We start from the raw sequence: 144,179 nt of genomic DNA on the forward strand, positions 1-144,179 counted from the left end.
AAATGTTGAAAGATGTCACTGGCTCCCAATCTTCTGCCCAAAAGTGACACTCACATTCCCATTCCCATTCATTAAGGCAGGTCACCTGGCCATGTGTGACTTTCGAATATGCCTAGAAGAAAGACAATCAAACATTTGTGATCATCCCCAATCACTACTGTAACCCCCCAGATCTATTTCTCCTCCATATGGCTGAGATATCGTCTACACCTCAGCACTTACCCTGCTATTCACTAGGTTGCCAAAACTTTGTCAGCACACTTGATGGCTTCCTTTCCCTCATTCCCCACATGCAATCCTTAGGTGATCTTATACATTCTTCTTTAACAAATACCTAGAATGCATTTCTTGGCATATCCACACCACCCACCTAGTCCAGGTCCCTGTCTTCTCTTCCCTGAACTAATGCAGTGTCATGATCACTGAACCCCTCCCCTTCTTTTCACCCTATCCTGTATTTTCTGTTTGACCCGTCTCTGACCCATTTTCCATATTTCAGGTAGAATGATATATCAGAAGTGAAAAAAGAAAGTCGACCATTTTGGTAGCTCCCATCAGCGTCTCCCAACATGTCTGGAACCTCTTTTCTTACTGACTGTTCTCCAGACAGGCTGGCTTCACACACACTTTGCCATTTTTCCTGACATGCTCACCTCTGGCTGTTCACTTGGATGTTACTTCTCATCCTTAAATACCAGCTTAAATATCATTCACTCAGGCAGGATGTTTCCAATTGCTTTATTTTATCAGTGACTCACATACCCAGCCACCCCCACTTTATTTCCATCACAAAACCCTGTTTCTGATACTTTAATAACTTTGCCATTGGGTGTGCATTTACATCTGCTTATCTTTTATTTTCCTTCCACCAGTTGATGGGACATCTGTCTTTCTTGTTGTCTAGTATATCTCTGGTATTTAGCACGGTCCCTTAATAAATGTTTGTGCAATGAATAAATGACAAACACCAAGCCTGTGAAGTTCAGGTCAATGTTTACTTGAGCAAAAGGCTGACTGTAAATATGCTTTCTGTCTCTCTTACTACTTTGCTCACAGTGTATGTTCACTGGATTGAACAGCTCCTGTCTACAAAACATATGCCGTAAATATATGTTGAATCAATGAATGACTGAATATGATATAATGTATCAGAAGCAAATATCAGATTATTTGCGTGTTTTATTGGCCTTTCCTCGGCCTTTGGACTTTGCAGATGGGAATCTTTAATGGATAACACTCTGTGTGTTTAGCCTAGACCCTGATTACTGACAAATGAGCATCGCGTTCTCCTTAACTCCCTGCTGAGAGTCCAAATTGGAAAAAAGACCTTCTTGTAAGGCAGTTAAAATTTCCAATTGAAGAACTCAGAGTAATATTATTTTTTTAAAACTTGATTCTTAATCTGACACCACTTTTGAATGTGTATAAATTGCCTCTGCTACAAAGAAAATAAAACTGTCATCTCATACTTTATACATATTTATTATGCTTTTATTATTTACAATCAGAAGAGTTGCAACATATAACTAATCATGCTACCTAATTAATTACAAATAAAAATCGTTAAACATCAGATATTCTAATAATAAAGTTCTTGGTAGATAGTTTCCGATTCAGTCAGATTATAAATAATGATCCTATTCAACAAGATAACAGTTTGCTACTTTAGTGCTAACTTTTCCCGAGAGTAGCATTAAGATATTTCATGGGGCCACGAGGAGGAGTGGCCTGTATGTGCCCTGAAGTATCTTCAGGCTAAAACTATTTTATCCATGCCACACAGGCTAAAATCTTTGGGTGTTTGCACCTATTTGTCTACTCAACAGAGCAAATTTCAATTAAACCTTTAAACAGAATTCCATTCTAGTTAGGAGTGGTCATCGTGCCATCTCAAATGAATACAGGATAATTATCTAATGAGGTTTGGGTCCTTGGTATGTTCCTCAGCTTCCAGGAAGACACGGCAACTCGGCTAGTTCCTCGTTTTCTGCCAAGGCCCCATGGAAATTACAAATGTGGCCTATGAGCTTTCCAAATTCATTTGGGGGAATAAAATTATTTTAAGATTGCTCACAGGATAGCTGGTCTACAGGACATCTGGTCTACCCATTCTTCCAGGGGTTCCTTAGGAAAACGGCAGTGGATCAGCCAAGACCTTGGAGCCTCACCGACACCAAGCAGCTCTCTGCAGAATTGCTCATAAGTGAGTTTGTTCCTGCTGCAGCCTCCTCAGTCTGTGTTGAGGTTCACTCAAAGAGCCCAGAGAAGCACAGTGATAAGTCAAATAGGAATTTGTTTTCAAGAATGGTGCTAATTTCATCACAATATTTTTTTTTTTGGTATTCTTTTTTTCAATAAAAATAAAACCCAGGAGAGGGGCACCTGAGTGGCTCAAGCGCCCAGATTCAGCTCAGGTCATGATCCTGTCGTTCGTCATTTTGAGCCCCGTGTCGGGCTCTGTGCTGACAGAATAGAGCCTAGAGCCTGCTTCAGATTCTGTGTCTCCCTCTCTCTCTGCCCCTCCCCTGCTTGCGCTCTCTCTCTCTCTCTCTCTCTCTGTCTCTCTCTCAAAAATAAATAAACATGAAAAATAAAATTTAAAAAATAATAATAATAAATAAAACCCAGAAGGTATTTCTCTAGTTGTAAAGATCTTGAGCAACATTTTTTATTTTGATTTATTTTTCTGTCTTCTTTTGCCTCATTTTCAATTAATGTTTCTGTTTCTTTGTCACATATAAGTCATTATAAATATTTTCTCGAGTAAGGATGTGGACACACACTCACACACACACACACATGCATATGTACAATATTATCCCATATATAAAGAATATGACTAGCCTATCTAGCAACTCTCTTTGATCAGTTTATTGGCCCTTTTTGAGGACAGTGTCTTAAACCAAAGGAATAAATCTTCAAGAATGCAGTTGTATCCCAGGGGAACGCATGGGGGAGATGCTGGTGTGTAAGAAGAAAAGCATGCAAGTGACACTTGAGTTGCAAGTCAGTTACCTATCCCATGTGATCACTGGACCATTCCAATGCACACACCACTTTCAAAATCAATGTCAGCCCAGATTGAAGGCAGAAAATTGGAGCTCCGCTTCTCACTTTGATTCTCTTGTTGACTCATCTAGGGCCATCTTTAAGCCCTTCAGTACTTTCTTTCCCATGTTGCTTTTTCCTTAATCTCTACTTCATAGGCAGGAACAGACCACCCAGGAGAGCTCCTGGATTTACAAAATTAATCTGTGAATCATTGTTTAAGGAAGCCTAGCTTTGCGGGCAGGGCAATGGTAGGTTCAAGGGAATATTAACCCGTCGAAGGCATAGCCCTCTCCCCTGCATCCAGCCAGTGGTGATAAAAGGTTCACATCCACTGCTGTATGGGTGACACATACACAAGTGCAAAGGACGTAAGAAGCAAACGATTGCTTTCCTAAGGGAGACGATATTGTACTTGAAATTCCAAAGAAGGGAACCAAGACCCTGAAAAGCAAAGTGAATTTGGTATGGTAGGTTAAAAAACTGGTGAGGAATTTCTGGAGATTGGGCATTACACTAAGGGAAGAGTATAAATAAAAGGTTGTAAATATAAGCGTGTTATGCAGAAAATCCACAGGAAGGTTTGAGAAGCAATGTAGCTTGAAAAGTAATAATAACAACAATAGCATTTACAAAGCAATTAAGTTCATATATATCAGCTAATGAAATCTTCACAACAACCCTGTGATTCAGGTATTATGGGTATTCCCAATTAACACATGAGGATATTGAGGTCCAGGGAGGTCAAATAATTTTGTGTGACCCAAGGTCACACAACCAGACCGATCACTGCGGCCCAGAGCCCACCCGCAAAGGCTTACATTTCAGCTACTGTGTACTACTTGTGTGGCCTTAAGTGAGTTACTTAACTTCTCCAGAGTCCAGTTGTCTCAGCTGTAAAATGGAATAATACGCAACTCTTACAGGATGAAGACACAGATGAATGGATGAGAAAGATGTGATATATATATATATATATTATATATAATATATATAATATATTATATGTGATATATATAATATGTGATATATAACATATTATATATGATATATAACACATATTATATATAATATATCACATATTATATATATATATATATATATATAACATATATCATGGGATGTTATATATCATTATACAAAATATATCATGGAACATCACCCAGCCTTACAAAGGAATAAGATCTTGCCATTTGCAACAACATGGATGGATCCTGTTAAGCGAAATAAGTCAAACTGAGAAAGACAAATGCCAGGTGATTTCACTTATATGTAGCATCTAAAAAACAAATGTAGGGGAAAAAAAGGCAGAGTGAGACCTATAAATACAGAGCACAAACTGATGATCGCCAGAGGGAAAGGAGGGGGGTGGATAGAAAAATATGTGAAAGGGAGTGGGAGATAACAGCTTCTGGTTATGGAACGAATAAGTCACAGGAATAAAAGGCACACATAAGTGTGTCAATGTAGTGTACAATATAGTCAATGAGATTGTAATAACGTTGTGTGGTAAAAGATGATAGAGACACTTGCGGCGAGCACAGCCTCCTAACCTACAGAGAAGTTCCATCACCATCTTGTACGCCTGAAACTAATGTAACATTGTGTATCAACTCTAGGCAAATAAAAAAAGTAAAGACACATTTACACACTTGCTAAATATTCCTTATCAAGTGCTTGCTATACGTTATTTTTATTGCGTTTTTATTTTCATTGTGGTTGTTGTATGCAACTGTGCTCTTCTCTTTAGAAATTTAAAGATATGTATATAAGCTGAAGTTGGAAATCGAGATTTAACACAAACCATAAATTATGGGGAGTTGAACTTCTGGTATCATCCACACAAAAGTTGGTGTAGGTGTATGTAAGACACCCCAGGACAGGAATACAACTTTATACTTTTTTGTGTCATGAGATCTGGTAGAGAATTGAACACCGTGGGTGCATGCTAAATGTTGAATGAACCAATGGGTTCACTCATACTCTCTGCTTCTCTTTTTTTTATATTTTTTTAATTAAGTAACCTCTACTCCCAACGTGGGACTTGAACTCATGACCCCGAGATCAAGAGTCACATGGTCCACTGACTGAGTCAGCCAGGTGCCCCTCTGCCTCTCTTAACGCACATTGGACTATCCATGGGTTGTCATGGAGCATAGTGAGAGAATTGCATTTCAGTGCATTGAACCCCTTTCTTAGCCACCCGGGGCATTCGTTATGGGGAAACTGCCTAAATCCATGATGCCTGAAGGGAAGTTCAGCCTGTCACTGAAAGTGGGTTTGTCTCTCCTTCCTGCAGGGCTATCTGTAGGCCACCTTTGCTGGTAGGATTATCTACAGGAAGATCTGAAGGGACTGAGAATTGCCATTCTCATTTCCTGAGGATTTGAGATCTCGCTACAATCAGTGGGCTTACTTTGTCTCCTACATCTCTACCAGTGGTTCTTAAACTGGTCTCTTACAAACCCTATTCTTGGTTGAGATTTTTTAAACTAAAAACTTTGAAAGAATAAAATGCACACACTTTAAACATTAGCACATAACATACTTCTCGATACAATTATGAGAGTAGCAAAGGCAGATCCTAGACAAACAAACAGAGTTTCAGATGACAAAATTATACTGTTTTTTGTTGCCAAATACAGTAAAAACAAATCTGGGTCCAGTGACTTTGTCATAGCCTAAATTATTTTTTAAGAAATCCAACTTCAGTCTCCAACTATACAGCCCTCCTGAAGAATTTCCAGAAGTATTCAAATGGAGGCAACGGGAAGAAGGCAGCTCAGCGCCATGAGACACAGTACAGAAAAGCAATATGATTGCGATCGTAATCCTTTGCTTAACATCTTGAACTTCTAACAGCTTCCTTACCCTCATGCCTCCTCGCCATCGTGGCGTGTTCAATATCTTTGCACACCTGGAAGCATAAAGGCACTAATTTCCATGAGGTTGTTATTACAGGAAACTGAGAAATGGAGAGGAAGGGTGAGATGGTGACTTAGGAGCCATTCAGGAAGGTGATGGCTTTTAAGGTGGCATGATGTCAGGCTGAGAAGTTATGCTCAGTATAGGACAGTCATGCTTTAAGGAATTGTACGTGTCCATGGGGAAAAAAATCACTTGCTGAATTTTAGTCCTTTCTTCTTACAAACACATAACTATCACATTTAATAGTTGGAGACATGTTTTTAATACATATGCTTTTAATACACATCCTACTTTTAGGAAATGGAATGTATTCCTTGAGGTCACTCTGTTAACCAACTTAGAGAAGTTTTTGGAAGAAGCAGTGCCATATGTGATTTCAAACAGTTGTTTATTTTTTATTTATTTTTTTTTTGGTGTTTTAGGAAAACCTACATCAACTTTTATGACAGATGCATTTCATTCAGTCAGTCAATCAGGCACTATTTCAAGAAATATTTGTGTGTGTGTGCGTGCGTGTGTGTGTGTGTGTGTGTGTGTGTGCTGGGTCATAATGGTTGACAAAATGGGTCACAGCTCTGTACTCCCAGATTTTACAGTTTAATGAGCACTATGAGTATTAATACCATAATAACAAAAGTGAATTTACAGCTGTGATAATTGCTACAAATAAGACGTATCAGATTCTGAGGTGTCTGACAGGTGGGGACAGTAGGGATTCATTCTTGTTTAGACATGGATGGAGGAGAGAATATTATCGTTAGTGACTGCCTCAAGCCAGGGCAGATATCAGAGATAATGGGAAAGAATTATAGCTTTATTTAGAATCTGAAGTCTAAAACTGAAACATTTCATTGTAACAAACAAAAACATTCCCTTTGGCTTCTGAAATCTCGTTTTAAAAACACACACAGACCTTTACTTTCTACCTAGTTGTCCTCTTACCCCGATGCTGAAAAGTCAGAACCTGACTATTATAATAGCTGAAACTATAGTTTGTCAAGACAACATGGAATCCAATCTGGATAAAGAAGATGTTCACCATTAACAGAGGTTCATCATCAGATCCAAAGACTTTTTTTTCATTGAAAAGAGAAACAAGTCCTAAATTCAGTGTTTTGTTTGCTTATCCAAGTTTATGGTTCCCTCCATGAAAAATCGTAAGAGAGAAGACAAAGAAATAAAGTAAAAAGATAAGAAAACCTATTCTAATAATTCCACTTATTGAAAACAGTTGCTCTGTTCATCAGAGGGGTGATAACAGAATTCTTTTTCATTTTTCTTATGGACATTGCTGTTGAAGGTACACATTCCTAAATGACCATTTTAAATGCCTGTCCTAGAAATAAAAGCCAGACACTGTGTATAGAAAAAAATAAATAAATCCCTTGTTCCTGAAATCACTTTCGTGTTATGACACATTTCAGTATCTGGATTTATGGAGCTGTCCAAATTCTCATAATAATCATAGGATAATAAATCCCTTTGGCCAGGTAGCCGCAGGCTTTCAAATGGATTATTTGGTTTTAGGAGAAAAAAAAAAGAGCGGACCCAGACACATATTAATGACTAGCTTAGTCCTTTCTTTGTTTCTCTTTTCTTTTATTAAAATGTTCTGTGATCGTATCACCAGTACTCACCGTTTTTATACCAAGTGATAAAACTCAGTATAAAATGCCACATTTGCATCTCTCCCAAGAAATTTTTAGTCATTGAGGAACCTACAAGCTTTGCCTTAAAGCCAATCACTTTATGACGTATTTTCTCAAACTGAAATGCTTTCCTCTCACACTGAAATGCATATCGTAAGTGTGATGCGTTTTCTTCAACCATTTACACATGGGGAAGGTTTGTGTCAAACAAAGGAAACAAATAAAACTCCTTTTCAGCCTCAGGAAATGCACAGTCTTCATATCGGACGTATTAGTGTCTACTTTATTTATTAGTTTATCAGATTTTAATCTCCTGTGGATCGCTTATCCAAACGTGTGCAGTCATTCTGGAACGTTGTAGAGTTTTCTGCTGTCAGGAAATAGCACAAACGAAAACCCTGCTCAACTTGGAAGCTGGACGGAACGTGGAAAATTCTTATCTGTCCTCATTTCATAGTAATAATAGCAAACACGTTCCTAGTGGTTATGATGTGCGAGGCACACGGGTGAAGTCATCTAAACCACACCGCCAGCTAATAACATGGCACTTTTGCTGTCCCCACTGTCTAGATGGAAGAACCAAAGCCCACAGGCTGTAATGAATTGCCAGGAGTGCACAGCTGGGTACGGACAAAGCTCGCCAGGACACAGGTCCCCGGCTCCTCGTGGCGGGCATCTCGAGGGAATTATCAAAACTCATTTCGTGCTGTCGTGGAGCCACTGCAAACATATAGCTGGGGCCACCCTCTTTGTCTCGTTTATTTCTTTAGTTTCCTGACCCATTCAGACCAATCAGAGAAATCCCAAAGACGGCAGAGGGAAAACAAAATGCTTCCTTTCCTTCTCCGTTTCTGCCCAGGTCCTGTTTTTACCAGGTATCTACTGGAAAATTGCACTTCTGAAAATTAGCTCAGGACCCGGAATGCCTGTAAGAAACTACTGTGGTTTGAATCATGCTTTCATGGCAAGCTGAAAAAAATTCTTGACATCCCACAATCAGAAAACATGTCAGAAACTGTGAGCAACATTCAAAGCAGTGATTTAAGCAGATGTAACCAAATCGTGATGTTGACACGGCTGTGGTCAAGAAGAGATCTGTTTCTTCCCAACGTCTACACACAATCAGCCTAGCCGGGACCATCATTTGCTCTTTATTTCTTCAACCCATGGCCACCTCCCAGTGGCCCCATCTCTGACTGCTATACTGAAGGCTGATCTGTTTGCATCATTTTTTTTTTTGTTTTTCACAGAAGCCACGGGCTGTGCTGCATTGCAGGCAATTGGCTTCCAGATGTCCGTAGGGAATTGCTTTCCTGCCCTGTTTGCAGCCACCCTGTTCATCCCATAATAGAGCCCTGCCATCTATCCTGTGCACATTTCTAGCTCGCCAAAAACTGAATTACATGAGGTATAGCTTCAAAGTTGTACTCATTCAGTGTTACAAATGGTTCCTGGCTGACATTGATGAAACTCCTCAAATGTCTGATGGGACGTTGGTGACAGAGATAAATCTCCCAGGCATGTGTGCGAGCAGGCATTTGTGCGAGTTGAGAAAAAGTGAGTAAGTTCGAAACTTTCGCATACAGGTCACCTCTAGGTGTACATTTACTTCAACCATGATTAACGTTTTATTCTTTTCTGTCTAAATTATGACAGTTGTCTATGCAATTTGCTTAAGAAAATGCCAGTTGCCTTACTGATGTAAGGTTTACTTATTAAATGAGACGGTACGGGCAATATTCGAAAACATCTGTTGTGTAAGGGTCACTTCTGTGAGATCTTACAGTGCCCTCGTATAAATGCATTATCATTTTAAATATATTGTAATTATTGACTCACTTGTCTATCTGCCTCTTTAGATCATAAGTTCTTTTTTAATTTATTTTTTTAATTTTTTAATGTTTATTTATTTTAGAGAGGGAGAGAAAGAGAGAGAGAGAGCATGAGCAGGGGAGGGGCACAAAGAGGGAGACACAGATCCGTAGCAGGCTCCAGGTTCTGAGCTGTCAGCACAGAGCCCGATGTGGGGCTCAAATTCACCAACCATGAGATCATGAGATCATGACCTGAGCTGAAGTCGGACGCCTAACTGACTGAACCACCCAGGAACCCCGTTAGATCATAAGTTCTAAAGGAAAAACAAATGAACAGGTAGGTAAGTAAATGACTGAGTTAAGGGACAAATGCATTCCCTCATCCTTCCCACTCACGCTGAAGCTTAAAGAAAGCCACAGTGAATATTAGCTGTCATTGTTAGTATTTTTATTACTCCTCTCTCCCACCCCACATCCTGTCAACCAGGACCTGCTGATTTTACCACCTAATTTATTAAATAAAATATATTACCGCTTCACTCGCTATGCTACTGAAATCCAAGACTTCATCGCTTGGACCCTATCGCCAGTTTTTCCCTTTGAAATTCAGGTTTCATAAAGCCACCAGTGATCTTTGTTTTTCCAAAACACAAATCTAATCATGTCATTCCCCTCCCTGGACTCCCTCAGTTGCAACCAGAGGGCACACAAGGACCTCCCCAGCTTCAGCCCAGCCACTGGCATAGCCTCATCTACTACTTCCCGTCGCCAGGTGGAAACTCGAAGAGCAATGTCCATCCACCCCTCCAAGCTATGGTTCCTGGCCCTACGCCTTGGCCATGGGCTCTTTTTCTCTGCAGTTCAGGGTTCTTCCTCCAGAGGGCCCTCCACCCATCTCGGGAGGCTCCTCCAGAAGGGCCCCACCACCACCCACCCAAGGTCCTGCCCCTCCCGGTACCTTAGCGCCTCATAACACCTGCTTCCGTGCGCAGGAGACATTGCTATGGCTCCTTCTCATTCCTTGATGCAACTCTTCAGCTCTCGAGCATAGATATTTCTGATCCACCTTTTATCCCCTTCACTTGACAAATTGCCTGATTCACAAAAAACAGATTAAGTGGAGACCTGAGTTCAGCTGAACTTTGTGGAACAAGCTGGCCTGTCCCTGTTCAACCCGATTCGAAATCAGTCTCTCCAGAACAACACCTCACAGCGTTCAACCTTGAAACAAAGTGTAACTTTCTGTTTAGAAATTTTAAAATAATGAAAATAAATTAATCTTCCTCATTCTGGATTTGCCTGGTTGTACTAAATGACAAACTGAAAGGAGGGCATTTAAAACCGCCTTCCATTTCATGAGAGGTCATTGATTGTTCCCGGAAGTTGTACAGGAAATAATTTCTGAAGCAAAGCTGACTGTACAATCGGTCTGTCTTTGCTTCTGTAGAAAAAAAAGAAGTCAATTTAATTTTTATTTTCAAAATATTTTTCGCTGTTTGTATTCCAGCATTCCACAGATGTTTAAAATTAAACATATATTTATTACCTCATAGCTCAACTTATTAATAGTAAAAAATGTAAGTCTCCAAAGGCAGTAAATTGGTAGCCAGAGTTCTTCCATTTTTGGCCAAGAAACTTCATCTCCATAGTCAGAAGGAAAATTCATGTGTGTTCTTTCTGTTGAGGACAGATCTACTTCATCCTAAATCTTGCCTTAGTCACAAAGGTTGAATTGAAATAAAAATTATGTGGCACTTTGATCAGAATTGCAAAGGTAAAATATTGGCCAGAACATAGGCTAAAAGCAAGCTTTCCACACAGATAAGGGAGAAAGTCAAATTCAAACCTTCTAACCTTTTGTGTCTCCCATACAATAGGTATGTATCTATAGCAGCAAAACAAATGAACCATAATCACTCTATCACATAAATCTCTAAATGGATCTTAAGATTCTGGATTAAAGGGAGTCATTGAGTATCCAGAAGAAGAAGAAGAAGAAGAAGAAGAAGAAGAAGAAAGAGGAGGAGGAGGAGGGTGGAGGCTCTAAACATGAAATAAGGAAATGACAGGAAGAGTCATTTATTAAATCTGATCCAGACATAAAGGGAGACACCATAATAATCGTTGACTGATGACTCCATCAGGCCTTTGTGACAGGCCATTGAAATCTAAAATGAAAAACTAAATTATTACTAAATAAAAGGGCCTGCTTTCATTGCTGAATTTATTCGTATATTTAAGTTAATTTCGTTATATTTGGGGTTATATTTGAAGGTCAAAGAATAAAATTGAAGCAGTTTGCCTGTTGCAAGGACTGCCACCCACACTCTGCTCCAGGGAGTAGGAATGTCTTGCATGTAGAGGAAGTTTAGCTCTGTTGTTCAGACTCATATGAGAGTAGACATTCCAAGGAAGCACAGAGAGCCAGACAATATGCCTCGGGACAGGAAGGGCAAAAGAGTGTCACCAGTAGTGCCACACCACGGCTGCAAACATCTCTAGTCCCTCACATCCCTCCCCTCGGTATTTGCCATGCACATTGGTCAAACTTTTCTAGAAAAAACAGAACCAAGAGGAGACCAATATATATTGTAGGGAATTGGTCCACATGATTATGAAGGTTGAGAAGCCCCTTGATCTGCTGTCTACAAGCTGAAGACCCAGGAAATCCAATGATGGGTCTCCAGTGCAAGTCTGAGGCCCTGAGGAGCATGAGAGCCCATGTCCAAGGGCAGGAGAAGACCAGTGTCTCAGCTCCAGTGATCAGACAGAGAGCAAGTTCCCCTTTCCCCACATTTTCTTCTCTTCGGGCCTCCAACACATTGGATGAGGGCAAAGCCCATCAGGCCATCTGCTTTACTCAGGCTACTGACTCGAGTGTTAACCTCATCCAGAAACACCCTCACATACACACCCAGAATCACTTTTAACCAAATATCTGGGCATCCTGTAGCCCAGTGAAGTTGACACAAGACATTAACCAAGATGCCATGTGAGCTCTGCTAGCTTTCCCCTGGACTGTCTCGAGTACCCAGCCGGTGAGCCCCTGCCTCCTCATCCTATCATTAGAAGAAGATGGAAGGAAAAAGAACTTAAGTTTCTTTCTCAGCAACCAAGCTTTCTTACCGTTTTCTGTTCACCAACGCTAAAAATGAACTATTATCTTTTACTGTGAAAAAGCAAAATAAGACGACATGTACCTAGTGTCAAACATATTCCGACCAGAATAAATAAACTTAAATAAAAAGAGGGGGTAGCGTGCCTGGGTGGCTCGGTCGGGTAAGTCTTGATCTTAGCTCCTAGTCTTAGCATCCTAGTCTTGATCTTAGCTCAGGTCATGATCTCAACGTTCATGATGAGTTCAAGCCCTGCGTCGAGCTTTGTGCTGATGGCATGGAGCCTGCTTGGGATTCTGTCTCTCCTTCTCTCTGTCCCTCCCCCACTAGAGCTCACAGACCCCCTCTCTCTCAGAATAAATAAACTTGAAAAGAAAAACATACACCAGCCAGAACAGGTTCTGAGCCTCTCTTCATTCCATTGAGGGCACAGCCCAAGGAGGAAGGAGTCACATCCACTAATCATTCACCTTAACTGAGAATGCGCAATGCACTTTTGTGTGTGATTCAGCACAACATGGAATGTGGCACAATGCGTGCACTATTACCTCAACCACCATCTTGCTCTCTGGGTGTTGTCCTAAGTCCTTCTTTTCTGCCTTTATTTTATGTTTATTCACATATTTTTTTGTCATGTACATTATTGTCACATACATTACTACAAATTCAATCACTAATGGGGGCACCTGGCTGGCTCAGTCGGTTCAGTGTGAGACTTCAGTTCAGGTCATGATCTTGCAGTTCATGAGTTCAAGCCCCACGTCCGGCCCTGGGCTGACCGCTCAGAGCCTGAAGCCTGCTTTGGATTCTGTGTCTCCCTCGCTTTCTGCCCCTGCCCCTTTTGTGTGTGCCTTCTCTCTGTCTCTCTCTCCTTGTCTCTCTCTCTCTCTCTCAAAAATAAACATTAAAAAAATTTTTAAAAAGCAAATCAATCACTAACAAATTTGAAAGGGAAAAAAGATGTTAAAAGTAAAGCATTGGTGATCTTGTCACCATCATTATCTACATTTAATGTGAAATCGGAGTGTCCCGAGGGAATGCACGGTTCCACACGACTCTGGAACCACTGTCATTGCATCTGCCATGGTCTTAAGTCTCAAGAGAGCTTTTTCTGAAGATTTCCTTTTTTTCTTTTTCAAAGTAATTTATTAAAGGCCTGAAAAGCCTCATTTTTCCCACCAGTTTCATAGAGTTTTTCTACGTTATCATAGTGCAAATATAATTATAAATGCCTGGGGTGCCTGGGTGGCTCAGTCGGTTAAGTGTCCGACTTCAGCTCAGGTCATGATCTCTCGGTTTGTGAGTTCGAGCCCCGCAGCAGGCTCTGTGCTGACAGCTCAGAGCCTGGAGCCTGTTTCAGATTCTGTGTCTCCTCCTCTTTCTGCCCCTCCCCTGCTCATGCTCTGTCTCTCTCTGTCTCTTAATAATAAATAAATGTTTAAAAATTTTTTTAATAATTATAAATGCCTGGTCCCAGGCTGATCTCCTCTCCTAAATGAAATATTAATAAAGAAGAAAAAAATTTAAATTATTTTATTTTATTTTATTAATTTTTTTTTAACGTTTATCTATTATTGAGAGACAGAGAGACACAGAGCATGAGCAGGGGAGGGGCAGGGAGAGGAGGAGACACAGAATGCGAAGCAGGTTCCGGGCTCCGAGCTGTCAGCACAGAGCCTGCTGCGGGGCTCGAACTCACAATCCATGAGCTCATGACCTGAGCGAAAGTCAGACACTCAACCGGCTGAGTCACCCAGGTGCCCCTAAATAAAATAATTTTTAAATGTATGCCTTCTACCTTTATCCTTAATTAGAAAGAAATCTTTTCCAAGTAAATAAATCTTATAAGTTACTTGATATGCCTTCAACACTGGCCAGATTATATGAAGAATGTTCTCTGTTACAGCTTGGCCTCTTCAACTACGAATGGTTGGTTGAAATCATGTATTTAAACTTAAAACCAGAAGAACGCTCTGGATCCACTGACATTATCTGCGGGGTATCTGTGCTAGAAGTACTTAAGAGGTAGACTGTAATTATGAAATATCTAATTAAGCGTTGGGCACAGAGTGACAATTTACTTTCTAAGAACAAGGGGAAACACTTAAAAACCTTGAGGAATGTCAAAGTTTAAAGTGTATCTAAGTTTCTAAGTTCCATTCTGTTCTTGGCTATGGCTCACTGAGATTTCTACCTGATTCTCTCGCTGGAGGTACGCAGACTTGCTGTCTTGACCGCCGTTCAAAATCTCCCACAGTTTTTACGATCTTGAGTTGGAGGTATGGGTCCTTCTTTAAACACTTGTCCTTTGAATAGCCCAAAAATATTCAGCGGTTACTATTTTTGCTCTCTGTTCTGTATCCCCACAGCACACTGTGTAACCTGGGTTACAGCACCTACTCTTCTGGGCCATCATCCTGTGTGTGTGTGTGTGTGTGTGTGTGTGTGTGTGTGTGAGGTAGGAGTTTCTTACCACCAGAGACTCCTTTTCCTATGTACAATGTTAACTCAGAGCCGGGCACTATGTAGGGGCCTGATCAATATTTACTGGATAAGTAAAGGTACAACAACATGCAAATACATTTTCTGGATAAGCCTTCAATGTCTCTCCGACCAGTTGATTTAGATAAAATCCCTTTATTCAAAGATTACACCACCACTGAAACATCAACATATTTGAGTTTTATGAGCATTTAATGTTCTGTGAAGTATTTAACCATGTTTCTTTTTTTAATTTTTTTTTACATTTATTTATTTATTTTTGAGAGACAGAGTGAGACAAAGTGAGAGTGGGGGAGGGGCAGGGAGAGGGAGACCCAGAATCTGAAGCAGGCTTCAGGCTCTGAGCTGTCAGCACAGAACCCGATGCGGGGCTTGAACCCACAAACCGTGAGATCATGACCTGAACCGAAGTCGGACGCCCAACCGACTGAGCCACACAGGCGCCCCTATTTAACCATGTTTCTAATGAAAAAGTAAGGATCTACTAAAAGCGATGCTTATTTGGGACCAAAGAAACACACAAACAACCCATAAGACTTTTGTCAAAAAAAAGTCTTTTCAGTTTTTTGTTTTAAGTCCACACTTGAAGCAACATTGAAAAAACATTTTTATTCTCTATTAAGAAGTGGCATGATCAAGCTTCTGACTCTTGATCTTGGCTCAGGTCATGATCTCATGGTTTGTGAGATGGAGCTCTCAGTTGGGCTCTGTGTGGAGCCTGCTTGGGATTCTATCTCTCCCTCTTTGCCTCTCCCCTGCTTATGTGCTCTCTCTCTCTCTTTCTCTCTCTCTCAAACTAAACTTAAAAAAAAAATAAGTAGTATGATCACGAATGTTTTTTTTTAATTTTTTTTTTTAGCATTTATTCATTTTTGAGACAGAGGGAGACAGAGGATGAACGGGTGAGGGGCAGAGAGAGGGAGACACAGAATCGGAAGCAGGCTCCAGGCTCTGAGCCATCAGCCCAGAGCCCGACGCGGGGCTCGAACCCATGGACCGTGAGATTGCGACCTGAGCCGAAGTCAGACGCCCAACTGACTGAGCCACCCAGGCGCCCCATGAGTGTTCTTAACTAACAAAAATGTAGCATGTTCTGCGTCATCAAATGTGTTTCATTAAACAACCAACTACAACTTTTCCTTCCACAGCTAAGTTATCAATAACGTCATTCTGAGATATTGTAAAATCTGTCCCATCTTTTCTGACTCCAAAACAGCCATTACTATTCATTCTTGGTCATATGGTTGAAACAGTTCCAGTCTATCAGTGCCAGAAGCAAGATAACAGCCAAGAGCACCAAACCACCTGTAAATAACAGCTACCCCATGCTGCTAACAGGACACTTAGTACCCCAGAGCTCCCCTACGGTAACTGAAGCCCAGACCATGGAGGTGTTGTGAGAGGAGGGAATTTATATTTGCTATTTGACTATGTCTTACCTGTAATTCATTTATATCCTTTAAAGGTTTCTTTCTTTCATTTTGAGACTCTAGGATGGTCTTTTCTTAATTCTTTCCATGGTTTAGATTCCTAATTTTAAAAAATATTACCACTGGGGGCACCTGGGTGGCTCGTTCAATTGAGCATCTGACTCTTGATTTCAGCTCAGGTCATGATCTCGCAGTTCATGAGACTGAGCCCTGAGTCGGACTCTGTGCTGACAGTGTGGAGCCTGTTTGGGATTCTCTCTCTCCCTCTCTCTCTGCCCCTCCCTGACTCTCACTCTCTCTCTCAAAAGAAATAAATAAATATATTACCACTGAACAATATTCTTCCATGAAAAAAAAGAAAAAAAAGACCTTTGCATGTAAGGGAGATAAAGCCTGCATCAAAATTAAGTCTAATTAATTTTAGTTTCAGAGAACATGCTGACCACATATTAACTGAAAGCAGTAAATGCCTACTATTTTCATCTATTCAGGACTGCTTTCCCTTCTACTGGGCCATATCTTTTCCCCCTCCTCAACCATGCCTTTTGCTTGGGAATTGCATTCCAAAGATCTCCTCCTCCCTGGCCAGCTCGACTGATCTCGGGACAAGCCTCGGGCCTTTCTGGGATGATAACAGAACCCATCTCCCTGGTGAGACTTGATGGCTTCAGAGACACCCATCAACGCAATCTCAGTCAGTCAACCCTTCCCTATGGCTTTTGAACTTGGAAACAAAAATTAGGAGCCCTATTCTGTCTGGTGACAGAATTAGGCAATGTCAAGTATCCACGCTTCTATTCAGTGCTGAGGAGGCCCAGTCAGAAAACAGGCTAGCATGCAGAAAGCAGCCAAAGGAGAGAGAAAAGAGAATCTTCCTGGTCTTCCACCATACTTGCAGCAATCCAATTAGCCCACCCCTCTTCATTTCCACCCGAGCTAATTCAAGTTTGATCTGCAACAATTCACCAACTAATTCGCTGGACTAGGACAACAATGATGCCTATTGGGCAATGATGTTCGTTAGACAGCTTCTACCGTCATCTCATTGATCATCTTCAACGTCACATTGGCATGACAGCTGTTTGACTTACATGCAAAGGCACTGAAACCCCCATCCATCACTCGAAACAACAGAAGGCTACTCCCTCTGTGGGACTGAGCGCACAGTTTGTTCAGATTTTTCTTCTTGTCAGGTTCCCACGTATAATATTCACTTAAGTAACACACACTTATAAAAGTTACTCTTTTTCAGTCCTTTTATTTCCCACCAAAAGAATGAGTTTACAAGCAATGACCTCAAAGTGTTCCAGAAACGTTAACTCCAACACCAGTGGCTCTGACTGCAATTCAATATTTGTGCAATGCTAATTTATTGCACTTTTCCTTAAAAAAAAATGTCATTTTTTGAGAAGCAAACATCTTTTCCTGAGTCAAAAGTTATGGGAAAGAGAAATCGCGTTTCGTTATTAAGAAATGGAAAGGTCATTGATCATAGCAAGGTAAAACCTTTTCCCTATCTGGGTATATTTCCCCAGAGAGCCTTCATTTAAAGTCCTGTGGTCATGTTTGCAAATTTCCAATTATTCAAAATGAATTATTACAGCATTGACAGAACTTGGCAAATCTTACTTGATATTTTGCTGCCACATTGTCTATTAATCTAGTACTGGAGAAAGTCGGGGGAAGACACTTCTCAATTTGGCCTCCTTCCTAAGCAAGCTTCTCTGCTCGGCAACGTGTCTGGATCTTTGATTTCTGTTCATGCCCAGAAAAAGAGAGGAGGCAAGGCAAGGGACGGTTTCCAGAGGAAGCTAAAGCTCGCTTACTTAAGTTACTCCTCCTTAGTGCATTGCCAAATAAGAACAACATGCGATTGAAATATTGTCTCGCAGCTGCAAAAACCATGCAATTAAAGTATGAAAACAAAAGTCCAAACTGTGGCCTATTCAAGTTCGCAAGATAATGGCACCTGAGCACAGAAGCGGCAATCTTTCCAAGATGCCTTGCCCCTTCTCAGCAATTACACACCTTAGAACACATTTTCATTTTCTCTCCATCGGTGTTTTTAAAGAATACGCCAGTAAATCACCGGGGCCTAAAAGTTTCCAGCTCAAAACCCCGTGTCCCCATTATCACTTCAAATTTCCCATCTCAGTGTTACCGTGTACATCAGACCAAAGTCTACCCCATGGTTCAGTTGAGTCCCAGATAGAATTGAAAATAGATTTTTAATGGCCAACTGTCATGTGTGTTTGGGTATCTCAACCGGAAAAAGTTCTATTAAATATTTATGAAAATCTTTTTTTTTCCCTGTGGTTCCCTAACAGCACAGTTCAAGTTAAACAGAAGACCGTGTCATCACAGGTAAATTCCTACCACTGCCAAGGTCCTCAAGCTCTGTTCAAGTGTTCCCTGAACAGATGGAAACAGTCACAAGCCTTTCAGACCAGCCTTTATGGCAAGCTTTCCAGCAGCCAGTAATGATTTTGGTATTCTCAGTAACCTTTTTAGTCCTTGCAAAGAAACCTGCAGAATGATGTTTACCAACCTATGGCTTCTCATTTGTAAATGTACTTTTGTATTTTTAAATATACAACATGTTTCAACAATTAAAAGAAAAATTATAATAACATCAGTTGCATAAAGCTTGTGTTCTTTTTGGTGTTGTTCTTTTGTTTGGATTTGCTTTACTCTGTTTTAACAATGATGCCTTTTCATATAAGAAGGACCCAATAATATAACTGCATGTGGGCCCTTCAGGAAAACAACCATTATTTTTCCTTCCAATTAATGCTTTGACTTGTTCAATTCTACCACAGAATAATATGCCAACTTTCGAGTCCTTTCCCCTGCTGCCCCATCCATGAGAATGTTACCCAGCTAGCTGAGACCCACATCACTTCCCAATTATGCAGGCAGTGGAGGCGACGGGGATGGGGGGGGGGGGGTGGGCGGTGAGGGAGGGGGGCGGTGGGCACTACATTGTTGTCTCCAAATTACCAAGGGCTACAATTTGCTCTGCCATGTTCTTTTTTTTTTTTTTTACTTTTTTTAACATTTATTTATTTTTGAGAGAGACAGAGAGAGACAGAGACAGAGACAGAGCACAAGCAGGGAAGGAGCACAGAGAGACGGAGACACAGAATCCGAAGCAGGCTCCAGTCTCTGAGCTGTCAGCACAGAGACCGACGTGGGGCTCGAACCCATAAACCGCAGGATCATGACCTGAGCCGAAGCTGGATGCTCCCGCTGAGCCTTCCAGGCGCCCCTGCTCTGCTACGATCTTGTGCAGGGTTACGCAAAAGGCCCCCATTTTTGTTTCCATAAGAATATGAGTTGCATTCTCTTTTTCTTGGGAAAAAGCAAGAAAATGATTTGGAGAACAATTGTCTGCATCAGGTGCCCTGTTCGATTGTCTTCCGTTTGCACAGAACCACTTTAAAAATAACACGACACGGTTTCCAAAGGATGCCCTGCCTGAGTGGCTACAGGAAAGTTTCAGGATGATTCACCCATGACCTGCAGTTGAGCTGATGTGCCAAACCCTTTCTTCCGGTAGAACAATGGGCAGAGGCAGGACACAGCTAGATTGTGGCATCACAAGCAGAGATCACAGCTGAAGGGCTCCACCAAAATCCCGGGGCCCAGAAGAGACGTATTTCTGCCGGCCACACACCAGCCAGCCAGGTACGTTTTCACCACATGTGTCCAAAGGTCACGGCAGTCATTACTGAGAGTATTTGTTTTTCTCTTATAAACTCACCTTTGAACACCTTCTCCTCGATAATATTCTATACTGCTTTAAAGGAAAACTTGTTTTATTGCCTTCCATTGAAGCCTTAGAAGGGTTTCATGATTATTATCTTTTTTACCACACTCTCAGAGGAAAAGAAAACTAAGTGCCAGTATGAAAAGAAATTATTTACTTCTACTGGGTGATAGGCATTAGGTCAGGTTCCAAGTCAAAAGAAAAACTGTGTGTGTGTGTGTGTGTGTGTGTGTGTGTGTGTGTTGGGGGGACAAGGGGTTGATTCACTTCTTACTGCATATAATTGATTATAAAAACATAAAATAAATTTACTCCAGTTATTTACTCCAATTTAATCTAATATCCAGAGTGATTTTAATTAGGATGGTGAAAACATCTTGAAACCACAAAATCAGAGCAGCTCCATTTACTATCTCCAACATGTGTTGGGTATTATTACATTTTCTCATCTCTTCCTTCTATGCTCAGGGGAGGCCTGGGGGTGATGAATGGCAGTGCGACCCCCATTCGCCTTCACCAGAGGGGCCTCCTCGGTGTTAACCCTGCAGCAGGAGGCAGGTAAACAATTGTGTGGTCTCGACAGTCTTTTGAACCCCTGCCCTCCCACGAGGCCAAGTGGACACCCTCGGTCTTTGAAGTCCTCCACTACCTTGAAGGAAGTGATGCCACTCTCCCCGCCGGAAGCTCAGCACTGATTGCAGGTGGGAGTTGCAGATAAATGGTGGAAGGGGTATCTGAGCTAAGAAACCATGAAAATCAGCCAGCAAGACTCGAACGCGAGCACTGCCTTTCTCCATGATCTGTAGTTACAAACAAGATTGAAAATCTATGAAAAATGAATAGGTTTTTCCTTAAAACGCCCAGCTGCACTCAAGAAGGAAAGATAATGTAACACTAAAATGATGAAAGATTTTAGAAAGCTGGAAGCAGGTTGCTGAGCATACTGGATAGTAGCCAGCATGGGTTACCTGGAGGGGACAGATTGGGGAAGAGGGGAGTGCCCTGCTTCCTCCCATAACAAAACTAATGGGCACTGAAGACACAGGGGGGAAGGGTGGATACAAGGCGCAGGGGACATCCCTGAAGCCAGGAGCAGGAGCAGTAACACGGTGCTGAGCATCTCTCGTTGTCAGAAAACACCAAGGCAGTGATCTGGGACAATCAGAAAATAGCGCCAGAGACTGACCGTGAGCACTGAATTATGAGCACATGTGCCGTTCTCCTAACCCTCCAGAACCTGGCCACACACAACAGCCGCCACATCTGCGGGCTCTGGGCACTGGGTACTTGTCCCACCTCATCTCCTTCTGTTTTTCTCCTCACTGACTCTACTTTACCCTTTAAGCCAAGTTCATTTCCATTGTATGCCATATGCACTCACAGTCCCTTTCCAACAGAATGCTCTTTCCTCAAATCGATGTAGGATTTGGTCCCTCAACTAATGTCTCTGCTCATGTGACAGCTCTTCAGAAAGGCCTCTCCTGGTCACTATGTTTAAAAGCCTCCTTGCCCCCCTCACCTCCCTGCCATAGGGAGTTGAATGGTGGGCCCTGCAATATATCTGTGTTCCAGGACCTGTGAATGAGAACTTGTTGGGAAAGGGGACTTTGCAGGTGGGATTTAGAAGGCCATGTGAAGACAGAAGCTGGGAACTGAGTAATACAGCCACCGACCAAGGAGCGCCTGGAGCCATAGACATTGGAAGGAGCAAGGAAGGATTCTACTCCAGAACCTTCAGAGGGAGCACGGCCCGCCCACACCTCGAGTTTGGACTTCTAGTCTCCGGAGCCAGCGGAGAATAAATCCGTGTTGTCTTAAGCCACCCAGTTTGTGGTAATTTGTTACACCAGCCCTGGGAAACTGAGAGACTCTCTTATTTTTCTTCACAGCGGTTACCGCTCTCCATCATATATTGTTTGCTTGCTCACTCGTGACTTCCCGAATGTGAGTGCAGGGAGTTTATCTGTTTTGTTTACTGATGTTTCCCACTGTCTAGAAGAATGCCCAGCACACAGCAGGAAGTCAGTAAGAATATGGTGAATTATGAAAGAGCAGGGACTGCTCCAATACCCTCTCTGGTGCTTCTGTTTGGGAAAAGTTCTGTGGGTGGAGTCTGGACTTTGGTTACTATTATTCTTCCTCCATTGGTTGCCCAGGTTCGCTAAAGATATACTGCTCCCCACATAGGTACTCACGTCTCCCTATGACCATGTTGGTACAAGAAATGTTACAAGTCCTTCTGAAATAATCTTTAAATTCACCCATTGTCAGATGTTGCCATTCATGAAATACCCCCATGACTCAATATTCCAACTTTCCAAATATGTTAAATTCAGCACAGGGCACCTGGTTGGCTCAGTGCGTTGAATGTCCAACTTTGGCTCAGGTCATGATCTCACAGTTCGTGGGGTCGAGCCCCGCATCGGGCTCTGTGCTGACAGCTTGGAGACTGGAGCTTGCTTCAGATTCTGTGTCTTCCTCTCCCTCTGCCCCTCCACCCCTCTCTCTCTCTCTCTCTATCTCTATCTCTATCTCTCTCTCTCTATCTCTCTCTCTCTCTCAAAAATAAATGAACATTAAAAAAATGCAGCATGAAAAATTCTACCTGGAAAAAAAGCTATTGGCTTCCTGAAAGGTAGCACTTGCTGTGTATTGTTAAAAGGAATCCAATGCCCAACATTTCCTGGTTTAATCTTGCCATGTTGATATGGATGCAGGCTTGTTTAATTTCTCAGCAGAGCCGCCTTGCAGAAGCTGGAGAATGCGCTCAGGATGGCTAATACCACGAGACACTCACTGTCAAGGTTACCAAGTGTCTGCTCACTAGAAGGGAAAAGATAAGAAGAGCGATGGGGCAGCCGGCGCTGTCAGGTGATAAGCAGAAAGATGGCATAAGGGTCCAGAGGCACTTGCTCATGTCCTCGCAGGCTGCCAGGGTGACAGAACAGGCAGACCTGTCTTAGATAGGGGAGCTGAAGGGGAGGAGGACTTGAGCCAGCCTGGACTTTTCTTGGGCTACACAGGCTCAATTCAGCCTTCTCCACGTGTTGCAGGATAGAAGAAACAATAAGGGAAAAGCAAGCTGGAGCTATTTTAACTACACAGGAACCTGGACAGAGAGGAAGGGAAGTAATTCGAAGCAGAATAGCTCAAGGTGGACCTCATATTAACTGTGGGAGAAATCGACATTTCACTTGTAAAAGACAAGAGGGACTCAGTAGGGGAGGTAGGGCGGAGTGTAGGCAAGAATGGAGGGAGGTCCAGGAATGACAGGCATTTGGTAGCCATGATCTGTGGTGACTCACATGCTGGTCTTTGATTCCTATCTCCAGGGTCAGGATGTTGTGGTTCAGAGATGTTAAGTGGCCTCTTCAAAGCCATAGGGAGAGACCCACATGTCTCAAAGTTATGAATTTCCAGTGCATCAAACTGCACACCTCCATGAAAGTGCAAGCATGAATGGCTTGGTTCCATCTTCCAACATAATCCTGACCTTGTGCCTGAAAGATACAAAAGTTGCAAATATTCCATCCTCCCTCACCAACATGATGGCCAACACAAAGCAAATGCAACCACCATCCGTACACATAGAACCTCAGAAACACCCGAAAGGGGAGCTCTGATATACTAGAGGCAGGATTCCTATCATCAAATCCCAACCCTGCCTCTCTGATCAATTACATGACTTTCAAGAAAAAAACGTGAGCATTCAGAGACTCTGCTTCTTCAACCCATCGATCAGATTAATAGTACCTAATAGTGATAACACATAAATAAAGCAAGTCATACCTACTAGGTGTTGAATAATGTCTATAGACATTATTACTGGTACCCCTATTACATGTGAAAAGAGGTTGTCCTGCAGTCATGCGGTAAATGTGTGCTCTGCAGCCTCCGATGGAGACCAAACAAAGGTCTCAGGATTGGGACAGCCAATGGAAATGGTAGGCAGAGCTGGACATAGTGGCTCAAGCAGCTAGAAGCAAAAACCTGGAGAAAAGTTGAAGGCAGAAGTCCGTCATTGGCTCCTTAGGTCAACATGTGTAAGATAAGTTGCGTGAGACGATCGAATGATGACCTCTTGGGGTCCAATTTGATAGCTGTTAAGTTTCCTCATGTCCCTTATCTCTTACCAAAGTGTTTGCGCTGTGAAGTGAGAAGTCATCTTTAGGTTAAAATATCTTTTAAGGCACAGGCCCTTATACCCATTGAAAAGGTAATACCTTTGAGCTTATTAGAACTTGAAATACTTTTAGTAAAATTCTTCAACTTTTATGACATTAAGGAGATTTAAACCATGAATCAAAAGCGTAAGGCTTACTGCTTTCTAAAAGCTGCATGTATCCCAATTTCTTTTCTTAGTTTAATCAAAGTCACAGGTGTAATGGTTAAAAAGGAAAACTAAAGGAGAAGAAGAATAAACAGCAACACTCTCTCAAGCCACCTCATTGACTCCTTCTTGTTCTGATGTACTCCTGAGCACCAACCACTTTTAGTGGTGTTTTTGGTGTGTGTTTTCTGGTATTATCTTCTTAAATGTAAACAAGACACCACACTTTCCACTTAGGCATTATCTACTGAGTCCAGGGCACAGAGGCTGTGGATGCAGCTGATAACCCTTTTCACGGTCATTTTTTTTTCCTCTCTCTCCAGTTTTTGAAAGCGAAATTACAATATTTTATCTCTAGTAATTCCATTAATAAAATCAAATAATATACTTATGCTGCTGTTTACTGTTCTGCTGGGGGCAGGGGGAGGGGGGACACTTGGGTACTTTGCCTGTATCAAGAATGTTATTGATAGAAACTTTATCTCTACCAACTCCCTACTCCCAACTTCTTAACCACAAACTTCGACATCATCGAGATTAATAATATTTTCATTCTGGCTTGAAATTATAGCTAATTTGTCAGCTTTGACTATAAGTTAAGCACAAAAGTTAAAAAACTAGCAGACTATTTATACTTTCTAGTAAATATTACTCCTAGAGGAGACATGCTGGACAGAGGTCAACATATTTCCCACCCCTCGGTCAAATGTCAGGACACAGAACCCATTCAGAAGTGTGTGTTCCCCGTCTGGAAGTCAATGGTTTTTTTTTTTTTTGGTTTTTGGTTTTTGGTTTTTGCTGATGATTTATCAGGTATTAAATCCATGCCACAGTTTTGTTTACAACCTACTTGAACCATGCCATTCTTGTAATATTTTGTGTTTCTTTCATTCTTCCAACATTGGTATAACATTAATTTAGAGATTTGGCCCATACTTTAGCTCCACGAAACTCCACGAAATAGTTGTTTTTTTTTTTTTTTATGTCTTTAATTTTTTTCTCAAAGCTTATTTCTGGTCTTTCTTTCTAGGATGGTTATTTTATCAGAGATTGGCCTTTCTACACTATTCTTTTATGTTTTGATCTTTCTCTAATATTATGTGTTGCTTGAGTTGTTTCTTGTATTTTCTGGGGCCTTTACCCAATTATCGCCACTAGCCTTCCTACTTATTAACATTGTATTCTATTTTGTCACTCATAATTTTAATTTTCAGGAGATCTTTTGTGTCCTTGATTGTTCATTATTCATGACATCCCGCACTTATACTTTAGAGTTTACATTTGATTTCTCTGAGGAGTGGTTTTTTAAAATCATAATCATAACATCAAAAAAATTGATTCATCACTAAATTTTCCTGGCTTCCTCCTGAATGTGTCTTGTTTATCTCACTTTGTCTTTCTTATCCTGGCAGTCCTCAGCTTGTTGGTAATTGTTGATTTTCCATTTCTTCTATTGTGAATTTCAGTGCGTTTCCTTGCAGGGCTTCTCCTTGAACGGAGGCTGGTCTGGGGGCTCTGTCGATGTGAGTAGGGTAACAGGCTGAGCACCCTGGGAGCAGGCAGTATCTGGCCACCCCACTCCAAACCTAGTTCAGTGAAGGCTCTAATCTGGACTGCTGACCTCACACTAGCAATGCTGCTTCTTCTCAGGAAGTCTCTCTGGTTTGGGGGGGGGGGGCATAAAGCGCCCTGCATTTTGTCCAACGTGAACCCTGAATTGCCAATCCCTTTGCTCCAAGGAATTGGTGAGGGGTCTACCCAGGGAAACCACGTCTTAGGTACAGGTTAAATTAACCTCTGTTTTGCATCTATCCATCCTCTCTTTGATAGCTGGTGGATCCCAAGTCTAAAGCTTCTGTGGACCACTGTCCTCCTTCCCACTATATCTGCTATTGTAAGTCTATGCCCATGGCTAATTCTACATTACATTTGAGTGGATTCTGGAGAATAGGGGGGAAAATAACACGTGGGGGGAAGACAAACTCAGCCAGGATTAGTCCACCATCTTGAACTGGAAGCCCTGAGTCTTCTAAACACAATACACTAGTGCGTGGACAAGAATCATCACCATGACATTGTGTCTATGTTTTCAATAGCGTCTACCTGTTGCTTCTACTGGTTGTAAAACAACCATGAAACTAAATGACCTCTAAACTCAAGAATCGCACTGTCCAAACATATGGATACTTAAATTTAAATAAAATGGAATAAAATTTAAAATTTGTTTTCTCAGTCACACTGGTCACATTTCTAGCGCTCAACGTCACATGCGTCTGGCATCTTACTGAACCGGGCAGCAAAGATGGAGAACATCACCCGTGCGGCTTTAGGTTCTATTGGAAAGTTTTCCCTAGAGAAAACTCAGGGCCCATCAGTGAAGGACTAATCATTGCAAGTCAAGGCATAGCTGATAGAGCATGAGCAGGGGCTCTCTCCTCCTTATCGCTGTAACTTTGTATTAAAATTCCCCTTCATGTGTTTTAGGAAGGACATCTGGTTCCCACAGGTACTTTGCCTTCAGCTGGGGTTAGCTCCCCATGTTTATCTTGACTGTGTGAATTGACTGACAGTGTGGCCACTGCAGACCTGATGAGCAGGTAGGAACTCCAAATTCCTAAGATGCTTCCTGAGAGAGTAGACCCTGTGATGCTGTTCTGTACGGTGAAGCTTTTCCAAATTTGGAGGCTCTTAAATTACCTCTGAGAACAGCACATGAGAACAGGCTAGGAGAGAAGACAGAATTTGACAAGGACTTTGCTCTGTTTAACTTCACAGGTCACAGGCCATCCATGAGGTGGTGAAAGTGACAGCTCATCTTACCTCGCTGGAATCCGTCCCTGAACGAGGAACTGTAAACCTTTTACACTGCACTCTGATAAGGAAGAACTTCTTCAAGCCTGTCCTAAATTGTTGCTTTTTATCTACTTTGTGGTCCTTTGTGATGAATTGGATACAGTTTCAGAAGTGGGAAATAATGTAGAAAGTCAAAGGTTTGTATTGATTCAGAGATAATATTGGATGAAGGGACAGGCTTATGTAATTTAAGGGAAATTCAGCACCTCGGGAATTTATTGCACTTGGTTTTATGCCTAAGAAGTAGATACAGTGTGTAAAACAAAACTAGAAATAAACTACAGACCAAACCAGAGTTAACCCTTTGAGGTCTGTTCGTGATTCATTCTGGGAATTTGAAGCCCCTGAAATTGCATGGACTGGGTATGTCTCACGGACCGTGTCCCACTGGGCAAGAGTGATAGGGCACCTTTTTTCTCTCCTCTACGTGATCCAAGATACGTTTCAGATGCTAGAAGCCGCCCTCTTGAATATGACTCCTTGTCGCTAAGCTTTAAGAATGTATATACCCATGCTTTCCAAAATATGTTGTTCTTAATTGTACTACTGCAGATTTTTAACTGCAAATCCCATACACGTCATTTTTCTTGTTTTTCTTTTTTTTCTCTAATTCTAATTAAGGCACACCATTTTGATCTGTAGTTTTTCATTGAGAAGATAAATGGCACGTCTTACTACATTTTTATACAAAGTGGTCAAGAATTGAGAGGTTCAATGATTGCTTTTTTTTTTCAAAATAGATAAAACTGAGTAATAACGTGCAAAGAAATCTGTATTCAAATCTCATTATCAGAGAGAATTTCTACATGAGTCAAGTTAATTGGGTAATATTTTAATTTCCACTTTTCATGTGTGCATTGTGGACACGTACTAATTCATGTCCTATGAGTGTTGCCGTATCCGTTCATCCAGTAAACAAATATGAATTGAGAGCCTGATATAAGCAATTCACTGCAGTGGAAAGACAGATGAAGCAACCACAGATTCGTGTCCAGAACTTGGTAATCTTGCAGAGATGCTAAGTTCAGCCAAGAATCCCTTTCTGGGCCAAATTTTCTTTTTATTAAATGTTTTATTTATTTATTTTTGAGACAGAGAGAGAAAGAGAGTGAACAGGGGAGGGGCAGAGAGAGAGAGAGGGAGACACAGAATCTGAAACAGGCTCCAGATTCTGAGCTGTCAGCACAGAGCCCGATGCGGGACTCGTAACCCACGAACCATGAGATCATGACCTGAGCCGAAGTTGGACACTTAACTGACTGAGCCACCCAGGCGCTCCTCTGGGCCAAATTTTCTGCTTTTTCCCTAGAGCCTTTGGGTGAGGTTCATGTCAGTCCAAGTCCTCTCCACTCCTGACCCCCCTTCCTTCTCAGGGTACTGCCAAAGCTTTTGGGTGTGGGGGTGATATGATGACATAAAACAATTATGGTGTCTGGTGACCCCCAAGGGAAGGACCCAGGAAGCCAAAGATGGATGGGAGAAGTAGCATTTCAGTACACCCTCTCTGCTCTGTCAATAAGTATCTCCCCCAACTAAGACCCCAACAGCTTAACCAAAGAGAGTAAGGAACTTTATTTCATGCACTTAGATTTCTGTAGCTAAATAGAAAGTGATGCATCCTTTATACTACTGCAGGAATATAATAGTCAATAAAGAAAGGAGAGTCTGAATAAAAACGGTCCCACCCACGGATTGGCCAGAGTTCTGCAGCACTCGTGTTTATGAATGCCCTAGAAAGGCACATGCGAGTAGATCAGGGCTGCTTTTGAATCCAGATCCAACTACTGGCAGGGCTCAGGACTCGGGCCAAGGGGATAGTTGATGACCCGTGAAGAAGGAGGCTGATGGAGGTTTGTATTTACCATGTGAGGGAGAGGCTCGCTGACACAAGATTGTGTTTCTTGTCACTCATAACAGCTGAGCCACGTCAAAGACCATCACGTGACTGCACTCAGTAGGCCCACTTTGTGTCCAGTCAGCACCTTCTCTCAGGCTTCTCCGTGACTACTCCAAATGTTTACCATTTTAAACATTCATCCTGGGGTGCCTGGGTGGCTCAGTGGGTTAAGACTCCAACTCTTAGTTTCGGCTCAGGTCATGATCTCATGGTGTGTGAGTTCAATCCCCCCATCGGGCTCTGTGCTGTGCTGACAGCACAGAGCCTGCTTGGGATTCTCTCTCTCCCTCTCTTTCTGCCCCTCCCCCACTCACTCTCTCTGTCTCTCTCTCTCAAAAATAAATAAACAAATAAACAAAAAAAAATTAAAAAACAAAAACAAAAACATTCATCCTAACCCAGCCTTCCTTCTCCACTGAAAACATCACCTGCTACTACATTAAGAAATGCTAAAATCGTGGGGCGCCTGGGTGGCTCAGTTGGCTGAGCATCTGACTTCGGCTCAGGTCATGACCTTGGCGGTTCTTGAGTTTGAGCCCCAAGTCAGGCTCAGTGCTGACAGCTCAGAGCCTGGAGCCTGCTTCGGATTCTGTGTCTCCCTCTTTCTCTGGCCCTTCCTCTCTCTCTCTCTCTCTCTCTCTCTCTCTCTCTCTCTGTCACAAAACTAAATAAACACACAAAGAATTAAAGAAAAAAAGAAAAACCAAAATTGCCAAATATCAAAAATCTGAAATGATGAAATCTTTAATTTCCCATGCCTTCCCCTAAACAATGAATCTGCATCAATAAACAGTCTTATTTCTTCTTTCCCATCTCACAAGAGCAGTTTCCTCTTTTAATTCGATGCCAACACGTAAATGGGATGCCCTCTGAGAAAATTCTCTCCTTCCTGGATCTTCAGGTTTCACTTTCCCTCTCCAGACTTAGTCCCTATAGTCTATAACATGCTCTAATCTCTACCATTTTGAAAACTAGCCTTCCTTTATCCTATAATCATGTCAGGTAATATTACGCTTTTTTGTGCCTCTGAAATCTGGTGGAGCCAATGAATTCCCTCTTGGAAGAATGCTTTTAAATAAATAAAATACTTGGGATTACCGAAGATTCCAATTATACTGCATACAGCTTTTAAAATACGGTTTTAAAAATGAGTGACAGGACAAGAGATGTGTTTATCAACTCACGAATTAACAAATCTAGTGGTACATCTAGTAACTACCATAATTTTGAAGTCATGTTGAGCGTAAACAGTACTTAGCAATAGTGACAATCATTGTAACATGATATGAAAATATCTGTGATTTCTGGAATCAAGGTGGAGTTACTGCTAATGCTATAGATCTTGTTATCTAGGTTTTATTATTAAAAGAAATGCTAAATTACAAGTAGAGGTTAGTGGGGAAAAAAAAAAAGATATTCCCCTCCAAGTTCCCAGAACTCCATCCTTGGAAATATTGGAGGGATCAAGAACCTTGTCCCGCTTCTGTCTTTCTCATCAATGGAAAAATTGTTATTTGCCTTACTCCGATCTGATATCTGTCCTACCACTGTTGTGACTCTGCCCCGGGAAAGACCATCATGGTGTCCCAATGCTCATCTGCCTTCAGACTAGTCAACCCACATCTTGTTGACCTCTCTGGAATCCCACACTGTGAACCATTCTTACCTGTGCTGATGAGAGCCCCTCTCATTTCCCCTTTCATCCTCTACTGACCGACTGCTAAAGTTTCTTATTTTTTTATCATTATATTCACTTACCTGTTTTCTGCTCACCTTGAATTGTTTTGCTTAAGGGTTGTTCTCAAATATTTGCATTGCAGAAATAAAGAAATCGCTTATGCCCAAATCCTCCACCTTTCTTCGATACAAACACTTAGATGAACCTAAAAAAAAAAGAAAGGGAAACTAACATTTACAGAATACTTACCGCAGTAGCATCATTCGAAATGCTTAATGTATGGTATTTTGTTAGATCTTCCAACAACCAATAAGGTTCTTCTCATTTTGGAGAATACAGTTAATTGAGATTCAGAATCACAAAATAAACTTGGCCAAAATTACATGGCTAGCGATGGTAGAACCAGAATTTCAGCCCTGGTCTACTGAGATCAGGTTGTCTGCACATAAGAGTGGTCTGTCTGAGGCCACATCTGATTTTGGGTAATAGAGCATGGGGTTGAGGAACTGGGGACGGTAATGGGTGACAGGCAGGGCAACAGGAAGTGCTCATAACCAACTCTCCCCGGTTTGTGCCTCATGGGGACAGCTCATACTTACGTATTAAGCGCGTTAAGTCTCCAGGGTTGTCTGACACAAGCCTGAAGAACACGTCTTTATGACGGGATTTGCATTAATGTGGGCAGGCAAGCTGGAGAAACTTAGTCCAACTTCTACTACAACCTTCTTCTTTACCAAATGATATCTCTTTCAGATGATGACCTGTGTTTCCCCATCGATGTGCCAGGGAAGACACAAGCTTGCCATTTCTGTTCTCATTCAAGGAACAAATAATATGTGTCCAAACGAAAGTAGCCTTCTGACACCGGGTTGTCCTTGCAGATCTCCTTCAGGTCAACCAGCTGGTGAATGAGATTTGCAAGCTCTCCTCACAACTACGCTCTTAGTTGCCAATCACCTGCTTTTCGGTTGTGGATAACCCTCTGGAACCCCATCTTTTCCAGAAGATGGATGCAAAAAGAAGTTCAGCCTGTGGAACCAGCCACATCTGGTTTGAACCTGACTCCTACCACATGGAGTTTGGTCAAGTATGTAATCTCTCTGCACTTTTTGTCCCTTGATTATAAACAACAGCTGATGAAGGCTCACTCACAGAGACATGTAGAGGAATAAACGAAGCCACAAATCTGAAGTGCCCACAGCAGTTGCCATGCAGAAGGCACTCAGTGAATCTCAGCTGTTTGGTTTCTCTTCCTTAGCCATTTGACATCTTTATCAAGCAATTAAGAGTGACGTGAAAATGTTCATGTATATAAAACGTATGTATATATCATGTCTATGTACATAGATACAAATACGTGTGCATATACTTCTATATGTGTGATACATGAACAAAACAATATTTTTAATTAATGCCCACCTCTGTGAATTTGTTAGAAATCCAGTCATGCTTGTATCTATTTTAGTATATGTTCTAGAAATTCCTTATCTTTTTTCTCTCTTTTTCACACCCCAGGATCATGCAAAGTTGGGCACTCAGTAAATGCTTTTTTTTTTTTAATTTTTTAACGTTTATTTATTTTTGAGACAGAGAGAGAGCATGAATGGGGGAGGGTCAGAGAGAGAGAGACACAGAATCTGAAACAGGCTCCAGGCTCCGAGCTGTCAGCACAGAGCCCGACGCGGGGCTCGAACTCACGGACTGCGAGATCATGACCTGAGCCGAAGTCGGCTGCCTAACCGACTGAGACACCCAGGCGCCCCTCAGTAAATGCTTTTGATGAGGAGAATAGGCTTACCATCTCAAAGTGTGGGTAATTTGAGTCATAGAAAAGTTAAATAGCTTGCCTGGAGCTACCCAAACTCCTTGTGCAGCCAATAAGCCAGGACACTAAGTGCATTCTTCTTTCCTGCATCTTATTCTTTGATACTTCGTAGGTAATTGATAAACAAAGTCATGTCTTTTGGTAACAAAAGACGTGTCTTCCTGGTTAAATTAAAGTTTTGGTAACCCGATTCGTTCTCTTAACCCAACAGAACAAGCAATTAATTTCCTTTTCATTTTCAGCAATGAAAATGTTGTCACATTTCACTCGTGCTCTATGAATTATTAGATTTTGGTTCTTGTCTCCACACTCTTTATATGCACAAGTCAAGTGTAACCTGAAAGACACTTGCAGTGAAATGGCTCATATCTGAGAAATTTGTCTTATTCCCTCTTAACTCCTCTTTTGTTTAATGGGCTTATTGGTATTTTCGTAGGATCACGTCGGTGTCGATGCAGCCTGAGGACGCATTTCGACTGACAGCCTTGAACTTTGAGACAGAATCTCTGAAAAAGGTGAGAGGGAATCTGTAATTAACATCCTAAGACTGGGAATGAAAACAAAGAACAGGAAGCTTGTACAATGGATCTAACTGTCAAAACAAAATGAAATCAAAATCCCCAAAAGCTCAAGAAGCAGCCCAGCCTCATACTGCTGGGCTCCTCCCCTCTCTCATGCAGAACCTAGGGTCCCTGCCCGGACCACAGAGGAATGTTTCTTTTGGAAGCAGTCAATGACACCACCTTCTGCAGAAATTCTCTACCCAGGACACCGTAGTGCCTCTGGTTAGAGCTGCTTCCAAATCCTCACTGGTCTTCAATTCCCTAGAAAGGGCTTGCAAGCTTCCCGGTAATTGTGGCCAGGTAAAAAACAATCACACTGGAAAAAAGGATCCTCTAAAGAATCCCCAAAGTCAGGCCCGGCCACTGTATCTGTTTTTAGAGGTAGGTGAGAAATCTGTGTTACACTTTGAGGAAACCTCGTTGGTAAAAGCCCAAGCTAGAGTTCTTTCTTTTAAGAAGTGATATATTTCAGAATCAGAATATGACTTTGAACACAGCCCAGGAAATCCGGTATCGTACAACAGAGAATCTCCACCCGATTTTTTTTTTTTTCACAGAAACGTTAGCACCAGAGTTTAAGGTCGTCTGAAGATTTAGTACTTTTCTTCGCATCCCTGTCTGGAATGCTTGCCGCCCTTCTCTCTGATAAACTTGTGTTCTTTTCTGCATATGTGAACTAGTCTGAAACTTTATCATTTGAAACATATATTAATGGAACCCCTGCATTCAGCCAGGCATCGTCCTAGGAGCTGGAGATCCAGAGGTAACTTTAAAAAGCAAAATCCCTCTCTTTAGAGAAGAGTCACCATGTCAATCTATCAAAACCCAATTGCTCTACTGAAGGTTCACAAAACGCATCCATATTTTTATACTTGGCTCTGATCGTACTTCTCTGATCATTTTGGAGCTGCTGTCCTGTCTCACCCTGACTGTAAATTCCTCAAGTACAAGACCCACAGGCTCTTTTGATCCCTCTCAGTGCCAAATACAGACACATGCCCATCGTGACCACTCAAAGCCCACGATAAGCATCCCAGGCATTCAGATATTATCTAAAGATCCTACTGACATTTCTGTGACACGTAGAGAGAACGCTGTTGGGCTTGTCATTTATATTCTTGGACCTTGCATCTGGGTTCTTACAGATGGGCCAAGGAAACAAAGCCAGTGGTCAAACTGAGACAGGATTGCGAATCTTTGGTTTTCCATCCAAATTTCTGAGCTAGAGAGGAAAAAAATGGGGTGGAGATTGTCTCAAGCATGCGAAAGAAAGTGCTGTGACGAAGACTGATTGTGTAAGAGCCCAAAGTGAAATGTTGTTATTGGTAATAGTGACACCTACATATGATTAGCACCTTACACTTTCCATTTATTCATTCATTCAAAAACAAATAGCATCACACGCCAGACCTGCAAGAACAGGGCTACCGTGGTAAGTAAGATCAATACAATGCCTGGCTCCGGGATCCAGTCTATGTTCTTATTTGATCTTCTAAGGTATTTTCAAGACTATTCGGCAGCCACCGTTGTACTAGGCAGTATAGCCTAAAGTGTCAACTCCACACTGGAGCTTACTACAAAATGCAAGGTAACGTAGTTAACTTCTCAAGCTTCATTACCTTCATAATAGTGTTGAAAATATTAGCCACATTGGGGGTATAGCAGTCAGGGTTCAACGTAAAGGGATTTATTTCAATAATTGGCTTGCACCATTGTGCGGGCAGGTGAAACAAGGTTCAAGTCCCTAGGGCAGCTCTCAGGAAAGGAAGGAGCAGGTTGGAACCCCATGGGCAAGAGCTGGTGCTGGCTGTCCACCGACAGGCCACCGTCCAGAAGGAAGAGCCAGAGGTAAAAGAGCACAATTGCACACCCCTCGCTGTTTGGAATCTCTGAGCTCAAAGAAGGCCTAACAGATCTTGTTAAAGGCCTTCCAAATGTCTTTGATTAGCTCCAAGTTGGGGCACCTGGATGGCTGAGTCCAACTTTGGCTCAGGTCAGGGTCTCACAGTTCGTGGGTTTGAACCCTGCATCGGGCTCTGTGCTGACAGCTCAGAGCCTGGAGCCTGCTTCAGATTCTGTGTTTCCCTTTCTCTCTCTGCCCCTCCCTTGCTTGTGCTCTCTCTCTCTCTCTCGCTCTCCAAAAATAAATTAAAAAAACATTTTTATTAGCTTGAAGCCAACTGATCAGGGACTTTAATTCCATCTGCAAAGTCCCTTCACAGTAGGACCCAGACTGGTCTTTAATTGAAAAACTGTGAGTCCAGCTCTCGAGAGAAGGTCACTCATAGCCTGCCCTCATCCCCCCAATGACAGCACGTGAGAAAGGGGGGCCTGGGTGACACAGGACCAAATCCCAGTCAGGGAGGCTCATCGAAAAGACGTCATACGGGGTTATTGTGAAGATTAAGGCGATGACATATGTAAACTGTCTGGAGTACACATAGTTACTAGAATTACTATTTAGCAGATGAGAAAATCAGGCTCAGGAAAAAAAAACAAAAAACGTGAGCACATAATAGTTGGTCTGTAGAGCTGAAACGGCAACCTGGTTTTCCTCATTCAGAAAACTGTTCTTGCCGTGGTCACTAATCCAAAGCTTGTGTTCCTTTCCCGTCTGTGTGCGATCATAGGTGCACAAGTTAAAAGGGAAAAGTGAGTGATAGCTGTAAGTGCAAACAGGTTTGCGGTGAGGTGGTCAGTCGCCTTAGAGGTTCCGGGGAGAGTCAGATAAGGCAGGGAGATCCCAGGCCCCAGACGTATGCGTGGGATTATCACACGTATGAAGCCTCGGACACTCGTACAACGCAGGCTACGTGGCCCACGTTTCCCCCTTAATACGTCTTTTCTTTGCGAGCTTCTGGAGCGGATTCTAATGTAAACTGTTTTCATTGTTCTCTCTCGATCTTCTTTAGAAACAGGATTTCACTTTGGGAATGCTTTATTACTTCCTTCCAGTTGACTATTCTTAGGCAACAGATTCAAAATTGATGAGAAGCTTTTCAATGATTCAAGACCACATCATGTCTGGGTAGGTAGGAGTGTTGTATGGGTGGATAAAAACGAGCAACAAACACTATTTCTCTACCCACTATTCGTAGTGCAAAGTAAACACATGCAAAAGCTCACAGAACTTAAATTCTCAACACAAATTAATCCTCTTGCTGTAACTCTGACAGGGAAACTGAAGAGGCAATATACCTTACTGGGGTTCAGCATCCCCCCCCCCACTAGACAGGGCCCGGAACATTGATCTGCTAGAACACAGCTGACACAAGCCAGGCGTCCACTCGATCTAATCTCACTCATCTTCCTCTGGCTCACATCAGCCTTGTGCAGCTGGTCTTTAAAATGTCCACATTCTGGGGCGCCTGGGTGGCGCAGTCGGTTAAGCGTCCGACTTCAGCCAGGTCACGATCTCGCGGTCCGTGAGTTCGAGCCCCGCGTCGGGCTCTGGGCTGATGGCTCGGAGCCTGGAGCCTGTTTCCAATTCTGTGTCTCCCTCTCTCTCTGCCCCTCCCCGTTCATGCCCGTTCATGCTCTGTCTCTCTCTGTCCCAAAAATAAATAAAAAAACGTTGAAAAAAAAATTAAAAAAAAAAATAAATAAAAAAAAAATAAAATGTCCACATTCTAGGGGCTCCTGGGTGGCTCAGTTGGTTGACCATCTGACTTCAGCTCAGGTTGTGATCTCACACTCTGTGGGTTCAGCCCCGCGTCGGACTCTGAGCTGACAGCTCAGAGCCTGGAGCCTGCTTCGGATTCTGTGTATCCCTCTCTCTGCCCCTCCCCTGCTCATGCTCTGTCTCTCTCTGTCTCAAAAATAAATGAACATTAAAAATAATAATAATAAATGAAAAATAAAATAACCACATTCTAAGAGGTCAGTCAAAATGGTACCTCAAAGTCATACACTCGCCAGTGATGCATTTATAGACTTCCGTTCTTTAAAGCTGAATTCAACCATCTGCAACTCACCAAACAAATACTGATTAAGCTCCTCTTAAGTGTCAGCAGTTCTTTTTGATCCTGAGATTACAGCTGAGAACAGGACAAACAGGGCTCCTGCCCTCATGAGCCATACATTCTAATGAAGGTGCAGAGACATTGTAGGAGGGAACAAACAGGAAACCATTCAAATTGTGGAAAGGGCTGCCAGTCCAGAGTGATACAATCAGGACTGATCATGGCTCCGGGTTGTTCCCATAAGCGCGGTTGCCTCCCCCTCAGATGAAGGGGATCATTTGTCAGAAATAGCAAGAATTCCATACATCTGATGCATTTCGTTCAGAAGTTGCACCCTTAAATATGACACTACTCATTTAAAAAAAAAATGCATATATTCACCAAAAAAGTCAGCATTTAAAACAGTTATCTAACACAGCACTTGTCAAACAAGGAGGTAATTTTTTTTTTAATTTTTTTTTTTAACGTTTATTTATTTTTGAGACAGAGAGAGACAGATCATGAACAGGGGAGGGTCCGAGAGAGGGAGACACAGAATCTGAAATAGGCTCCAGGCTCTGAGCTGTCAGCACAGAGCCCGACGCGGGGCTCGAACTCACGGACCGCGAGATCATGACCTGAGCCGAAGTCGGCGGCTTAACCGACTGAGCCACCCAGGCGCCCCAAGGAGGTAATGTTTAAAAGGTGTCTGTTTTACAATCATTGAACACTGAATATCTGGAAATTGAGAGCAGACCACAGTGCAGACAAAAGTAGAGATGCCTGTGTGAAGAAAATAGAAAACTGCACACCTGTGTGTCCTGAGAGGTGGAATCTAGCTAGACTCAGCAATAATTATCCAAATTATGAAAACCGTGAGTCTTTGCACAGAAATGAGGACACTTTCTAATGGGCTAGTTAGGAAAGAAGACACTTGTGTTGTTCCAGTGGCTACTAGGGGAGTGACAGATTGATATTGGTAACAGACTACGGAGCTCAATTTTGTTTCTTACTAAATCTACACAATTCTGATGTATATTTGCAGCCTACGTCCTTAGAAATTTTCCTTTCAGTGGCGACAGGATATTAACAGTCAAACCATTTTATACATGACAAGCTTGACTTTACTTTTTTCAATCAAGTGTATCAAGTGTATTAGCCCATTCATCAAAAATATACAGAAAAGGCAGCCTTCCCCGCTGTATGGAAGACACATAGCAACGTGGTTGCTGCAAAACGTTGAGCTCAGCCAAAATTCAAAGAATTAATTCTCAATTTTCTTTGCCACAATTACTTACACACTTCTCATCTTTTTAAAATATGCCAACCCCTTTACCTCACGTCAAAAATTTGCTTTAAATGGTCCCCACAGGATTTCCTCTAGACACGTAAATTCCTTTTGCTGTGTTAGATTCGGTTGGGGACTATGGAATGAGTCAGCTCGGTAGTAAATGCTTTGCATATCCTATCTCATTTAATCTTTTCAACAACTCTGTGAGAGGTTCAGCACCCTCCTCCTCGTTTCTATTCTATGCATGAGAAAGGTCAAATAATTTGTTCAAGTTCAAAAAGCTGGCGCAAGGCGGCACAATGGGTTTTAACTACAGTTAGTCTTTTGACTAAAAAGGCCCGGGAAAATTCTATAACTACCCACCCAAATTTCACGAATACTTTCAGCTATTTTATATTAGAAATGCATATTTATCTACCTATATTTCTCCTGTTAGCTCCCTGTGCGTGGAGGACATGCCTGATATTTCCTGGCAGACAGGGGTTTCTATCAGAGCAACTAAATAGCTACCATAGAACCTACCATAACCTTCTACGACGCAGAATCATCATGGACACTGTTGAAGATCTTCTTATGTACCTTGGATCATGTTAAGTGCTTTAATTCATTTCAAAATCAAATCCTCAAATTAATCGACTAATGTGAACACCAGTAGTATTCTTTTTTTTTTTTTAATGGGACAACAGGCTCACGGAGGATTCTTTCTAAGATAATAAGACAAACACATGAATAAATTAATCAATATTAAGGAGCACCTGGGTGGCTTAGTCGGTTAAGCATCAGACTTCAGCTCAGGTCATGATCTCGTGGTTTGTGAGTTCAAGCACCACATGGGGTTGTCTGCTGTCAGCGCAGAGCCCGCTTCGGATCATCTGTCCCCCTCTCTGTCTGCCCTTCCCCCACTTGCTCTCTCTCTCTCTCTCTCTCTTTCTCTTAAAAATAAGTAAACATTTTTAAAAATTAATTAATATTAAGTACAGAATTTTATGTTCCAATTTTATAGAAGCTACTGAGGAAGGCGAACAATGGGAAGGTAACTTGGAGGAAAAAAACCTGAAGGTTTTGGTGGCTCCAAATGATACAAAAGCAGAGATACAGTCCATGAGGCAGCGGCAGGCTTGGTTTATTTAAGAAAAGCAAAGAGGCCACTATGGCTTTGCCAGAGGAAGCAAAGGGAAGAGTTAAAAGCTGTGAGATCAGAGATGAACCACAAGGTTCTTTTTGGCTTTGTCAGAGTTTGTGAGCACTTGGGTTTTCGCCAGGAGACACGTGGAAGCCATCAGAGGGTTTTGAGCAGATGATTGTCACAGTGGGACTCGTGTTTTTAAATAAGATCGCTCTGGCAGCATGTTCAAGGTAGACTTTTAGAAGTAAGTGCTAAAGAAGCGGGACCAGTTAGAGGGCTGTTGTCATAATCCCATCTAGGGATGAGGCCAGTGCAGACCAAGGCCAAGCAATACAAATTTTAAAGGAGTTGGAATATGGACGTTCTGTTTGGAGTTCTGCTAAGGCCGAATTCAAAGGATTTGCTGACTAATTAGACGGGGAGATGCAAAAAAGGAGTTCCTGTAGAGGACACCCAGTTTCCGGCCTGAGCAACTGGAAGGAGGACATAGGGTGGGGGGGGTGGGGGGGAGGCCAAAAGCTCCACTGTTAGATAAGTGCACTTGGTCAATAGTTAGTTATACGAGCCAGAAAATCCCGGTCTGGACAGAAAATCAGGGCCCCTTTGCCATCTGGATCGCTTCAGTCCACCAGACGGAATGAGCTCACCAAAAGGATGAGTGTCTGTGGTGAGGAGAGACCTGAGGGCTGAATTCTGAGACACACCCACAGTCAGAGATAAGAAAGATCCGGAAGGCTCAGCAGAGGAACCAGGGAAAGAGAGGTGGACTTGGAGGAGGAAAACGAGGAGGGTATGTATTCCTGGAAGCCAAGTGAAGGATGAGTTCCAAAAAGGAGGAGGAGATGCCCGTGCCTAGTGCTGAGGATGGGGGAGGGAACACACCCTGGGAGAATGGACACGGATTGTGCCCTGCTGCTGTCACTGGACCCAGACAGTGACTCCCATCCTCGCTGGAGTGCGCAGGACCTGAATAGTTAATGGCCATGTGGCTGAAGTGTCTCAGCTCACTGGGGCCTTGGATTTTCTCCCAATTATTAGTACCACCAAAATAGCTGACCTGGGGGAAAGAGGGGTCCTTCTAATGGCAGATTTGCAGTCTCTGCTGAAGGAGCTGCCTCCAGTTTCAATTATCAGGCCTTTTTTTTTCTTTTTTAATTTTTTGTTTTAATGTTTACTTATTTTTGAGATAGAGGGAGACAGAGCGCGAGTGGGGGAGGGGCAAAGACAGAGGGAGACACAGAATCCGAAGCAGGCTCCAGGCTCTGAGCTGTCAGCAAAGAGCCCGACGCGGGGCTCGAACCCACGAACCGTGAGATCATGACCTGAGCCGAAGTCGGACGCTTAACCGACTGAGCCACCCAGGCGCCCCCATTATCAGGCCTTTTTTATTAGATGTTTGTTTTGGTGTTTATGTGAATGTGTAAATGTGCGCGTGTTTTAATTTCCAAACCAGAAGGGAGCCTGGGTGGCTCAGTCGGTTGAGCTTCCTACTTCCGCTCAGGTCATGATCTCACGGTCTGTGAGTTCCAGCCCCCCATCGGGCTCTGTGCTGAGAGCTCGGAGCCTGGAGCCTGTTTCAGATGCTGTGTCTCCCTTTTTCTCTGACCCTCCCCCGTTTGTGCTCTGTCTCTCTCTGTCTCAAAAATAAATAAACATTAAAAAAAAAATTAATTTCCAAACCAGAGATGCTTTGATCCTAGGAAAGAGAATATTCAGCCTTCCAACCAGATGAATACTGCTGCTAAGCCCTATATTTGTTTTTCTCCTCCCCCACTAGCTTAAATTCTATGGAGGCCAATTAAACTGCCTACACCCGCATCAAACACAACATACACTATCTCGACATGTAGGTGATTATAAACAACCAACTGTATTTTAGCATAAGTACTGAGCCATGCACAGGGTGTTTTCACTTTACCGAACTGTCTTGTGAGTAGAAACACATTGTAACTCGCAGTGTTCTCGGGCTCTCGGGAGTCTGGCCATTAACCACAGGAAGACACCTGCACAGAGCTTCCTCCTCATAATTAGTGAGGTCAAATCATGTATGTGTTTTTCAGTTCTTGTCCATTTTCTGAGTCCCGATGATTAAGTTTAATGTATGACTCACTCACGAAAGTCATTATTAAAAAAAAAAAAGTAAATAAAACATTTTAGCGATGTCTGAACACTCCGAGCAAAGTAATTCTTGCTGGGGGAAAAAAAAATGAGGCCAGAAAGTTCTTAAGAGTATGAAAATATAGACGTTGGTATACCTCACAGGAATACTATCTCAACCTACTCTAAGTAGGGCAGGCATATTGGAAAAGTATGTTTTTATTGAAAAATTGCCTCTATTTAAAATGCTGGAAAGGGTTAGTGTGTTAAATAAGGAAATCATAATATTCCTAAGCTGCGTCTGAATCCACATGACTTTTCTCCTTTGTTATTTAGGGAAAAAAAACTGTTGGTTAACTTTATAGATATGCAAAAACTGGCAGGAAGAAATTCTGAAAGCATTTAAACCGCTAACCTGCAGACAATAACCGACAGGGTGACCAAGGTAATGAGGAACTGGCGGCCATAAGGAAAGCCCAACATGCCTCTTTTCGCTATTCTTTTCGCTAAGTGAAAATTAGATGATCTGATAAGTGAGTAAACGGTGGTGCGTTGATGGGGTGTTATCGAGTGCTGATGTGTGCCAGGAAGAGGGCTACCCATGCAACCTCAGGCATTCACACCACTTCCGGGCTCCAGAACGCACTCAAACAAAGTTTCTTGAAGAATGCCCATCCATTCATCGATTCACTTACTTTCTCAATCATCCTCACCCAACACTAGACAGAAGGATACCGGGAGGCCGTGGAGGGAGACATTTTATCCCCTTCTGCTATTTTCTTGCACATTCCATGTGGGCACCTACAAGGACGCATGAACACAAGGTGCACAAAAGCCAAGTTTGCCTGTTCTTATCTCAAATGTCACTTCTTCCTTGACCCTTCCACTCTAAGTTGTTTTTCCATGATTTCTTCCTGGTTCTCCTTTATGATCCTTTATGGCATTATCACAAATTATGATTTTTCTATAACATCGGTGCATGAATTTATTTCATCGATGTATCCCCCTACTAGAGGCAACAACCATGAGGACAGAGAGCTCATTGGATTTGGTCACCACTCTACACTTTCTGCAAAGCAAGGCACCTAGAACACACATCCAATCAACTGGGTGCTATTAAAACTTATTAATAACAAATACGACAGAATTTCTTTCTAGACATTGCCCTTTGTTTGCTAGAAAATTTTTAGTACTTTTATCCCTTATGCCTCCAATGATACGTTTCCTCTCCATTTGGCTTTTATTCCATATAACTTGCATTGACTTAGATTTTTTTTCCCCCAGTATCTAGATATCCAATGCTTCCTGAATTTAGATGTGTAGCGTTTCTTTCTCCTTTCTCTTATGCCCTATTACAGTCCCAGGTACAGTCACTTAAATGCTTGAGAGAGAGAAAAATAGAGGACTGAGTCTGGGTGGCTCAGTCAGTTGAGTGTCTGACTTTGGCTCAGGTCATGATCTCACGGTTCATGGGTTCAAGCCCCTCCTCAGGCTCCGTGCTGACAGCACAGAGACTGCTTCAGATCCTCTGTATTCCTCTTTGTCTGCCCCTCCCCTGTTAATGTTCTCTCTCTCTCTCTCTGTCTCACTCTCTGTCTCAAAAATAAACCAATCAATCCTTATAACTTCATGCCATTGAACCTCAGCACTGAGCAGAGGTCTCAGCCCACACCATGCTGTTAGTCCTCTGCCAGTCTCTTGCTACTCCCAGTAGCCTCAAGGCCCAGCTTTGCTTTCCCTCAGCATCCAGCATCGCTTTGGCTCTCCAAGGGTACATTGCAACATTCCCACTTTTCCTACACTTGCTGCTTTACTTTCGTCGGCTCCTAGTTGCCTCATTTTCAAATTATTTTCATCAGCGTATGTCATCTCAAAATTCATGGCATGCTAAACTTTTAAATTTGTGTGGCTGAAGAGAAGGTATACAGAGATGAACCTATTTGTATTTGAGTTCTGTCAGTGGGGAGATCGCATTTTCCAACACTTGATGAGGTCTAGATGCCGTATGTTTCCAACCTATGGGTTCATTCAATGTTCCTTCAAAAACAGTAGTTCTTTCTTATTGCTTATTTGCACTGTTAAACCTGTCACCGTACCAACAGTGGGGTACCTACCAGGTGCTGGGTGCCACAGCAAACATGCTAGAACTGACATACCCCGACAGACACTGACCTTCAGTTTTTGTGATATCACGCCATCTAGACAGATATTTAAACAGAGGGATCATGTCTTTCCCTTGTTCATGACCCATCAGTTCCTCTCTGTTGTTTTTAAATTAGATCCGAACATCTAACTACAGCTTACTGAGACCGTGACACCTGGCCTCGCCTCCACGTCTCCCCTCCCTGCATCCGCCCCCTCCTTCCCTCACCCTGCCAACATCCCTCCAGCTTCTTGTGTATCAAGGTCCATTCTCTCTCCAAGGTTGGAAGGATGAGGAAGGTGAACAGTTCTGAGTCAAAGAGTAAAACACACTTAAACTTGGTGTTGAACTTGAAGCTTCATTTCCTTGTCTTGTGCGTAATAAGTCAACACGTCTGTGTTTCTCTCTGACACGACTGCTTACTCAAAGTGAGAACTGGGGTCTTCTTGTTCCCTATTGCCCCTTGACACCTCAAGAGCTTGCTAGGTGAATAAATAAATGAAGTCATGAGTGAATCAACACCGATGCATAAGCACCCATCCGTCAGGACTTTCCCTACCTTTAGATGAAAGGTGGGCACTGCTTGTTCTCCTTCCCCCCAACACTCTCTCACATAGCTGAGGTAATACTGAGTATGAATCACTAGACCTGGACTCTGTTGATATACTAAATGTGTAACTTTAAACAAAATGTACTTCTCTTGAAGCCTCGAATCCTTACTTGTGAAATGAAGGATTTGGAATAGATCGGTGGTTTTCGAAACTTTCTAAACAAAACAAAAGTTGTGAAACAAAATTATATAATGAGCTGTAATATGTGAATCATTTAAAAATGCTGCTGCCTCGGTTGAAGGGGCTGGTGTTCTTGGAGCCCTGCCAATCAGTAAACTCCTCTGTCCCTGCCTTCGGGGAGCCAGAGGCACCTCCGTAGATGCTCTGCAAAGCCCAGTTCAAAAGCCACTGGACTCAAAAGTCTCTGAGGCCCCTGGTAGATTTCACATTTCATGAGTCCAACTCTGAAATAAACAACAGATGTTGCCAGCTAAAGCCGAATGAAATGTATTCATGCACTCCTTTAAAAATTAAATGCAAGACTTTTCTCCTCCTTAAAAATCAAGCAAAATTCATTGCTTGGAATGCTGACAGAGTATACAAAGAGCCTTTTAAATGCTAAAGAACATTCATAAATGACTTTGTCGCAAAGTGTTATAAGATTTTGCAAAATGGAGCTTATGTAGGTTTTTGCTGACTTGAAGTGTTATTGATTAGAAAATACCTTCCACCCTCGGGGCCATGCGTGCCTCAGAAGGTTTCAGATCCAGGAACTTAAGTCGGCTCACCTATGTACTGGAAAGGTCAACCCGCCATGGAAACCCATTAAAACACACGCGCACATTCACTCGGTTTGGAGGTTCAGAGTGGCAGATCCAATCTCACCCAGAGCCACATTGCAGCCTCCAGGAGGCTGATGTAATTCTCCTGTGATTCTGTGGTTTAAATGGAATTGATTATTTTAAAATATTAGATATGGCATTGCTCGCTTTTTCACATTGAATTAAGCTCTCCTATACATAGAGCTACAAACTAAGTAGACAAATACACAGAGTTGTACATGCAACCTCTCTCTCATACATATGTATGTGCACACACCTGCGCATGGGCACACACATATAAAGAAGAGATAATATTAATAGCTTACATATGTGTAAGGATTTACATTTATGCAACACTTCATAGATAGCAGCTCGTTCAATCCCCCTAAGAACTCTGTAAGCTAGGTCCTTAAGAGCTTCTACGTATGAAAAAACAATGCACTGAGTGATTTTCATAAATGTATCTCGTTTAATTGTTCCCATATTTCAGATGAAAAGATGGAGACTCTGAAAATCCCAGTGACTTATGCAGCATTGCAATGCCGTAAGGGCAGATCTGTAAATACAAGCCAGGACCCTCGACTGTTGAGGGCAACAATGTTCCTCTATCACACAGGTTCAACTAATGCCATGACAGAATGTGGGTTTCTTCTGTATCGAAGTTTGCTCTGTCAATACAAATACAAAGCTTTTTGTAGAACAACTGTTCTGCATTGCATTTGTAATGCTAGAGCTACATTTACACAAGTCCATTCATGTCCACTCCCCAGGCTCTCCCTTGGGTTGGATGGCACCATCTATGACGAGCTGGCTGAAGCCAGCTGCCAATGGGGTCACCTAACGTTTGATGTCTGGACCTTGACCTCATTCTTCCCGGTGCCCATCCAGAGTAAGATGCTTCTGATTAGAGAAATGACACTGGGGCAGTGGTTTGCATCCTCTTCCAAACATCCCACCTTCCCAGTAGAACGGTAGCCTCGATCTCTTGTTTTCCATTTCCTCTACTGCAGTTGACATTGTATTTTCCCTTCAATGTGATAAGATATATGATCTCCCCTGTCTCCTTAATTTATAGCTGGCAAGATTAGCCGACTGGTCCTGTAGGAACAAGAGAGATGTGATGATTAGCTTTCGTGGTTTAGTGACTTTCTCCTGCTGGGTCTCATTAATAGGACATCAACCAAGAAATTTTGTTCACATATAGCTTAAGCCCATTGTGCAGAATCTCAAGAGGCTGCCACAGCCTGGAAGTTATAAAAATGATCCTGGATTAAGCTGTTCTGTGAGGAAAGAATGAGAATCACCCAAGATAAACTACCAGTCTTGTAACTAAATGGTACAGGGCTTCTATGGAGGAAGAAAGACAAATGATTTCCTTGATCACAAATCTCTCGCTCTTGTAGGAAACCTATTCTCCAACTCTGAGACCATGTTATTAGAGGAACACATCTGCCACGGGCTCAGTTCTAATGAAGAAAGAGTTCAATACAGTGGGGATGCATCCTCTCCGTGGTCCCATTCATCCTGGGGGCAGCTGTTCTGACCACTTCCTGCAGCAGTGACTCCCCTCTGCGACTGTTGTTCTTTGTGGAAGGTGATTCTTCCTAGGAAATAGGACAAGGCGGGGTACCCAGAGACGTGGTGCCACAATCCTTCTTTTGGTCCCAAAACCTACCAAGGGGCTTTTGACACATCTGACATGTACTCTGGGACTCAGTTTATCCATAAAGTGGAGTTAACAAAGCCGTCCACGGTTCTTCATACAAAATTAAATATGCAGTGGCTATAAATGTCTGCATATTCCTGGAAGAATATGATGCTATAATTGTGATTGTCTCCAAGCAAGATGCTTTCTTGAGTTTAATTCTTCTTGCTGGAAGAGAAGAATTGACATACTATTGGCTTCTAAAGTGAACTTGAACCCTGAAGCCACCATCCGGGCAAGGACTTGTAGCTATGCTGGGAGCCAACTGGGACACTTGTTCTAGATGAATCTAACATCTTGTACACATGTGAAGTAATGATTCACACATTGCAGCTCTCCCCTCTATGGTGACTCTAGCACTTTACTTCTCAACTGAACTCATTGACATCCCCACCCAGTTTCTGGCCATCACTTCAACAGAGATCAACCAAGTCCCTCCAGTAGAAAAAGTGCAGAGAGAATGGGGGAGCAGAAACCCAGGAGAGCAAGATTAGAGGTGCCATGATAACAGCAAAAACATCTCAGAAAAGAAAATTGTGATTCTTCTTCCTCTGTTGGCCTGGAAACAAGCACATTCAGTCACGATTATGGTGAACATATTTTCCATTCAAAGACTGTTGGAACAAATAGTCTCACCAGGAACCTTTGTGTGCCACTTCTGAGGGTGAAATATGGTGTTGCAGATATAGTTTGAGTCCTGAAATATGAATGTCTAGAACACATCAATAGATTTGGAGTCAATGGCAAAGTAGGTTGAAAAATGGCACTGTCCAGAAAACCCAAAGATATATGTTTCACTGAAGTCATATTCTCAGTATACAAGTACGATTTTATATCAGTGCAGTAGTAGGGAGAAGTGACTAATCGACTTTGAGCACTCAATCTCTCCAGGCATCAGTTTCCACAACCAAAATACAAGGGGATATGTTAGATGATCTCCAAGGTTCTTTCCTGAGATAATATTCTGTAATTCTATAATTTGTCCTCTATGCTATAACGGTCTTGCTTCAAAAGCATAGTGTGTGCACACATATGCACAGACACGCATATACACACACAGAGTCATTCACACACTCGCAAGTGTGGCATTTGACTTCTATTCCATTTCTATTGTGGCAAATACACACTACTCTTTTTCCTCATGCATTGGTCTTTCAATCAGAAATACACCTCTAGGTCTTTGCCCAGTGAGATAATAAGATGATGTCTAAATACTCAATAAATAACCCGAAAACACACTTGCTCAGCCCTCTGGGCTTTGGGCTGTGACAACTCTCTCTGGCTTGCAAGTCAGTGTGTACCTCCACGATGAAATGACAGCAGCCAATCCCAGATCTCCCAGCTCCCAGAAGTTTAGCCAGCAGCTAAACAAAGCCACCCTCTCCACTTGCCAGCAATAGAGAAATTAATGACATCACATACTTCATCAGTAAATTAATATTCAACAGCCTACTTGTTCTTATTCAAGGTCATTAGCTTCTCTAACCTCAGTTTCTCTAACTGTAAGTGGCCATAATAATAGTATCTATCTCATAAGACTGTCCTGAGGAACAAATAAAATAATGTATATAAAACGTTGTATCTGCTATCAACTTTTCAAGCTATTAAAACAAGCCTAAGACTCCAAGAGCAGCCTTTGTCTTCTAGATCTCTTGATACTTGTGGAGCGCACGGGTGGCTCAGTTCTTTGAGCTCTGACTCTTGACTTTAGCTCAGGTCATGATCTCCTAGTTCATGAGTTCAAGTCCTGTTTTGGGCTCTGCATCAACAGTGCAGAGCTTACCTGGGATTCTCTCTCTCCCTCTCTCTCTGCCTCTCCCCCACTCTCATGTTCCCCCCTGCCTCTCAAAATAAATAAATAAACTTAAAAAAAAAGAGCTATTGATATTTGTATCAATTTATCCTCAATCAGCCACTGACTTCCCAATCTTGAATGCCCCGGTTCCACAGTTAGGTACCATCCCACCAACTGACTGCAGAAACAGCTACAAGACAGAAAGACAGACCTCGTGTGTTGGAACCCATGCCTACAGAGACAAATTATTTCAGATGTCCTAGTATCCTCACAGCTAGGAGAGATATTTGCTTTTGCTGAGTGGACCAGTGATTTCTCTTCTTATAGACATAATACACTGATCAAAGATGTAGACAGAGCTCTATTTAGCAGGATAATTATTGCCATTTATTTTTAATAGTAAAAAACTTGAATGCAGAAAGATTTCTAAAGAATGTGATATCGATTTTGTGTGCCAAATTTGCTAGGTCATGATGCCCAGTTATTTGGTCAAACACTGGTCAAGATGTTGTTGGGAATGTATTTCTTAGATGTGATTAACATTTAAATCTGTAGACTTTGAGTGAAGCAGATTACTGTACCATAAAATACTATAATGTGGATGAGCCACATTCAGTTGGCTGAATGCCTTAAGGGCAAAGGCCAATTTCCTGAAGAAGAAGCAATTTTGCCCCAAGCCTACAACTTAGAAATCCTGCAGATTTCAGACTCAAAACAGAAATATCTACTCTTCCTTGAACCTGCTCTACAGATTTTGGACTTGCCAGCCCCCACAGTCATGAGACAATTCCTTAAAAAAGAAACCCTCTGCCTCTCCCTCAATCATTTCCCACCCCCTCTCTTAAAATGGATAGATAACTAGATACATAGATACATAGATGATAGATAGATAATAGATAGATCACCTATCCATCCATCCTGTTGGTTCTGTTTCTCTGCAGAAGCATTACTGATAGCAGGAATGATCACTACTATAAGGTTAAAACATATGAAACTGTTGTTTTTGTAGCTCAAAAAACAATTCAATATTGGCAATTTCATATAGTTTCGCTAATACACATACGCATATAGATTCTAAAATGAAAAAAAGGTGAATAGTTGATCCCTTTGTGAGATTATGAGTGGTTGCATTTTGTTCATAGTGTTTAGTCTTTTAATCATCAAAAAGGAATTCATAGTATTTTTAAATCAGAAAAATATATTTCAATACTTGTCGCCCCCAAGTCTTTTCTTCAGCAGTGCCATAAGGCTCGAAATAGGTTAAGCCATCATAAATCATTAAAGGATTCCTTTTAAACATAACTACTATGTGGTAGCCATTTTATTTATTAACACCTTAGCAAAAGCATTAACTTCCAGGAATGTGAAAGTATGTGACAGACTATTAAATATTGATGAGTGAGGAAATGGTGAAATAATATCCTAAGCAAAATGCCTTGCCTGGGGGGAAGTTATTTTAGGAATGGTACTATGGTGGAATGTTCAGGAAAGGGATATAGGGCCCACAAGGAATTCCCAAGAGGCGGCTGGGAGACTAGAAGAAGAAAGATTGGCTCCTGGAAGGAAGATAAGCCTCTGAAACCACATACATCGCATGTTGCTTCCAACCAGCCACGCTTTGGTGGCAAATGGAATGTGGTCCTGGTGACAGATTCCCATGAAGCAAAAGCAACAGACGCTGGCTTCACTCAAACTCGTCTGGGTTGCTTTGGTTTGGTTTCCTAAACAGAACCATCCCCAAGACCGATGTGTGGAAAAGACAAATATTACTTTCAACAGAGATCTTAAAAGTAAATACTTGTTGCCATTTTTGTAAGGCATTAGTGTCATGTCAATAATAGAAAACATTTGCCTGGATTTCAAGAGCACCGTAACTTCTCTATAATAAGAAAACTCTTTGGGGGGTTTTCCTTCTTAATGGAAACCTTCGTCCAAAGCGATGGATGTCTGTTGCTTACGATAAGACCTATAATTCTGGGAGGTTATGAAAAATGATGAACCGATTTGGCTGGAGGAGTCCTGTTTGAGACCTGCAGGATTCCTTTCAGCAGCTGATCAGTGCCTCTCCCCGGCCCCTTTCCAACACAAGAAACCATCCACTGAAGCGCTCTTGCATACCTGGCTTATCTAGTGTGGATTGACCACGCTCGTGGCCCACCCTGATCTTGGCCATGTGACTTGGCTTCCACCAATGAGACAGCAGCAGACGCGCATGCGTCCTGGCTCCCACGTCTGCTGCCCCACCTTCACCTTGAGATCATGCCTGGGATGCCTGCTGAAGCTGAAGGCCCAGGGAGCAGAGAGGTGTCTCGGTTGCCCTGACTGAGGCCCCAGGTGAGTGAAAAAGGCGAACTAAGATCAGCAGAGCCATCTAACCACTGATAGATCAGAGATAAATGCTTATATAGTTGATTCCCAACGAAACATCTATAGTTTTGTTGTTTGTAACACATTACTGCAGCTGTAGAGAACCAAGACATGTAGGTAGGGTCTTATTTGTAGTCTTTATTTCACTCCTTATTTCTCACCAAAATCCACCAGTCTCATCTAACTCCACCAAAGTCCTGCTTGATGCTGTGATTTATATAATTTTTTAAACATTTTTTTTTTAAGTTTATTTATTTTTTTTCAGAGAGAGACAGAATGTGAGCTGGGGAGGAGCAGAGAGAAAGAGAGAGGGACACAGAATCTGAAGCAGGCTCCAGCCTCTGAGCTGTCAGCACAGAGCCGGACGCGGGGCTCGAACTCACAAACCATGAGATCATGACCTAAGCCGAAGTCAGAACCTTAACCAACTGAGCCACACGGGCACCCCTATATTTTTTTTTTTTAGTGAGTTATAAGAAACAATAAAATTATGCCATTTTCAGTTGCTTTATTAGGAACTTTCATGGAGTCAGGAGGACAGAATTTACACGTTTCCCACTTGTGATTTATCGATAAGGACAGACTGCTAGATGATAATACTTGAAAGTAACTCTGCAATACTGGGTTTGGTCGGTAAGAAGGTACTCCCTCCCTGAGAAAGGTAGGAGGAGGGACTCAGTCAGCCTGTGGGGGAGAGGGTTGGGGGGGGGGGGGTGGGTGTTGAAACAGGTGCCAGACAAGCCCTGGTATCAGGGAGATAAACCTGGAGGAGGAGGGGGAGACGTCTTGAGTTGAAAGGGCACTGGATGGTTGGCAAGTTTCTAGGTGCATCCCGGGGAACAGAGACCTTGGAAAGGTTAATGGCGTTACAAAGAATGAAAACAAGGGACAAAATTGTGTTTTTAGGAGTACTTGCAGGGCAGAATCCCCAGCCCCAGCAGGGTGACAGTCAGAGACTCAGTTTTAAGGCAACGAAGAAGTAAAACTTAGCCTGACCTGGATCTTATTGGCAAGAAAACAGAAACTGGGTAATTAGAACCACTGGGCAGTCAGAGCCTGGCCAAAAAAGAGAGAAACGGGAGGATTTGGTGTCCAGCACCCAGAGTGTTAAAAGTCAGGTGACCTTCCTTTCTTTTGCCTTTGCAGGTTTGAAGCAGGAAGAAAAATGATAGAAACTGGGCTTCTTGTCCCGGGCTTGAAAAAGTAACTCAGTATGCTGGTTCGGTATTATTGGGGTAACTTTTACATAAAAAAAAAAAAGTATTGATTTTAAATGTTTATCAGATTTTTTTAAGCAAAATAACAATCTACAAAGGAATTCCAGCATTTTCCAGATGGTACGTAATTCGAAGTCGTACTTACGCTGACACAGTCTGAAGACAGTTGAAATACTCATTCAGAAAATTCAGACTCTTGAAAACCTTTAATGAATGAAAAAAGAGCTCTGTTTGGCCTACATTATTCTGGTTGACTATCTCAATTGATCAAATGCATCCATCATCACTCAACTTTACACCTCACTCTGCGGCTTCTGTACAAACAAAATCCTCCTCGTGGTTGCCTTAATTGCAGGCAATGAGCTCCAAAAACCAACTGTAGAGTCGTGCAGTCAGATCTTTCTAATTTAATACCGGCAGGCCTTCTAAAACTGGAGGCAAATTTAAATCTAAAGTTAACACATAGCTCCCGGTAGACCTCAATTACTAGACCCGTGTGCGTGTGTGTGCACGCACACGCACGCTTTTCTGCAATTTATTACAAGAAGTACATACAATGTACCTTGCATAAAATTTCCCTGAAAACTATACATCTGATTCATAATTAGTTTTCCTTCATAAACCGGGCTGTAGATTAATCTAATTGCGTTGCCTCCATTCGAATTTTAGCTTTTATTTGCTTCTGTTTGCTTTACTCCAAAGTCTCAAACACATTTGTCAGCTTTATCTGCTGTGGGCAGGGAACGCTAGAGGCCATCACTCAGCGGTTTAGAGCGCAAGAGAAACCAAGCCGAAGCTTCCTAATGTAGATGAGAGCAACAAAATCAGAGAAAGGGCCCTCTGTTCATGAGAAGACATTTATTTGAACTTCCTTAGCACTCCTGAGGTCAATATTTTTTCGAGGAAATTATAGGAAGGCTCAAGGGAAAGCTAATGCAGTATGTTCTAAAGTGGACGATATGTTCCAGAGAATCATTTCTTCCTCAATTGAAGTTCCTGTAAAGGATATCTTTTCCTTAACTTTCATGTAGGCAGACGGGTCGTATGCTGGTCACATCCCAGAAAATATCAGAGGAGCCAGGTAAATTCCACCGTTAATTAATTATACTTATTTGGTGACTCACAATACTCATATTAAAGACAGGCCGAATCAGGCCCTTCCATGGCTCTATTAACCATGCTTTTGATAAGTTCCTATGCTCCGGAAGACCTTGACTCTTATCGTTGCCCATATATCCAACGTCATGTCCTGGTCCGCTTCCTCCAGCTTGGGCCCTCTCCATTTTTGTACCCTGTGATGCCTCCCTGGACATGGATGGAATGAGCCAGACCTTTGGTCTTAACTTTCGATTGCCACCCCCTGACGTGCTATGCGTGGGCTTTTTTCTTTTCCCTTCCCCACTACTGGCTCCTGTTTTACTGCCAGCATACAATGCTGTCAATGTCATTTGGGGCTGTTCGAACTCTTCACGGCAACCAAAGCTATCCTTGTCTGAAAACTAAAGCAAGACGTAGCTTGAAACAACTCTATGCCACCAAAGTCAAGTTCAGGTAGAGGGAAGAAAAGCAGGAACGACATCCCCAAATGATGGCATGATACCCAGGACAGTCAGATGTTTCTTCTGGGAGGGAGTAGAGCAATACTCCCTCCTTTTTCCTAGAAACCATGGTATATGAGGCAATGTAGGGATGACTCTGGATACCCTACAGCAGTCACTAAACGGCTCACACCTTGCAATGACTGGTGATGCCTGAAGCCCCTTGAAGGCGTCACCAATGCAGCCCGGCATCTCCAACGCGTCCTGCGCAAGGCGGCACCCAGTAGGACCTCAGTAAGCATTTGGTTACTTAGTCCTTTCCTCTAGAAGAGCCGCCATTACCAACGGACATATTCATGATTTTTCGGTTTGATTTCTTTTGTGAGTTGTTTGGAAATAAACTCGATTATTTTGTTTTTCTTATTGGAAAAGTAATATGTACTCACTACAGTACACTTGAAAAGTATATTCATGCTAAGGTACATCCCTGTGTATCACTCACTTTGCCACTAGAGCATCATCCACAACTTGCTGTGTCATTAAATGTTCTCCTACAGCGTGGCTAGAAGCTGCATAGTATTCCGTCACTTGAGCTATCACTAGTATTTTATTCAGTTGCCATTGGTTAGCAAGTACAACAGAGTATGGCTCAGAATAATGGCTTCCTATATACTTTTCAATGAGTAAGTGAATTTAACAGACATTTAGTTTTTTCTCCGCTTTTCTCTAGTAAACGTAACACTTCCGTGAACATGTTTGTGGTTGAATCCTTGTGCGCATATGTCAGTCTTCCAGGGGATGAACGCCTGAAGGTTAAAAACGCTGGCCGAAGAGTACAAATCTGCTGGGTTTTAATCCCATCGTTCTAAAATTCTCTGGAGACGGCGAAGACCCCACAACACAGAAGCAATCCACATTATTCAAAGGTGACAACTGTTTCCATCCCTCTGCTTAGCCTTACAATTGGAAACAAAAAAAGATCTAGCTTTCTCTCTTCTTTCTCCAAGAGAAGAGCCTAGACCTAAGTGATTAGGGCCTATGATTACAAGGACTTTAGGCGTGACACAAAAGGGGGTCAGGAAAAATACCCTTTCGTTTGATTCACCAGGGACCAACTACGAATAATTACAGGCTGTGCAGTACCGTCCAGCCACGTAAGTGACTACACTGGACGCTAATGAGTGCCCTGTGTCCTTCCAATCTGGCCATATGGCCTGTGCTTCCTTTGAGCAAGTGCCATGAAGGATCAACTCCAGCCGCAAGGTCGGTACCATCTGATGATCCACAGGTTGCCAGGGACTGAAGAACATCACCTGCTTCATCTGCCTGCCTTCAGACAGGACGACACTTAAAATTTGCTGAACAGGACGTATCCTGCTGTAAAATGCTTTCCTGCAAGGAATTGAAAGATGATATGCAAATCAGGTAATGGAAATGCCCCGAATATTATTGAGACCTATTTGCAAGCGTGATATTTAATTGCAGGCTTTTCCTTTCGTGCGGCACTCATGTGATTCGAAACTAAAATCCTAGACACCTGGAAATGCCATTAGCAAAGTGCTTTACAATACTGCCGTAAGTCCTTGTTACCAGCAAACTCAAGTTCAAGTGTATTTCTTGTATTTGTATAGTCTTTCAGTGAATATTAGAGCCGTTCCTTAACACCATTGTTTTCTAAGCATCAGCATGACTACTGAGATTATCCACTTAATTAGACGCGGGTTGTCAAAGAGGTTCTTTAACACACATGTAAAGTGGTCATTTTCAACTTATGTTACTGAGACTGTACAATAGACCTACAGTTTCCAGAACCAAAGGTAATATAACACATTTCCATTCTTTCCCCACTTTTATCATGCTGCTGGGTTTTGTTTTGTTGTTTTTTTTTTTCATTACACAATGACTTGTTGACCTAGAATTTTATTTTTTTTGAGTACAGAAAACCTTAACAACAAAAATAATGACTCTAAAATTACCAAACGTAATTATGGGAACTATTTGATCTTAACATGCGAGAGACACATCAAAGGATGACAGCCCAGGCTTCACAGGGTAGAGACTTCTGGGAACAATTATTTCTGTTGTTAAAAAGGGGAGGAGGGGGTGGAGGCGGAAAAAAAGGATTATCTGTTTCTCTTTCACTTAGATATCATTCATAATTGAATGTATGTATTGAAAGACAGTTTTAAATGTGCAAAACTTTATTTCTCTATGGACACTCCATCATTTAATTAATAAATTGGTTATAACAAATATGGTCTGATCGTTAAACTATCCATGGGTGCAACAAAATAACAGGGTGTTACTGAAATGCTACAAGATGGTAATTGTAGACTGCACATTTCATCTAGGGAATAGCCATATTGTCAATGGAAATGTGACCTTTATTTCCTTAAAAATGCCCTCTTTTGACCTATAAATGTGTCTTCAGACAAACCAGTTCAGAAGACAAGATACAATAAAAAACAAACAAGATTTGCAGTGCCTGGGTGGCTCAGTCATTTAAGCATCTGACTCTTGATTTCGGCTCAGGTCATGATCTCATAGTTTGTGAGTTCAAGCCCCACGTCAGGGTCTGCACTGATAGCACAGAGCCTTCTTGGGATTCCCTCTCTCTCTCTATTTCTCAAAAATAAATAAATAAACTTTAAAAAAAAAAAAAAGAGGCAAATGAGATAATACTAGTTTCCAGATATTGTCTTCATAAACTCAGTGTGCTCAGCCACAATTTCCAGGGGAGGGAGCCAAACACTGAGTGCTCGAATAAATTGCCCAAAGTGGTGAGAAGAATTTAAAACTGGAATGTTGGATTCCTAAACACCAGGCAATAATATTAAAATATAATTTGTAATATTTGATCAGTGGTTTTCTACTAGCCAATTGCTACATGAAATCACCCTCCTTAGTGTTGCAGAGATTAAAGCTGCCAGCATGACCTTGGGCAAAATCAGCTCAGCTCCCTAAGCTTACAGAACCTTATCTTTAAATGGGACTTTTTTTTTTTTTAATTTTTTAACGTTTATTTATTTTTGAGAGAAAGAGACAGAGGGGCAGAGAGAGAGGGAGACACACAGAATCTGAAAAAGACTCCAGGCTCTGAACTGTCAGCACAGAGCCCGATGCAGGGCTGGAACTCAGGTGGTGAGATCATGACCTGAACTGAAGTTGGACGCTTAACTGACTGAGCCACCCGGGCACCCCTAAATGGGACTTACAGATATCTATGTGTAAGGACTACCAGATGATCTTAGAGATATTTTCCAGGTCTGGGGTTCTTTGGTTTTGTACTGTGATATCAATTATTTGAATAGTCATTCTACACAGCTGAATCACTGACTCTGTCTACATAGTATTTCCATTTTTCTAAAGCATCGGTCCATGGTTTCAAACAATATAAAGCTCTATAGGTTACCATTATCTACTGTCACAACAAAGTTTTCATATAGCATATTATAGAGATGCCAAATTAAGCCAATACAATGAACTTGAGCCACAGCGAAAGAAATCGTTACATAGAGATAACCGAAAATACACCTCAGCAATTATAGGTTTTGCCAGCGAATGATTTGCTTTAAGAAGAAACCATGGAAATCATAAAACTTGATAAACTCTCCTTAAAATAGGACGGAAACATTTATTTTCCCAGAAGGGTCTTGTGGAATATTTTCTGCTTAAGGGAATCATTGTATTAAGTCCGTTTTAAATGAATTGTTTTCCCACTAATGTAGGTGAAACGAAAGACAAAAATTGACACTGGTTCTTCTGAGCCAGAGTCCATTTCCCCTCGCCCCCCGCCCAAGGGTGAAAGCGCAGAGACAAGAAGTTAGCTTCACTGTTCAGTGCTTTGTTAAGTGTTCAGTTTGTTTAAGCGTTTGTTCAGTTTGTTAAGTGTTCCTTTGTTAAGCACTGTTCAGTGCTTTGGCACATTACTAGAAATAGAAGCCTCTAGAAATAGAGGCTCTTGTTCTTTCTTGACAAACATAGTCACTACCAATAGTATTTTTCCCCAGTTACTTTTTAAGAATAGGTAACTCTTGTACATGATCACTGCTCCCTACCCCCCCTACAAAAAAGGCATTTCAGGATTCATGGGTTAAAAGTACGCGGTTTTGACACTAACCAAACGTTTCGTGCTCCAAACAAACTTACGAGTCATCTGAAGACCTTAAGTTGCAGCAACACGGGATGGCCTTCTGGATCTTTTGGAGATGGCTCTCTTCTCACTCTGTCTGAGAAGGAATGTGGCTTCACACCTCCCTTCCATCTCCCCTCTGATTCTCTGGATTTGGCCAACAGGGATGAGAGGGCAGGAAGCAAAGGATCAGGAAAGAGGAAGGTAGGCCAACAATCTCTTCCACGTCGAGATTCTGATTGTGAAGCCTCTATAGACAAAGACTAAGGGTCCAGACTACAGACCAGACTGACCTTGAGTCCTGGCTTTCCACGGTAGATCTTTTCCTAACTGTGTGACCCTGGGTAAGACTTGTAATCTCTCTAAACATCAAGTTCCTTATTTGTTACAAGAAAAAAAAAAAAAAAAAAAGGAGCAATTATAAAGCCCTCATGGGTTTCATGAAGGACTAAATTAAGATAACATATGTCAACGCTTATGTTGGGCACATAAGTCATAGATATTAATGATAAAGTTACTTAAGATTACATACTGTTGGGGTACCTGGGTGGCTTAGTCGGTGCAGCATCCAGCTTCGGCTCCGGTCATGATCTCGCAGGCCGTGAGTTCAAGCGCCGTGTCGAGATCTGTGCTGACAGCTTGAAGCCTGGAGCCTTCTTCAGATTCTGTGGCTCCCTCTCTCTCTGTCCTCCCTTGCTTGTGTTCACGCGCTCTCTCTCTCTCTCTCTCTCTCTCTCTCAAAAATAACTGAACATTGAAAAAAACTTTTTTAGAGATGACATATATTCGTGAATGCTCCAGGTCATTGTGTATTTTATGCCTTTTGAATACACAACAGTGACTTCAATTAAGGAGGTTTGTCTAGAGGGGCAGTTGTTCTCAGTCAGGAATTAATGTTGAAGCCCTGCCTTGCATTAGCACTAATATCATGTCTGTATTTGTTTCCTAGGCTACAATAGCAAAGTACTGCAAAATGAGTGGCTAAAAACAAATTTAATCTCTCTCCGTTCTAGAGGTTAGAAGTCTGAAATCAAGGTGTCAGATAGGCTTTACTCCCCCAAGAGTCTGGGTAGAATTCTTCCTTGTGTCTTGTAGCTTCTGGTTTGGCCAATGATCCTTGGGGTTCCTTGGCTTACAGCTGCCCTGCTCCAATCTCTACCTCCACCCTTGACCTTCTCCTTGTGACCGTGCCTTTGTGTTTTCTCCTCTTTTCATAAAGATACCTGTCATGTGGGATCAGGGACCCACTATACTCCCCTGTGACCCCATCTTAACTAATTACATCTGCAACGACCTTATTTCCAAATCAAGTCACATTCTAAAATACTGATGTTTAGATCTTCAATATTGATTTTTGGAGGACACAATTCAACCCATAACAATATCTCCACCTGGGCCATTGTAATAGCTTCTTTCAAAGGCCTTCCTGCCCCACCCCCTGGACGTCCCCATCCCCACATACACTCTAGTCGAAACAGATCAGCAAGAGAGGAATTAACCATGTGGATTATAGCAAGTATTATGAATTCATTTTTAAGTACTCCTAATAAGCCGCTGAAATTAATCAAGCTGTGTTCAGCATTTTAGGATTTTCTCTGGGTCATCCTGATGATTCAGTCATCTGTCATCATATCATATTTTGATTGATTCATTTGACAATAGGCCCTGATTCTAATTTAAAGCAAATAAGATAACAAGCCCTGACCAGAACTTATACTATGGACATCAACCTTTTGGGGACCAAATACTACCTGTAATTGGATCTTTTACTGACTCTTTGAGAATACTTGGCAAATCTGTCGTTATTTTCATATATTTGAAATTCATAAGGGGAATCAATTATCAAGTAACTGAATAAATGCCTGAAATGTTGGGACTTCCTACTTAAAATGCCATGGTATCATCTTAGAAAAAACTTCAAAAGAAAACTCTTCAGTAGTACTCTTGACTCTATAAAATGTTACTTTTATAAGAAGTAACCTAAGAAAGACCCTGCCTATGACACTACATTAACTTTCCATCAGAAAGCTTAAAATAACAGCTTCTAAAACAAGGGATGTCTTAATATTTAGTCAGGAACTTTTGTTCAATGAATCCATCCAGCCCAAAATCCCCAGTGCACATCAGTTCAGATCCCAAGTGCTGACTGCCATGAACTGTATTCTCTCCGGTCATAGTTCAAAGGCGAAGCATTCAGATTCTGCAAGAGAAAAATCTCACCGTGTGAAAAAACGCGCCTCAACATCCATGGAAAGGAAGCCCAAAGCCCATTAGAGTTTCCGGTGATCTGTGCAGTAACATGTCAATGAAGCTCAAGAATTGCTTCGTATTCAGTGAGTTCAAAGTTCTCCGCATCATAGCAAAACTACACCTGAAAATGTCCTCCAGAATGATGCACGGATGCCTTTCAAATTGTTTTCTCACAAGGCTCATCAATGAAGTAATTATGGAAACCGCAGTGTGGATTTTCATTCCAAGAGGCTCACACTTGGCACTTCCATGGGGGGATGGTCACTTTCATGTCTGCATACATGTGGTCTCCCTATCCCAGAACTTTCTTGGTCACATCAGCAATACTGCCACTAAGAAGGTATAACACATTAGATACTTAGTATGTGCTAGACAATATTCTAGGACTTGACAAGAATTCGTCATTTAATTCTTCCAACAACTTAAGAAGGTGGCTACTGTGATGATCTTCATTTTACAGACGAGTAAGCTGAGCTGTCTGAACCCAGGCATTCTGGCTCCAGAGTCTATAGACCCTTAAACATCATAGCATCTCGCCTACAAGTATCATTGGCCACAGCACTTATACTTCGACTCTATCTAATAGGCATCTCACCTTCAAAATATCTGAGAAACAGGGGCACCTGGGTGGCTCCGTCGGTTGAGTGTCTGACTTCGGTTCAGGTCATGGGCTCGCGGTCTGTGGGTTCGGGCCCCACATCTGGGTCTGTGCTGACAGCTCAGAGCCTGGAGCCTGATTCGGATTTGGTGTCTCCCTCTCTCTTTGCCCTTCCCCTGCTCTCTCTCTCTCTCTCTCTCTCTCTCTCTCAAATAAATGAACATTTAAAAAAATTACAATATCTGAGGAACTTTTTTTTTAATTTCTCCCAACTGTTGCTTTTCCGATAATTTTTCTCATCTCTATACATGGTGTTATCAATTCTTCCAGCTGCCCAGGCTGGAAACTTGAGAGTGACCCTTGAATGCTCTCTTTTCCTCACGTGAGACTCAACTTCCCGTCTATCAGCATCTCCCTTCTAGGTATGTTTAGGATCTAGCCACATCTCCCTCACCCTCACATATCACCTCCATTCAAGTATCAGCTAGCTTTCACCTGGACCGTTGCAGTAGCCTCTTCAAACGTCTCCCTGCTCCACCTACCCTGTCCCCAGCACACATATAGGCATGCATGCTCTACTGTAAACCCTGCAGCTAGAGAAGCTCATTATATGAAAATACAGAGAAAATACCTATAGTGGCCAACCTCAGCTCAAACCCAGCAGTTTCCTTCCCATTGTGATGGATGGCCAGTCTGTGCCCCCGACTGAGAGACAAACTTCCTGCTCCCTGGGTCCCATCTCCCTTCCCTCACCCAGCCACTTTGCTCCTATAACTGTCCCCTGTCATAGATCGTCACTTGTCTTCCTCCCCCAGAGTCTCCCCATCAGCAAGGCTATCCCAAGCATGTCTTTAACGACCACCATTTTTCTTGTGTCCAACATACCTTGAAAGTGCTGGGCACTGTCATTCTATTAAATACTGTCCCCAGTCACTCTCTAACTTCTGACTCTTATTTTAATGGAACATATCACTAGGTAAAATTCAATTACATAAACACTATTTATCAGCTTGTGTATTACATGGCCCCATCTCTAGATTCTAAGCTTCATGAAACAGGAACTCTTGTTCACAGCTCATCCCCGAGCAGCTAGAAGGGTGACTTATATCCAGCAGACCCAGCATAAACATCTTGGAATGAATGAATGAATGAATGAATGAGTAAATGGATAGATCCCGCTCTTCTTTCCAAGTCTTTTGTTCACTATGAAGAAAATGCTTTATCTGGGATAAAGGTCTGACCAGTATCAAACATTTCTTGGGTCTTGCATATATCATTCTTATTTTAATGTATATTAGTAAGTCCTATTAGTTTATTACACATCATAATAGCAGCTATATGTACCTATCACTATTTGATATAAATGCATTATCAACCCTGAATTGTATTACTTTACTCACCCTCATGAATTATTCACTTTATGTCCGAAGAGTTGAATGCATCGTCTCCAATTTCCCCTGCAATCAATGATCAACACCATGGTTTCTTTGAACTCTCTCCGTTATTTTTTGGAAATCGCTTTAAATTCTAGCTTTAGTATCTACATTGTTGCAAACCCTTTTGGGACATGGCTCGAAAGAAACAAATTCATGTATTTAAATCTATGTACCGTCTCTTCTCAAAATCTCACTATTCTTAACCTCCCCAACCTGCTTAACAATTATATACATCTCTTAATGTGGCTTTAGGGCCCCTTTGTTCCTGAGACTACAAAAGCAATTACACTTTTAAAACGCTACTGCAAAAAACTAATCACAATAAACAGACTGAAATGTCATTCTGAATGACAGGATGGAGCTTCGGAGAACATCAGTATTCACATGGCAAACCCCGATTTGCTGAGCCCACCAACAGGTTGCATGGTTCTCCCTACAGTGTTGACAAATACAATTGCTGAGGCGGCTGGGCTGTAATAAGGAGAGCTTGAAAAGAGGTTGGGAGAAAGCTCGTAATGATAGTATTTGGAGCTTATTGCCATCCAATAAAAATAATCACCTGCTCTGCCTGCAAAGTCACAGCTGACAAAGCCACGTGGCCTCATATGGCTTTACTCTGGGAAACCTTGCAGAGGGGCATCCACAGACTGGTGAGAGAGTCCTGCCTTTCTCCTGGGTTCTGGAGAGAAATGGCGTTGTGACTCCTGAGGAAAGACATGCCTGTCTGTCACGTAGGATATGTGCAAGAGCTGGTGGGAAAATATCAGGACAGCAATGCCTTGTGCTCTGGGCAGAAGCTTCTGGGGTGTTCCTCACAGAATGAATAAAGTCTGGAGATCTGCTGTGCAACATATGCCTATAGTTGGCAATAGTGTGTTGTGCACTTAAAATTTTAAGAGGGGAGATCTCGTGTTAAGTGTTCTTATCAAACACACACAAGAAGGGACATAAGGAAACAAAAACAAACAAATAAATAACAAGTTTACACTCGAGTGAAAAGCACTGTTTCTGAACCCAGCTTCTCTCTCTGAAGAGTCCGTGACAAGACATCCTGACTAAAATGTCAGGGTGCCCGTTCGTGGAGGCAGCTGGGAGAAGACCGAACCCCTAGTCAATGTGTAACTTGGAAAGGCTAGAGGGACACCATCACAGCACGCTCACCGGCAGGCGGGAAGATCAGGGACTCTCCTCTGTCACTCTCTTAAGGGGCCACTGAATGCCTGACGATGAATTCATGCTGCCTATGGCACTGCACTGGCTCTCCCAGGAAGTGTTCACACAACTGAAAGTGGGAATTAGTTTACAGAACAACCTGTCTTTAACACAGACCATGTGTCAATGCACACTACTGCTGTTCTGGAAGAGGAGGAAACAAGCTCACTGTTTTTCAGGCAGTGACATGACTGGGTATTCTGGCTCTTTGAACTATTCAGCGGTTAAAATACATGTTTTCAGTGACTCGTGCAGCAACAATGCTCCCCAGACACCAAGCATTCAGGGGATTTCTTCATCAATTCCCTCAGGACAGGAGACAGGCTCAGACATAGGGCTTAGAGCCCCCCTCCAGCCTCCCAGCATCCTCTCTCTAGGCAGCCTCATCCATCTGGTTTAAATATTGAGGTTCTGAGTATAGTGTTGTGTTTGTTTTTTTTTTTCTTTTTAACCTGAAAACATTTGTCTGGTGATGGGAGCAGGAAAAAGCAAAATCTTAGCAGTCCCCTTCTTCCTGATGGGGATGCCTCCCTTAGACACACAGAACCTTAACTACCTCAGGGAGCTCTGTGGAGATCAATATATTGAGATTCATAGACAACAGTAAGATCTTAAGCAGAAAAACACTATTGGAAATATTTATGTGATTTCTGTTACATAAGATGCTGCATTCTGTTCTTGTGCTGAGTATTGAGTGAGAATTGAATAAAAGCAACCAGGATTCGTGGGGCCAACTGGGTCATGTAGCTCTGCAGGGAGAAGAAAGGATAACTGGGCTAAGTGCGTGTTACCTCTCTGGATTACCGGGATTCCCGTTACCTTCTGAGGCAAGTGGATTCCCTGGTCAGTACACTGGGCAGGACTCCAGCTGTACTGTCATTTTCAAGCCAAGCACTTTCAAGTTAGGTCAGCTCTTCACTGCAAGCAGAGGACTTCCAAGGCCACAGTGCCCTTTCTTGGTCCTCATCCTGGTCGATCTCCAAGGCCTAGACCCAAAGCAGAGACACGGGTCCCACTGAGGACCCCTGGCTGTGAGGCCGGGAAAGGATGCGTAGCAAAATGAGGGCCAGAGAGAAGAGCAGGGACAGCAGTAACCTGTGTAGACAGGTGAGTAGGGTACAATCAGACTGCAACCTGGAGGCTGTAGTATGTTGTTCATAATACACATTACCTCTTCTAGGCCTCCTATATGGCATAGGTGGGATACAACCATAAAGGGCCCGGGCTATACAGCATATGTGCCCCAGATTCTCTCCTGATGCCTATCTGTTCCCGTCTCATCCTGTCCTTGATTCCTTGTAATTTAACCCACACTCATGTTTTAATCTTCATATACCCAGAGATGCCACCTGCATTTCAACCCAGCACATCTAACCTTGGTCTTAATATTCCACCTGTACTTATTTCAAATCCTTTGTCCCTTGTCTTAACCCAGGGGTCAGTAAACTTTTTCTGTAAAGGGCCAAAAAAGGAAATGTTTTAGGCTTTGCAGGCCACACAGTCTCTTTGCCAGTAGTCAACTCCACCATTGTGGTACAAAAGCAGCCATAAATAACACGTAAAGGAATGGCCACGGCCAGAATCTTGGCCCGTACAATCTTGGCCAAGGCAGAATCTTGGCAGTGTTTTATTCTTAGTCCCACCATGTAAGGTGTCCATAGTCATGGGGGCCATGGCTTTCTCTCCAAAATTAGAAAGTGCTCGACTGGCCCATATGTCCCGAGAATATATTCGAAAAGTGATACAGGGAAAGGGGAAAGAGCAAGGTAGGAGCAAAGCAATCCAACATTCATTTCTCTAAATCCCCATGGTGTTTCAGAAAGCCCAATGCAGTGACAGCCACTATTCTCTATGGGCACCCATGTCAAAAGAGGTTGGGCCTATGTAGATAGAAGGTCACCAGTTAAAGGAAATACTCGTTTCTGTAGTTCACACATTTACAATCTATCTGTAAGTAGCTATGCAAACCACAAGTGTAATAAATGCTCCTGGAATAGAACTCTACCATTTTCCCCATTGGTACCATGAGAACTCGTTCAGCTCTTTCTTGCATTTTTTTGCCACTATATAAAAGTGCAACAGGTAGTCCTCAAGTAATTTTTGTTTAGATGCTTTAGAGTGAATGTTCTTCCTTACCGTTGTTGTTAATGACTCTTAACTTTGTTTTGCGATGTCCTCTAGGATTAGGTGTTAGCTTGGGGAAGTTTAGTAGCCACAGTTCAAAATTATAGAAGAAGCAATGTATTTTAAATAAGCAAGGGCTTAATGGAGAGCTATTTAAATAGCTTCTTCTGTAAGAGTTAAATTCATACCTTCATAACCAACAGTGGACATTACCCATTCCTAAAAGAATGTTTCAGGTTCAGATTGAATGAAAATGCAGAAGGTGATTAAACTCATGCTTAGTCTCGGCCAAAACTGACAATTTCAGAATTAGAATTTGAAGCTGTCTTTGCTTTCAAGGCGGACTGGGCCCTAATACTGCATAATTTTGTGGACTAGCTTTTCCCTACTTTTCAAACTACAAAATGGAATGTTGGCACGCAAAGGTCATCTCGGCCAGCCACTTTTTTACAAAACATGGCGCAGTGACATTTGAATTCAACCTTATGTCTACCGAACTGCTCACTAGACTTCCTTTGACAGATCTGAGTATGATGGATGCAGATTTCCATCCAAAAGGTTTGGCTAGGCCTCAGCAGTAATATAACCTTTCTTAAAGGTTATTTTTAACCACTTGCTAAAAATTCCTGAAGGAAAAAAAGTGACGTGCCCTTTAGTAAAATGAATACAATAATATACCTACAACTGATGCCACTGCAGTCAGGTTTGGCCAATTGCCCGAAAGAGACCTACTCCCCAACAGCCATGGGTTCTCCAGTTCTGGCCCAGCACCTCGAGTGGGGGCCTACAACCAAAGATTATGCAGAAACCGAGCCTCCCTCTAATTCTGAAACAAAGAGAGGGAGGAGGAAATAAAACCTCTAAGGTAGTTCTTGCAAACCCTTCATTATATTGTCAATTAACTCTGATATTGTTTTTATAAAGTTAAATCAAATATAATGCCATGGATTTATTCATTAGGAATCTCATTGACTCGGTGAAGGTTAATCTAGCAGTTAAACAACGTGCGGTTTTATTTTCAAAGGATTTTAATATGATTCCATCTCTGAGAGATAAAGTAGAATTAAGAAGTGTAGCAATCAGCACATTGACTGGACCAACGAAATTAGCACCACTCCATTTCAGATAATAACCTAAAATTATTGCCCAAATAAGACTCCATGTACTTTTATAATTTGTTAGTGATTGGTTAAGAAAAAAGGTTGTACAAATATAATTAATCTTCTGGCTCTCGGAGTTTTGGTAATGCAGATTTCATTTTGACAGCATCAAAGCCAATACATTGCCATTTTTAATTCATGCCTGAAAATGTATTATTCCAGGGCTCTCCAGTTATTAAGGTAATAGGAGTAATTAGCGGCAGTGCCATGCTGGCTCCACGGGGTTGGGACCGTGTGTTTCTGGGTTTGGGTGAACCGGAGGCAGCTGATCAAAGCCTTCTCTTGTTCCCTCGCCATTCGGCAACTATGGCTCCAGACAATTCCAGGAGACCGCTCCAAGGAGGATACAGATCTCCGGGGAAGGTATACCCCATTCCTTCGAAGCAGAATTAGAAACTGCCGATGACGCTCTGTGACAATGCTCAGAGAGGAACCGAAACCCAAACTGTCAGTAAGCACAGAGTTACCACAACGCTTCATCCTTCTCTGAGATCAAGGTAATGCTTCTGTCTAAAAGCCACATAGCTTTTTTCAATATTTCTACTCAAAAAGGTAAACTTCTCTATTTCATTCATTTCTTTTTTTTCTTTTTCCTCTTTTTATTTCATTGGGGGGGGGGGGGACGAGGGGAGAGCCCAAGCAGAGGAGGAGCAGAGAAAGGGGACAGAGGATCTGAAGCTGGCAGTTGACAGGCTGACAGCAGTGAGTCCCATGTGGGGGCTTGAACTCACGAACTGCAAGATCGTGACCTGAGCTCAACCGACTGAGCCACCCAGGTGCCCCACATTCATTTCTTTTTTTATAAAAGATTAAGCGTCTTTTATCTGTTACTTTACAAAAAGAAAGCTATTTCTTCAAGCCGGTTTCACTATTACAAAAAGGTAGAAAGTAGACGCCCATGTTTTGAGATGCCTGTCACTCAAACAAAGCCCTGTTGACCATTTTGTTTAAGCGACGTATTGAATATTCATATTGGTTATTTGTTTTCTTATAAATCAATTTACTTTGGGGCCTCTGTAAGCTTAAGCCCACCTCAGGGAAGTTGGTACCATAAAATACATGATATGTGAGAGCTTGATCAAAATTCCACTTTTTAAAATCAGGGTTTCCAGCTTTATTGATTAGACCACGAAGCCTAACAGAGAAGTGTAAAGTCAGAAAATCTTCATTGGAGGTTTGTAAATCAGTTTCCTGTCTCATTCTTTAAATGCGCGAGTGTGAAACTTTCAAGAGAAGAGGTTGAAACAATCAGGATAGGATGTCTGATATGTTTCAACATATGGAGATACAGTGTGAGTAACATTTCTACTTTACGGATTCTTCTAAAAAGCACAGAGCATGTCTTTAAATGCACTAAACACTGTCAGCGTGATTCTGCTGTGACATATCAGTTGGGCACACATACATTTCCTTCGGAAAAGTCCATTGTGTGTTTAGGCTCCAAGAGAATTCCCGTGCACACAACATGACCAGACATCATCTATGCGCACGAAAAAAATTAGGTTAGGTTGAAACAATGCTTCCAAAAGGTAACATTTTAGTAAACATTATACATATTTAAAACCCTCTGGATATAATTTTTCATACTTTGATATAGTAGAAAATGCCATACGTTGTACATTGGAATTTTTCCAGGAGGCATGAAACCACACAGGATATATGATAGGGATGGACAGATGGGTGGATAGATGGACAGGTCGACACCTCATATTTGCAAAACAGGCTATGAGAAAACTGAGTGAGGTCAAAATGTCACCCCCTTCTACTCAGAGGTGAGCCTTGAAATAAGAAGAAAGATGAAGGTAAAAACCTCTTCTCTTGAGGGATAATCTTATACCTTCAGTCTCTGGTAGGAGAGACCCCCTTTTTTTTTAAGATTATAGTAAGCTTATTTTGTTGTTGTTTCAAGTTTTTATTTAAATTCTAATTAGTTAACATATAGTGTAATATTAGTTTCAGGAATAGAGTTTAGTAATTCATCCCTTGCATATAACACCCAGTGCTCATCACAAGTGCCCTCCTTAATACCCATCACCCATCTTGATTAAGACCTTGAGCCAATGAAGAATTCTAATCCAAAGGAGGATGGGGGGTGGTACTGAAAATGAAAAGGAACTAAGGAAAGACAGGAAGTTAGTTTGGAGAATGAGAATAGGCTCCAAATTCTTGGGTCCTTTGGATAGGACGTTGAAACTTTTTAATAGAGGCAACCTGGAGAAAATAGGAATTTGTGATGATTTTATTCGTGTTTTTAGGCAGACAATTTTAGTACAGGAAAGATAATTCAGATGGGAAACGTTGGAACCTTGTGCAATGATGATAGCAGGGGAATGGCGAGTCCAGACCTGCAAGGCATTTCTAAGGTCCAATGGATAGGTCTTGAAGACCAGTTATAGGAAAGGATGGCAGAAGGAAAGGAGACAGCAGAGACAAGCATCCCCAGCTTGGGAGACTGGAGATATGGTGAGATCATCAATGGAGAATTCAGGAAAAAGGGCAAGTACTTTAGTTGCAGTGGGACTTAGTATAATTTTTCAAATGCTAATGCTGAAGTAGCTGTGACACATTCAAGAAAAGAAACGTCTTGAGATTTCTGGAAGTGTAAGCTTATCATTCCAGAGAGAGACTGCTATTGTATATTCATGAGACACCAACAAAGTCGAAGCCTGAAGAACAGAAGAGAGAAGGGGATAGCTAATATTTAAAGTTTGGGTGAAGGATGAAGATACAAAAAGGGTGGCAAAAAAAAAAAAAAAATTGTCCGAATCCTAGAAGAAGAATCAGGATAGGCTGGGTTTGTTTTTTTTTTAAGACATAGGAAATAGGAAGGGAATGATTGAGTTGAATGCTGTGTGTGTGGGGGGGGGGGGGGGGGGACATTAATAGTGTAGTTCAAAAGTACAACCCAGTTTGCCAGATAGAAAGTCAGTGCTATTAAATAAGACGGTTTCAATATGTTTAGTGGGGAGAGTTTGTGACATGCTACATAATGAATGAAAGTAGAAGAGAATGACTTCTGTTGAGTGGTGTATTCCTTCAGCCACTCCTTAGACACTTATTAACCATCAACATGCCAACCACTATTCAAGACACTGGGGATGTTGCAACGGACAAACTAAGCCCCCTTTTTCTTACATTCTGATGAAGATGACAGTCTTCCAAAAGATTCCTCACGAGGAGGCAGCGGGAAGGATGAGTTCTTACTTGAATAGGGAGGCATAGTAATGGGAAAGATTTTCAGAACAAAAGAAATTTAAGCTGATTTATGGCCGGAAGGAAGAAAAGGTAGAAGGTAAAGGAGAGGAGATACATAAGGAACCAAAGAATAAACAGGCGCCCCGGGGCTGGAGGGGTGGTGGGTAACCTCCCAGCCCACAGTAAAAGTTCATATGGCTCCAGGTAATCCTCCACCCCTGTAAATTCCCAAAGCCAAATGTGCTGTTGGTGGTATGGTAGTTAGCATAGCTGCCTTCCCAAAGTCAAATACTTGAGGGGGCTGGAAGTTCAGGGAGGGCGTTATAGCTGTTCGATGATCCTGATGTCGCTAAGTGTAGAATATCACCCAGATGGCAGGCAAGAGGAGACTACGGATCTGTATGATCGGCTGCCTCACAAACCTCCAGGAAGAGAGCACGTCACACCCAGGGAAAACTCGCCAAGCACTGCTCTGGTTGACCTTGATCTCCAAGACCACTCGCCACCAGGGGGCACAGAATCTCGCATTGAAGGAAACCATATCCCAGAGGCAACTACATGTCAATTTTCGGGGAATTCCTAGCACAGAGTTTAGCATGTGGGAGACAATGAAATCTTGAACTCCTGGCTGTGGTAACCACAACACAAGCAGGATCTGAGTGCTTTAGCCAGACCATACATCAACTCCTTTCCTCAGCACCTTATTAACCCCGGACAGATTGCAGTGGCCATCCCTGTTCTCAGCGACTGAGCTAATCACACAGTGCAAGGCATTCAGCAAGGTTGCGAGATTCCATTCCGCAACTCTGTTTCACTTTGTCTTCACTCCCTTGTCTGTGTCTTCCCCTGAATTCCACCCCACCCAATAGATACTTGCTCCTCTAATGTGTTTGAAATAGATCCTCAAAGGGGCGCCTGGGTGGCTCAGTCGGTTAAGCGTCCGACTTCGGCTCAGGTCATGATCCCGCGGTCCGGGTGGCTCAGTCGGTTAAGCGTCCGACTTCGGCTCAGGTCAAGATCTCGCGGTCCGGGAGTTCGAGCCCCGCGTCGGGCTCTGTGCTGACTGCTCAGAGCCTGGAGCCTGTTTCGGATTCTGTGTCTCCCTCTCTCTCTGACCCTCCCCCGTTCATGCTCTGTCTCTCCCTATCTCAAAAATAAACAAACGTTAAAAAAAAAAAAGAAAAAAAAGAAAAAGAAATAGATCCTCAAATAGGTGTACATCCTTGTAAAACTGTAGCCCTCCATTTGTGTTGTTAATTTGCACAATCCCCCTCTGTCTCCTACCTTTTCATCCAAGCATTAGGTTTTAAAAATCCATGCACGCTGCTGAATGTACAGGTTGTCACGATAATGCAAATTCGCCTCTACACAAATGGTAAAGAGGAGAATGATGGAGGACAACAAAGAAGTCACACATCTTCCTCAGCTATTTTCCCAGCTTTCAAATGTTTACAAACACTACTCACAAGTACACAAATCACAAGCCACTGATCACAAGTACACAACTCCAGCTGAAGGAGGCTGGACTGCGGTGATGTTCTCAATGCCTGCTTAGCGCACATCTTCTTAGCGTGGCTTGACCACCTCCCCACTTGGAAGCCTTTATATATGCTTTTCTTTACACTTCTGTGCTTTTTGCTCTTTGCTCCAAATTCAACAGGCTGAACCTTTCTTTATACCCCTTTCCAACATTCTATGTTCAAATTATTGTGATAAGGTTTGATACGTGCTTCAGTATTTTGTATACATTAGGAATTTGATGTTTTAAATGTTAATCCATCCAGTGGAATAATTATTGTCCTTTTCAGTATTTTTATAGTGATACTGCACAAGTTTGGAGTGACATGCCCCAACCCTATTTTTTTCCCATTAGCTCTGTTAATTTTAGGGCATGACTTTGCTGAACCTGAGATTTTCAGAATTCTAATATCATTTTACAGCAGGAAAAAAAAGGTGTTACATTTAAGCCGCCTACATAACAAGTTGAGTTACTTGTGCCCTTCGGTATGTACTTACCCATCGCCCTAATAATGAATATTTGGGCCCATCTCCAACTTCCCAAAGATTCAGCCAATGGCTAAGTGTAACACTAATAAGAGAGAATCTGTGATCTCCAGGAACTTACTTAGTTGGGTAGAGAGAATATATTCATAAAAGGATGAATAAAAATAGTACAGAATGATATATGCCAGTTCCAGGTGAGTGATACAGCAAATCAATGGAAAGTAAAGGACATATTCCTTTAATGGTTTTAGAAACATTGACTCTTTGGAGACATTCACTGCCCCTTATTGAATTCATTTCTACAAGGCCTATCTCTAAAAAAAGGATAATACTTCTCACTCATGGTTATCAGTGTTGGTCATATCTTTTGCATTGTCCAATAAAATGTGACGGAAGTGATTGGGTCACCTCAGAGGAGAAGCTTTAATGGTGAAGGTACAAGGGTGCCTGGGTGGCTCAGTCGGTTAAGCGTCTGACTTCAGTTCAGGTCACAGTCTTGCATTTCGTGAGTTCGAGCCTCACATCGGGCTCTCTGCTGTCAACACAGGACATGCTTCATGTCCTCTGTCTTCCCTCTTTATCTGCCTCTCCCCTGCTTGTGTTCTCTCTCTCTCTCTCTCTCTCTCTCTCAAATAAATAAAAATTAAAAAAAAAAAAAGTGAAGGTTCAGCTCCACCACGTCTTTCTCCTCTTTGGCATGTCACAGATGAAGGCTAATCCTTCAGGGTCTAGAATAAAAAAGACATCCAGCAGAGTCTTAGCTAAACGGAGAAGTTGCAAGCCACTGACATCTAGGGTTCTTTGTTACTGCAGTTGAAACTCACCTGCACTGAATGATAGAACTATTCATTTGGGATGTAAAGGGGGATGTTAAATCCTTACTTTTCACTATAAGTTAGTTAATTGAGGAGAAAAGTATAAGAGCATTAGGAGAAAATGGGGTAATTTTTTAGATATATCTGAGAAGTAAAAAACTTTCTAACTAAAGTATACAATCCAGTAGCCATAAAGGAAAAAGTTTGACATTTTTGGCTATGTAAAAATTTAATGTACAACAACACATGCAATTACACAGCCTGGGAGAACATTTTGCTATACATATATAACAAGCAAGTGACCTATAACTGTAATGTAAATATGGATTTCAATGTTAAGCAATATGAAGAAAATAATAAATTGGAAAAGTAGGCTAAAGCAATACAAAAGGAAAAAATTCAAAAGACCATTGAACATAGGAAGACATGCTCGAGCTTATTAGCAAGGAAAGGGAAACAAATTAGAACAATGAGATAGTAGGGGCATCTGGATGGCTCAGATGATTAAGTGTATGGCTTCAGCTCAAATCATGATCTCCCAGCTCATGGGTTCAAGCCTCACATCGGACTCTATGCTGAGGGCTCAGAGCCTGGCACCTGTTTGGGATTCTGTGTCTCCCTCTCTCTCTGACCCCTCCCCGGCTCATGTTCTGTCTCTCTCCCTCCCTCTCTCTCTCTCTCAAAAGTAAATGAACATTAAGAAAAATTAAACAGATTAAAAAAAATGACATAGTGTTTTTTTAGCTTTCAGATGCCTTCAAACGGTCTGGAAAAACACCTACTATAATCGTGGTTATCTCTATAAAGGAGAAGATATCCAGGAAAGACTGGCCCTCAACTCCCTTATTCTCTGTAGCATTTCATTGTCGGTGTGGATGTATCTTGTCCACGCAGTTGGATTTTATGTGTAAATTTAACGGAAAAGTCATCATGGAATAATATAAATGATCAAGAGAGGCTTCGTAGTTCAGGTGATGCGTGGGCTTGGGAGATAAAACAGTCAGAGCAGTGGTTCTCAACTGCCAGAAGAGTGGCCCACTGGTAGAGGTTTGGCGATGCTTCGACGCCGTTTTTGTTATTACAAGGGGAGGGTTCTCCTGGCACCTAGTGAGTAGAGATCCCAGAGATGCTTCTAATTTTTTTTTTAACATTTATTCATTTTTGAGAGACAGAGAGAGACAGAGTGAGAGCAGGGAGGAGCAGAGAGAGAGGGAGACACAGCATCCGAAGCAGGCTCCAGGCTCCGAGCTGTCAGCACAGAGCCGGACGCGGGGCTCAAACCCACGAACTTTGAGATCGTGACGTGAGCCCAAGTCGGACGCTCAACCGACTGAGCCCCCCAGGCACCCTGAGAAACTCTTATTTAGAGAAAGAGATGGTGCATTTCTCAAAGGACAATGACTAGAGCAAAGGCTTGGGGGAGATAATGCCAATAGTGTGAGCATCAATTACACCAGTTGTGCAGGAGCATGGGGCTCAGCTATTCTCAGGGGACCATTCAACACACCACTAATACACTCCTAAGAATTTTATGTTCTTCAGGGGATGAAGCAGAGGGAAATGAGAAAAACAGCATTAAAGCTGTTTTGGTTGACTTGCATTACTTCAGACTTACTCCATTTGATTTTATACCCCATGATTATTTAAAAGGTTTCCATTTTAATCAAGACTATTTACTGCATTTTAGAAGTCTGTTCTGCATAAAATAAGACCACATGTACATAATGACATTTTGAATGTTCAATTTGATGCTTTAAAAAAAAAAAATGAGTTCCACCAAAAAAAAAAAAACAAAATGATTAACAAATACTGAGTTCTGTCTGATAAGCTAGTAAGACCTAGCACGAGGGGAAAAAACTCACTAGGAGAATAAAACACCGATTGTCAATGAAATTTCTGCCGCAAGAGTGTCGAAAGATATCCTGGCAAGGATTTCCATGCAGAAGTGAACTTAGGAGCCACTGGATTCAAAACTATGGCTCAGGAGATAAAATGCCCTCGTTACTGAAACTCAAATAGATAGTCTTGCCATTGTAGCACCTTGGAGAAGAGGCTTTAGTCCACATTCTCCAGGCAGTCCCCCTAGATTCACTGTGATGTAACTTCCTTTGTCAAACGTCTTTTCAGGTCCTGCGACACATCCATGATTCGGCGGTGAGAAAGCTATCTTTCGGCCATACTCACACGGTTTGTTTTTTTGTTGTTGTTGTCTTTGAGTTTTTTTTTAATGATTTAACCGGGGTTGTCAGCACACGGAGCATGAGACACAACTGTTTACATTTTCCCAAGACGTATCTGGGCTGTAGCATGACTCTCCCAAGATTTCAATCCCCAGCTGCCTAGCTCACTGGGGATACAGTCCAAAAAGCCTTTTTGATTTACCAGCGCAAGCCTGTAGTTTGACAGAATGCACCAATAAATTGCAAGGTCCGGGCTAACCTGGCAGATCCTCGAAGCAAACGCATCTCCATAGTCTAGCGGGACCATTTGAAACATCTTCAGGAAATGGAGAAACAGAGAAGAGACATCCATCTCCCTTAGCCTAGGCAGCTGCAAACGCATGGGTCGTTAGCGCAGTTGGGCAGAGCCTGGCGCTAATGAGACCGAGGTGACAGATCTGATCCCCGCGTGGCCCGCTTAATCCTTTTCTGTTCCGTGGCCCCAATACCTACATAAGCAAAACTCCTTGGGCTCCATGGGACCCAATGGGAAATGATGGATGGAATAAAAAAAATTAAAAAAAAAAAAGCAGTACAGAGAAGTTTATAATCTCTTCGTCTGGATTTGGAATGAGGGACGCACAGAAGTCCATTAACTAATCATTTTGAACACAGCATTTCCTGAATGTTTTGCTGCAAATCTGCATTCAAATGGTAAGAGTAACTGCTTTGCGAGAAAAGAACGCTTTTGTAAAAATGGGACAGCTGAGTGAAGGTTAAAGGCCCAACTTACGTGCTACTATGAAGTTGAGTAAATTTTGAATGGATTTTGTTCTTTATCATCGTGGAGACAGGCCAAAAGCAAAAGTGAGATTAGAAAGAAATGAGAAAAAGCCCACAAACTTTACCTTGTGTGCCCCACCATTGGTTCTCTTCCTGGTAAAGAGATGGTGAATGAACACAGTCACCCCACCACAGAATCTCTCCCACCTAAAATTCTTTAAAACAACTTTTTTTTTTTATTGTTTTTTTTATTTTTGAGAGAGAGACAGAGCGTGAGCAGAGGAGGGGCAGAGAGAGAGGGAGACACAGAATCCAAAGCAGGCTCCAGGCTCTGAGCTGTCGGCACAGAGCCTGAAGTGGGGCTCGAACCCACGGCCATGAGATCATTGACCTGAGCTGAAGTTGGATGCTTAGCCTACTGAGCCACCCAGACGCCCCTCCCACCAAAAATTCTTATGTAGCACTCCCACACCTTGCTTCTCCAAGTGCGATCCATGAACAGATAGTGTCAATATCACTTGGGAATTTGTTCGACATGCCGGATGTCGGGCTCCTCCCAGACATTGATGCAAAATCTGCATATTGACAAGTTGCCCAGGCGACTCTTGTGTATATGAAAGTTGTGTATATGAAAGAAGCACTGTCCTAATCGAGATCCAGAAAATGACTGTCCCTGTGGCTCATACAGGTCACAGCTGTAAGGTCACCTGCTCCCAGCAGCCATTTCTTGATGTGCTAGTCACCTGCTTAACAGGGTTGACAATACCTGGTGTCGTTTTGTCGTGGACTTTGTTTGATGAGAATCCTTTTCAGAGTTCATTGGCATTTCATGTAGTGTCACAGTCATCGAGATGTCTAAGAGATCAGCATGAGACAGCAACCAACAAAGCTTTCCCAGCTCATGTCCCTTCACATCTGAGTGAACATCAAAGGCTGCCATTGAATACAAATATGACATACCACATATATGCAGACTAACCAGTTAAATGTTAAAGGCTTACCTGCGGTACCATTGAAAGAGGCCACAGTGAACGAGATTGCCATTTGAACCTGTTGTACTGACGTCCAAGCAGGGGAAAGCATCATTTTGTGATTGAACCTGTTAGCTAATAAAAACAACAAAGATGGAAATGCCGTAGTCTTTGAGAGCCTCGTGCACAAATAACCCTTTCCAAAAGTCTGGAACCGGTGATTACATCTGGGACACAGGAAAACCCATTGAATTGATCATCTTGTTAATAAACTACTATTTAAAGATTCTGTTAAAAATAATGTATCAAACATTTCTACATTTTAAAACCTAAACCCAAGAATGAAAAGACTCTTAAGAAAAGGAATCAAGGTTCAATAGATCAAGGGCACCGAATGTGGAATTCAAAATTTACAGCTCAGTACCTTTGTTTCCGTATTTAATGAAGTAAATGTAAGCATTTAGAATCTCCCTTCTTTTTGTGACACACATTTTTAACCTAAAATGATGAAGGTATAGGACACATCTCTAACCTAAATTCTGACACTCGTGGTGCTCTGTCTTCGAGTTTTTTTTTAACAGTGTTGTGCTGTGCTCTGTCTTTCCAGAGACGGAAAAAATCGGAACCAAGGTCATGAAAAATAACAAGAGTGATTTCTTTGATCTGGCAACAAGCAATGGAGCCGGTTTTTAGTTTTTCTTCTTGGGTGGTTGTCTGTTGCCAATCGTCCTCTGTTAGGAGGACATATTTCTCCACGTCCATTCCTCGGCCCAGCCCTGGACGTGTCTTCACTCCAGACATCCGACTGCTGTGAACCAGGATATCAAGATGAACACACTAATGGGGCAAGTTTCTGGGGCTTGGGGGTTGGGGGGGAGGACCTGTGGCGCCAGGGTAGAAGCACTTACTGAATAAATAAGAAACTAAATGAGTTACTGTGAAAGCAGGCTAACAATTCAAGTGACGGGCTCACACTTCAGACCAGCCACGCTCTGAACTACCTTCATTTTGTTTGTTTGTTTGTGGGTTTTTTTTTGTTTTTTTGCCACAGGCCACCAGTGTATATTCCATAGCAATTTTCAAAAACATTGTTAGAGAGGGCTGATGTCTCCTCTGATTTGGCAGGCACGCTCTATATTTACTGCGATGAAAGAACACTGTCATTAACCCCACGAACAGCTAGAAGTTGGAAAGGCAATTCCAAAGTGGAAATCCCCCCTTGCGATCCTGTCTCATCATAAAGATGAGAACTCTGACTAATTTTTTCAGGAAAATTATGAGAAAGGGAAATAATCCGGACTGAGCTTGGACTGGTTAGAGCACACTGTAAAGCAAAGGCCTGCATTGATGAGAAGTCCGGAAAATATTCAAGCAGATTCAGACTGTCTACAGGAAAATGCACTGACGTAACTTGAGGGACGTTGATTTTTGGTCTTGGACCTCTGATGTGATTTGAATATAAATCTCCTTAAATCAAAGCTTTTCTCTAAACATGTTGGTCTTGACCTGATATCAGAAAATTGGAGGCCAAGCTTACATGACCCTGAGATTCATCTCTTATCAGTCTGCAGGCAAAAAAAAAAAAAAAAACCCAAAACCTCGCTATCAAGTTTAGACCTTTGGAATTTATTTTCGCTGTTTACAATTTTAATAGCTACCAGGTTATACAGAAGTTAGCAGCTGTAAAATCTCCTTCCAGCAGGCTCTCAAAGTGCACTTACAAGCTGAGTTGATATAATTACTGAAGAAAACCTCTTCCCCTCCCTTTACTTTTCTCCCCAGACCAAGTGTTGGAGCACTTCAAGGTTTCATCCCAGTGTAAAGTCTACTGAAGGTTGAAAAAGAAAAGTCAAGGGGCGCCTGGGTGGCTCAGTTGGTTGAACATCTGACTTTGGCTCAGGTCGTGATCTCGTGGTTCGTGAGTTTGGGTCCCGCATTGGGCTCTGTGCTGACAGCTCAGAGCCTGGAGCCTGCTTTGGATTCTGTGTCTCCCTCTCTCTCTGCCCCTCCCCTGCTCACACTGTCTGTCTGTCTGTGTCTCTCTCTTTCTCTCAAAAATAAACATTAAAAAAAAAAGAAAAGAAAAAGAAAAGTCAAGACAAAGTTTATAAAATTCAAGTTTTGACATGGATAGTGCGTCCAGGAAGGAATGGGCTAGAATTATCATTGTTCCAAATTTTACATTGGAAAAAAAAAAGTGTTTTAAGACTTTTGATATACCCTCTCAATCATGGCAGTAATGAACATAAATGACATTTGGTTAGAAAACAAACCCAAATCATGTGTGCCATCATGTTATACAAAGGTATTTTTGCCGGATAATGCTACTTTGTATTGAATTACTGTCTACCAACCGACCCCATTTATAGACTTTATCCAAGAGTGACAGTACAACTTTCACACATGCATTTATTTCTTTAGATTTATATCACCAAGGCCTCTGGGCAAATGCGCAGACAGAAAGTTCATGCACTACCTTTCCAACAACTTTTCTCAGTGACATTCCAGAAAGGACTGTGGTAAAAGCAGTCTTGTCAACAAATTGGAGCTTCAATGTTTAATTTATATCAAGACCATTCATTTTCACTTTGTTTCATGTAATACCATTTACTAATCTTGGTGGTAGATACTAACACAGTGTTCTAACAAATAATTGTGGGAAAGAATCTATCCATTACTCAACAATGCAGAAAATCTAACATTTACTATTGTACATGTCTAAAACCGTGTGTCATGTCAAACTACAGAATCAACACAAAGGCCTTCACTCCTATTATTAATATTTAACACAATAATTATTTTAAAAGACATGTATTTAGAAATATGTGTGTTATATTAAGTATACTGTAGAAAATTGAGCAAATTTTCATGACGTCCTGTCGAGCTTGCCTAAAATGTTGATCTATAATGTAAATCATATGGTACATAACATTTTTGATTTGTCGGAATTAACCAATCCTCTTATTTTAACAGGGAATTTTAGCCCCCACCTTTCAATTATGATGTAAACGTCAAAAATGATGCTCCATGGAACAGATATTGTGAAATGAAGCTTTATCTTCTCAACATCAATAAAAAGTAAGTTTAGGGCCTGACTATGTTTGTGATGTCTCAAACACATAAATACAATTTTAGAGCTGGAAGACACATTTGAAATTCACAGTCCGTTCAATCTCATCATTGTAAAACTGAGTTCTCAGAGCTAAAGATGTTAATTGACTTTCTCAAGGTCACAAAAGTAGTCAGAGACAGATTGGGAATTACACCCCCTGGCCAGCCTGCATGCCCTTCCCTTCTCAGAGCCTGGCACTTGACCCCGATGCAATGATATCTTTCAAGATGCACACACCTGCCTCCAATTCTGTTAGTCACCTAGAAAGAAAATAAAGGGCACATATACCCTTTCATTGTCCAGGTCTATACTTTTCGGAGATGAGACAACTTTATTTTCTGTCAAGCCAGTTGGGCTAAGTTGGCCCTGAAGCAGACTTAAACATCAATCCATTAACCTTGGTACAGAATCACTTTGATGGAATACTAAAATATTGACACCTTCCTGGGCAAGTGTCAAGGACGATTCAAGCTTCTGAGGTCTCTTAGGCCCGTGGTGTCTGTGGGAACATTTCAGAACCTGGGCACAGTAACACTCCTGAATAAAGAAAAAATTCTCAAAATCTCCTTTGGGGCATCTTCTCTCTGTCTCCAGTGGCTAAAAGAATGCCTGGCATTTAGTGGGTTTATTGAATGAACTACTCATTGATGTTCATCCAGTAAGTAAGTAAAATAAAAACTATCGATAGAAGAAAATAGATTCATGCACTAACTGAAATGAATGTGACTTTAGCAAAGACTGGCTGGTTTCTGGGGTATGCAATTTGTTTTCTGCCTGGTAACTCAACTTAGATGAGAAAGCCCAGACCCAGGTACAGGGTCAGCAGGATTGGAAGGCTGCCTGGGATGTTTATATACAGGAATCAACTGAAACTAAGCACCATTAATAATTTGAACACAACTCAAAACCAGAGGTAAAAGAAAGAACTTTCAGCCAATTGGCCATGGCCTGTGAAAAATGAATGGGTATCTGGATATTTTGATTAGTAGGAGATGGAGACATAATCCCTTTCCATATTCTGCAGATACCCATGTATTTAGATGCATTAAATGTTCTAGATATTTCATTTGCTCTTTCTTTTTCTGCTGTTAAACTGAATAGTGCTGTAGCTGAGTTGTGTGAATCATTAAATTTCTCTCCCCAGCTCTACATCTCGGTATGGCATAAGAACAAAAAGACACAAGAGTGTGATAAACAAGAAGCAAAGATTCCGAACAGGACTTCAGGGGTGTTGGCCATGGATCCTTCTGGCGATCCAATGAAATAATTTCATAATAATGCTTAAAGTGGGTAAAATATGCATATATACAAAATAAACAAAAATATTTAACATAAATATAAATGTAGTACATAAGTTTATGTATAAAATAAGTATAAAATATAAAAAAAATAAAACACTGAGAACTACCAAGGAAACAAATTACATAAAAATGTACTTAATCAACATATTAAAATAAACTACTATGATTTCTCAATAATAAGAAAATAATATTTCAAGCCTCAAACAACTGAATTGCGATAGAAAAACATCTAAATTTTTTGTTGGCGATACGGTCCACAGATACTGCGGATAATCCTGTGGTTGTCTGCATTCATAATTAAAGAAAATGTCAAATCAAAACCACAATGAGATACCACCTCACACCTGTCAGAATGGCTAAAATTAACAACTCAGGAAACGACAGATGTTGGCAAGGATGCAGAGAAAGGGGAACACTTTTGTGGTACTAGTGGGAGTGCCAACTGGTGCAGCCACTCTGGAAAACAGGATGGAGGTTGTTCAAAAAATTAAAAATAGATCTACCCTATGACCCAACAATTGCACTACTAGGTATTTATCCAAAGGATACAAAGATGTTGATTCGAAGGGACACATGCACCCCAATGTTTACAACAGCACTATCAACAATAGCTAAATTATGGAAAGAGCCCAAATGTCCATTGGCTGACGAATGGGTAAAGAAGATGTGGTATATAAGCGCAATGGAATATTCCTCGGCAATTCAAAAGAATGAAATCTCGCCATTTGCAACAATGTGGATGGAACTAGAGTGTATTATGCTAAGCAAAATAAGTCAGTCAAAGAAAGTTCAATATCATATGATTTCACTCATGTGTGGAATTTGAGAAACAAAACACGTGAGCATAGGGGAACGGAAGGAAAAATAAGATAAAAACAGAGAGGGAGGTAAACCATAAGAGATTCTTAAATACAGAGAACACACTGAAGGTTGTTGGATAGGTGTTGGGTGGGGGGATGGGTTAAATCAGTGATGGGCATTAAAGAGAGCACTTGCTGGGATGAGCACTGGTTGTTATATGTAATCAATAAATTGCTAAATTCTAATCCTGAAACCTTTAAAAAAAAAAAAAGGAAAATGTTCAATTTCAGTCAGAAGTGAATGAAAATAAACATTCAAATGTTTTTCCCACCCAAGTTCATGGAATTCCTAAATTCTTCCCACAATTCTTTGAGGACCTGTAGATCCAGGTTAAGAACCCCTGATCTAGAGTAAGACAAATCCTGGATTGGAATTCTAGCTCTGCCGTGGGTGATTTCTGTGAAATGGGTATGTTGCTTACTTTCTATGAGCTCCATAAAAAGGTGGGCAGAGGTGCACATCACATGGAGTTCTTGAAAGGAATAATGTATGTGACACGGTTAGCACACTCATCATTCTTTTGATTTCCAGTGGGACCATCTGCCCTGCCGGATAGTGTAGTCTTTTATAATAAGTTCCAAGTAAGCATATAATATCCCTTCTCTGTGCTGAGGATTACACTCCTCTTACTTTTTTTTTTTTTTTAATTTATTTATTTTTGGGACAGAGAGAGACAGAGCATGAACGGGGGAGGGGCAGAGAGAGAGGGAGACACAGAATCGGAAACAGGCTCCAGGCTCCGAGCCATCAGCCCAGAGCCTGACGCGGGGCTCGAACTCACGCACCGCGAGATCGTGACCTGGCTGAAGTCGGACGCTTAACCGACTGGGCCACCCAGGCGCCCCTACGCTCCTCTTACTTTTAGCAACTTAATTCACAGCAACAAGAAAAACAGCACTGAAGTTAACTTCACTAACACTAAAATTAAAAGAACACTGCATAAATAAAACAAAACAACACGCAAGCTTTCACACTCTCAGAGAGGAGGTGGGCATTGAATATGGGGCCCTAAATCCCTTGCCTGAATGAGAAAACATGGCGCCTCCAGCAATGTGTACCAATTTTGAATTCGCTATTCATATCAACTAGGTATTTGTACATAACTGATCCCAAATTCTTTACTTTCAGAGAAGCTAAGCAGAAGAAACTCTTTGAGTGGGTGATTTAATTTTAGTAAGGAGACTTCCATTTCTGGAATGTATAACTGACCAATGGCTACAGTCAATATAATGGCCACTGATGGTCATCATGTGGAGGCACAGACTGGGGGAAAAAGAAAATAATTTCAGGAGCTTCTACACAATCATTTAAGTGAGAAAAGGCATGTCAAAGCATTATGAAGAGTTGTTGTTGTTGTTGTTGTTTTTTAAAGTCCTCAATTCAAGTGTGTTTTCATTAATGACACTGAGCTTTGCACCCTTCCATTAGAACATGCAGACTGGGGGGCGCCTGGGTGGCTTTGTCGGTTAAGCATCCGACTTCGGCTCAGGTCATGATCTCACGGTCCGTGAGTTCAAGCCCCGCGTTGGGCTCTGTGCTGACAGCTCAGAGCCTGGAGCCTGCTTCAGATTCTGTGTCTTCCTCTCTCTCTGCCCCTCCCCTGTTCATGCTCTGTCTCTCTCTGTCTCAAAAATAAATAAACGTTAAAAAAAAAAAATTAAAAAAAAAAAAAACATGCAGACTGGGGCAGTGAGTTGAGGATTTTTTGTGAAGCAGAAAAATCTGTTTCCTCCAAAAATGAATTGATAAAAAATTAAGGTTTTCTTCTCTAAAAGTTTTGGATGATGCATTAGTATATTATTTAGTGCTGGAAGACACATAGGAAAACTTCATCAACATTGTTATTAATTACAGTACATTCAAATTTGGAAACCTTTCTGTGGGAGGATTTGATTTTCCTAAGACATAAATTATGCCTACAAGCCCTTAAAAAGTTTTACTCTTTCTAGAAAATGGGAAATATCCCTTTTAGCTATTAAAGTTAAGAGTGAAAATGTCCTTTTTATTGCCATGAATAATTCAAATCTTACTTGTGTGCTCTCTATATTGTACCATTTACTTCAGATTTTCTTTTTTAATTTCTTGTCTACCAACGTTAGATTCCAAACTGTATGAGTACACAAAACCTCCCGTGCTCTAGTTATGTGATCTTGGATAAGGTATTTTATCTAAGACTCAACTTGTTCAACTGTAAATTAGAAATAATAATAGTAATCAAGTGCTGTGGTTTGAGATTTTTGAGAAAATATACAACAGGTAGCCAGGTGTCCTGCACATAGAAGTACCCCACACATAATAATCACTATTTTTCTTATCTTCAGAAGCATTAATAGTTTTGACTTCTGGGTTAAACCCTTGTATTGTTGCAGTTTTTTAAAGGTTTTATGTATTTATTTTGAGAGAGAAAGAGAGAGAGCACAAGTGGGGGAGGGGCAGAGAAAGAGGGAGAGAGAGAGAATCCCGTAGACTCCATGCTGTCAGCACAGAGCCCAATGTGGGGCTCGAACTCACGAACCAAAAGATCATGACCTGAAGCCATATGCTTAAACAACCGAGCCACCAGGAGCCCCAGACAGCTGTATTGTTTACTTACCTCTAATTCACCCAATGCCTTACTAACCACAACATAAACTATCTTTGTAAATCACCTATTTGAAACCCATGGAGAAAATCAAGAACTTGGCTTATATATTTTTACATATGTGTCAAGTAAGAACATTAAAAACCATATTATAATTAAAAGAAGGAATTTTGCTTTATGCTCTGTGGTTCCAAATTTCCCTTTTATATTTAATTCTATTTTTATTGTATATATGTTTTCCTCTGAATGGGGAAAAGAGTGATATAATCTCCATGAGTCACTGAAACTACAAATAGAATTAGTATTCCAAATTGTAACAAAATTATTGCTTTTTATTAACTTTTGCGGTAAATATACTTTTCTAGGATAACAAATGATTGAATGTCAAAAAATAATAATTACATAGGGTTTCACTTTTTATACAGTTACATGTAAAGAACAAAATGGTATAAAATGTTTCCCAGACACTGTAGACTTTATAACAAGGACAAGCGTTATTACCATCCTACAGATAAGAAAGTCAGGCTTCAGAGCCATTGCACAATTCCCCAGAAATCCACTCCAACTGCCACTTAGTGGCAGAACTGAAAATGCAGGCATAGCGGGTTGGTAAAATGACTCTAAAAAAAAAAAAAAAGAAAGAAAAAAGAAAAAGAGAAGAAAAAAGAAAGTCACGTTTTTCAATACCCATGATCCAATATGGCCCACTCCAGCCAATTCCAAACTACCAATGATTTAACAATCAGCTTGTAAATTTCCCAAGTATTTAACAATTGTCTCTCTTGTGCAAAAGAACTTCTGTGCACCACTGTAGACCTGTCTCCTGATTTGTAGCCTAGTACTCTCTCTACTTAACAAGGCCATCTCTTCAAACTGCATTGCTGATATGCCCGAAAATAACAGTTGTGTATGTTTTCTACATTTTTTGTTTTTACATCTATGTGTTTCCGTTGTGGTTATGAGCATGAGCTCTGGAGTCAAGAACTGCCTCAGTTCAAGTCCTGGGTTCCATCACTTTTATGTTTTGAACTTGACCTTTGACATTTTACTTAATTTCTTTGTGCTCAATTTACTCATCCATGGAATGATAATAATAAAAGCTAACAATACCACTTACTTTATAGGGTTTTGGGGAAGCTTAATTCTTTTTTAATGTTTATTTATTTCTGAGAGAGAGAGAGAGAGACAGTGCAAGCAGGGGAGGGGCAGAGAGAGAAGGAGACACAGAATCTGAAGCAGGCTGCAGGCTCTGAGCTGTCAGCACAGAGCCCGATGCAGGGCTCGAACCCACAAACTGTGAGATAATGACCTGAGCTCAACCAACAGAGCCACCCAGGCTCCCCAAAGTGTGGTTCTTGAAAAGCTTAAATGAAATATCTTTAAAATGCTTAGAACAGTGCCTGACGTAAAGTAAGCACTCAATAAACAGTAGCTCATTGATATTAGCTACACAACTTTAAATAAATATAGAAAACATTAATATATATCAGTTAATACTTATGGCTTTTGACAGAACTAAGATGAGAGATTCTATACTTTCTTTTTAATCTTTTTATAGATTGTTTTAAATTAATTTTTTTTTTTTCAGAGAGAGAGAGAGACCATGAGCTGTGGGAGGGACAGAGAGAGAGAGAGAGAGAGAGAGAGAGAATCCCAACCGGGCTTCTCACTGTCAGTGCAGAGCCTGACATGGAGCTTCATCTCACAAACCATGACATCATGACCTGAACTGAAATCAAGAGTCAGACCAACATGTCATACTATCTCCCATTGCATATTATCGATGAAATGTACTAATACATTAATAGTGATAATCGCTATGTGGTAGGGTTATGGATTATATTTATCTTTTTCTTTATAATACTTCTCATAGTTTGAAAGTGCCTGAATATTACTTTTACATATATAGGATATAGGACGATGTGTGTATATATGCACAAGTACATAATTTTATAAAGATATAGCTGGCCCTACTAAAGGCAACCTCAACCCATGTCTGTGCATATGTTTATCTTAAGGTTTGAATGTATAATTAATATAATGAAATAAATATAATGTAATATAATATAATATAATATAATATAATATAATATAATATAATAATTATATGAGTTTTATATAATCTCCTTCTACCTAGCCTTCTCAGTAAAGAGATAACACATGTAAACTTTTCAGAAAACCTTGACGGGAAGACATTACTTAAAATAATCCCCAAACAGGGACATCTGGGTGGCTCAGTCGGTTAAGCGGCCGACTTCTGCTCAGGTCACGATCTCGAGGGCTCTGGGCTGATGGCTCAGAGCCTGGAGCCTGCTTCCAATTCTGTGTCTCCCTCTCTCTCTGCCCCTCCCCCGTCCATGCTCTGTCTCTCTCTGTCTCAAAAATAAATAAACGTTAAAAAAAAATTTTTTTTTAAAAATAATAACCCCCAAACAAAAAATTTTTATGAGATCTCCTCCTCCCTCCCAAGTACCCAACCAGCCCCATCTTCCCTCTCACCTTTCTCTCCCACAGGCTCTAAAGGTCACTGTTATGCTCTGAGTACTTTAGATTTCAAATGTCATTCAGGACGGCAAAAATCAGTTCAGGCTCTGCCTCTCTCTGAAGCACTTGGTGGCTCTCTGTGGCAACTCCAGCAGGAGCTTGGGTGCTTTATTCTCACCCTCACTCCAAAGCATTAATAAATCTTCACCCAACCTACACTCCTGTCCCCACCCCCCAAAAAAAAAAAGAAACTGAAAAGCTAGTGTCACATTGGTTGGAGGGGAATCCGAGAAGAAGAGAATATGATTTGTTGGCTCTTGGCCCATTTAGAACATTACCAGACACCAAATTTCCCAAACTAACTGATATTTGTCATCAGCACTTCCATTTAGCTATCATCTTAGTCCTTAGCCACACAAGAGTGATTCAGGTCATTTAATCAAGTACATTTTAAAGACTATGATTTCAGTCATTCATATTCAACAATTGCTTACTGGTGTCAGCTACAGCATTAGATGCTGGAGGCTGCAAACATGGATGAAAAATATTCTCTATTTTACGGTTTACAGTTTAATGTGCAAGATATTAAACCTATTCAGGATTCAAAACATGAGCCCTGGGGCACCTGGGTGGCTCAGTCTGTTAAGCATCTGACTCCTGGTTTTGCCTCAGGTCACGATCTCACAGTTTGTGAGTTTGAGCCCTGCTTCTGCCTCAGCTCTGACCGGAGCCTGCTTGGGATTCTCTCTCTCTCCCCCCCCCCTCTCTCTCTGCCCCTCCTCTGTTTGCTCTCTCCTTCTCAAAATAAATAAATGAAACCTTTTTTAAAGCATGAGCTCTGGTTTTTCCACACTGGAAAGTAGCTTTTTGGGACTAAGAGTGCTTATTCCTCTGGTTAAAAAGATACCAATAAGTTTTTGGAGAATGAATGAGTGAATGAATGGGTAGGTGCAGGAAGGGAATTTCCAGAGATGTTTATAGCTTGAATATATTTATACTAAGTATTTTATGAATGTATACAAGGGTCTCCTACTATCTCAAAGAAGTGTTTCCAATATCAGAACCATTCAAGACCAGAGGAAAGTATTAAATAAATGGGTTACTTTTTAGGAGAACACAAAATTAATTTGAAAGGTTTTATTTTCATTTATTTTATTTAGACCCACAAGAATCAAAATTCCTGAAAAGAAACATCAGCATTAGTTAGAAGGACTAAAGAAGGAATAGCTTTAATAGATAGCTTTAAAATAGAGTTAAAATGAGTTTCAGAGACTGGCTGAAGAAGAAAATAAAAAGGGGAACTTTGGTAACCTACAAAGTGACCCATCTTGAGGATGATAGGAGATGGGGAGGAAAAAGCTTAGACACAGAAAGAACCACATATGGTTTCAGCACAGGCTTTTGTACAAAATATATAGGAAAAAAAAAGAAGAAGCCAGAATATGAGAATAAATACGAGGGGGACAAAGCAGGCTTTTATGAAATAATACATCCCCATCTCTGAAAGCATTGAAAGAGAAGATGGATAAACAAGGATAAAGTAGAGGTGATTCATTTATCAAGTACAGGGTTGGGCTAAGTCACATTTGAGCACTTGAGATTCATTCGAATGCAGAGAAAAGTCTTTGTACGAATACTTTATTTTTTTAATATTTATTTATTTTTGAGAGAGAGAGAGAGTGCAAGCAGAGGAGAGGCACAGAGAGAGGGGGACAGAGGATCCAAAACAGGCTCTGCCCTATCAGTGGAAAGCCCAACGTGGGGCTCGAACCCATGAACGGTGAGATCACGACCTAAGCAAAAGTCCCATGCTTAACCAACTGAGCACCCAAGTGCCCCTGTACAAGTACTTTAAACAAAAAAGCCTAAGGGCGTACAGTGAGGGCAAAAGCGAGAAGACTCAGAGAGAAACAGAGTGGTGGGGGGTGGGGGGAAGTGGGAAAAAAAGGAGAGAGAGAGAAAAAGAGATAGAGAGGGAACCCGTCACCCAATACAAAACGCCAACACGCACCAAGTTTTCCTTTTGAAGACACCTCTGAATGTCCAAGGACATGGGGAGCAGAGGTAGCTCAACAAGGGGAACAGTCCATAACTTGGTCTCACAAAAGCCTGTTGGGAGGCACAGGTAAGTTCTGGTTCTGATTACGCGACAGCAGCTGCAGGGTGTGCTCCACGAACAAAGTGTCCCTGGAGCCCAGTCCTCGGGCTCATACCACTGGTTCTCAACATGGGTTTATGAATCCCCTGGAGCGCACTAGTAATTCACACCACGCTAGTTACTAGTCCAATAAATGCCTTTCCTTTGCTTGAGAAATTCACTCCTGCTGGGATTTGAACCACAGACCCTCAGATCCAGAAGAACCAGAATCAACATGCTGATGACCAGCTCCAGAAATATTCATTTCATCTGATCCCTGTTAACTCCCCAAGTGTTTATAAGTTGTTAACCGGAGAAAGATTCATGCTCACTGAAGGCATTGCCTCGAACTAACTGAATAATCACAGCTTTGTGACAAAGGAACTCAGAGTAAGGCCAAAGATTCTGGTTCTTTCACATTTTCCATTGTCCAAGTACTTCCTCCAGGAGCAAGATCCCATGCAGGGAATTAACAATTTTGCTTTTCCTTTCATAAGTGAATCTGAATTTAAAGTTTCCTTATCCTCTGAAATAATAGCTCTTTCTAATAACGTAAACTTTTTTCCTGGAAACTATTAACTGTTTAATAGTCTTTAATGTTTCAGAAATTGAGCATTCATTTTTATCAAGAATTCACGTTTTTTAAGGAAAGATCAACACTTGCAAAATTAACATTATAAATTACACGGAAAGAGAGACAGGCTCTTAACTAAGTTACATTAAAATCCCTATTTCCTTATAAACTTCCAGCATTTATTTTCCCTTCTCTAATTTTATTATTCTAAAGTTCACTTTAATGTAGTCGTATTAGGATCAGGAAAATTAATATTAAACTACTGGAAATGAAAATTAAGACACTTCTGATTTAAGGCTCTTTGGTTTTTTGCCTGTTTTGCTTTGTTTTGTTTTGTTTTGTTTTGAAACGGTGCCTCTGAATTTGTTCCCTGGTTGTTTATTATGTCTCTTAGCAAGAACCAAACTTTCTTTCAACAATTTATGTATAATTCAGAGGCTGGAATACGCCAAATGAGAATGATAATGTCCTTATTTAGTATAACATCTTCCATTTCTTCAGACCCTACAATATTGTGAAACATTTTTCCTGCAGTGGTAATATATTCAGTGCAGAAAGCACTATTACGCACCAGCACACAAAGTGTGATGTCTCCTGCAGCATTACTCATGCACAAAGGATGCAGGGACCCTGTCCCCAATCCCTGTCTCTGCTTTTTCACAAGCTCTGGTGGTCCGGCTAAGTCTGACATTAAAAACTCCATCTCTGTGAACTGTTTGGATTTTTAAGCAAGCTGCGATAGAAGAGCTCAACAATTTGCAACGTCGATAGGTTACTGGTATTAAAATACCCATTAGCATTCCTCACCTTCTTTGAGAACAAAGACAGGGGATGGATTTCAAAAGATGACAGATTTTAATTATTTCCTTTTTGTGAAAACTCTTTGTTTCAAAGTACAGTAAAATGCTTCTGGGCATAAATGTACTATTTGTGCCAAAAAGGAGCTATAGAGTAGACATGGAAATAACATCAACAAATTTTGTATGTTGTGCACATTTTCCATTTGCTTGGTCTTCTGCTAGATTTTTAGGACATGATTCTTCATTGAGGAGGATATAAATTCACATAAATCTATTACGAATGAAATAAGGTGGTGAAAACTGTCAGAGGGGTCCAAAGAGACGTGATTTACATTTGGGGGAATAAGCGGAAAAGTTTTTTAGTAGAGGTCCCTAGGTGAAAAAGGCCAGTTTCTCAGATGAAAAAGGCATGGAGAATGAGACAAGAATTCACACTAATCTTAAGAATATAGTGAGAAACTATGAGGGATCAGCCACCAGTGAATGCTTAAGGCAGATTCAGGGGAAAATAATAGGCTTCCCTGATAAAGTAGAAAATAAATATATGATGAAGCTCTGAATGTAGGATGCTGTGAGTGCTTGATAAAAAGAGGTTATTAAGAGCATGTAATCCCTATAGCCAGTTAGGGGGTCAAAGGAAAAACCCAATACAGGAAATGGCCCCTGGGAACAGAAAGGTAATTTTCTTTCTAGAAGTTGAACCCGAAATATCAAATGCCGATGACAGTATCCATATGGCAAAGTCATCATAAGGGAAGCATCATCTCAAAAAGAAGGAAAACAAAAATCAGGGAATCCTGGTCATCTAGAGATGGATTGCAGAGTAGAATCTATCAAAAGCAGTGCTTCAGTAATGGTAATAATCCAATAGAAGAAAGAACATGTGAGCAGAAGAAATGTGATTTCATGCGACAGAGAACAGGGGCATTCAGAGATCTTGGCGGATTTCATTTCATATAGGGCAAAGACGTGCCGAACCATTTGTCCGTTATGACAGCATGATTCTTAAGGATGAGGGTCATTAAGTGTCCTGGCCAGGAGGCAGTGTATGATTAAAACTACTTCTTAGCCCGGATTTCATCTCCACTTAACTTTTTAAATTTAAGTGTGCCTCCTTGCAATGGTAAACCTGGACCGTGGATGACAGTATTAATTTGCAAAGCTTCCCATTGCAAAATAATGAATTTGCATTCCAGTGTATTCATTAGTTTCTCATAAATCAGGTTAACATCAGTCCTGAGAGTCTGGACAACACTTAGGACACTAAAAATTCAAACCGAGGCCTTCACTAAGATAGTTGTTTCTTCATAAAGCTTGTCTGGGTCACACCTCACTCCCATATCTGCCATTTTTGTCGTACCGTTCTTTCACTTCAGTGAAGGCTTGGAGAGGAAAAGTCTATTAATGTTGTATGTATGTGCAGTGAGTAGAGCAATGCTCCCTCCAAAGCTGTTTGCCTTGGAATCCCTGTGAATATACGAGGTTACACAGAAACGAGAATTAAAGTGTGGCAGATGGAATTAAGGTTGCTGATCAGATGGCTTTAAAATAGGGAGATCATCCTAAATTACCAGGTAGCCCAAAATAATCATAAGGTTCCATAAAAGTGGAATAGGGAAGCAGAAAAAGAGAGTCAGAGAGAGATTTGATGAGGGAAGCAGGGTCAAAGAGATGCCTCCCGGTAGCTTTGAAGATGGACGAAGAGGCCACTAGCCAACGAAAGAGAGTGTTCTCTAGAGGCCAGAAAAGGCAAAAAAACAGATTCTCCCTAAGAGCTTCCAAAAGGCACACAGCCCTACCCTACCAGCACCTTGGTTATAGCCAAGTAAGATCCAGGATAGACTCCAAGCCCAATGAAAGATAGTAAGTGTTGTTGTCTTAAGTCCAACTCAACTGAATTGTAATGCAATTCTGCTTGTACAGATGCCGTATTAGTTTCCTATTGCTGCTATAACAAATGCATGTATGCAAGCAGAATTGCATCACGTTTCAGTCGAGTTAGACTTAAACAGACTGTGTAGCCAAGAATCTAAGTCACTCTGTCTGCTAGAATGATCCAGATAGTAATAAGCTTTCGAAGTAGACAAACCCAGATTCAAATCCCAATTTGGAACATTTGATAGCAATATGAGTAAATTATTTAATCTCTCCAAACCTCAATCTCACCAGTCATTCAATAGAGAGAGAACCTATCCCACAGATTTTAGTAAGAATTTAATAAGATAAAGTTGCCCCATCTAGTAAAAAATGTCCGTGAAGCACTCACATTTGGGAAGGTATTTGATAAGGAGAAGCTATGCAGTGATGTAAAGGAATTAATTAGCACTCCTATTAGTTGCTGGGGCTGCAACAATGAACATGTCAGACACTGAAAAATAACCACTAGATTTTAAAAGACTATTATAAACCTCTGATGAGCCTGGAGGAAGTTCTGTTACCACATGAGGGGCACTTTGGCTGGATTTATCGCAAGAAAACACTTCTTACAGAAAGAAACTCTAATGGAGGCCTAAAGAATAAACGGGAAGTAAACAAACATGAGCAGAGGAAGAGTGGCAGAGCATTCTAGACCAAGGGAACAATGTGGTATAGGGCATGGGAGTTTGTCAATCAGGGGAACTGGAAATACCAGTGAGGGAGGTTCATTTCTGAGCTAGGCAGAGGTTAACACATGAAGTGTCTTCTATTCTCATCGCCATATTGATTTCTTGCAATGTTTTAACTGGAGAAGAGACATAGATCACGTTCGTGTTTTACAAAGACCACTGCAGCCACAGTGTAGAGAACAAATTTGAAAAACTAAAAAGACAAAAAGTCAATGGGAAAGTTGGGAAACTGTTGTAATAATGCAGACAAGTGACTACTATTGCTTTTATAATAAGAGCATTAGGAACGAACATGAGGGAAAGAAGTGAGATGAGCACATGAACGCCAACCCATCTACGTGTGTTTCATTGTAAGAAAATATTGTATCACAGCACCAGATAGCAATTTTTTGGAGACACAGAGGAAGGATCCATCAGCTGTTTCTAGACAAAGGGAGAGGGGATCAGGATAAGGGTGAGCTGTGGCCTCCGGACAAAAATCTCAAATCCAACAAAGGACAGGACTATCCTAGTTGAGAGCAGCTCTACGTCTCGCTGTCACTGGGCCCTCCTCGAAGAGGTCCAAATGGAACTTGGACAATGAGAAGGCAGGATGTGAACGGCCACAGAAAATTCCTGTAGAACTTTGGGTGTCAGAGTTAGGAGAGTCATCTTGGGAAACAACACACAAACCCACAAATACCACAAAACCCTCCCTTATTCCGAGCCAAGGTGGAGGGACAGAGGCTTCAGTCCGTTGTGCTGTTCCTCACTCAGGGTAACACGGTGCCCTCTGGGAAAAATGTGTGAGATGGATAAAAGGCCCAGGAGGGCCCTTATCGACATATCCAAATGCCCAGGGAAATGGGAGACACTAGACTGGGGGCAGGAATGGAGAGAAGCAGGGCCATTGCACTTTACAACTCAGATGCAGCCAGGCTTTCATAAACAAGGAATCTGGCAGAAGATGTCCTCTCATTTCAACACGAAAACCTGTACCCGTCAGCAAAACCTTCCTACATAGGCAAATAAATCCCTCAGGAAGCAGGAAATGAAAAGAACAAGTTATGTGAGCCAAACGGAGAACCAATACCATAGGAGATAGTATTGGATCAAGGATAATTTCCTAAAGAGGGTTAAACTGTGACTGATGTAGAAATAAAAATGAACACACGCTTAAGATTTAATTTAACTCACGAATGAAGGCAGTGGTGAGCTGTTACCCCCAATTCAAAGATTAAAACAAACACACGAAAACAGGCCTATGTATAGATCAAGAATAATGAAATAAATGTGCACGTGGAGTCAAAGTGGTTCCTTCCAGAATCAGAGGAAGGAGGTCAATCAAAACGAACGTCCAACCGGACAGAATTGTTGTGTCTACAGACAAATGGACAAGTGTTGCTGCTTTTCTATGAGTTGCCTGCAGCTTACAGAGTTGTAGAAAAGCACCTGTAGAGTAGAATCACGTGCTATAGACAATCATAGCTTTCCACTGAAACTCAGATTTTTCCTGAGTGTACTTCAACTGACATTTGTCTTCAGTAACGTACCAAAAAAAAAAAAAAAAAAAAAAAAAACCGTTTGCAGGTGGCCATAGAATTTTTAAAAAGAAGCCAGTCTCCCGTCCACCGGTTTATGCTGAGAACAGTAAATACAGGGAAGGAGTCAGAGAGAATGGTAGCAGACCCAGAGCACCTCGCTGGTGCGACTCACTCCCACAGCATTTTTCTGAAGATCTATTAATATCCAATGGCAGAGGCTGCCCGGGCCTGGTTCCTCGTTCTTCAGCCGGCTGTACCCCTCCCATCGCCCAAGCGTGTTGTAGACCTTGAGAAGGTCTGAACCTGGCCCCCAGCTCTGAGGGCATCCACACACTAAGGCTGGGGCTAGGAGATTCCTCAACACTGCCATGAAACATGCAGAATCCAGTCCGCCAGTTGTTTATCCCTAACAGCCAACACGGAATCCAGGTGGCCTTTCCAGGGGCAAGGCCCAAGCCTCCCCTCTCTTACTTAGGCTACAGATGGTAACAGGATTAGAGCTTGAGGAAGTGTGATCGTGGAATAACAGACAACGACCAGCACTGCTTACACACTGGAGTTTCTGGAAGGCCTAAAGCAGTGAGTGGACAATTTGTTCTGAAACAGAAAACAGAAAGCATGTGGAGGAGATGAGACAAAACAAAGCAAAACTTCCACATGAGGTTTCTGAGAAAAAGTACAATTTAAACCTCCAGGGAACTCCCAGAGCCTCAGATAAGAACAAACAATCTGCCAATATGTTGTTTCAAAGGCAGAAGATAAAAAATAAAAAAAATAAAAAAATGTTAAGTCTAGGTTGAGAGGCAAATTTTGACTTTAGATGCCAAAAGTAATTGTAACACAATATGGGATAAACATTGGGAAGTTCCCAGAAGCAATTTTACAGACACAGGGTGGTCATTTCCAATTGTGTAGAGGGAATGACAATGAAGAACGGCTAGAAGAAACAAGAATATGAAGTATCTAGAGCAAGAGATTTTCGTATTCTCAGATGTTGATGGTTATGCACAATTTTTTTTAAAAAAGCAGTTTTCTCATTTATGTTAAAACTGACTTTCAGCTGAAGTCAAACAAAAGACAAGAGTAATACATTTATGAAACTTCAGAGCAAAGAAATAGCTACTTGTCTTCTAGGTTGGAATCTGAATGCTCTATTTGTTAATGGAAACTCCATTATAGCATTTGGGGATGATGCATTTTGTTAAAATAAATGAGAATATTTCCCATATTACTGTCCAGAATTTTTGCACATATCGACTGTGGCACATTATAAGCTGATGTATCATTAAGTCACAAAGAGAAAGAGGAAAAACAAGCACTTATCACCGTGTGCCAGGCTTAGAGCTAAGTGTCCTCTCTATCTGATCTTAATAAATTGAGACACAATCCTAGATACACATATACAAAGGAAAAAGTTTTTAAAAGAAATAAAGAAACTCAGAACTGTACTTTAAATCATCATGGTTGCGCAATGAAGCTGTAAAGTTTGGATGCAAATCTGATTCTCGCTGGTAAGGAACCCACGTTGCCTTAGGTGATGGGTAGAATGTGGTCTGGGTTGTCTTCTTGGATTTCTCAAAGTGGTACTGCTCCATGACTCAACAAAAAATATTTTCAGCACCTACCATATGCCAGACATTGTTCTAAGGTCTAGGGACACATCAACACACTAAAAAGAAGGAAAAACAAAAAACAAAAAACAAGAAGAAAGTTCTGTTCTAGCAGATTTACATTATATAAGGTGTAGGTATTCTGATATCTTTGGGGAGAGATAAAACATTACACTCATTTTTTTTTAATTAACATTCCTAAAGCTTCCCAAAGGAAAGAAGTTAGACCTAGTAGTAGTGTGGTTCCATTAGGTAACCTCCAGCCACGGTAAGATGTCACCACGCTTAGGAACACTATTGTTCAGGTAAAACAGATGATTCCTTACCTGACTTCACTGTGATGCAGTCCAGTGCGTAGGATGCAAAGGTACAATGCACATGTCCACGTCCATATAGGAGTGGGGTCCCGGGGTCCTCCCGTGTGTGTTCCAGTCCACACTCCACCATTTACTAAGATGAGGCGAATCATTCCAGATCTCTAGAGCCTAGTCTCTCCTGCTGTTAACATAAGATAATATACCTCCTCCCAGGGCGGGTGAGAAAACTAAATAAGCTTAAGCAGACAGAGCACTTGGCTTCTAAAGCACTTGCAAGCTTCAACAAATACTGTCACGACATGAACCAGAGCATGACCTTCTGTCTCTATCCAGTGTAGTTGTCTTAAAAGTCAGCATCTATGCAATACTATTAATGCTTACTACTGATGTTACCTGGCAATAAAGTACCCTTAACTCTACTGGCCATGCTAGAGGACAGAAATAGTAGAAATATTTGGTGTACACACACACACACACACACACACACACACACACACACCTACACACATAGGAAAGGGAAAGAAAATAACGTGGTGGCTTTACATACCTAATTCCTAATGTTCACAACTATCATGCTTGGCCTATATTACTGCTGCATTTCACAGAAGAAACAAAGGATCCGGGTGGTTTGATAATATGGCCAAGGCCACACAGCACTTAAATGGTTAAATGTGAACCCTAATCCTTGTCTCTTATTCTGACACCTAGATGCCTCCAGCTATACCGCGTTTCTCTCATTATAAAGAGTTATTCATATTTAGTTCTGTATTATTCCCCCATATTTAGAGTTGAAAACGTTTCTGCCCCGTATATTCTGAAACTTCATAATACCTCCATCTAAAAGCATGAAGCCTTTGTGTGAAAATTATCTATGTTCCCAGGAGTCCTCTATTGACTAAGAATCCCTAAATCTTCACTCCATTTTGGGGGAAAAAAAATCCACAAAAAACAAAAAGCCGTCTCTGAGACCAACACAAGTTCAGGATAAGAAAAGCTTTCTTCCTCTTTTAAACAATTTAGAGGCTCTATGTGACTTACCTATGATGATCTGGGGCCAGTCTGTGGATGAATAACTGAATGAATCAATAAACAAATTGGATGTGATTAGTGGAGGAATTATTGATCAGCAAACACTCCAGATACTTAAGTTCCCCTGTTGTCCACTCTCTTGTCATCTTCTTAGCCTGTCCCAAAGGTGGATCAAAAGAGATGACTATTTAAAGCACAATAAGTAAAGAGTGGTCAATGCATGTGCTTTCAAATGCATCTTTGTTTCAATGACTCCAATGTGATGTAAATACTTGCAAGCATCTGTTTTGTACATCTAATTGTAATTCAAGAAAGCATTGTACCTTAAGAGTCACATGATTTGCTTTAAGGACCATCATAAAAACGCCTTCACTTCCTAGTTGGTCATTTACAAAGTAACCTACGCACTTCACAGTTCAAGTGCTTAGGATTTGCCTTGATTACCTAGAGAAGGATGCAAACGTAACTGTCCTTGCCAGAGGGCCACGGACGCCCTCACATCTTAACACACCGAACCGCTAGCCATGCCTACGAAGTCGCCAAGCTCTTCTGAACTTCGTTATTTTACCCATTCTGTTTATAATCAGTTTCAGTTTTTAATTTGATTTTGAAGTTGTAGTTAATCAAAAGATATTTTACTTTTAGTACCACGTTTTCATTTCCTTCCAGCCAACACTGTAATAACTGGAGTTTCAGCAACTTATTCCTCATTAAATGCCCATTAGAAACACCTTCTTTTCTGTATGCTTTGGATGATAGCTTGTATTTCTGATCCTTTTTGCCTTTTTTATAGTACTCACAATTTTTCACTGATAATCACACATTGGTTCCTTTTTATATGGGAGTTGAAATTTTTTTTTGTTTTATTTTCCTTGTCAACATTCCAGATTAAGTTTTATGTAAATGCCTCTTGGAAAATACATAAATATTACACCAAAATCCAAAAGTAGGAAAAATTGTATTCCAATAAAACAGTACTAATATATATAATATTCCAATTCACTTTTACTAGGCACCTAGGCATGCTAGAAATAAAAGAAAAAAACACCTACTCCAAAGTTGCTGTAATCTATATAGTTTAAAATATTAACGATTAATTTAGCCCAAAGGTCAACTTTTTAATAGAAAATACTTGATCGTTCTTAATAAAATATTTAAAGAGTAAAAAAAAAATACCTGGGCTAAAGCATTTTAAAAGAATTTGTGATGTTTAAGGTAATCAGCATGCTCTTCTCCTTGGGGGTCAATATTCAGAAAAAAGCAGTTCATTTGATTTTATTGACAGTAGAGTGATACTTGGCAGGTTGGGTATTTTTCCCCTTTTTAAATTTTTAGAAATTTAGTGTTGAAGACCTGCCAGATTGGCAGCACTGGAAATCTAAGTCACTTTGTGGAATTGGCTCTCCGTATCACTGGGCTCCTCGGTTTAGGGAGGAGGTAGATTTTATGGGGATTTTTTTTCCTCCTTTAATTACTTTCCCCCTATAGCACAGACATTAATGAATCAGAGAAACCACTGGAAAAGTGATTGACCCACTCCGTCCCTGGTGAGAAATTATACTGACTTCTTAGTATCACAGGAGAGGAATTTGAACAAGAAAACAAAGAATCAAGGCCAGGGAAAATGAGAAGGAAAAAGAGGACTGGTTATAGATCATGTAGTCTTGGTTGTTAATATCATTTAATAGGCTGTCTGCATGGTTTCTATCCCCATCTGAGTAAGACACAGGAAATACCTGAGCTTCACAGAAGATCCTGCCTATTCCCACATGCAGAACTACAGAGACTTCAACTCCAATGGTGAAAGGAGCCTTGGGCTGAAATACAACTCTGAGCTAATGTTTGCATCCCTTTTAACACATGCTTCCCGGGTGATCATCTGTTCTTCCAGGAACAAGAAACTTTGTATCCTCTAAGGAAGCTCATTGGACAGATAAATATTCTTTTTATTGAGTTAAAATGACTCTTCTTCCTAACTCAGACTCTAAGTGGCGTGATGGTCACTGGACCTAATTCTGTCCCTTGGGTGTAGTTCCTCAGAAACTTGCCTTGTGTTAGGTTTTAGATGGTCTTCCTCTCTCAAGTCAAAGTCAATAAGAAAATAATCGGCCCCATAGACTATGAGAACTTCTGTCTCTAGACTTGTCTCCAGATGAACTCAGCCTACAACACAGCTCTTCATTTTGCTCTTAGGGATTTGGAGTTTGTTTGCAAACCGAGGAACCCATTTTTATTTGCTTATTTTTGATTCCAAAAGCACATATCAACTATGCTTTCAAGTGTCCTTTAAATATCTTTCACCCTGGGGAACATTAGCTTATGGACCATTCCTAAGGTGTGAGTAAAATATATCTTTGGTGAAGGGGATATTATTGAAAAAATGCAAAATCTTGGTTTCACAAGAAAATGCGAAATTTTCAATTTTCAATTTTTAAATAAACAAAACACCAAAATAGCTTCACTCTAAATGTTGACCATAACAAAGCACAGTATAGTCCTTGTCTGAACCGAAAAGACCCTGTTCTAAGATGCCAACGGGCAATATCACACAGAAACCGCTTCAGGTGACTTTTTCTCCCAAACATATGCTCAAACCCAGACGAGCACGTATATTAGCTAAATAAAAAATTAACAGAAACCATTGAAAATGGGCTTCTGTTTGTACTCAGAAAGTGCCCAGAAAGGCAGGGCACGCAACCAATTAAAGGCTTGTTTTCTGATGTCTCAACTGTTAACAAATACACTATTTATAAAAAGCCTCGTAGTCAGTAAACTACTGAAAATGATACGCATGACAGTTGCACATTTTTGCCTGTAATGCATGTTGTTGATGATTAAAAAATTTACAAGAGTGACACACATTAATGAATTCTGCATGTCATAAATAGTGAATTACCCTTTGTAGAACAAATGTCAACAGAGAACCGTGACAGACAATAAGAGATTAGAATGGCGTATCCAGAGAATATTACAATAGGCTATCTCTGTCCACGGATACAGGCACCAACAGAAGCCAGTTGCTTCCGTGCTAAAACTCCTGGATGCCTTCTAGCCTCTGAAATTTACATAGTCCACAAAAGACACTTGTCATTACAGATTCCATTTCTCTGCGGTCCAAATCATCGACCCTCTTGGAAAACAAAAGTTGAAAGAGAGGTAGTCCGAATAGAAGAAGGAGTTTCTGCAGCTTCTTCAGGTAATGGCATTTAATCTCTATTTCATTCCTCCTAAGGATATCCACAAATGCTTGAGACTCTTTTTCCCGAAGCAGCAGACCTTCAATTCCACCATCCAATGCCCCAAAGGAGGTGATGCCCTTCGGGCTTTCCAAGCGTGTGTGAAGAAAAATCTCTGCACTGGGGAAACTGTAATGTGTATCCGCTACTTTGCAGAAGCACGAAGATCAGAATGAACTTACACAGGACGGCACTCCTTTTCACCATAAAGCATGTCAAGTTCATTTAGCTAAAAATTAAATTTGTAGCTAAACGTGACCACTGAATTTTCTTGAGTTCGTTCCTAAGATCCTTTGACCCAGTTGCTTCAAGAAAAATGCTAAACGGTAATAATGTAAAACATTTTCCTGAAGTCAAAAGGTTGCCCCTTTTCTAATACTGTGGGTGGAAAAATTGACATGAATTATTTTCTATTTTCGTGCATTGTCTATTTTCAACGTATTGTATGAATTCATACATGTGGGAGAGTTTCGAATTAATAGGATAATACAGTAGTTTTTCAGGGTAGTTCCCCACTTTGGAATATTCAAAACATGAATCATCTACCTGGGGATGTTTTTTACAGTGCAGTTTGATATAGATATAGAATGCCTCCTATAAAGATGAAGGATCATAATTAAAAATGCAATCTAGGTGATGCTTAAAACATTTGCTAGTAAGGAAGCTAAGTCAAACTTATAGACAAGAGATGAATAGAAACAACTCTCCATCTACTGAAGACCTCTGTGAGCAAATTTCAGGTACCCTCTTCATGTAGGTAATACTTGAACTAAAAAAGGAACCATTCCATGTCTCTTCCCTACATCCACAGAGACTATTTTTCTAACAGGCAAGAAGAAGTACCATAAATACAAGTCAAGAAGGAAGAAAAATCTACTGAGGGCTTATCAGAAGCATTTTAATGTGACCCTGGTACAGATGACTTACTAAGAACAGATTAAAATCTTGCCTGGAAAAGGAAAAACAAGCAAAACTATGGTTAGAAATAAGATAAAAACAAACATGGAAAAAGTAGAGAAATTCGTTTCCACATAAATCCAAATAAACCCCCCAATATATATAAACCAATTCTTTGCTTCCTTTGACGGTCTTGCTTACTCATCAGATAGAAGCTGCTTACAAGGTCAAGGATATTGACCATGAGTCCAATATGCCAAGTATTTATTCCTAAATTGGATCTTCCAACCTTCCGTCACAAATGAAACCGGCATACGTACAGTTAGAATTTACTTCTAAAAGGAAGTTGAGTTTAGCATTCTCTTTTAGTGACTCTGTAAATCATATGAAATACAATGTCATGTAAACAAAGCAAATTTATTCCCAGGGAACAGATTATAAAATATGACACTGTCCTTTGGGAAGCCACTTACCTGATTCAGACAACTTTACCATAGTCTCTGCATCACTGTACCTCAAATACTTTCCCTTAAGTACTTTAGTTTATGTTCAAATAACCATCTGTTTTTCAAGTAACCAAGTGAACATAACCTGATCGTGTGGAAGCTATTGACTTATATAGCCAATAAATATTATACAAACCAAGGACAAGTAGAAGTTTATGACAAATGGCATTATGTTTCCTTTTAAATGTATCATAATATACCAAAATGATTGCCAATACCATACTTTAAACAATACAACTGAGTCTTTTCCAAAATAATATTTTTGGGTATATATATATATATATATATATATATATATATACACACACACACACACACACACACCAAATGCATCATGAGGTAATTTGATTTGATTTGATAGGCTACTTCTTCTAGAAAAATTAGAGAAAAAAGGGAAAAGCACTGTGTCAAAGTTAAGAATTTAGCCGGAGGAACAAACATGGAAAATGCATTTGAATTAGTGGTCCTTAAAAAAACAACAAAGTCTAGAAAGAAAGTCCAGGTTTGATTTAGAAATTTGCTCTGGAAGAACTGTATAGACGATCATAGAATGCCTGAACCATAACTGGAAAGTTTACAGCTTGGATCAATTATGAGTAATTGATTCTCTCGGTTGCATTGGCCAATATGTGTGTGAACTCATTATCCATCACACAAATAGAATGATGTCTGTCTCTAAGCTAGACTAAAAGCAGCTACTTAGGCAGGGACACTTCAATGACTATGCACGCGCATGTCAGTACAGGAAAGTGTCTTACAAGATATCCAGCATTTTAACAGGTTGGGTTGATTTTTTTTCCCCCCAGCGATGTGGAGAGGGGGTTGGGCATCACCACTGAGCTCTGGCAACATGTTTGCTGGAGAACTGATATGACACCTTGCCCAAAGTGTTTCATCCCATTCTCTTGGCCTTTCCCAAATCCCCAAACTCATTTCTTTCTCTCCCAGAGAGATTCACTGAGCAGCTAGAGATCATGCTTAATAGCCCTCTGATATAAGAAAAAGATTATATTTAATGGATTTAAATATGCTTTCCTTATCATGCTCAGCATTTCACAAGTCAGGAACTTAATTGGTTTGCAAAGGTACAGGGTGGGAGCAGGAGGGCTCTCTGGACTTTATATGTAGTACTTTCTTGCCCCCTACTGGAAAATCTGAGCCTGGCAGCCTAAGAATTCTAATTTTGAAGTATTTTCTGATTGATTTTTCCTATACATCAGCTCACAAACCCCTATCTCTTTCAAGGGAAATGAAAGGTAGTAGAAAGGTGTAGAATAGCTTTAATAACATCAGTTATGCATTTTATTGAAAAAAAAATAATGAATTTCAGAAATTCAACTTGTTTAAAGAAAAAACAAAAAACTCAGGAGCACAACAGCCAATTTTCCAATTGCATAGTACAAGTAAATCCACCATATCAAGCTGAACATTGCTGGAATTCTTTGTAAACAGAGCTTAAGGAGAGCTTAACATTCAACAGGATTTGCAAAAGATTATAAAGGAAGTGTGTTTTCTGTTTTTAAATATTATTCATGACTTCTTGGGCATCAAAAAAAAATTCCATTAGAAAGGGTATTTCAATAATATCTTTATTTTTGAAGGTACACTTGCCATTTTTCTTCAGAAATATTTTTCACCACGGAGCACCTGGGGCCTCTGGATCCCTTTTTGATCATTTTTCCTCCAGCAGTAAATTATTAACGTCTTCTCTTATTAGGATGATGACCATCGCTATTTCTTGGGTATGCTTTTTAGTTTTTATGGTTCAAGACCTCTGAACATTTTTATACAAATACAGCTAATCACAAATTGAAATCTGCACAGTGATTTACGTTCTCCTTAGACCAGCATTCTTTTTTCATCAAATTCCAGTGATCGTGAGGTTGATAATAAGTATGAGTGGCCCTCAAACACAGAAGAGGTCATTCCTTCCGAGGTAGCTGCTGGGACGCGCCTCTCCGACTTTTTATGCCTCTTTCGGTCTTTCAGACAACACTGGTTCCCTCCTGGGTGTCAGGGACCCTTGCAATGACTTCTCAGTCGTAAGCAACACGGAGCTTTTTACTCAGTGACCTTAATCTTTCAAATGACAGGTCACTTCCACGGTGAAGAAAATGTCCCTTACACTCACATCCAGTCCGGAATGGCTCACAGGGGCGGGCAAGTGCACCCCATGAAGAGGAGGGACCCTTCCTTTCTGACAGCTCTCCTTTGACGCTGAATGTCTTCAAAGGCCAGTTCTTAGCAGGAAACCAAGACAAAGTGCTGTGCCCCGAAGGCACCAGAAGACACAGCTGCCCTCAGACCTTCATTAGCAACCTCTTGGCTTTTGGTTTCAGTGTACGGACGGTTCCTGTCTCCTTGGGGTGAGCATTGCATGGATTCCTTTTATGCTTACTGTTCTTCTTGAGTTGCAATTCTTTTCATGCAAAGACAGAGCTAACCAGGTGGGACAGAGGAGGATTATTATCTTTGATAATAGTCTTTGAAACCCAAATTGCAAACATCTGCTCCAGAACAGCAACTATCCCTTCTTGGTAAAAGGCATCCCAGAGGGGGCAGGGAGAGGGCAGAAATTCAAAGGTTTAGTTTCATAGAATGCCTGAGAAGGTCTTGAACCTTTTAGGGCTAAGTCGTTCACTTCAGTTATGGGTGCCAGGGATGCGTCCCCAGAAAAATTACCTGCTCTATAAATAGCAAGTGGCAAATCTCTGGGCTGACTTTTCTGTGACCTGTACAAAATGAGCATCTTCCAACAAATTTCCTAGCAAACAAGGATGCGCATTACCAAAGTCGAGTTATTAAACCTTCCCCCCTCCTCCCCAGTGGTTACGTATTGGACCCTGGGGACGCTCAGAAAGCAAATGTCTCAAGTTGAACACAAATATGAATAAACTCAGCCCATTGATTACTCTGCCCTATATCCTGCTACAGCAGGAGTGGATTTCGGTCATGAACCAATTTCAAAAGCATCAAAAGATCAACATCTTCTCAAAAATGTATCTTACGGTCTCACTCCACCGATAGGAGTTGACAGCCTGGGCCACTTCTGAAGAGAAATCAGTAAGAAGGCAAAGGTCACATGAGTCTTCCAGGTCTTCTTCCTCCTGATTTGTCTTCATGGGTGTCCCCTAGTGTTCACTGGTTTGATTTTAAGACAAGGGGAACTAGCGTGTGTGATGTCATGAAAGCAGATTATTTATTTATTTGAGTACGGTCAACATAAATTTACTGATACGTCTGGAGATAGTTTTTTCAATCTCTCCATATCTCTCAACTGATTTAGTTGTCTGTAAATGGAGAGAAATTTTGTAGTTCACCATGCCTGCCCTCAGAAGCTTCCAGGCCTATTTTCTAGAACTTAGGATGCAGAATTATCAAGGGATCCACAAAACGTGGACTCAAGAATTTTCCCACATCCCAGATGATTCCCTAAGAAGAGTTTAAGCCAATTTCATATAGAGGGAGAGGGAACCTCCATTACAGGAAAGAAATTCTTCAGTAACCTTCTTTTTTTTTTTATTTTTTTAACGTTTATTTATTTTTGAGACAGAGACAGACAGAGCATGAACAGGGGAAGGGTCCGAGAGAGAGGGAGACACCGAATCCAAAGCAGTCTCCAGGCTCTGAGCTGTCAGCAAAGAGCCCCACAAGGGGCTCGAGCTCATGAACCATGAGATCATGACCTGAGCCGAAGTCGGAGGCTCAACTGACTGAGCTACCCAGGCGCCCCTCTTCAGTAACCTTCATAAGCATCTACAGAGAAAGCTACAAACTTCCATGCTATCTACACACATACACAAAAGGTGAAATGATGACCTGAGACAGTGAGTCTCCCCATTGCTTTGGGACATCTGATGCAAGAAAACACATAGGTTTCGAGAAGCCTTCAGTGCCATTGCTTTGCTTGTAGAGTGTCCTTACAAACAACACCACAGATACCTATGCTTCAGATGAGCTTCAAAGGCTTTAACCTCAGATTCTCAGCCCTCCCACTCATGTCATGGTTCAGATGAAAAGGTTGGTTTCCCAAGGGCTGTGTTAGCCATTCTGACCAGAAGTAATCTCGGCAATCCAAGTTCTGGATCTCTAAGAAGCCTAACTCTGGGCCAATTATTCAATTAATACTTTAGTTTAATTAGCATTTGGGGAAGCTCATGAATCTCTTTTAATACTTATTATACACGCAACTTATAAACAAGGCAGGCTCGGAGAAATAATGAGATATTATGTCTTTGCAAAAAGCCTGCCTTTTTCAATAAAACAATGACAGCGATACAACATCATTTTTTTCCTTTGCTTTTGTCTTGCTTTCCAGATAACTTAGTGCCAAAATTTTGTCCTTAATGGTGGTTAATTTTCCTAGGACCTTTACATTTGGCGCAAAGACACTATTCCTTGAGGGAAGCATTGTCCAGTGCCCGACATAGAGTAATTACTCAGTAAACACCATTTTTTTTTACCTGTCTTCATTACAGACTTTGAGCACGGTAAGTAGCCTCTCTAAATCTGGGTTTCTTTATAAATAAAATAAAAATATGAATAGTGCATAAAGTGTTGTTGTACCAAGTGTTGTTGCAAAGATTTAGTGAGTTAATACATGGAAAGTACCTACAAATTTTTTTTAAAGCTAAATAAGTAGAGCTATTATTGCTGCTTTTGTTATACTATTAAATATCTTTGTTCTAATGATGGTATTGTGTATTTCTCTTGTAATCTACTGCAAAGCCATCTAATACCATGGGTAATAAATAAATAATATGCATAAACATGTCTAAGGTAAAAAAGCTCAAAAGAATACCCATTGATGTGCAATAATCATAAAGAAGAAACCTACCTTTAGTGGTAGACATTCTGAGCTTTAGGAAAAAAGTGGAAAAAGCCTATTTCAAATTACCAAAATGGCCATCAAAAATCTTCACGACTGGGGTGCCTGGGTGGCTCAGTCGGTTAAGCATCCAACTCTTAATTTAGGCTCAGGTCATGATCTCACTGTTCGTGAGTTCAAGCCCCACATCAGGCTCCATGCTGTCAGTGCGGAGCCTGCTTGGGATTCTCTCTCTCCCCTCTTCTCTCTCTCTCTCTCTCTCTCTTTCTCTCTCTCTCTGACTTCCCCCCTGCTCTCTCTCTCTCTCTCAAAATAAATAAATAAACATTAATTTTTTTTTTTCACAACCACAAAAGGGTCTGTTTTATGACCTCAAGACATCTAGAAAAAAATTTCTGCAGAAAGACACTCCTGGGAGATCCTCGGAAGGTAGAAAGATGGCTTGAGACACTCAGCTGTGCATTCATACCAGTGGCCAGTAGAAAAGGAGGCATTTCTCAGTGTTACCCTCTACTGTTCTGGGACATCTTCTACAGAAAGCACACAGGGAGTGAGACATCTTGGGTGAGCCAGACTTCAATGTTATCGCTTCACTTGTTCCTAAGTTGGTTGATGAAGGTATGAATAAATAAATACATTGATTCACGTGTCACTTACTCAAGGCTACATTTTCTCTTCCTGTGTCTCTGCTAATTTCATGTTATTTTCCACACTCCTGAAACAATAGTCAAAATTCCTGGTTTCACTGGCTCTGCAACTTGAATGTTGGTCACCGAAAAACTAGAATACTATCTGCAAACAAGAAAACAAATGGGCATATCCTAAATAAATAGATCTAAATGGATGAAGTGTTTCTTCTTTCCCCAAACACTCATCCAGCCCTCCGTGTAGGGTTTTATAGAGGACTCTTGTGGTTCTATCGTATGATTGTTATATGGAAGAACACATAAGTAAATAGGAACGTAATAAATGAAAGGAAAACCCAGGAGCAATAGGAAAGAAACAAATTAAAATGACCTTTCCAAATTTGTATTTTTCATTTCAAATACCATTTCTCTTCCCCCAATCCCTAGACCTTTAATATCAGTCAGGCCCTTACTCACTTTACCCTCTAGCTCCTGGTGCTTTTTTCTTCATGACTCCAAAGCTCTTAGCCACTTGTTAACACAAGCTATTTACAAATACTAGCTAAAATTAGAAGAAGCAGGTAATTAATGAAAAGACAACCAGAGTCTTTATCTACTACCCCATCATTTTATCTTAGAGAAAGCACTATATCACCATGATTTCTAGATGATTCCTTCCTCCTTGGGAAAATCAGTGTTGTGGTTAAGCCATTCCTTTAAAAAAAATAATAAAATAACTCCGGCTTATTTCAAAAATAAAATATGAATAACTGAAATGAATTTTGATTTCTTTTGACTGCACAAATTATTTTGAAAGCTAACAGCTCTGCACATTTTAAAATAGATTCAATCATTCAAACTCAATCACAAATTTTCTACCCCATAATAATTTCTAATCATTTCACAGTGCACACACACACCCGCATCGAAATGCCTTCTTCCACATGTCAAAATAAAATTCATATCTATTACCACACCTCTGAACCATCAAAACATTCAAAATGAAGATCATAAAATGAAGATATATGGAAATGATGTGTAATGCCACAGTGGAATGTATTCAGCAGAGGTGAGCTAGCCAAACTCCAATATTATACTTCTAAAACTCAGCAATGCTTTGCCTTTGAAATAATTTATTTTTAACTTTCTAAATAGTTTGCAATATTTACAACTTAAACCAAACTTTGATTAAGAGAAATAGCTCCAATTTTTACTGAACGCAATATCACTTTTAAAATCATCCACAGGGGAAACACTATTAATATCATTATTACTGTCCCTCATCCCATTTATAAGGACGGTGTAGTAATTCATGCAGGAGCTCAGATTATAGGAAAAAATAATCTACACCAACATAAATAATTCATTAGCGGATAACTAGAAAGTTTTATTAAGATGGAATCATCTATATACCCTTCCCTTCCTCCAATAAAGGACAATCATAAAATGAATGACTCCCTTTGAGATTTCCACTCCTGTACAAGCATAAAAACAAGCACCAAAACCCCCAAGTACGCACTCTCACACACACCTGCACTCACACAATATACACACCTTCACATACACACACATACACTCATACACACTTAAACTCACACACTCACACACACATGCACACAGACATGCTTGTGAGGACAACCCAGTCATTCAATAAAGGTGATGTGATAGGACTGTCCTTCGTTATACCTTTATGCTGGCCCCCAATTCATAAAATAGAAACATCTTCTGAGCCTGTACACACCTGTGATTGAGCTACTGAACATGAGCAAAGGCCTCATGACCCAAGTCACGCCCAAGGCAGAAAGCACCATGCTGTCACTTACCTGTTCAGAAGGCATTTTAGCAAATAACTTGGGGTGTGCTCGACTCTGTTCATGATGTCACCCATGTTAAGTTAGCTAATGCTCCAGCTGGCATTGTAAACAGACTTATCAACCAGGGGATAACGTTTGCCTAGAGAGGAAACTTCTATTCTCCTCAAGTGACTGGGTCCTCTTTTCTGCCTTCAGCTGGGCTACCCCTTTCCAAATACCACCTCTCCTGTCTTCCCCTTATTGACCACACACACTGAAGGATGCCAGAAGCTTAAGTAGTCATTCAACTGAAGGCTTCGATCAAATGCTAGAAGATGACATACAAGTCGGGGAGTCACTCCATCCCTCATGTAACTAACCCATCCCATGGAGCATTCAGGAGGACAAAACCCAGTATAGACATCTCCTTCCTACCTCCTCCAGCTCTTCCCCACTAGACTACTACTATCTTTAATTAAGCCTGACCATGCTGTTTCCCATCCCCAACTCAGCATGGACCACCCATCTCTGGGGTAGAAGTGTCTCTTCTCCAGTATTTTCCTGTGTGTCTATTTATTTATTTATTTATTTATTTATTTTTGAAAGATAGAAAGAGAGAGCATGTGCATGCAAATGAGGGGTAGGTAGAGGGAAACAGAGAGAGATAAGGAGAGAGAGAGAGAGAAAGAGAGAGAGAGAAAGTCCCAAACAGGCTCCACACCCAGTGTGGAACCCAACTCAAGGTTGGATCTTACAACCCTGGGATCATGATTTGAGCTAAAATCACGAGTGGGATGCTTAGCCAACTCAACCACCCAGGTGTCCTGCCCTCTGTGTCTTACACACTCAGCCACTTGACTCATTAGTGGAAAGCCAGTAGTATCTTCAGCTGGTCTATCCACCTTGGAGTGGTTCCATGAAAGAAAACACCAAGAGCACCTTCCTTTACCACAACGAGCCTTGTTTAACTGTCCATAACCTAGTCCATTTTCGAAGTTAGATTCTTTCTACCCAGGCATTCAAGAATGCCCTTGAACTTCCACACATTTCTATTACACTTGTGCTACTTGAGTTAACACAGCTTCTCAAAGCATCCCATTTGGGCATCATCTGTGACTTCCTTTTCCTTTGCATCTATATGATAAGATTGGAGGAATCATTTGCCTTACCACTTAAGTGAAATATTGTTTGATTCATCAATTAAAATGACCTAGTTTTCATCTAGAATTTGCTTTTTCCCTTTCTCCTAAACTCCCAATCAGAGAAAGGATATTGTAGGACCCATATCATGTTGCTTGCTCCTCTCCAGAATCATTAGGCCGTCTACCTTCTGATGGTGTCAATAAGAAAAGGAAACAGACTTGTATGCAGTGAGATCACAGCGAATTACAAAGTCTACTAAAAGAATGCTTTTTTTTTCTTTCCAAGCAAATTTCAGTATCTTCGTTTAACAATCAGAGAAGACCACTCTCTTGGTGAACTGGATAAGTGGGTAAGCAAAAATGAAAGGAAGTAGTAATGGCCAAATGGGCAGTCTTTTGGAATTACAGGCAGAACGTATGTCTGCTGACCCAATCCTCTGAAATAACGTTTCCAAAACAATATACTCTATGGCTTGCATTAATCTTCTCTATGAATCACCATGCTGTCATTTACCTGTTCAGAAGGCATTTTAGTAAGTAACTTCCTCTCCAATCAAACTATTTAGAAGTACAAGTTTAGCTTCCCCTTGTGCTCCTTGTAAATCTAACTCAAACACCCTGTAGCTTTGTTTCTTTGCCTCTTCCGTAATCCTGGGACCCACCCAGTCCAAGTTACACTCACAGAAAACTTCTGTCCATAGCAGTATGAGTAGCCAAGTTTCTAGCACCCATATTTGTAGGAATGGATACTTTGTGTCAATCGTTTATTAATTCAATCAAATAATATTCTTGTACATCATCTGTTGTCAAAGTACTGCGTCAAGAGATAAGTGGCTACGACACTGAATGGACTATAGTCTTAACTTTAATGATATTTCAGTCCTACAAGGGATTATAAAATGTATCCACAACAAAAGCATAAACTAAGTATAAATAAAATTCCTTGGAGTTCAGAGGAGGTAAGGATTAATTCCATCTTACCTATTTCAATGGTGGATGATTTCACAGAGAACATGGCATTGGAACAGGGGCAGAGAGGGTAGGATTCTACCATTTGAAAGTGGTAGAGACAGACTGAAAGGAGAATGTCATGGCAGAGGGAAGCAAACCAACAAAGGTAGGAAAATGGGAGGTATGGCCATGGAGAGAATTACCCCCCTTCATTTGCCTGCAGCGATGGCTCACGAATAAGGGGAGTGATGAGAAACACATTTGTTAGAACATATTGAAACTAGATCAAAGACAGCCTAGCACGCCAGCTGAGAAATTGCTCTTTATTCTAAAGGGAATGGAAAATCTCTGAAAGGTTTGGAGCATGTGAGTAAATAATCAAAGGTTGGTTCGGGAAGATTGCCAGCTGCGTGTAAAAAGCAGAGTGGAACACAGCTGGAGACAAGACTGGTTAGGGGGCTATGGCAATGGACTGCACAAGAGAGGAAGGAAAAAGTCAAAGGGTGTGACAGAGACCTCAGAGACAGAGCTAAGAGGACTTAACAATCTATTGGATCTGAGGGAGAAGCAGGGAGAATCGTGGTGTCATTCATAGGCAACAAGATAAAAGGAAAGAAGAAGATAATAAGTTCGTTTCCATAAGCACAAATTTGTGTAGTATTCCTGCAAATTTTAGGTACCTTCCCCAACCCAGAAAGGCATTCCAAGTCATCTACAGAAGATACCTGATCTGGATAAATATAACTCACATTAATTCTAGAGTGATTCTTGCCCTATGAGCACCTCGACATGGTTTCCACCTCATCTGCTTCTTTCTGACTTCCCAGCAACTAGTCTTTCCGGCTGATGGTTGACTTAGTTGGCTTAGCCATCTCTCCAAGGCTCACACCCTCCATACTGGCCATCCACTGACCTCAGACTACTCGTGAGTCATGGACCCTCTCAGCTTGACCCCAGCAACCTCTCACCAGGATTCTCCTGACAGAATCACCAACTTCATCAACCTGTCCCACTGAAGTCCTGGATGGCTGGACCTAGACATAATCTGCAGTGTCAGAGGGATGACCAAATGAAGATGGCTACCATCAGCCAGAAACGCAAGATTGGAGCTGAGAGTTCCGAAAAGTTGGGAGATCTCATGACAGTCGTCCTCAGTCACCACCACGGTGAGGATGACAAGGATATGTACCCACCCATTCTGCAGGACAGTCGGGTGTTCAGGAGAAGAAGGAGCCCTGTGAAGGAGGGAGGGCAAGGAAGCTCACCTGCCTGGTCTCTTACACACACCTTGGATGTTTTTGTCACAAGAGGATGGACAGGGATTAAAGACTATTTTGTGGCATTGATTCTGCAACGTGAGTGTGCCCTTTGACAGTTCACGGACACTAAAGGACCACTGATGGCCCATTCTGGCCAAGAGCAGCAGGCACACCCTTCAGAATGGAGCCCTGGGAGGCTCGGAGGAGCTGAGGTGGAATGAACAGAGGTTAAATGCCCTTTCACTTACTTCTAAGTGACAGGTTCTAATTAAACATAATTCACACCTCAGTTGATCCAGTCACTTCTGTGGAGAGCCCAGGCTCCTGCTGCAGCAGACCTGAAGGCTGACAAGGGACAGGAGGCCCGTGTGGGGAGGGGGAAGAGCTAAGACTTGTACGAACCCATGGAAATTGAGGGAGCGAAGAAAATAGACTAAAAGGAACATCCTGTAAAGTAAGGCAGTTTTACTACACTTAGGGTGGCAATTTCTATCTATCCATTTACCTTTAAAAAAGTGGCTGTAGGCAGGGGGCCTGGGTGGCTCAGTCAGTTAAGCATCCGACTTTGGCTCAGGTCATGATCTCACGGTTTGTGAGTTCAAGCCCTGTGTCGGGCTCTGTGCTGACAGCTCAGGGCCTGGAGCCGGCTTCAGATTCTGTGTCTCCCTGTCTCTACTTCTCCCCTGCTCACACTCTGTGTGTGTGTCTCTCTCTCAAAAAAAATAATTAAACATTTAAAAAAAATTTTTTTAAAGCAGCTATATAACTTGCCTTTGTGAAAAAATATCTTGTATCCCAGTGTTACTTTTTTGCCAGTTCCAAAAATTACAGAAAGATGTTATTTATTACCTGACCGCAGAAATATGACAGATGTGCGTGTTCCCATTATATAGATTCAACCACCAACACTGAGAAGACACAGGGACCGACCAACTCATGTGGAGTAAGGGGGTCACGGTGACAACAGAAACTCTGATTTCTCCAAACAAGACCCTAACCTGGCTTTAAACGGTGGACAATCTGAGAACATCAATGGCTTTTGCAATTCAAGCCATTCCCCTTTTGTTTGCCAAAAGCTAAAAAATTAAAGACATGAAAAAAAAAAACCTATTCCTGTGAAAATTCTATTTCTGGGGGTCACAGCTGCGGGATTAACGTATGCTAAAGCTAGAAACACTGAAGGTTGATTGTGCACATCTTTTCAAACGCAGCTTAATCGCCCAAGAATGCAGAATCACATCTCTGATGTATTTAAAGCGTGAAAAATATTTATATAATTATTGTCTCATCAGATTAATATTAAAATCCTGAACCACTCTACTTAAGGTCCCTGAAGTTTTTGTGTGGACTCCTAACTCCATATTAGGCAGCCCTTCGCTGCTTAGCAAAATCCTCTCTGGCCCGCACAGTTCCTGCCCAGATTCCACATCCTCTATGAAGTTTCCCCGGCACCCCGACAGGAAATACTAGCTCGCACCTCTGTGAAACCCCAGGACACCTCGTCTCCCTAATGTGCCATTTATGTGCCATGGGTGGCGGTTGCCTGGACAGGCACATATCTTATTGTCCCTCCTTCCCCACGGCATCATACAGTCCCCGAGGGAAGGAACCGCAACTTACACATCAGCATCTCTGCTCTAAGAGCCTAGCGGAAGACATCCTTGCCTGGGGTGGGATGGGGGTGTTTATAAACGAATGATGCCTGCGTGAGAATTCTCCAGGATACTCAGGCTTTCCTTGTCAAGTTGTGTCTAGAATATGAAAAGCATGCTTCCGCCATCCCACCTAGCCTGCGGTGACTCCTTCACCACTAAGTCACAAATGAATAAATACAATCTGCTGCTCCTCTCCGCGGGCCCCTCTGGAGAGTCCCTTCGGGCTAATTGGTCACTCTCTGTTCTAGCTGGGATTTCTCTCAGTTCTTACTCCCGGGGAAATCTTAGCTGGGCCAGGGGTCTAGGACACTGGTTTCTAAGTTATAGGCTCGACACCATATGCTTTTCGTCTTTAAACTCCTAATTATTACTTTCTTTTCGGTCATCTTCATTTCCCCCCTCCTGCAATGTTCTGTTTCCAGGACTCTCCTGAAACTATCTCCTTTGAGCCATCTACAGAACATAAGGCAAGCAGATGGTACTCCGATTACACTGGTAATTACCCCCTGAGAAAAGCATCCTTGTTCCCAAAGCAGGTAATTTGGGCTAAAATAGAAGTTTAGGCAGAATAACCCAGATAAGTAGGGCGTTGAGCTATATGCATATATGACCATATTTTACATAATAGGAGCCGATATCTTTCGTTTTTGACAAAACCGGGCCGTCTATCTCTACAATGAAAGGTAGTCAACAACTAAAACCTGAACTGAATGCTTTTCTAAGAGGAACTCGTTCAGACTCCGCCCACGTCCTTATCCAGCTTCTCCTGCAGGAAGGGTTTGGGGCACCTGAATCAGAGTCGAGAAACTCTTGAAATCGACTCTTACCAGCCATCACGTGCACTACTTGTCATAGCTGGTTCCTAAGCACAACGACTTTATTTTTTTAATGATATTTATCATTTTTAATTGCTGAAATGCAGTTTCCACCAGCATATACATTACTTTGACCTTTTTGGCAAAGAAATACTTGAACCTATGCTTGGGTCAAATTGGACAGACAAAGGCTTCTCTTCACTACAGAGTAAACAGTATTCTGCTAGCACATTCACTGGGCTCTGATTGTAACTGCAGACCATGATCTGCTGAAATTTTTCGATAGCAGCAAGATTAGCCAGAGTGCTTTCCGTCCAAGAACAGGGTACTCTATGTCATTGGGCAAAAAATGGCAAAAGGTCATCCAGATGAACTCCACATAAGAAGAAGAGAAGCAGTGAGAAATGATAATTGCCCTTTTCTAACCCAGACCAGGTGCAATTACCATCAATTCTTTGTGGTGGTGTTTTTTTTCCTGTCTTTTTTTTTTTAATCTGGTATAATAGTGTGATCATCCAAAGGCTGCAATTTAGATGTAAGGCTCATTAAAAAGAAGGTTGGAATTTTAATATGTATACCCAACACAAAAGCAAGATATTTATTGCATTTGGCGCACGGCGGAGGTTAAAATTTCATTGAAAAGATTTTTCCGAGATTAACATAACTACGTGTATCTTTTTCCTTCTTCCTTTCTCCTGGAAATACAAAATAGAGCAGGAAAAATTACTAAAGGATGAAAAACCTCCTCCTCAACTAGTCAGCTTCATCAACATTATGGATAAATGATGGCCGATTTTATAATAAAGTGCCCGTGTTCTTTGTTTTAGCCATTTGGATCTTAACTTAGAAAGCTGTTTTGTACTATTTGGTAATATTCTCTTCCTCTACTTCTGACATTACAAATTGTCCAGACTACTTGTGTTTTCTGTTATTAACCTTCTAAACTCCCATCCACTGTGCAATAAACTTGCTGGGAAAATCAAAAGTGGAAACAGGGAGCAGATGTTTTATTTTTTATTATTCTACTTAAATCTCGTAAGGAAGTATTTTACTATTTAAAAGTCACTCGCCTATATCCACGGGAGAAAATGCACGTCACATTGAACAGCACCAGAACCTCACGGGCATTAACATTTCAAGTAAGACATGATTCTCTCTGTCTGATGATTAGGAAAAAAGAGCTCTCTTGGTCATCTGTAAGAATAGATTTAAACCAAATAACTCGGGTCAGTATGAGGCTAGCTGATACATAAAGTAGTGAGAATGCCAGCAGAGATCCTTGCAGAGAGGAAATCACTGATAAAGGATAATTAATCAATTAATATTATGGCTAGTAGGCAATAATTGGCTAATATTTTTTATGGACTCTACCAGTGTAAGTAGCTTTATTTTCAACCCACCGACAATGGCTCTTCACATTAACTCAAATTAGTACTTTGAGGCAGCCCTGGAAAAAGCCGAGTAAAGCCATGAACTGTGCCTCCTGTTCACAGTACTTTCACATTATTTACAACACAATCAACTTGTTAAAAATCAGTTTTAGATAGGCTATGTCAACATAGGCACAGTCTATGCATTGGACATTGTGCACACCCTCTAAAACCTATACTTAGAAAATTAGCAATTTTGCTCAATTGGGTCCCAATTTGAAGTTCTGTTATGAACAATGGTGACAGATTACTGAAAAGGGAGTCTATGTCCAAAAGGAGTTATCCTTCAACAAACTATGGAGTGAGGCATGAGGTCCTCATACTCCTCAGAATCGGTGGTATTTGTCAAAGTCGGACCATTTGCTGACCAACCGACGACCATCACTGGAATACTCAGGAGCAGCAGTGGTCAAAGTGGGGTCCCCGGAAGGACAGCAGCATCACCTGGGAACTAGTGAAACAAGGCAAATTATCGGGCCCAGCCCCAGACCTGCTGAATCAGAGACCTTGGGAACTTTGGGGGCGGAACTAGCAATTTCTGTTTAAAAGGTCCCTAGTGATCCTGATACCTGCTTAAGTCTGAGAACCACTGTCCTGGGAAGAGGTTTCTCTAAATGTGGTGGGAGTACGGTGGGCATTAGAATCACCCAGTGCTGATTCCTGGAGCCTACCCCGCTCTGCTGAATTAAAATGTCTGGCAATCCACGCTTTTCATAAGCTTCACTTGATGCACCAGGAAGCTTGAGAACCACCTAGCTGGATTTAAATGAATAAAAGATTCTTCCACAGAAATACAAAGGGAGGATATGAACCCAACAATTAGATTCGCTGAAAACGTTTCATATTTGAGGACAGCGGCCTAAGTCTCTTCTAACTGGGGTGCTGGTTAAACAATCTTCTGCACTGGTTAATATGGGAACTAAAACATTTTGCCAACCCACTGCAGCTTTTAAAAAGCCTTTATCCAATGGGACACCTGGGTGGTTCAGTCGGTTGAGCATCTGACTTCAGCTCAGATCATGATCTTGTGGTTCCTGAGTGCGAGCCCCGCTTCAGGCTCACTGCTCTCAGCACAGAACCCACTTGGATCCTCTGTACCCTCTTTGGATCCTCTGTGCCTCCCCTCCACCTCCCCTTCCCTCCCCGTCCCCTCCCCCTCCACCTGCACTTGAGCACGCCAGCTCTCTGAAAAATAAGTAACATTAAACAAAAAGCCTTTAGCCAGTGAAAAGAGTGATTAATTTCTAATCGAAAGCAATAAAGCTGGAATAGAACTAACACCTTAGTGTCCCCAGATCATTCTGTAATTAACATTAGGCTACAGGTAGCTAAACGACCAGGCATTTTTTTGTAAATCAGGTTTGTTTGGGGTTGTTTGTTTGGGCAGGGAGCTTTTGTTTCTCTGCTTGTCTTGTGGTCTAGAAATGTCGCTGGTGACAACGCAAACATCCCACACCGTCCATCAGTAACACAAAGACTCTGTCTCTCCGTCAAAACACAGGCAGAATTAGTTAAAAAAAAAAAAAAAAACCAACACTTGCCAATACTAACAAATAACTTCATATATGAGGAGGGGCAGCAGATGTTGAGATGGGGGAGGAAAAGGAAAGAGAAAAGTATAAAGGCGATAAATTCAAAGACAGAAGCCAGGCTGCATGTTAACCTTAATAAAAGTCAATCACCTCCCCTTTTATCTTGCTGAGTGAAAATAAAAATACCTGCAACATTAACATTCCTGTAGCAAAGATCATAATCATGGCAGCAGCCTCAAAATCCCACCCTCTTCCTCTGAGGTCTCTGAAAAGAAAAATCCACAGAAACAACACATCCCATGGTTAAAAAGCTGCACAGCATTACTGTCGGACATATCAGGTTTTCCCGGAAACTTCATACATCATGGACCCTTTATCAAGGTAACACTTGGATTTGGCCAAATTAATCCTTTTTAGCCTTATCATTGTAAATGAATGTGTCTGCTCCCCAATATTGCAGACAACAGCAAGAGACGGATGAATATTTCAGATATTGTGGGAAACTGCTTTCTGCAGACAATGTGATATTTTGGAGAAAGCAAGATGTTTGCAACAAGAGGGCCTGGGTTCAAATATCTGTTCCCCCATTTAATTGCTAAGTTATGGGGAGAAAGTCAGTAAAACCAATCTGCGCTTCAATTTTCTCATATAAAAAGGCTCCCTCAGAGGGTTGTATATCATATCAGATAATGCCTGTGAAAATTCTTGAAGTGTAATGGGTTTTCAGGCATTTCACTAGACTCTAAGTTCTAACATTAGCAATTGTGTCTTCTTATCCTTTTTCTTCCAACATACAGGATAATACATGATTTGTTTAATTAGTAGATTAATTAATTAGCTGTTGTCTGATCGTGTCATGGGGAATAGAATTGGCCCCAGAAAGTTGCCAGCTAAGTCGATCCACACCCCAGGGCCCAGAACCAAACCAAGAATGGCAATTATCCAAAATGGAGTCTCCAGTGAGCACACCCCCATGTCAGAGGTTGAGTAGGGACGGTCCAAAAGCAGATACTAAATCTGTCATCTGGCTCGAGAGGTCAGCACGAGACCCACAACTCAAGGCCATATCTGAACGTCTAGGAGTGAACAAACACAGGGATGCAGAGGGAGGGAAGATTATCAGACCTGTCACAGAGGACAGGACAGAGAGGCCCCAGAGGACCCTTTATTAAGTGGTGGATACCCCAAGTCTTGTGCGACTCAGCCTGAGCCAAAGTCCCGGCATCACGACAGACTGCTAGTTAATCTTTATTTCACAGGATTTGAAGGAGTGCCTCCAGAAGCTCAGTGTCCTTTTCCTTTGTCTCGCCACTTCTCTACAAAATTATTGTCCTTTGTTAAGATGCTATATAAGCTTAAGTTCTAACAATCTCTTCAAATTACTCACTGCTGAGCTCTCCCTCATTTAGGCACCATGCACATATTAATAAACTTGCTTTTCTCTTGTGGAAAAAAAAAAGAAAGAAAGAACATGAGTGGGTTTTAAGCCAGGTAGATCCAAGTTCAAATTCAATTCTGCAGTTTACCAGCTGTGTGACCTTGCATAGGGCACAGAGCATCAACAGCCCCATGTTCCCATAAAATTTGGGTACTAATGTCTTCCTCACCATGCTTTGTGGTCATTAAACGAAATCAAGAGTCATGAAGGACCTGAAACAGTGCTTGACAACTGGGACGTGCACAACACATGTTAACTTCCTTGTGCCGCCATGATTGCTAAGATTTTCTCGTGGCTTTATTTATTAGCAATTTGTTATCCTTATGAAGTTTTTAGTCAGTAAATCCAAATTGAAAAAAATTATGTTTTAATTTCTGCTGGTGATAAGGGAACTTGGGGCAAGCTGAGGGCAAAATACAGGCTGGCACGCACGCATACGTGCACACACACACACGCACACACACACGAGGTAGGATCTGTGTAATATTTCTTGGACACTCCCACCCACCCAAGAGAAAAAGGAAAGGGGTTCAAGTGCTTGCCACGGTGATGTGGGAAACTAAGGCAAATGGAAAATCAAATTCCCTTCCTGCGTACAGCCCATTGATAAGTCCTTGAAACCGGCAGAGTGACCTCCCTCTAGAAGCTCGGCTGCCCTGATGATGACACTTTGCTGGGGGCAAAAGAGAACCTTGGCTTGACATTGTCCCAACCTTGAGGATCCTGCAAGTCAACTTCCTTTATCTCAACTGCCCCAAGATATATGCTGACAATCATATTCCAAACTTATGGCCCCCAAAATACATCTAAAGGGTCTCATGACTGAGGTTTTATTAAATGGTAATAAGTGGCATTTCCCTGGCAACAGCTAGCCCCTCAAGGTCCTGGAAACCTTGCTTCCAAAATACCTTAGAGACTTACTCTATCCCTGACCCCCTCCCAACCTGAGGGCATATAATGAGTTACCCATCAGGACCCCAGTGCAGCTCTTCCTGCCCTTGGGTCCTGTCTCTGTGCTTTAATAAAATCACCTTTTTTGCACCAAGGATGTCTTCAAGAATTCTTTTCTGGTTATTGGCTCCAGACCACCCCTCCATCACCCCCAAAACTTCATCAGTAGCCTTATTTGAAGATCTGATTCCAACATTAACCATATCCCTCTCAAACCAGAATTCTCTTGATTCTAATCATAAAGGGCATCAGCAGGATGTTGGAAAACCATTTACTAGAATCCTCAGAAGTAGAGTCTTCCATAAAAGAAAACAACTTGCCCCATGTTGACCACATAGGCCTCAATAATTTTTCCGTAAAGCAGAGGCTTTCCCATGAACCAGTATTTTTTCTTCCAGAATGTGAAGTCTTGAGAGTGGCCTTCCCAGGTGAAACACCAAGAGATCATGAGACTTGACAAACACGTATTTAATTTATTAATTTATTCAACACATACTCATTAAGCTCCGACTATAATTTGAATTATTTGGTTAAATGCTTTGGACACAGCATTGGAACAGACAGAAATTGTGCCTGCTCTCAGAGAGCTTACAGGCTATTCATCAGGATAGTTTAATCTAGGCTGCATAATAATGAAGCCTTAATATCTCCATAATATAACAAAAGCAAGATGTGTTTCTCATTCATGTTAAGATCGGGCAGCTCTCCTTGGTAATTCTCAGTGGTGACACAGGGATCTGAGTTCTTCCCATCTTTTCTTGCCGCTGTCTTACACACATGGCTTCCGTGGTCTTTAAGAATGAGAAGGGAAGTGGTCAATAGCCCCCCAGCCTGGAAGTAGTTTACACTTCACCCACATCCCACTGGCCAAAATCCAATCACGTGGGCTCAACCTACTGTAAAGGAAAATGAAAATGTAGTTTTTGTATTTGCCCAAAAAGAAAAAAAAATTACAGTGGGATTCAGTGAACATATGAAATTACATTTGACACATGTAGTTGCAAGTTGCTGTGTTGGACAGTAAGAGACAGATGCCTTCCTTCTTCTTAGCCCCTTTCCAGGCGCTTCTAATGGCATGAATGGGGACAAACATATATGTGAAAACTGGTTAGAGCTAGATTTGCCATGTTATTACGGAGGGTCTGAGCCCTGGAAGTATTGACCTACTGGAGCATATTGATGGAAAAAATCCAAGGAAGAAATGGATGAAGTTTTATAAGTAAATAAGAGGAGTTTGCAGGTGAGGAGAATCTGAGGAAACGAAATGTTCAAGAGATGGCAGGGAGCCCAGTGTGGCCAGCAGAAAATGCATATGACATGTGATCATTTTTGAAAGGAAGGGCACAGGTCAAATTGAGCAGGGTTTTGAATGTCACCGATCGGAGTTTGAAAGTATCCATACACACGGAAGGTGGAAGTAGCAGAAAGTTGTTTCCAGAATGCAGTCAAAAGGCACTGAAGTTCTCAACTGAGAATATTCCCATGTCACTTCTTGATCCCATGCCCCTTGAAAGTGAGTACTATGTCTCAGTCAACTTCTTGTTGATTTTGTGTTTAATATCCCTCAACGCTCACCTAGGGCATAGACTAGTAACTTGGTAGCCGGCGATTGGCAAAATGGTTGCCCGGATAAGTGTCTGACAAGGGCCCTTCTGACAACAGCAAACACCATGAGTACACCGATGCCCCCGTATGTAAGGGATTCATGCACACAACTGAAGGAGAGGAGCGGGTAGCAAATGACCTATGGCTCCGGCTTCTTTTAAGAGTTACGACAGCACATCACTTGTTCTGCCATGAAAGAGTATCACTCGTGGGCCAAGGCCCAAGGAATGGGAACAGAAAATGCGTCCGTCTGTTCTTACGTTCACATCTCCTGTGTAGGAGAGGCCTACATGCTGGTTTCTGGGAATGCTGAGCTCTAATCGGCCTCCACGGGTTTCCAGCTGATCAGCCTTAGACAAACCAGGTGCGCTTTCCATTTCTTCAGCCGAACACATTGATGTGGACAGTTACCCAGATTTGAAGGAGGTAAAGGAAGTTAAATGTAAAAGCACTTTAAAAAGACTAAAATCCTAAATAATGTATAAAGTACCCATTTTGGTGAAAAGTGTGGCCTTCAAGTAGAAATTGCTAGGATATGGAAGCAGGACACTGGTTAAAAGAGGGTTGAAACCTAAAGCGTTATGCTCCCCAGCCTAAGAAACACATCCAGATGCTTCGCCCGTCTGGGATGCAGGCCTCACGTTCCAGTTGATTCCATAGGTAGCCTCCCCACCAAAAACAGAACAGATTTCATTCCCGAAGCAGCTTCTGCCTTGGGCTTTGCAGTTGTGATTAGCTTCTCTTATTTAGCATCCGGAGGGATTGGCTTGAACCACACTGTAGGGCCACTTAATTAAAGAATTAGATAAACAAAGAAACGCCTCCCTCTCTGAATCAAGCCAAAGGGTCGTGAAGAAGAAAACAATTAAGCAGAAGCAAAGGCACCGACAACATATTAAAGCAGAACAAGTTGATACAAAAACCTAATGAGGGTTCATTACTACAAATCGAAAGGCCGAGAGGCAGCGCGGCCAGCTGTCCATGACTACCTTTATCAGACTTACCTGCAACGTAGCAGTCCTGGGAGAGACAAATGCACCCTTGTGCAGAAACAGCAGCACCCCCTGTCTGTGTCCTGCCCTGAGATTTACAGGGTGCTTCCGTAGGGCAGGGTCTCATTTAATCCTCATGGGGCAACCTCTCTGAAATGGGTCTTAGCTTCATTTTACATATAATGGAACAAAGACTAGGGGAGTTTATGGGACTTGCCCAAGTTCGTGCAATTATGAAGTGGCCACCAGAACTCCAACCCAGACTGCTTACCTCCAGACCCAGGTGCTTCCCATGATGTGACAATTAAATTCTAAACTAACCTGCGCTTGCTTGCTGGGTATTGTGCAAGGGAGCCATATTTTCTCCTTCACCTGCAACAACAACTATGCCGTGAGCATCAGCTCCCCCCACAACACTGAGCTCGGTGAGGCAGATAAGTGGGTACACATCTCTTCTCAGGGAAAATGAAAATAATTAAAATTCTCTCTCCAGCACAGCGATTTTTTAAATTATGCCCAGAAATATTTGGTCTAAGAAATAGAAGTACGATGTCCCCCAGTGCACACACACACACACGCACACACAAGATTTTCTAGAAGTCTAAGGGGAGCATTACTAGCTGATGTAATAAAATGGCCACATAAACACCAAAACAGAATAGTATTAGGATCACCAATAGCTTCTGACTAAGGAGGCCTTAACAGCGTCCCCTCAGCCTGACTGAATTTTAGCCGGGTTTCCTCCTGACTCTACCAACGCCCTCCCTTTTCTTAGAGCATTTCCTTTAGAGAACTTGGTAGTTGTAATTCCTTCTCTGCCCCTTTGAGATGTAAACCTTCTACCACCCAAAGAGGTCTTTCTCAAGGACCTGGGAGCCATCCCTGTGTTGCGGGCACCGGAAAGACAGTGCCTCATCTCCCACTCTACGTGGGAGGATCGGAGCCTAACTTCCATGAACACCAATCAGCAAACACAGGTGGCCCCATCACGGTGACCATCCTCAACTGATGTTCTCCAAGACTTTTCTACCAGCTCATCCCAGTGCTTAAACCCCCCTCCCCCACCTTTTGTTTCAGTGGAGTTGAGGCCAGTCTCTCTCCCCTATTGTAATAGTCTTGATTCCACTAGTCTTAAAGACTTCCTTGCAATTTAACTAGTCCATTGCAATTTTCTTTTTACAGTTTCTCTGTGCTAAGTAGGATGCAAGCTACTAGTCTTACAGATAGAAACAGGATAGGCCTCTGCTCTGGAAAGATCAAGGTACAGATCTGTGGAAGCACTACACCAAGATCAGTAAGGAGATACCTGTTAAATGAACTCCAGCTTTGATAACAAATCACCAAGATTCACACAATGTAACCTATAAAACATAGTCTTAAACTTGACATTTGGTGCCTTGTTAACTGGTAAGTTGCACAGGAGAATCTAGAGAGAGAAATTTTGTGGAGGGGGGGCGGGAGGGAAGAAGAAGAAAGGCAAAGAGAAACAACAGAAACACCATCTTCCTTTGTCTTGCTTTTAAGAGATCAGGCTTACAAGCCTCTGTTTGGATTTTCTAACACCAGTAACAAGGTGAGCATCAGGAATTGTGTTTCCCTAGCCCTGTGTCCTGATTATAGGCTGACCTCCCCCACTCCTTCTCCCTGCTAAATCACTCCGGTGACAGTGCTCCATTTGTATGGCTCATCCTTGAGGCTACAACTCTGATGCGAGAGAGAGGAAATATGGAAATGCTGTGACCTGTCAGAAGGCAAGACCCTTCACTTGGTAGTTTGAACCATTAGTGATTCTTGGAGAGGAAATTTCAGAAGAGGTAGCATAGCAGATACCATTAGGAAATATTTCTGGGCAAGCAAGGTTTTGAAACGTGCTCCAAGGTGGGGTTGTCCATTCCTTCTACTGAACCACCAACAACGTAGCATCTTGCTCTGGGCATTGCTGACATGGGGGCGGGAGGGGGGGCTTTGTTCAGTGATAACGGATGTGTGTGAAGGGGAAGAATCAATACATACTAACCTCAAAGGTAGTATAATTTGCGAACTCAGAAAGTGCCTTGTGCTGCCAGGCTGCATATTTGTTGTTGATGGTGTTGCTGTTGTTTTGTATTAGAGGAAATGGAAACGAAATGTCAGATCTAAGACACTGAAGGAAAAAAAGGGCAGAATATGAAGACAGGACATAGGCTAGTGGTGAATAGAAAATTCTATAAATGTGGGCACTCGTGTTGGCCAGGACATGAGTTTCATAACTAGGAGAACGTGGTATTGGCAGCAGCAAATGGGAACACTGGGGTCAATTTATAGCTGAAGTGGGGAGAACCAGAGGGTTTCTGGAGACACGTAATCATGAGAGTCTTGAAATGTCGATGGTAACTGACATGACAGAGAGAGTAAGGGCAAAGTCAGAAAAATAAGAGTCAAGTTCAAACTAAAATCCGTGGGCAAGGAGGAAAATAGTCAGTAAAGGGTAGCAGGATAAAACAAAGCAATGAAGACCAAAAAACCAAACCAAGAAGACAAAGATCCTCAAACTTCTGTCAGTCAGAATCCAAGCAGGGAAGTGATGACACACACTGGGATAATTCAGAGGGTGGTTAATAAAAGACCTCTCACAATACAGAGGCAGGGCACTGATTGGGAAACCACATTAGAGAATGCAGAATCCTGGGACTCTGGGGGCTGAGGGGGCTAAAGGGATGGGAAGAGAAAATAAAGACCAGATCCTGTAAGGTGAGACTTACAGAGTGGAGCCATGACCTTTGTTCAGTAAGCACAATCAGCTTGAGTTAGCTGAAGGGCAGGTTCCTGGGGACTAAGGACTCCAACCCACTGCCTTTTCCCTCTCAGATCTCTTCCGGGGCTCCCCATGGTCCAGATCCAACCAGAAGCCAGAGAGCGAGGGTGCCATTGGTGTCATTCTTCAAGTCGGCCTCTCCAGCCACAGAGTCAAGAGGAGAAAGGTGAAAAAGTGCAGGTGAAAGATGCACAGTGTAGAAGCCAAGAGGGCAAGAATCAATGCCTCGGACCCAGTATCTAAACTTGGTACCGACAGCAGCTATGAAATCTCTGTGAAAAGGAGACCATGGAGGGACAAAGCATATTTCAAAGCTCTGCGTGGAAGAACATAAAACTTATTTCCTTTATCAATCACCTACTGATCAAAACATATACATATATATAATTTTGCTTTGGCACCCATTGTAAAGAATATTAACACCAAGAATAGAATTGATTCTAATGAATCTGTTGAGTAAAGCAACAGAACATTACCAGGCAGAAATTCTAGGCCTTAATTAGTAATCACAAAAGGCCCTACCATGTTTTTCCACCATGAGTTACAGAGACCTCATTCAGCCTACACAAATTAAAAAGTCAGGCTCTCAGCTGCCAGACCGCCATGCTCCAGGGCCCGGCCACTCTTTGGGCAGCCTGCCTGCGTTCACCGCACTAACTCATTAGTAGTCTCTCTCCCTAAACACAACACCCTCCCTTCTCTGCCCCCCCCCCCCCATCTATCTCCATCTAGTCAATGGAGAGTTCTCTTTGGAACATGGTGTGCTGAGGTTTTAGAAAATAAACACAAGCCGGTTTTTTTTTTCTTATGTGCCAAAGAATTATGGATACCATTATTGCTGTCCCACATGGCCACCATTAGTTTTTGATGTTCATGCACCTCTCATTCATTAAAGACTATTTGATTTAGAAAGTAATAATAAAAAAAATGTTTTTCTACCTATGGCATCAATTATGCAGATTGACTTTTCTGGGGGGAAAAAGTAACGAGACATCATCAGTATTCTTTGAATTTCTAACTTAATTCACACAGTTACCGTGAGAGTATAAGTTATTATTTGGTACCCGAGGTTGATGAATTCTCCACAGGCTGTCAGTAATTATTCTCAAGTATCTATTATGAGGACACAGAAAATTGCTATTATGTGCTGACTCAGTAGTGTGTGTGAGCACTCTACTCCCTCCCTACCCAGTCTCCAGGCTCTGAGATTTCACCGTGATATATCTTAGCTGATTCACACTGGAAAGTTCTATTAAATTTCAAATTATCTAATCACACTACTGATGTTATATTAAGATATAAATAAAAGGAGGTATTGACATGATTTATTTATACACGTTACCCACTAGGAAGAAAATGCAAAATGAAACCTCAGGATGATGTAGGTAACAACCACAACTAAAAATATTTCAGGGGATCTCTGTGGCTGCCTGTTCTCATTAGACTTTGATCTCAAGTTTCAATGGAACATGAGAGACCCAAGCCCAGGACAGCCCTCCCTGGGACCTGAAGTCAGGACCCTTTGGAGGCAAGTGAATACAACCAACTGGTTCTCAAGGAAGCAAAAAGGGAAGTGGTCGGATCTCATCACTGAGAAGTCCACCCTCAAGAATGGAAGACACTCAAATGATGCTGTCAGATTGCTCCCCTCCCACTTTTAAGATGGTGTATCAGTCCTCCTTTTTTCCCTGTATGTTGGTCTTACTCTTGCTTATTGCAGTGACATTTGTCCTTGAGGCATGAGAAGGAAAGGCCTGGATGACCTCTGGGTGTGGTTGTCTGAGTTTAGGTGCCTGGAGTGTGGAGCAGAGGATGGGCCACATTATGACCAACAGCCCTATCAGGACCTTGCCAAGTGGGGAGCAGGCAGCCCCTCGAAAGAAGGCAAAGTTATTGTCAACAGACAAGCAGGAAAGAATACTTGAGTGGAGGTTTCCAAGATCAGGAAATGTCAACATGGATTCTAACACCACAGGCCCTGAAGCCACCCCTCCGGACAAAGGCTGTGGATTCGTGTGGGAATTCAGGGAGGTGAAGACAGGATCCTGAGCAGATGCACCAAAAGTCTGTCACGAGGCCTTGAATAATGGTCGTCAACCAAAGTAGTTGCTCATTATGTTGTCTCTTCCCCTTCAGGCCCAGAAGAGAAAACAAAAGAACTCATGGAAGGGGAATAATGCATCTTGTAATGCTGGAAACCTGGAGAACGAGCACGCAATCCTTCAAAATCATTTCCTCTGTCCTCTAGGTACCAACTGAAAACACAGCCACCAACACAAACCAACCTAATTATATTTTAGTTCTTTTAGCCTTTTAATAAAGGTTCATAACATACTAAGAGCCTATGTATCACCTCACGTCCCTTTAACAAACAAGGTGGGAAAGTATAGGATATTTTTATTGGAATAGTTGATGACCAATGTCTCTCCTTGCTGATTTCTGGGCCTTTTCTTAAATGATAAACACCCTTTTATTGTTGAAATGCTGGTTATATATTTAAAAAGTGGCATCTGATAGACAGTGTGCCCTTCCATACCCCCCGTCACTAGAAGACAAGGGAAGTCTGACATGATACAATAGGCCCTGTGGTCCCTCCCTGCTGTCAAAAGGAGAAAAAGCAAGCACCTGATTGTGTGGCCCTCTCCAGCTCCGGCTTCTCTCACTCACCAATGTCTTCCCAGAGCCCACTGGGGAAAGACAAATGAGAGCGACATGGCCCCTGCCCTCCCAAATCTGGGGAAAGAGAGTCACAACCACCAATAAATCCTAATGAGAGGGCACATGTGTACATGGGTGACCATCTCACACAGGAGCCCAGAGGGCAGGCAGCAAACTGCCTGGGAAACCAGAGGGCTCCAGAAGAGATGGTGCTGGGCCTTGAAGGACAGGAAGGACTCTGCCAAGCACCCGTGAAGGGTGTGTGGGGGTGAGATTGAAGTGTACCAGGCAGAAATATCTGTGTGGGGAAGTGCCTGGAAATGGACAAGGGCACAGAGTGGCAATCCAGATATGAGCACCGAGTACTGACAAAAAGTGCCAGATGATGGTATTGCAATAGGAGACTGGACTGGCAGGTGAAAGCCTATGTCCCAAGTGTACAAGTTTCCTGGGACTGCCATGACAATCCCTAACTGGATGGCAAAACAACAGACATTTGTCCTCTCTCTGTTCTGGACACTAGAAGTCTGAAATCACAACGGAGGTTCTAGGGGAAAACTGCTCCATGGCATGTCCCACCTTCTGGTGTTTGCTGTCAATCCTTGGTGTCCCTTGGCGTGTGTCAGCATTGCTACACTCTGCCTCTGTCTTCACATGGCCTTCTCCCCTCCCGTTTGTCTCTGTGTGTTTTCTCCTCTTCTTACAAAGACACCACTCATATTGGATTAAGAGTCCACCCTTTACGGTGTGACCTCATCTTAATTTATGTCTTACTGACATCTACAAAGACCTTCTTTCCAAATAAGTCTCATTCATAGGTGCCATACATTTCTGGGGCCAATTCAACTCACCATACCATGGTAACCAGGGTCAAAGAAAAATTGTACCAGACAAGTTAAACAAGTAAAGAAGACTTTATTTGAGATTATTGCAATAGAAGGCAAGACTATTCTAATAGAAGAAAGACATTGAACTTGACTCCTCTGAAACAAAACATGGGAGGCTTTTAAGCACTGGGTTAAGCTGGTGGAAAAGTTCTGTAAGACATCAAGTAAGGATGGTCACTGTGATAAGGCCACCTGTGTTTGCTGATGGAACTTATGGAAGTTAGGCTCCTACCCTCCCACAGACACTGGGAGATGGGGCACCATCATTCTTGATGAGGACATTTCAAAGGGATGGCTCCCAGGTCCTTGAGAAAGACATCCCCTGGCTGTAGGAGATCTACCTCTCAAAGGGCAGGAAAAGAATTTACAGTTTCAAATTTCTGAAGTAAACTCTCTAAGAAAAGGCAGGCCAGGATCTTGTAGTCAGGAAGAGACCTGTCTAAAGTTCAGAGAGGCTGAATGTCCACTGATAGCTTGTGAACCATGATCACTTTTCCCCAGGACAGAACAAGAGACAGGAAGAATGGGTGGGAGAAAGAAAGGAAATATAGAGGTCTGTAGCTTAATGACAATTGGAGTGGTTATTTTTCCAAACTGAAAGGCAGAACTCACTCGAAGACATCTTCAGCAGCTCTTGATAAACTCAAGCCCCCTCAGGGACCATGGGTTTGTGAAACACATGTTGTCTTTTGTCCACAGATCTTAATGCTCCTCAACTTTTTTTAAAGTGATGAAACAAGGCTTTCGAAGAGTTCCACCAGGATCTCATTGAATATAACAATCATGTTGTCCTTTTCTGCTTGGAAAGAACTCTACTAGGATGCATCTAGAAGATCTAGAGATACCAGTCTGGGCAATGTTACATCATAACCAGTGTATTTCTGGACAGGCCATGCTCTCAATGAAAGGTTAGCAAATTTTACTGTAAAGGGCCAGAGAGTAAACATTTTTGGCTTTGCAGGCCACCTGGTCTCTGTCACCACTACTCAACTCTGTTGTGACACAAAAGTAGCCAGAGATAATGTGACAATGAATGGCGATGCCTGTGTCCCAATAAAAAATTTGCGGACACTGGAATTTGACCTTCATATGCAACAATATTTTTCCTTTTTTGAGTCTTGACAATCATTTAAATATGTAATATCCATCCTTAGCTTACAAGTATACAAAAACAGGCAATGGGCCAGATTTGGCCTGCAAGTTAGATTACCCACCCTCGGGTAAACAAAAAAGGATTTGCAAATTTCCATGTATTCCCAGTGCATCTCATTTTCTTGCCTCACATCCAGATATGAGCCAGTTGTAGCGGGGGGGGGGGGGGGGGGGAGGAGGGGCTATCCCAGCACTCATATTGACAACAAGAGAAAGACAGTCGGGCCTTACACTGTTTTGTCAGTATCCAGCCTCACAAGAGCCAAATGCTACACAAAACAATCGTTAATTGACATATTCAATGCATGTCTATTGAAGAATCGCTCTGAGCCAGGCACAGTGTGAGACACTAAGAATATAGACAGCAAAGACAAAACCCATTGGCCTCTCTGAGTTCACTCCTATACCCAAGTGAGCATTAGGGGCAAATGGGTGGCTCAGTCGGTTAAGTGTCTGATCTCATTGTTCATGAGTTTGAGCCCCACATCGGTCTCTATGCTACCAGCTCAGAACTTAGAGCCTGCTTTAGATTCTGTGTCTCCCTCTCTCTTTGCACTCTCCCCCCCCCAAAGATAAATAAACATTAAAAAAAAATTTTTTAAGACACCTACATCACTTTCAAAAACCACAGATGGTGGATATTTTTCAGTATATTCCCCAGACCAATTAAACCAGAATCTTGGAAGTAGGGTCCGGTCATCCTCAGAGTGATTTGCTTTTGAAAACTCCCACTGGCCACACTGCAGCCTCCAAAAGTGATTTGGTTGCTCTGGGGTGGGTCTGGGTGCAGGTAGCTTTGAAATTTCTCTAGGTAATTCTGGAGTTCAGTCAGGATTGTAAACGCTGGCCTAGCCCTTCTAAGGAGACAGCTTTGCTGCCTGAAACTCATGGGGCCCCCAAATTATGTCCACAGCTGAAAGCAGCTTGGGGAAGAGCCTCCAAGACCCACTCCCACCCCCACCCCACTCATGACCTCCATGGGGCCAGAGTGTCCTGACTGGTCCTTCATATCCCCAGACCCAACGTAACCAGGCTCAAGTCTTACAGCTTCTTGTCTTGAGATCCAGCTTTCCCAACTACCTCTCTTGTTCCACGTGTTCATATCACAGGTGCCTTCTTACTGTAAAGAATCCCTGTAGAGTAATGATTCTCAAAGGGTGGCCCCTGATCCAGCAAAATCCAGATCACCTGGGAACTTGCTAGAAATGCATATCCTGGCCTCACCCCAGACCTATGAATCAGGGGCTCTGAGGGTGGGTCCCAGCAGCCTGTGTTGTAACAACCTTTCGGAGGTGATTCTGAAGCATGCTCGGGTTTTGAGAATCAATGGCACAGAGAAGTGGAGAGTATGGTGAATTTTGATGATATCGCCAAATCAATTAGCAGTTATTTTTTTAAATTAACCAATGGACTAAAAATGTGGGGAGCTGAGTGTTGCAGAATTATAGCTCTTGATCTCTTAAGACACTCAAACTTGAAAGACAACGGAGCTCTTTCGGCCTCAAAGAAAAAGGAAATCCTGCCATTTGTGATCATAAGGATGAAACCTGGAGGACATTAAGTTAAGTGAAATAAGCCAGACGCAGAAAGATAAATACTTCATGATCTCATGTATATGTGGAATATGTCTTTTTTAGAAAAGCTGAACTCCTAGTAATAGAGAATAGAATGGGGTCTATATAACCATTGTCAAAGGTAGCAAAGCCAGGCACCAGTTGAAGTGGTAAGGACAGATCTTATTTTATTTTTTTATGTTTACTTATTTATTCTGAGAGAGAGACAGCCAGCAGGGGAGGGGCAGAGAGAGGGAGAGAGAGAGAATCCCAACCAGGCTCTGCGCTGCCAGTGCAGAGCCCCATGCGGGACTTGAACTCATGAACCAAGAGATCATGACCTCGGGAGAAGTCAGATACTTAAACAACTGAGCCACCCAGCGCCAGGTAAGGACAGATTTTAATCAGCGAAAATGCTATTGAAATAGGGGAAAGAGTCCAGTGTGAGCTCAGCTTCAGTTTGTGAGTGTTTTTAAAGGCAGGAGGAAGGTAGAGGGGAGCAGCAGAGGTTCTAGAAGAGCCAAGAAGTGAACAATTACAAAACACAGGGGGAGGTGTTGGTCCCTATAAAACTGTCTGGATTTGCCAACTGACACTTGTAGAAGTTAGGCTCCTACCCTCCCATGGAGGTGGGGAGCCAGGGGCCATGTATTCAGGGGCTGGCTGGGGACAAGCAGTTAAATGAGGCCACCTGTTTGTGCATTCGGGGGCATACCATCCCGATGTTATATCGTGTGTGTGTGTGTGTGTGTGTGTGTGTGTGTGTGTGTAAAGAACGATGCTAAAATCTCTCCAGTCCACTGAAGAAATGGCATCTGGGGGAAAATGAACAGAGTTAAGAAGACTTTCAAAGATATTTTTATCTCTGAGAAAGTGGGGCTCCACCCACGACTGCCTCTACCCAGGAGAGAAGCTGTTTAGGAAGCGTTGATGCACTGTGAACCTTAGAAGGGAGGTTCACAGAGACATTTCCTTTTGAACTTGAGAAAGAGAGACACAGCACTAAATATTCCAAACTGCTGCTCTAGATTTGTCAAAGAGACAAAAGAGACAGCAGAAGAGTTAAAGGCACGGTTGTCTGAACGCAACAGACGATAGCACGCCTGTCTCTCAGCGGGGGGGAAGGGGGGATCTTGAAAAATAATCCGTGTACAACAAATATTATTAAGTGGCAAGAGCAAACACAGTAAAATACAGGTGGAAAATATATTCTCAGCTGTAACCAGGCTAGGAAACAAGACAAATAAGAAAGTGTAAAAGACTTCTGAATGCAATTAGAAGGGCACTCAGAAAGAACTACCAACTAACAGGGAAGGTACGGAGTGAACATGCGTCAAGGGCACATATTGAAGGAAGCACAAGGAAAGGGAGAAAATACGTCATAGATTTTGACCCTCATCCTATTGTTCCTATTAAATTCCAATTGGAATCAAAGTTCCACATGCAGAACAGCAGGCTTAAGATGTAACATGAATAGATGTATAAAATTCATTCTTTACCCAAGGAATTAAATTCAATCATGACTCTCTCCGGTCTTCCCCCCATGTTCTGTCCAATGTTATATCTGATCACCCCTGTGCTCAGAGAAACCCATACAAGTAAGGACATGAAGCATGCTAATTGTTCAACGTACCATCTACAAGGCTCAAGGATGCTACAAGTTAAAGGCAGTGGGCCCCAGGCAGTGAAAACTTCCCATGGGTTCTATGGTTAGTAGGGGCAAAAGGTGACCTCACTGCAGGTGCTTTGAACATTTTCCTGACTCAGGTGAGGGATGTTCCCAGAAAGCCATATGGCCAGTAAGAGGGGTACGGAGGACAAAGGAACAGCTCCATGAAGCAGGAAACAGACATGCCAGAGAGTTCTAGAGGGTGTTTGTGGACCAGTAGTTCTCAGCAGTCATGATTTTTATCTTCCAAGGACAATTTGACAATATCTGAAGATACTTTCGTCACACTGGGGGAGGCTGCCACTGAAATTTGGCAACTAGAGGCCAGGAACACTGCTAACACAGTTCCCCCCAACAAGGAAGATTTATCCAGCCCTAAGGCTGAGATCCAGAATCCATGGTGCACACCAAGTAATTAAAAAAAAAAAAAACAACTGTTGAAGAGTGAAGAGAATTAAGTATTAAGAATGAGTATTAAATTGGGGGGCATGATGGAGAAATGGCAAACCAAATCAGTATCATAGCATGTGGATATTAGGGTGGCAGGTGTGTTCTGAGAGAAAAGAGACAAAGGCATTGGATCAGGATGAACAAGAAGTCATACAAGATCTTGGGACACCTGGGTGACTTAGTCAGTTGAGCATCCAACTCTTGATTTCAGCTCAGGTCCTGACTTCACGGTTCATGGGATATAGCCCCGCATGAGAATACTTGGTAATTCTCTCCCACTCTCTTTTTACCCCTCCCCCACTCATGCCTTCTCTCTCTCTCTCTCTCCCTCTCTCTCAAAACAAATAAGTCAACATTTAGAAAAAAAAAGAAGTCATACTAGATCCTTTACACACAATGCATAGAAGTTGGACAAGGTTGCACTGGATGTTTGAGATTCCTTATGAAGTAAGGTATGCAAACAGTGCAGAGTGAGGGGGGTGACCTAAGTCCCACACATCACGGAGAGAGGCTAGTCAGATGGAAGCACCTGAGTCGATGCCTGGTGAAGAGAAGGAAGAGCTCACAGTCTCAGCGAGGGACAAAGTATGGGATCCTTAGATGGCGGGTTTGTAGGTTCTCAAAATAAACCTGTTTACACGGCTGGAGGAGTAACCTCTGCCTTAGAAGGAGACCAAAAAGGAGATAGTTTCTGAAAAAGTGGACTTAGCCTGAATATATTGGTTCTACAGAATAGAGAACTAGAAGCGGTAGCATCGGTAGCCCATGAGTATCCTATCAAGAGCTTCTTCCAAGATCCTTGACTTTAAGTACAGCACTTTAGGGCCTCTCCCAGAGCTCTGAGACCCTGGGATGGGAAAAATTCAAACAAACCCTAACAATTATGAGCAGGACAACTGACCGCATCAGACCGAAGCAACTCCCAGGGCCTGGGATTCATTCCGCCTTGTGCTGACATGTCCTTCTAGAGGCAAGGCCAACAGCAAATTTAATAAATCCCACAGATTGTGGTACTTAGTCCAAATCTAGTGTGTTCCCCTAGTGGATTTTGTTTTTATCATGCTTTAAGCTGTCTCTCTAGAACTCTCTGAGTAACTATGATTTTTTTTTTTTAACAAATTGGTGTTCACTGATCCATAGATGTTGTGATACCATCATAAATCCCTACAATACCAGGCACGCTTTCAGAGGTTTTATTTTTGGTTGCTCCTTATATTCTCATCTACTTTGATGTGAAGCAAAACCTTTACACAAATTTCAAAGGTCTACAACATTAAAAGGATTACAATGGCAAAATGTCAACAATTTTGCACAATGAGCTGAGAAATGTTTCTGAAAGCTGCTTTCTTTATCAAAAGAACATACGCATCCAGCTATTCTGAATCTGTGCCAATCTTTCTTGCAATGCTGTCTTTAAGAGCATTTGAAAGACTTTTTGTTCCATTACTATGGCTGGAACGATTAAAAAATACAATTGGAAATGACACCTCCATAAATGAATTAAAAATGAATGGGGGGAGGGACTTCATAGGGCCAGGGCACATGCACACTGCCATCATCTTTCCAAATCTCTTCGCCCGGGTGTTCATTTAGATTGAACCGCCAGCAAATGCCATATCGACCCAAAGATACCCTAAAAAATTACACTAAAATGAAAACACTGCTGCTTCAAAATTTTTTTCATTTACAATTCTTTTTTCCAGGTAGTCTTTTTCAATAACTGTAAAATTGCAGCTTACTTTGGAGAATTCCTTCATTTTCATTAAATGTTCATGAATGTCACTTCTTATAATCATTGACCTCAATTTTCTTTTAAGAATGAGTTCTAAGAAACACACATAAGCATGCCTTGGGAACCCAGTTTTCACTTCGGATGACCAGAGAAGACCTGAGAAAACTTTAAAGTTTGCTGCAATCTTCAAAAGTTTGCTTTTAGAGCAGAGGAAGCTTATATCCAACTTAGGACAACCGATAGCCTATGTTAAATAAATTTGAGTATTGCCTATTTAATATTCTATTTATAAATTTGCATATACCCAAGTAATTGACATTGGGACAAATAGTAATAATCCCAAAACACCTCAAGTCTACCATATGCTTTTACCATATGATAAGTTTACCATATCACTTAAATATGAATCTTCACACAAATGAGTTCATATAAAAATACCTCACAGAAACTGTACAGAATCATGACACTAATCAAGTGTGTAACAGGAAAGGATTAAAATATTTCCTACTTAAGTAATGCTACAAAATTTCTTTGGAAAGATCGGCAGGCCAATGGATAAAAGTCAAAATTTCAAAATATTAATTGTATTCATTAATATAAATTTCTATTTAGTACTGGTCTTAAATTCTTGATTTTTTTCCGAGGATCAAAAAGAGAAAAAGTAAAAGAGGGAGAAAACCAATATTCTGGAAGCACCCACCATGTTTTAGACTCTCTCCTTGGTGCTTTGTATCAATGACCTCATTTCATTGCACGAGTAGCCACATGGGATAGTATCTTGCACATAGCAATCTAAGCACATTCCCTTAACATTCCCAATTTCTGACAGCTAAATTTGTGATAAATACAACTAGGTTCTCCCCAGTGTCATACCGTTTTGACTATCCCACAATTTTCCATATAGGAAACCACACTATTTGATTTTATTTACTTCATCACTTATCAGATTATTTTGACCACAGAACACTTTCATTTTCCTACAAATGGCTGTTGAGGGAACATTGCATTATACTCATCTTTTTATTGTGGGTTAAACTGAACATATTCCTGGAAAATGCAAACCATATAACTTGTCAAGGACACTCAAACCAAGTTCATATGAAGGAGTATTGATCTAGGTACAATGCTACACTTCACCTCTTGGCTCTTTAAGACAGACATACCTCCAAGATATTGCAGGTTTGGGTTCAGACCACTGCAATAAAGCAAACATCACAACAAAATGAGTCAGATGAACTTTCTGGTTTTCTATTGCATATAAAAGTTGTGTTTACACTATAGTCTATTAAGTGGACAATAGCATTATATCTAAAAAATGCACATGCCTTAATTAAAAAAAAAATAGTTAACCTTTCAATACATTGTGATCGCTGATCACAGGTCACCATGGCAAACATAATAATAATGAAAAAGTTTGGAATATTGTGAGAATTACCAAAATGTGACACAGAGACATGGATTGAGCAAAGGCTGTTGGAAAAATGGTGCCAATAGATTTGGCAATAGCCGCCAATAGACGGCTAGGAGCCCGGAACCTGCTTCAGACTCTGTGTTTCCCTTTCTCTCTGCCCCTCCCCTTCTTGCACTCTGTCTCTCTCCCTCTCAAAAATAAATGACCATTAAAAAAAATTCTTTCAAGTGCACTGTCAGAAGCACAATAAAGCAAAGTACAATAATAAAACGATGTGTGCCTGTATTCTAAGAATCTCAACTTGCCCCCAAACAATTCACAATAAACTGTTGTGGTTTAGTTGGCTACTGTCCCCAGAAATAGCTGCACATTAACAGATGGTAATGGTAAGAATTCTTTCCTTTAACGCAAAGGTAAGATCTCAAATATTTAGGGCTACATTGGAGCAGCTGAGCTTTACTGGGGCATCTCATAGCACACTCAATACCACCTGCTTGGCAGCTCTTGGGACTCAGGCACCCACCTGACTCAACTACTTACTTGCCTCGAGAAAACGTGAGCAACAAGATGTCACTTTCCACAGATGTACAGAAACACTTAACAAATGAGTAAAAGTTTGTGATGCAATTTGAGATGCCCATATAAGAGGTTCAGAAGAGGAGGAGGCCTACAAATGTAAAACACTCCCTATCTGGTAAAGTCATTGATTTCATGCAAAGTATAGTTTCCCATTAAGAGAGAAAAATAGCATGAACGGTGACAGGTACAACTTAGGAAATCCCAAACACACCATGTGAAAATGACTTTTTTGGTAAATCGGGAAGAAACTCAAAATGCTTTTGACTATGAATTCGCTAAAGTCTGGTATTATTACCAGAATTTCCACATTTAGACATGAAATAAGTGCATAACTTTGGTTTGCCAGAGGGAAGGTCAGGAAGCCAAAGACAGTTTAAATTAAGATAATCGCCTTTTTCTTGTTTTCCTGTTATTGTGTTTTCACAACAAGTTCAGCAGAACAAGTGCATATTACAGAATTTCAATCCTAATATTTTCACAGATTCCTTAAATTGTAGAGTGTTTTCTCTGCATTACTCTGTGTGAAATACTGTGCTAAGATATGACACTGAAAAATTCAAATCAAACTTGTATAAACTTCAGGCATTCACAATTCCTCAAATATTTACTTACTTGGCAGAATTCAAAACACACTGTTGTTCTAAAATAATTCACATACTCTAATGGCCTATATCCGTACATAATTCTTTAAATATCCGTTTGGGGCCAATCTGTGCTAAAGGCAATATAGCACACCCACACAAAAAGTTCTCTGTCCGCACAGAACTAACAATTCAATTATGTATTAAAACTTAAAACAACAAGAATGATAACAGTCAGACACCTCACTACAGTATAGATCCTTGATTTTCTTGAGAGAGACATCAAGAGAGCTTTATGGGCCCCAAAATAGCACGCATTCCCTGCAGCTCTCCTGGGTCACAGAGATAGATAAGACAGCAGCTCAGTGACTTTCAGAAGGGAAGCAAGAAGGAAAATATGTTTAAACAGAACTTGCATGGATTCCCAAGTCTACTTAAGAGCAATTGTAAAATTGTGTGATACAGTAACGCTAATATTTCAAAAGGCAGGCCATAAACAATCGTGCGTTCACAACAAATATTATTGCACACCTACTGTGTACCTAGCAACTATTGTTAGCACTGGGCATACAGCAGTCAATAAAAGATCCAAGGCTATTCTTTTATGCAGCTAACATTCTACTGGGAGGAAACAGAAAGTAAATCAATAAATATTTAATTTATCAGCATATGCTGTGAGTGCAAGAGACATAAACAATGCTGGAAGTGGGGATTGGTTACTAGTTGTATAGAATGATCAGGAAATACTTCTATGATGCTTTGACATTTGAATAGAACACTAAATGTGTCAAAGAGAACTCACCAACAAAGAGGAAAGAATGTGCAAAGGCCCTGGGGTAGCAATGATGTTAGCAGATTTGAGGAGGCCAGTGTGGCACGAGTGAAGTGTGAAAGAGAGAGGTGGAAATGACGTTAGAGAGAGATGTGTAAGCAGGATATAGGAAGCAAGAGTCAACGGTGCTGGTCTGAAGCAAACGTGGTCTGGAATCATATTAGAAAGTGTCATAAGACGTGTCATTAGAAGGCATCATAGGACCCCTTTGCACAATCTTGAAAAATAGATAAGATTTGTCTAGCCTGAAGGGGAAGAAATAAATTTGGATTTATACTTAGTTCTGTTAGCTGCCTGAGTTTTAGATATTCCTGATACTTCTGAGAACATTAAAAGGAATACCTAAGCTCCTCAGACTTCTATTTAAGATGAATCTTCCATTCCTGGCGATTTTCTCCCACCAGAGCATCCTCTCAGATCCCATAGAATTTATCTGGCCAGCTCATGGCTTTCTGACTTCCATTACTTTATTCTGGAACTCTCTCTCAAAAAAAAAAAATGAGAAAGTATAATCAAACTACTCACATAGAGCTCCACTTGAAAGGAAAATGTCTGAGAAACCATTTAAATGTCTAATTAACGTGTTTTTAAAAATCCATGGTGGCCTCAGTCTGCTACCAGCTTATAGTAGCAGAAACTTTAAAAATGGAAAAAAGGTGAATTTTCAGACTGCTGTCTGATAAAGGTGTTCAAGCATGGTTTGGAAAAAAGGCGAGAGCTAATCATGCAAGATGATCTCATCCTAAATATACGTTAATTTATGGGGTGTTAACAGCATGGGAATTAATCTATGAAATAACTGCTCATTTTATTAAGCAAAAAAGGATCAAAATGTACTACTCTCATTATAACAGAAATATGAAATACATCATACCAAAAGACAACCAAATAATGGCTGAAATGGGTTTTATAAAGGCAACATGCCTAACAAGCAGTCCAATCTCTCTCACGTTCAATTGGGAACTAAATTTTCCAACTGATTTCTTCAGCCTTAAAAGGAATACACAAGCAACTGATGGTTGTTTCTGTGCTTCAATTTCCTTAGCTATTCCTTGAGGAAAATATGATTTCTCTACCTCCCAAGGGGTATCTTTTAGAGTTGTTCATGCCTGCCAACTGCTAAATATAATGGTTTTCTCTAGTGTGTGTCTGTCGACCTCAAAACAATTACTTGCAATTTTCAAGGCACACACACACACACACACACACAAAATCAATGCATCCTAGTTTCATTTATTGGAAATCTAGAAGGTCATTGGAGTGCATGGCCCAATATCCTGAACACCATTTCCTCAGGTCCGAGATCCATCATGGAGTTTTATGTTGAGCTTATAGAAATGAAAAAGAGAAGGAAAAAGAAAGAAAGAAGAAAGAAAGAAAGAAAGAAAGAAAGAAAGAAAGAAAGAAAAGGAGAGAGAGAGATAAAGGAAGGAAGAAAGAATCTGAGCACTTATTTGAAGATGGGAGTTTTAAAATTCTATTACCTTCATAAAGCCTTTCCCAATCAGCTACATAAAAGGAAACGTCTCCCTCCTCCAGAATCCTCGAGCAATTATGGCCTGTATTATTTACTTGTCAATTTATTTTATACTGTTCTTGGGGCGCCTGGGTGGCTCAGTCGGTTAAGCATCTGACTTCGGTTCAGGTCATGATCTCACGGTCCGTGAGTTTGAGCCCCGCGTCGGGGTCTGTGCTGACAGCTCAGAGCCTGGAGCCTGTTTCGGATTCTGTGTCTCCCTCTTTCTCTGACCCTCCCCTGTTCATGCTCTGTCTCTGTCTCAAAAATAAATAAATGTTAAAAAAAATTTTTTTTAACATTTATTTTATACTGTTCTTGATAGCTCTCTTATTTTTTGCACTTAAGTGTTATTTTAATATTTCATTGTTACATTTTTCCATACTTAGGACTTATTCAACCAGCTTTTTCAGCCTTATAAGATTAAAGACTAAAAATTAAATATCTGTATAATCCCTCCTTCACAACTAGGCACTCAGGGCAATATTTGGAATATTGCCATCCCTCCTGACAATATATTTATTAGATTTTTGATCTCAGATAAATTGTTGGAGAAAAATCCACAGCTGCCTAATATTAGGCATAGATATTGACACCAAAGCAATGAAGTCTTACAGGAAATATTCACTCGAGCCTGAATATGTCAACTTATAAAAATGATCACAATCTTCACACAACTGAAGATACAAAAGCTGTGCATTGAGGAAGATTCCAGGAAGATGGCAGAATAGGAAGCAGCAGGAATCTGTCTCCCCACCTAGACAACACTTACACTTGCAGCATCTATATGTTGTGCTATTTTGGAACGCTGGAGCCTATTGAAGGCTTGCAACTTCCAGAGGAGGACGTGGGTGGTAAACGGATTAATTGTGGTCAATTCCAGGCCTTAGCACAGTAGCAGCTCTACCCGTTCGCTAACCCTCCCCCTATGGCAGGCAGCTATGTTCCTGCAGCTGTTTCCATACAGCTTGTGGGAGCCAGGGGCGGGTCGCAAAAAGGACTCTTACCATTTCTTAAGGGATAAATATCCAACTATCAGAAATCTGTCCTCTGACTGCTAATGCTGCTTCTGATCACAGAGGGGCAAAGAGGACAGCCATTATTCTTGTATCTCCCTCCACTGCTGTAAAACCATCCCCTTCCGGCTGCAGTGACTTCCAGAGAATTTAAAAGGTCAGTGCCCTTTGTTTCACCTCCCTTTATTTTTCTCTTTTTCCTCTTTTGGGAGCCAGACGTTAAAGACTAGGGCATTCAATAACAACTACAAATATGGGGAAAATTAAAAAGTGACTACATATGCCCAGAGAAAGTCACAGGCTCAGAAAAGACCTGAGATTACCTTAATTTTACACTTTGGGCTGATCCTTGACACAAAGACAGCCTACAAAAATCAGAATCACAAAAACAATAAGCAAAAACAGCAACAAAACCCTGGGGGAGAAGGAGAATCTGATTCCCAGAGTTATATTTATATTGGATTCAAGTACATACCATTCAAAGGAAAATAAATTAATCAACAGAAACCGTCATTGAAAAAGACCTGACAGCAAATCTAATAGTCAAAGATATTTATTTATTTATTTACTTACTTATTTATTTCGAGAGAGAGAGAGAGAGAGAGAGAGCGAATCTCAAGCAGGCTCCACACTGAGCACAGAGGCTGATACTAGGCTCAATCCCACCACCCTGGGATCATGACCTGAGCTGAAATCAAGAGTCAGATACTCAACCAACTGAGCCACCAGGCGCTGCAAGACAAAGATTTTTTAAAACGACTGTCTTAGAAAATGCTCAAAGAGCTAAAGGAAGATGTACAAAAAGTTAAGAAACTAATACATGAACAAAACAGAGATATCGATAAAGATAGCAAACCTAAAAAGAAACCAAAAAAGACATTCTAGACCCGAAAAGCCCAATAACTAAAATGAAAAATTCACTAGTCAGATTCAAAGGCAGATTTGCACCAGTAGAAAAAGAATCAGCAAACGTGAAGAGGAAAATTGTCAAGTCTGAGCAGCAAAAAGGGACGGAAGAAAAGTATGCAGAGCATAAGGGGCCCGTGGGGCACAGATGTACTTACACATTTTGGGAGTCCCAGACAGAGGAGAGACGGAAAGGGGCATAGAAAATATTTGAAGAAGTAATTCCTGAAAACTTACCAAATGTGATGAAAAACATAAATATTTACACGCAAAAACCTTGACAAATTCCAAGGAAGATGAACTCAAAGAGATCCACATTAAGACACATTATAATGAAACTTTCAAAAGCCAAAGATTAGAAAAAAGGGGGGGAGGTGCTGGGGGGGGGGGGGGGATCTTGAAAGCAGCAAGTGTGAAACACTTACATGAGATACTTAGAGAAGTCAGAATCATAGACCCAGAAAGGAGAGTGGCAGCTGTCAGGGGCTGGGGTAGGGTTGTGCAGTGGGAGGTTAGTGTTTAATGGCTACAGAGTTTCAGTTTTACAAGATGAAAAGACTTATGGAGATGAATGGTGGGGATGGTTACACAACATTAGGAACACATTTAATACCAGCGCATTGTACTGTAGTTCAGCTTAAAATGTTGTTGTTTTTTAATGTTGTGGATTGAAAAGCGGAATTCTGTCGAGGGCAAAACCTGTACTTTGACCTCAGAGAAACGTGGATTCAATTCTCCAGCGCTCAGCTTACTGCTTCTATGACATTGTGTCCATTACAAAAGTTCTCTAAGGCTCCATTTTCTCATCTACATAAAGGAAATGATAATATCTCTTTTGGAAAATTATTTTGAATATGGAAGAAATACATTTAAAACACCTGGCTAAGACAGAGGTTCAAGAAGCTGTCCACAGATATTAGAGCCCTCACTAGCAGGTAAACTGGCCTCACTAGCAGGTAAACTCTGCCATTAGCCAGATGGGATTAGAGACAGGAAAAACTTTGTAAAAGAGAATATTT

The sequence above is a fragment of the Panthera pardus genome, unplaced genomic scaffold (genome assembly GCF_024362965.1).
Source record: "Panthera pardus isolate Hobbes unplaced genomic scaffold, ASM2436296v1 HiC_scaffold_1, whole genome shotgun sequence".
Lineage (NCBI taxonomy): Eukaryota > Metazoa > Chordata > Mammalia > Carnivora > Felidae > Panthera > Panthera pardus.